At 40.1% G+C, this 141,189-nt stretch overlaps 12 protein-coding genes across 13 annotated transcripts; 5 read left to right on the top strand and 7 right to left on the bottom strand.

Annotated features, from left to right (window-relative positions):
* The first annotated feature begins 6,212 nt into the window (after nt 1-6,212).
* Nucleotides 6,213-9,843, top strand: LOC146701036 (B-cell receptor CD22-like). The gene is made up of 7 exons (XM_085467376.1): nt 6,213-6,325; nt 6,446-6,521; nt 6,746-7,129; nt 7,434-7,739; nt 7,821-8,081; nt 8,916-9,006; nt 9,162-9,843. The coding sequence occupies exons 2-7, from the start codon at nt 6,449-6,451 to the stop codon at nt 9,229-9,231; spliced, it is 1,185 nt and encodes a 394-aa protein (XP_085323502.1). The 5' UTR covers nt 6,213-6,325; nt 6,446-6,448; the 3' UTR covers nt 9,232-9,843.
* A 4,421-nt stretch (nt 9,844-14,264) lies between these two features.
* LOC146701037 (uncharacterized) lies at nt 14,265-15,374 on the top strand. Its single transcript, XM_085469276.1, has one exon. The coding sequence runs from the start codon at nt 14,280-14,282 to the stop codon at nt 15,372-15,374; it is 1,095 nt and encodes a 364-aa protein (XP_085325402.1). The 5' UTR covers nt 14,265-14,279.
* A 6,535-nt stretch (nt 15,375-21,909) lies between these two features.
* Nucleotides 21,910-27,474, top strand: LOC146701038 (B-cell receptor CD22-like). Its single transcript, XM_085467382.1, has 7 exons — nt 21,910-21,976; nt 22,206-22,589; nt 24,292-24,597; nt 24,667-24,927; nt 25,085-25,172; nt 25,333-25,372; nt 26,280-27,474. Exons 1-7 carry the CDS (start codon nt 21,937-21,939, stop codon nt 26,532-26,534), a joined length of 1,374 nt encoding a protein of 457 aa, XP_085323508.1. The 5' UTR covers nt 21,910-21,936; the 3' UTR covers nt 26,535-27,474.
* Nucleotides 27,475-28,309: 835 nt separating this feature from the next.
* LOC146701039 (cell adhesion molecule 3-like) lies at nt 28,310-32,789 on the bottom strand. The gene is made up of 7 exons (XM_085469165.1): nt 32,666-32,789; nt 32,428-32,503; nt 31,887-32,270; nt 30,784-31,089; nt 30,442-30,702; nt 30,249-30,353; nt 28,310-28,730 (listed from the first exon to the last, which is right to left on the bottom strand). The coding sequence occupies exons 2-6, from the start codon at nt 32,498-32,500 to the stop codon at nt 30,277-30,279; spliced, it is 1,101 nt and encodes a 366-aa protein (XP_085325291.1). The 5' UTR covers nt 32,501-32,503; nt 32,666-32,789; the 3' UTR covers nt 28,310-28,730; nt 30,249-30,276.
* A 10,939-nt stretch (nt 32,790-43,728) lies between these two features.
* LOC146701040 (myelin-associated glycoprotein-like) lies at nt 43,729-47,642 on the bottom strand. Of its 2 annotated transcripts, XM_085467375.1 has the most exons (8): nt 47,534-47,642; nt 46,715-47,098; nt 46,074-46,379; nt 45,703-45,963; nt 45,515-45,602; nt 45,323-45,362; nt 44,937-45,164; nt 43,729-44,313 (listed from the first exon to the last, which is right to left on the bottom strand). In XM_085467375.1, exons 1-8 carry the CDS (start codon nt 47,613-47,615, stop codon nt 44,260-44,262), a joined length of 1,443 nt encoding a protein of 480 aa, XP_085323501.1. In that variant the 5' UTR covers nt 47,616-47,642; the 3' UTR covers nt 43,729-44,259. The 2 variants fall into 2 exon arrangements, with proteins under 2 accessions (XP_085323501.1, XP_085323500.1); XM_085467374.1 differs by lacking the exon at nt 43,729-44,313 and having other exon boundaries at nt 44,404-45,164.
* A 551-nt stretch (nt 47,643-48,193) lies between these two features.
* Nucleotides 48,194-53,657, top strand: LOC146701041 (vascular cell adhesion protein 1-like). The gene is made up of 6 exons (XM_085469277.1): nt 48,194-48,203; nt 49,905-50,210; nt 50,287-50,547; nt 51,699-51,971; nt 52,332-52,413; nt 52,510-53,657. Exons 1-6 carry the CDS (start codon nt 48,194-48,196, stop codon nt 52,544-52,546), a joined length of 969 nt encoding a protein of 322 aa, XP_085325403.1. The 3' UTR covers nt 52,547-53,657.
* A 7,675-nt stretch (nt 53,658-61,332) lies between these two features.
* On the bottom strand, nt 61,333-67,987 carry LOC146701042 (myelin-associated glycoprotein-like). Its single transcript, XM_085467379.1, has 8 exons — nt 67,912-67,987; nt 67,399-67,782; nt 65,869-66,174; nt 65,528-65,782; nt 64,557-64,638; nt 63,938-63,977; nt 63,665-63,777; nt 61,333-61,763 (listed from the first exon to the last, which is right to left on the bottom strand). The coding sequence occupies exons 1-7, from the start codon at nt 67,952-67,954 to the stop codon at nt 63,703-63,705; spliced, it is 1,185 nt and encodes a 394-aa protein (XP_085323505.1). The 5' UTR covers nt 67,955-67,987; the 3' UTR covers nt 61,333-61,763; nt 63,665-63,702.
* Nucleotides 67,988-70,643: 2,656 nt separating this feature from the next.
* On the bottom strand, nt 70,644-74,757 carry LOC146701043 (B-cell receptor CD22-like). Its single transcript, XM_085467380.1, has 4 exons — nt 74,709-74,757; nt 74,156-74,485; nt 73,576-73,626; nt 70,644-71,934 (listed from the first exon to the last, which is right to left on the bottom strand). The coding sequence occupies exons 1-4, from the start codon at nt 74,749-74,751 to the stop codon at nt 71,636-71,638; spliced, it is 723 nt and encodes a 240-aa protein (XP_085323506.1). The 5' UTR covers nt 74,752-74,757; the 3' UTR covers nt 70,644-71,635.
* Nucleotides 74,758-80,121: 5,364 nt separating this feature from the next.
* On the bottom strand, nt 80,122-85,339 carry LOC146701044 (B-cell receptor CD22-like). Its single transcript, XM_085467373.1, has 8 exons — nt 85,269-85,339; nt 84,915-84,974; nt 84,018-84,401; nt 83,402-83,707; nt 83,022-83,282; nt 82,711-82,786; nt 82,524-82,566; nt 80,122-81,696 (listed from the first exon to the last, which is right to left on the bottom strand). The coding sequence occupies exons 1-8, from the start codon at nt 85,327-85,329 to the stop codon at nt 81,463-81,465; spliced, it is 1,425 nt and encodes a 474-aa protein (XP_085323499.1). The 5' UTR covers nt 85,330-85,339; the 3' UTR covers nt 80,122-81,462.
* Nucleotides 85,340-89,662: 4,323 nt separating this feature from the next.
* Nucleotides 89,663-94,347, bottom strand: LOC146701045 (myelin-associated glycoprotein-like). Its single transcript, XM_085467377.1, has 7 exons — nt 94,274-94,347; nt 94,049-94,124; nt 93,557-93,940; nt 91,057-91,362; nt 90,703-90,963; nt 90,551-90,632; nt 89,663-90,440 (listed from the first exon to the last, which is right to left on the bottom strand). Exons 2-7 carry the CDS (start codon nt 94,122-94,124, stop codon nt 90,395-90,397), a joined length of 1,155 nt encoding a protein of 384 aa, XP_085323503.1. The 5' UTR covers nt 94,274-94,347; the 3' UTR covers nt 89,663-90,394.
* Nucleotides 94,348-103,042: 8,695 nt separating this feature from the next.
* fen1 (flap structure-specific endonuclease 1) lies at nt 103,043-110,504 on the bottom strand. Its single transcript, XM_085467385.1, has 12 exons — nt 110,429-110,504; nt 109,907-110,001; nt 109,652-109,754; nt 109,397-109,499; nt 107,567-107,630; nt 107,111-107,220; nt 106,638-106,774; nt 106,317-106,383; nt 105,935-106,066; nt 105,688-105,839; nt 103,570-103,684; nt 103,043-103,335 (listed from the first exon to the last, which is right to left on the bottom strand). The coding sequence occupies exons 2-12, from the start codon at nt 109,986-109,988 to the stop codon at nt 103,258-103,260; spliced, it is 1,143 nt and encodes a 380-aa protein (XP_085323511.1). The 5' UTR covers nt 109,989-110,001; nt 110,429-110,504; the 3' UTR covers nt 103,043-103,257.
* Nucleotides 110,505-111,110: 606 nt separating this feature from the next.
* tm9sf1 (transmembrane 9 superfamily member 1) lies at nt 111,111-118,912 on the top strand. The gene is made up of 9 exons (XM_085467383.1): nt 111,111-111,167; nt 112,289-112,497; nt 113,155-113,286; nt 114,388-114,510; nt 114,616-114,974; nt 115,852-116,006; nt 116,227-116,412; nt 117,112-117,385; nt 117,857-118,912. The coding sequence occupies exons 2-9, from the start codon at nt 112,294-112,296 to the stop codon at nt 118,248-118,250; spliced, it is 1,827 nt and encodes a 608-aa protein (XP_085323509.1). The 5' UTR covers nt 111,111-111,167; nt 112,289-112,293; the 3' UTR covers nt 118,251-118,912.
* Nucleotides 118,913-141,189: the final 22,277 nt, after the last annotated feature.

A 141,189-nucleotide genomic window follows, 5' to 3' on the forward strand; every position in this document is an offset into this window, starting at 1 on the left:
TCCACTGTATAGGAAATTGTGACAGAAACTTTTTCCTGCACTTCTGTGAACTGTTATACACAAATTTTTAGGTTTTTAGTTTTATTTATGATGTAAATGTCTTCATTAATATAAAGCATCACACACCATTTAATAGTTTAACATCTACTGTGATATAATACAGTGGAGCCCTCTGGCATTTTATATTGCCTCCACATATTTTCAGTTGTCTCTCTATGGGTGTGATCCTTTCTCTAAAGAAAAACAAACCCTGCTCCTGCTGCAGGTAGAGCTGGGCGATATAAGATTTTTTCATATCACGATATGTTTTTTTCATTTCAGGCGATAACGATATCTATCACTGTTACGACTGTGACCGTAATTATGTGTGGATTTGAGTGTCTAGGTGCTCCTCCGGGGTATGTTACGATTTGGCGTTGGTACTGTATTGTTTTTGCGTGACTGTTATGTGTTTCCTACTTTATTTTGAAGGTCTGTTGTTATTTTAGTGTGTTCAGTTTACGTTTCCCTGTCTCGTCAGTTCTGATTTGCCCCAGCTGTGTTTCCCTCCTGTTGTCCATTCCCTGATTGCTCCCTCCATGTATTTAAGCCCTGTGTTTCTGTATGTCATGGTCGCGATCTTCTTCCCCCCCGTTGTAAATAGTTTGGCGCCTTGTGTTGAGATATAAATAAATATCATATTTTGCTTTAAAGATATAGTGGTCGATACTTTCGTTTTGGGATGATTTTGTGGAAACCCGTATTAGTTTTTTTTTTCGTGTGTTTTTACCTTATTTTTATTTTCCTTATCTTTGTTTTTCTACGTTGCACCCCGGTTGCCTAGGCCGGGGTGTAACATATGGGGGCTCGTCCAGTCACTGTGGGGTCCGAGGGCCGCTTCAGCCGTTTGCCGTTGCTGGAGGGTCCGAGGGAGGGACCGCTTCAGCCTCCGTCTGTCTTCGCTGGAGGGCCCGGGGACCGCTCCAGCCTTCATCCGCCTTCGCTGGAGGGTCCGTGGGACCACTCCAGCCTTCGTCGTCTGCTGGAGGGTCAGGGGGACCGCTCCAGCCTCCATCAGTTTCATCTGCCTCTGCTGGAGGGTCCGTGGGACCGCTTCAGTCTTCATTTGCCTTCGCTGGGGGGTCCGAGGGACCGCCTCAGCCTTCGTCGTCTGCTGGAGGGTCAGGGGGACCGCTCCAGCCTCCATCAGTTTCATCTGCCTCCGCTGGAGGGTCCGAGGGACCGCCTCAGCCTTCGTCGTCTGCTGGAGGGTCCGTGGGACCGCTCCAGCCTTCATCCGCCTTCGCTGGAGGATCCGAGGGACCGCCCCAGCCTTCGTCGTCTGCTGGAGGGTCCGTGGGACCGCTCCAGCCTTCATCCGTCTTCGCTGGAGTGTCCGAGGGACCGCTCCAGCCTTCATCAGCTTCGTTTGTTTTCCGTTTCCACTGGAGGACCCGTCCAGTCATCAGCGTCGCCTGCGGGACGGTGGCCGGTGCCGTATGGGCTGGACATGGAACAAATATTTTTTTCGTTGGGGTTGTATGTTTTAAGTGTTTGTTTTTTTGGGTGGGGGGTATGTTAGGTCTATGCTGGGTCAAGTGTGCTGCCTGTGCAGGTGTTTACCGATCACAACCTACTGATGTTCCTTTCCCAAATGTGCAACTCCAATCAAAGACTTATGCGCTGGTCCTTGTTGTTGCAAGATTTTAACTTGGAGATCAGTTACAAGAAAGGGAAGGGTAACGTATTGGCTGACACCCTGTCTAGAGCACTGTCTCCTTGAATTAAACATTTTGGGGTTAATGTTAATTCTTGGGTAAGGGGGTGTTACGACTGTGACCGTAATTATGTGTGGATTTGAGTGTCTAGGTGCTCCTCCGGGGTATGTTACGATTTGGCGTTGGTACTGTATTGTTTTTGCGTGACTGTTATGTGTTATTTTCCTTATCTTTGTTTTTCTACGTTGCACCCCGGTTGCCTAGGCCGGGGTGTAACAATCACGATATAAGCCAAATAACTATATTTGTAAGATTTAAATGTGCCGTTGCTCACAAGTAAAATGCGAAATAATCAGCAGCTTGTTTTTATTTAAATATTTATTTCCCATAATAACTGACTAACTTTTGTCAATATCAAATAAACTGAGAACTAAAAGGAAATTCTCAATCTCTCCTTGTTGTATAGCTTAGCTTTTCAAACAGTTTTAACAGTTACTTTAGTCTGACAAAAGCCGAATGACGAATTAGCGCTTCCAGTCAGAGACTGAGGCTACGTCCACACGTACACGGGTATTTTTGAAAACGGAGATTTTCCGTTTCTACACTGCAGAGAGTAGAATTAACAGTAACAGTATTGTAGAAATTCATTTCACCGAAACAATAACGTGGCGCACAGTGTGACGCATGTACCAGTTTATTGTATTTCCAGACTTGCTTTCGGCACAATTTACAGTGCACGCTACTCTGTTTTTTGTCAGACTTGAAATAGCCGAAATACCTTAACACTACGGAACTTCTATGGCTCTTCCGTCACGCTCGGTTGATTTTTCTAGTTGGCACACTCATTTCCTCCATTACGCGCTGGCTCCATTACCCGCTGGCTGCTTCCCAAACAAACACACGTGCGGCTTGGCACTTGTGCTGTACGTAACAAGTCACGCGACGTGACGCTGCAGCTGTGATTGGTTCGGCTCTGCGCTACTTAATTTGGATTGGCTGACCTTTTTTTTTTAAGAGGACAAGAGCGGCGAGGTCTATCGCGATAGTTTAATTTCTCTATCGAGTAAAAGTTATATCGCGATACATATCGTTATCGTTCTATCGCCCAGCTCTAGCTTCAGGTATTACCATGTTAATGTTAGTTAGAAAAACTGCTTTAAATCCTGTTTGGACATTAGACTTTAATGTTGCTTAGACTTTAATAAAGATGTAACTGGTTAATATATGATGTATTTGATGACTGATATGGTATGAAATTTACACTTCAGTAGTTTTCTTCTCTTCAGAGAGCTCTGAGTTTGATTCGTGTGTTCATATATGTGCATAAAAGGCTGACTAAATCACTAGAGATCATATTTAGATGACATCATGTGTGGAAGAAAGGAAATTGCAAAGGTTTGTCACAGAAATTTGTGTGCCTGTACTCACACAGGTGGCAGAAACTTTGACTGATAACAAACTTCCCCAATGTGTTTATATGTTTCTGCTTTTATTTAATCAGTCATTTATTGGTTGATAAATAGATTTACATGTCAGCCAAAAGCTGCCATATAAATGGGTTTCTCTGCTGTGTCTGGAGTGGTTCTTTCAGTGCCAACAATAAATCATATATTGTGAGAAGCTTCACCACAATAACGACAGTTTGTTGTGCAGTGACATCAGGTGAGCTTAATAGTTTCAATTGATTATTTTACATCTGCTGTCAGGAGATGTTAAAACACATCACAGATTTGCATGTTCATGTGTTAGTAAACTGAAGTATGATGCATGCGTCCACATCTATATTTGTATCCCGGAGGTGGAAATCAGAGGGGTGATCATGCTACAACTGGACAAAAACTGAACACAAAAGCTAACAAACAAAAAAAAAAAAAACCTGGGGCACTATGACCCTGTCACAGTTCGCTTGAGGACTCACACGCAGGACTCAGAAGCTTAGAGGCACAATGTAGAGATTTATTACAGTTCCACCAGTAGTCCAGGGGTGGTGCTATATACAAAGTGGTGACAGGGGAAAAGGCTCCGGGGGAATCCAGGTAGGGAAAAAGACACTTGCTCCTCTTCAGGCAATCTCCACTCGCAATCAGTCTCTCTCCAAACACTCGCAAAAACAGGAATCCAATCAGGGAACACAAGGTCGATCCAGGGGATCTATGTACAGAACAAACACACGTTAGAAGGATTGCGCAGAGAAACGAAAGTGAACTTGCTCTGAGCTAGGCTGCACTGATGCGAGTCACACGCAACGATCCAGCGAAGAGTAGAAGCCACTCCCTGGCTTAAATTCTGCCTGCACTGATGAGGCCCAGGTGTTTCCTCTTCAGAGGGGCGTGGGCCGAGGGCGTGAACCCGCAGTGAGTTCTGCCCTGGCAAGAAAGAGATAGAGAAGGAGAGAGGGAGAGAGAGAGAGAGAGAGACAAAACCACTAATCAGATCCTCCAGGCCGTGACAGACCGAGGAGGAGAGCAAGACATGTAAAGACGAGTGAAGGCTACAAAGAACTCTGAGGTGAAGAAACTGAGGTGAAGAAAATACGAGAACTGTAGTGAAGTAGCATTACATTAATAAGCATTACATTTTACAGTTTAGTGAAATTACACAAACAACATCCTGCCACTTTTTAAGTTCAGTTTTTGTCTTAACTTCACCTGTAATAACTGTTTTCAGGTGATTTCTTGTGGTTATATCAAGAAGCAGAAGTTGAAGGAGGAACTCCTTTTCCACAAAAACAGAAATAGTTCTGCAAAATGTAATCTCCACATACTTCAGCTTTTTAAATGTGAGTCTTTATGTTCCTGCCAACATGTTTTGTATCTTCTTATGGGATTTGTTATTCATATGGGAGCTCGAAATCTTGAAATAAATGTGTGACATGTTGTTAAAAGTGATCAGAGTGTTCAGTAAGACAAGAAAAGCACTGTGTAAATCCAGCCAGCAAACTGAGAAGAAACATATAAAAAAGGGGGTTTGGGGGCTCAAATGATTAAATTTGAACCTGAGCTATTATTTCAGTGAGTGTGGGAAACACACATGAAAAATTTCCCAACACTGCTTTGAATACACAGACAACAGAAGTTTGAAATAAGCAGTGCTAGTCTTGGGTAATACAAGTCGTGATACTGTGTGATAACACGTTTGTCTTCAAAAACAGTTGTTAAAAAAATACATTTATGTTACAGAATGATTGTGAGCCAACAGCATGTCTCAGGAGTAGGGATGGGTACCGGTGTTCGATGCCATGACATAAACGGTAGTAACCAGACCGAAAAGCAGCGCACATTTCGGTGCTTTATTTCGGTGCTTTTTTTTCCTGAGCTGTGATACACTTCTAGCCAATCATTTTACGTTTCCGAGGATAGTAGGCGGGCCCAGGTACGTACGTTCTTTTAGAGCAGAGCTACAGATTAAAAATGCCCAAGGCGAAGCGGTCAAAAGTCTGGCTGTACTTCACAGCAAAATATGCAAACTCAGCAGCCTGCAACAAGTGCTTTAAGCTGATACTGTGATACTGTCAAAGGAGGTAACACCTCAAATCCGATGAAACACCCGGCGACGCATAGCATTTTTTTTTAAAGCCCAGAAATGCGCCGTATTTGATAGCTTGCTGCGAGACCTCACACCAAGCACCTCTACTGCGGGTGGGTTGCCTGTTATGCAACATCCCCCAAAAACACAAAGAGGAGAGTCCTGGCCCCTAGCCCTGCCAGTGTAGCAGAAATGATGATGGATGATGATGGCAGCAGCAGCCGTTCTTCTCTGCGTGAGTAGCTTCATGTTGTTCGAGTGTAATTTACGCTGAGTAGGCTAACCACGTTATTACATTAATGCATGTAAGGTGAACTAGCAAACATCATCATAGCTACATGCGGCTGTCCTCTTGTTTGATGGCAGATACTCCCTTCACCCTGGCCAAAAAGTCTAAAATGACCAAAGAAAAAGTGGGAAACAGTTAAACATGAGAGGTTTTGGACAAAGTTTGTGTTTTTTCCATTGTTTAAGCACTGCTTCCAGCCAAGAGTGATACCATATATGCCCCATAGCTGCAGAAAAGGCTAACATTGTTATCTTTTTACAAAAAACAGCTGAACATGAGAGGTTTTTGGACCAATTTTGTGTTCTCCATTCTTTAAGCACTGGTTTGAGCACCGGCACCGTTTCAAAAGTACCGATTTGGCACCGGTATCGGATAAAACCTAAATGATACCCATCCCTACTCAGGAGTGAGATGTAAGATTTTAAAAGTCTTTATTTAAGGGAAAAATGCAAGGTCAAAAAGTCAAAGCAGCCAATAGTCACAAATAATGAAGATCAGGAATAAAGTGATAGGAAAAAGTCAGTTAAGAAGACAACTGATGGAAATGAGGAACAGGTTATCGTGTGAGGGAAGAGTCAGCACAGGTGAATGTAGAAGCAGGCAGGTAGGAGTGGCAGTTACTGAAGTGACAGGAGTGTGCATGATGGGAACATAAAAAGACTGACTGAATAAAGAAAGACAGAATACTAAAAGCATCACAGGCCTGTTTGCTTTGACATGACAACATCTAAACAGAGAAGTGTTTCACTCGCTGTGTTTCTGCTGAAACCACTTTTACTTTGTCGTCTCTCGTCTGTAGCAGTCTGATCATTTGGTAAGACATTCGTTTTTAAATTTTACTAACTGTGTTTATTACAAAAAACCCAAACACCTTATGAAAGATAATTTCTAGTTTGATATTTTATTTGTGTAATTATGTATTTTATTTATACAGGTGATGAGTTTTGTGACAGTCCAGTCTGTGAACATCATGACAGGCATCATGTTACTGAGTCTCCTCTTTATTCCAAGTGAGCTGTCTCATTACAGTCATTTACAGTCTGACAGATCAGTGCAGATAGAGAAACTTTACAAAGTCACACATTTTATATTTGTAAGTTAAGCATTTTGTACCGAAGGTGTAGAAAGAACAGGAGAAAAAAGCAAACCCACGACACTTAAAGTCAGTTTTGTAAATATGAATTTTCTCTTCATTTAGATTTGCACATTTTAATTTTGCTCTCTGGATTCCCAGACTCTTTGGCTGCTTGTCCTGATTCTACAAACCTGTTCATCACTGCACCAACAGAGATGGAAGCTCTGAGTGGATCTTGTTTACAAATCCCATGTAACTTTAGTGATGCTGGACCAGTAAAGTTTGACAGCACAAGACCTGTGTTTGGAGTGTGGATTAAAAATAATTATGATATTTTTGCACATCCAGAAAATGTGATTTTCAACAACAGTGGGACAGTTAACATCTATCCAATGAATATTACAGGAAACCTGAAGGAGAAAAGCTGCACCACTCTGTTTTCCAATTTAATCACAAATTATACAAACACATACTACTTCAGAATTATGAACTGGCCGTTCCAAGCAACAGCTTCTTGTGAACCTGTTCAAATAACAATTAAAGGTGAGAGACTTTTGATATTAGTATTAACCAATGAAAAGTCTAATTGTATTATTAACAGGTCAGATGTCACATAAATATACCTATTCAAATATTTTCTCTCTCTATTTTCTATTGTTAAACACTACCATTATGTTAATGTTTGGAGAAACAGTTTTGTTCTTCTTTGGCTCTTTGAGAGTTAAAAAAGTATATGCTGAGTCCTTTCAGTTTCATGATTTTTGAATGGAAAATTATTATTATTATTATTTTATTCTGTCTTTCCTGTATTATCAGTGTACAAACTATGTTTCATGTTAAACCACAGATTCTCCTTGGAGGCCCGATATTGCAATCCCAGGTGATCTGAAGGAGAAGGAGTCTGTCACTATAACCTGCTCAGCTCTCACTCCCTGTCCACACTCCCCTCCTCAACTCACCTGGAATCTCCAACAAGACTCTCCTAACGAAATAGAGGAAAACACAGATGGAAGCTTTACAACTAAAATCCAGCAAACAATCACTCTGTCAGACACATATGATGGAAAGAAGATCAGCTGCTCTGCCAGATATCCTGTGAACCAAGGAAAAGACACCAAGACAGCAGAGACAGAAGAGACTCTCAGTGTTTCATGTAAGACAATCAAAGGTTTTTTTTTAAAATCCTGCCAACTAATCATAATTTATGAGATATAATTTTCTTTCTTTTTCTCAGATGCTCCTAAAAACACCTCCGCATCCATCAGTCCATCAGGTTTGGTGTCAGCAGGCAGCTGGGTGAACCTGACCTGCTCCAGCAGAGCCAAACCTCCAGTCAGCAGCTTCACCTGGTTCAAGAAGAGCAGAGATGGAGCTGTGAAAGTATCTGAAGGAGAGATTTACAGCTTCAATGTAACAGATGGAGGAGTTTATTACTGTGTGGCCACTAATGATCTGGGTAATCAGACATCATCAGAGATTCGTGTGTCTGTTACAGGTAAAGGCCGAAGCTACTGATGTGTTGTATTCACATATTTTCCTTTTTCTTGTCCACGAAAACAAACATTAATGGTAAATGGCCTGTATTTGTATGGCGCTTTACTAGTCCCTAAGGACCCCAAAGCGCTTTACACATCCAGTCATCCACCCATTCAAACACTGGTGATGGCAAGCTACATTGCAGCCACAGCCACCCTGGGGCGCACTGACAGAGGCGAGGCTGCCGAACACTGGCGCCACCAGGCCCTCTGACCACCACCATATATAACTTCAAGTGGTAATCAAATGCATTTTGCATCAATATTTCAACGTTAAACTGTAAATTGATGTCAGAAAGTAATTGTCTTACATAAAGTGCTAAAAAAAGAGACAAGAAAAATACAGACATTTTCTAAACATATTTTAATTTTTTTATTATTTATTATATTTATTATATTACATTTATATTCATAAGGATGGTAAAACGCCTATAAAAAAACATTAACTTTATCCTAAATTAGCTGAAAAAACACAGCACAGCCACTTTCATCATGAAAAGAAGAAATGCACAAATAAAAAAAAATGGTCACAAAATAACAGAAGGTGATAATATTAAGTTTTCTAGTAACACTACTCTACAATAAGCTGAAGAATTAAGACTCAAGACTAATATGTCTCAAACTGACGACTGGGGTTAGCTCCAAGTTAGATTTATCTGAGTGAAAAGAAAACAGGACAAAGCCACATAGAAAGCATCATAGTCGCGTCCCCTCAGGGGGCTGTGTTTAATGTGAAATGTTCAATTTTCTTTTATTTCATCTTTTTGTTGCTCTAAAATCTCGTTGCCTTGCAGATGAACAGTCAGGAAAACTGTTCGGTGTCTGCATTGTAGTGAAGACTGTGGGAATCATACTGCTTGTGAGCACACTGGTCTTATTTGAGTGGTGAGCCAGCTGCTTCTATGATAGTCATTTATAACTATTTACAGGCTACAGGGTTAATTTTACTTCTATTTAAGTCGATTAAGTCGATTTTTATTATTCATAATTACAGAAATGAACCAAAAACTAGTTTCATTTCAATTTGTTTTTTTCTTCAGCTGGTTTAGATCAAGACAGTTCAACAAACCAGAGACAGAAACCATCTACATGAATCAAGCTGCATCATAGTCCAAACTAGTGCAACAGGAGGACAAAAATCTTGGACATCAGTCATGTGAACATCTGCATGCTGACTGAAACATCTGTATAGGATTCAAAGTAATGTTAATATTTGTGAAACCTACTGTTTAAGTTAACTAACATCATAGCGTGGTGTTGCTGCACAACAACGACACTGTACTTATTGTGGTGTTACTGTGTATATGATATGATATCATGAATGATAAAGTGTCTGTTTGTGGCTGATTTACTTCACTGGTGAAGAACTGATAAAACAAACAAAGTTTCTATCAGCTTTTACAACAACATTTCTTAATCATGTGGTCAGTGATTCTGTGTACTGATTTTATGTGTGCGTTCATTTTTTAAGATATTATTTGTTCCATGAATACATGAATGTGCCCATTCAGTGGTTTGTTGTGTCACATTGGTGGTTCTAGATAAATGTACGTTATAACTGATACAGTTTCTGTTGAATCAACTGTCATAAATGATTGTGTTCCTATAGAATATAAAAACTTTATTTACACAAATGAGGAACAGGTTAAATCTTTTGATTGATTTAAGTGATGAGCTTTGTGACAGACAATCTGCGAACTTCCTAATAAATATATTACTCATTCTCCTCTTTATTCCAAGTTGGCATTTCAGTCATTTACAGTATGAAAGTTCAGTGCAGATAGAGATTCTTTAGAAAGACACATCCTGGGGAGGGTTTGCACCCAGTCTCTCCAATGAACACATGCAATCTGCTCCTGTATCCGTGAGTGAGCAGGATACGGGCTCATCTTTCCAGCACTCCAGCTACAGGAATGTGGGAGGATGCACACTGTAAACTACTGTCAGTCTCTGGATGCAATGTCAGTATTAGCAGACAATGACTCCATCGCCTTGGGGATTGGGTTAAGATGCAGGAGGGGGAACAATTAATATATCTATTGGGAGAAATGCAAAAGGGGGTGTTTTTTTTTTCTCTTTGGCAATCAACTCCCATGTTACTCACCTTCCTTATGAGCCTCTAGGAAGCATTAAGGTAAGAAAGAGTGTTATTATTCAGAAAAGAGCTACTGTTCTCCTGAGCCTGTCTGCTTTAGGTGGTACAAATTTAGGGCCACACACAGCTGTTACTTATTTAAAGGAATGAAGAAAAAGAAGCTGACAATCTTTTTTTGTGTGTGTTTTACAGTGAAGCCACTGGAAAACAAATATTTTCTACAAGCCAAGCAGGATACTAACTATACAGTATGTTTCCAGCAAAGCTGAGTTTATTCTATGCAATTTTACAAAATTGTAGTTACGTAATATCCAAGCGCTATGTGAATCATGGCTCGTTTTATAAAATCATAGTGTGGTCCTACATCTTCTTTTGCCGCGTTTCTATTTCTCTCTCTATCCCCCTCAGTTGGCTACTGGGACAATAGCGGGCCTGTGATTTGATGCAGTTGTGTTCTGCAGACTGCAGTACTGGCTTTCAGGCTTCTTCTGTGCTGCTGGTAACTGCTCTAAGCTGGCTGAGGGGCTGAGTCTAATGCAGTGAGGCATGCAGCACTGCAATCACCACAGCGGATAAACCCCAAACTCACTTTCCTGTCCCAATGACGGGCTGTGCATGATCAGCAAGAAAAGTTATTTTCTAAATGTAGAGACACATTGCAGCAAAAACGTAATATAACTTAAGCATGTGAAAAGAGCAAAGCTGTTATAACCCCTGTTGAAACAGATTTATTGAAACATTCATCGCAGATTCTCTTAATGTAAATTTAATATAAATTTGAACAATGCGAAATACAGGGCTACTAAACACTTTTTTGTAATTTAAAGCTATTGCTTATTATTTTCACATGGGTCGTTGGGGGTGGGGGGGGGGGGGGGGGGGCATTTTTGCGTGCTTTAGAGACAGAAAAATTTACATCACAGGTCTCCAAAAACCCAGTTTCAAAACTGTTTTACATATCAATGCTAAGTAGCCACTCTTATATTGAGGCCAGAACTCTGACCAATAAAATAAAAAAGACATTTTGTCAAGTTATTTGTGTTGGATGCTAGCTACCTGCTAAGTTTAGATAATGTATTTGTTATGACCTGGGTGGCCGGTGTGTTTGAGGAGCGGACCCAAAAGCAGAAAAGAAGACGGAGAGTAATGAAGTTTAATAAAAAGCGAGCCTTTTATTCTGGCTGTTTAAAAAATGTAGAAACAAAAAGGCAATGGCGACAAATAAACTATAACCTGAACTAGTGAAGCTGAAGCTAGACATGGCATGTGTAGCCACAAAAGCTGGTAGGTCTAAATTTCCCACCAGAAAGTTCTTTCGTATGCAAGGAGGAGGGGAGCAAGTGAATAAGAGCGCAGGGCACAGAGACTAAACAGGTCTTAAACAGGCCATTTATTCCAGAGAAGGAAGAAAAAATGGACTTAACAAACACAATTTTAAAAGATGTATATACAATAAAAACGTTCTCTGCATGCTAAAACGCCTGCCGACAGCAATAAATACGCACTATTCAAGAAATAATACAATACAATGTTTCACATAAACTAACAATCCCCCCCAACCCCCTGATACCACTGTCCAGCCACGCTCGGGTGAATGTTCCTTTTATTTAAAACCAGGGAAGGAATTCCTCTTCTTAAATAGAGACCACGCAAGCCAGAAATCCACGGAGGAACCTCGTATCTCGGCCCTGTCTCTGCCTGAAGGGCGCGTTGCAGCCCAGCCCAGCTGCACTCCACAATTTGAGCTTGATTACTGTAAATGGAGCCTCCCTCGTAGTACCGCCTTGAAACAGACAGACATTGGCCAGCTACGTAGTCGGCATGGCCGCTGCGACCCTCCCCTGACAAAGCTGCACTGGGTGCACAAAAGTGGGGAAAGCGATTCTCACATACCTATGCAAGCATAGGTGCACCTCTGCCCTGCTGTCGATTACACGCGTCATCTCCCACTGTCACCCCTCTTGCAGGAATGGACTGGGTTGCTGTGTTACGGTGGCCGGTCCATCTGCAAATGACCCGTCGCACCCCAAGATCAGGCAACAGGTCCGCCCACAGTTCAACAGGCGCCTGCTATTGTCCGCCCAGTCCACAGTGGATTAACATCACTGAAACACTGAAACATGGAATATAAATATCAGGGTAAAACCATGCAAACAAAATCAGTACTGTACGCACCAATACACACTAAGATCAAAACAATACAAACCATAAAACAAACATAAATTTCCACTGTGAGACACCTGAACCTGAGAAAAACCGAGACTTGAGACAACATGAATTCCAGGAATATGAGGCAAGACAGGCAGACGATATTCTAAAAGCCTTGAAATAAATATGGTCTAGTACACCCCATGCCCCCCTTTAGATTCACCCTGCCTGCTCCAGGTATGACTGTGATTTGGGACGGATGCTGTCAGCCGTCAGCAAGCTACCAATTTAAACATTGTAGCATTGTAGAGGGGGGGTACTGTCACGGACCCGGTTCCGGGGACTCGGGGTTCGTGAACAGTGTGGACCTTTATTGTTATTAGTGTATTGGATGTATGTTTGCTGCACTGTGCTCTTGTGTTCCATGCTGGTGTGTGTGTGTGTGTGTGTGTGAGGCTGGAGGATGAAGGACAGCCACCTGCAGGCCTGATGGGTGTGGCCCTGCCAGCTGCTGGTCACGCCTAGCTTACCACACACCTGCTTCTGATCAGGATCGTCGGGGGAGCTACTTAACAGAGCGATGGAGCTTCCTCCGGCGCAGGATCGTTGAGTTAGACTCCATGTCAGTGTTTGTAGTGCTGGTCAGTGTATGCCTGCTGGAGTTGGTGCCATAACGGCTGTGTCTGTGATTTTTCCTCAGGAGAGTGGAACACAGGACTGCAAGACACACGGGGTGTGTGAAGGCACAGGGGCAGAGAGCACAGGATACCAGCACTTGGGAGAAGACACGTCACGGGAGTCGAGGGAGCACTTTTGGAGATTCAATGTGTGGTGTACATTTACCTCACTGTAAATAAACCCACTGTTCATTTCATTAAGTCCAGCGTTTGGGTCCTTTCTCCAACATCCCCCACGGTCTGCCCCCCAGACCGTGACAGAACGATCCTGCCATTATGGGCCCAGCGGACTCAAGGACCGTCTCACAGGAGGAATTGCTCGCCCAGTTCTGGAAATACTGTCGGAGCATTATCCAGGCGGCAGATCCACATCAGAGACACTTACAGGTCGTATTTTTTGATTCCTTCTTATCATCAATCACCTCATCTGTGAGCTTTTTGGACATTAAGAGACTAATTTCGATTATAACCACGCTGAGGGAAAGTTCCTGTTTTGAGCTGTTTGGTTTGGGCTGTCCGGGCGAGGAGGATATGGCAACCTCCCTGGGAGCCCTTGCTGCCTATTTCTTTTTTCATAGGCTGATAGCCTCCCCGCCGTCGCTTGCAGCTCGCTTGTTGGACCCTCCATTGCGGGGGAAACGTTTCACACGCCCTCTGCACCTCACCACATCTCCACTCACCTCTGCGGCACCTGCTGAGTCAGCAGACCAAGGACCGGCAGCTCAAAATCACACAGCTGCTCTCCTGTCCGGCCGGCTGGTGGAACCTCAGCCTGATACGCTGGCCCCGGCATCGTTACAGAAGCGACGCTTGCGCCGCCGGCGTGCCTCACCGCAGTCAGACTCTAAAACTTTCCAACAGCCGGCTGTGGTGAGTCATATGGACAATTCTTCGTCACTCACCTCTACCGTTTACTCTGGGGCTATGTTTATACGGCCAGCTGCCCAGCCGGTAGCCAAAGCGCAGCCAGCGGCCCAGCTGGTCGCCGTACCACAGCCAATCGCCCAGCTAGTAATTCGGCCGTCACCTGCTGAATCATTCCCCGCGACATCTACCTCACCGCCTACCGTTTCATCCCGTTCACCATCTACACCACCCGCTGCTTCACCATCTGCAGCTGTAACACCGTCGTCATCTCATCCGCATGCAGTCACCCCTCAGCCATCTTCTCCACCAGCGGCAGCCTCCATTCCACTACCCACTCCAGCAGCCCTGACCTCACACGCGTCCAACGCCTGATGGACTGGGTAACTCACACCACCAACGCAAGGGCAAGAGTGGTGGGGTTAAATGCCATCGAGGCAATCCTGGAGGGAAGTCCCTACCTCGGCCAGCTTAAGGAAGTTTCCGCCTTCCTTCGCACCCTGCATGAAGCCCGGGGGGTAGTGCAAGCTCGGGAAACCCCAGACTTTGTCCAGCGGCAGCGGCTTGGCGAGCGGGAGCTCAGCATGCCCGAGCAGGAGCTCAGCGAGCGGGAGGAGCCTGCGTCGCCAGCTGTGGAACTCAGCGAGCCGGAGCAGCTCAGCGAGCCGGAGGAGCTCAGCGTGCCAGAGGAGCACTGTGAGCCGGAGGTGCTCAGCGAGCTAATGCTGGAGGAGCTCAGCGAGCTAATGCTGGAGGAGCTCAGCGAGCTATTGCCGGAGGAGCTCGGCGAGCCGGAGGAGCACTGTGAGCCGGAGGAGCTCAGCGGGCTAATGCTGGAGGAGCTCAGCGAGCTATTGCCGGAGGAGCTCGGCGAGCCGGAGGAGCACTGTGAGCCGGAGCAGCCCAGCGAGCCACCCACTGAGAAGCCCGCACCGCTGCTGGCGGACCTCAACGAGCCGGAGGGACCGGCGTTGCCAGCAGAGGAGCTCAGCGAGCTTGGTGAGCCCGCGCTGCCACCGGAGGAGCTCGGAGGTCCGGAGGGATCCGCTGAGCCAGAGCTGGAGGTCTGCGTGCCGGAGGGGCCGCCACGTCCTGCAGCCCGGCCGGTACATCGGGAATCGTGGGTGGTGCTGAGGCGGGAGCTGCAACCCCGCCGCCACCGGACCCGTGGCCGCCCGCTGGAGCAGCAACGCCGCCGCCACCGGACCCGTGGCCGCCCGCCGGAGCAGCAACGCCGCCGCCACCGGACCCGTGGCCGTCCGCCGGAGCAGTCACACTGCCGCCACCGGACCCGTGGCCGCCCGCCGGAGCTGCAACGCCGTTGCCACCGGATCCGTGGCAGGCCGCCTGAAGCATTCTGCTTCTATCACGGGGTTAGAGGTAGGCCACCTGAACTTTTTTGCCGCCACTGCCTAACCCGCAGCGGGTCCCGCTTGTTTTACCGTCCTGCAGATCGGCCGCCAACCTAACCCTAAATGATATGATACGACCCTGACCTCCGGCACCAGCTAAGCAGCTCCCTTGCGCCCCCCGACCTCTCCTGCTTGGCTGCTTTCCTCCAGGGAGCAGGAACGGGTGCAGGCACCTGCTGAGCACCAGTCGCTCCCACCTGCAAGGTGGGTACTGGTGCAGAGGTAGACTTTTCCCTGGCTGGCCTCACACACTGGACCGGCACAGGTGCGGATCTAGAGAGCTGGCATGGTGAAATGATCTCTTGCCACTCCTAGTGCCACTCTAGTTTTGCATTTGAAAGTGTTGTTTATTAAGATAAGATAGCATTAACACTTTGAAAGCGGAATGAAGGTGAGTGTTATTAACACTCTGTGTGCCGCGTCTCCAAATCACATGACCGACATGCAATTAAGCTGACGTAGCAACAAGCTGCAACCACGCTGAGTCTCTATTTCAGCTTGTGTTGAAAGTTCAGACTTCAAAGTAAACTACAGTTAATAATAAGATTAACAGTTCATCTTCATATTTTAATGTAACATCTGTAGCTTTACTGCAGAGTTTTCAGTTTGAAGAGCTCTGGATGGAGCAGCTACGAAGTTTGCTTTTCTTCACATTTGTTGATCAAATGGTTTGATGAAGGACTCTCGCTAGCTTTGTCCAAGTAAAAGGTTTAACAGTACTTTCATAAACAGCGCTGTGTTTTCTTTCGTACACTTAAAAAATGTTTTCTTTCAATTAACACGAGCTCGCTGTGTTGGCCGACAGACTTCAGGTCCACATTAAATGATTACAACATCATCACTGCTGCTGTTTTGTTATCAGTCCTTTTGTTTAAAAAGTGGGGTCTGCATGAGCTTAATATTGCCATACTTTTAATTGACACGTGTGCTTCTTGAAACGTTTCTGTTGCAGGTCTGTGCCAGTGAAACTTTACATTTACTTGGTGACAACTGAGCTACAGAGCTACAGATTAAACAGGCCAGGCAACAGTAACCTGACTTCCATTACGTATCGGGAAGAATTCCGTGGACTCATTGTCAGACTCTACACTGGTGCAGCGGGTCATCGGTTTCTCCTGGTGCACGAGAATGCCATGTGGCAAAGATATGTAGGCAATTACTTGCCCCCACGCTCACCTGATCTAAATCCAAGGGAAGACCTCTGCAACATTATGTATCAGTCCATCTGACATAACCAGACTATGTAGGAGCTCAGTAATGACCTGGTCCAGATCTGGGATCCAGGACACCATCCACTGTCTCATTAAGACCATACCCCAAATTGCCAGGCATGAGAACAAGCATACGGATGATATACAAACTACTGAGTACCATTTTGAGTGGCTGCAATGAAGTTTGAGCAAAAATATCCTGCTGCATCATTTTTTCTATTTTGATTTGTGGGGGTTCTTTGAATTAATCCCTGTGTAGGCTGGAAATGTTAACTTCCATCAAACAATGTGGCTTCCTTTGTCTCTAACACAGTACTTGCCCGATATTAGAGGTGAGTGGATCGATCCAAATATCAATATTATCGATACCAACACTAGTATTGGTATTGGATTGATACTAGCACCACTGGATCGATACTTTGCTTCTATCCTTCAAGTCAGTATGTAGCCTGCTGAACTGTGTTAATTATTTCTTTGCAAAAAATAAACCTCAAGCATGCACTATGAAAAATGCGGAACCTTTTTGTGTGCTATAGAGACAGAAAAAAAACCAGTTTCAAAACACATTAAAACCTGAAAGGTGTGTTTTGTTGTGTTAGCTAATTATTGTAGAAAATAACAATTGTGATATAGTGGTGATTAAACTGTGTTCAGAATTTGCAAATTGAGAATTCATCTCCTAAGCAATGGCACACTACTCTCCCTCAATTAGTTGCCTAAATACTGGCCCTGTATTTACTTGGTATTGGATCAAAATTTACCAAAATTTGGAGTGTGGCACAGCACTGCTGTGAATGAGGGAAAGTGTGAATATTGATTTTTTTTTTAAATGTCCAGGCAAGTATATACATTTTAAATAACAAGATATAATGATACCAATTAACAGAAAGCTTCAGGTTCTTTATATCTATATTATAATTCTTCATAATTAAACAATAAGAACAAGTAGTCTGATGTCCTCTAATAATTATGGAGCTATAATTTAAAATACAGTAATAACACATTAAATGTATGTACAAAATATCAGAATCAGATCACTATCGTTGATACCACCTTGAATTTTGCTTTGTATTGCACATAACTAACCCATATCAGTTTGATATTTCCTCCCATTAACCTCTGATATGTTTTCAATCTTCCTTTAATGTTTTTGAGCGGTGTATAAAACGCTGTGAAAAAGTGTTTCCCTCCTTCCTCATATCCAATTTTTTGTATGTTTGTCGCACTTAAATGTTTCAGATCACTAAACAAATGTAAATATTAGACAGAGATAACACAAGTAAACACAAAATGCAGTTTCTAAATGAAGGTTTTTATTATTAAGGGGAAAAAAGAATTTCAAACCTACACAGCAAATTCAAAAGTGTAAAATTTTTTGGTGTTAATAGTCTCCTTGCAAAAGTAGAGTTAATTTTACTCTAAGCAGAGTCACATTCTTTTAATGTAACTCTGAGGTGTAAAATGATAGTAGTTAAAATCGAGTGTTAAAAATGAGTGTTTCTCTGTCAAATCTGGAGGTGTTAAAATGGAAACATTAACTCTTGACCTCTTAACTCTGAACTCCTAGAGGGGCTATGACACCAACAGAGTAAATTCACAGACTCCGCCCTCAGCACGGCTCCAATCGAAGCTGAAGTGAAGCCGTTTCAGAACATTTTGCTCTACATATTTGAGTTGTTTGCCATGCTTAGTAAGTCATTTTTTCAAAGATTGTTTCAATTATTATTATGAGCTTTTACTTCTGTGGCTCTTTGGAGTTGAGACAAAGCTGTGTGAAAGGCATTAGCCATGTTGCTCGCTGATAGCATAACATTCTGTTTTAGCTAGCTGAAAGGTATTGTTTGCGGGCAAATACCACAGCCTTGAAAAAAAGCTTGCATGTGAATTTTCAGTCAAACTTTTGGTCAAATACACCTAAAACAATGTCTAGAATGTGAAATGTTGGTATAATGGTGCTACTTGAAGCCTGAAAACGATCGCCCATAAAAAAAAAACAAAAAACGAGCAAACAGCAGTAGCAGACGTCCTGACTGGGTTCTACGGTAGCATTTAGATCCCTCCAGAGTTTTGTGCACACGGTTTAGGTAAAAATTTAAAAGGTTGAGGTTTTACATTTAGTTCAGTATTACCTGTTGCCTGTGTCCTTGTCTTTTGGGAAAATACTTTACACAAGTAATGGCTCAAAGAGGATTCCTTTTTTTTTTTTTTACTGTGCTGCAATTGTTTACTGGATTATTTGTGCCATTAATTAGTGTCAACTAATTTTTATTCGATCTCCGCACAGGATATGCTTGTGAAGATGGAATATGGGGGAGAGCAGAAGTGCGTTGAAGTTCCACAAAGGGATGAATGAAGGACATGCATATTGTATTGAAGAAATAAGTGATGAGAATGCTGTTATTTGCATTTACCATGTCAGACCTTTTGATAAACAAAATTCTAATGAAAGTGAGAACATGTATACTGTTACATCTTTCAGAAAATGTTTTGAAATTGTGGTGCACAGTTCAGAATAAATGTTTTTCAAAAACCATTGCATCTTTTTAGTAAATGTTTATTTCCAAAAGAAATTTCTAGAAGTTCAGAACAGTAAAATTCCCGCTTTTTCGAATGAATTAGAAGATAACTCTTACGTAGTTAAACTAAAATACTCTTTGAGAGTTAATATATAGACTCTTAACACCAAGTGTTAAATTATCAACTCCAGACAGATTTGGTGTTTAACACTAAATCAGAGTTAACGTACCAACTCTCCAAAAAGAGTTAAATTAACACTCTCTGGTGTGGACCCATATAGACACTTTAATAGTGTTGAAATCAAATCCGACAGTGTTAATTTGGACATGCTGGATTTGCTGTGTACCTGTGTGAAAATCTTCCTAAATATATTAGCTGGTTGGGCCACCCTTAGCAGCGACAACTGCAATCAAGCATTTGTGCTAACTAGCAATGTCTTTTTAGCAGTTGTCTTTTATGAAGCTTTGGAGGAATTTTTGCCCACTCATCTTTGCAGAATTGTTCCAATTCAGTCACATTGGAGGGTTTTTGAGCATGAACTGTCTGTTTAAGGTCATGCCACACCATCTCAGCGTCATTGAGTTTAGTCTTAGACAAGGCCTTAAAAAGCTCTTTATTTCGTTTCTTTTAAGACATTCAGAGGCAGACTTGATGGTTTATTTTTGATAATTGCCCTGCTGCAAAACCTGTGTGCTTCAGCTTGAGGTCATGAACAGATGACCAGACTTTGTACTACAGAAGAGCAGAGATGGAGCTGTGAATCTGAAGTATCTGAAGATTTAACAGGGGTCTAACCCTATATAGGAAATTGTGAGAGAAACTTTTTCCTGCACTTCTGTAATTTTTAGGTTTTTAGTTTTATTTATGAAGTAAATGTCTTTATTAATACAAAGCATCACACACCCCTGGCATTTTATATTGCCTCCACATATTTCCAGTTGTCTCTATTTGGGAGTGATCCTTTCTCTAAAGAAAACAAACCCTGCTCCTGCTGCAGGTATTACTATGTTAATGTTAGTTAGAAAAACTGCTTTAAACCCTGTTTGGACATTAGACTTTAAGGTTGTTTAGACTTTAATAAAGACGTAACTGGTTAGTATATGATGTATCTGATGACTGATATGGTATGAAATTTACACTTCAGTGGTTTTCTTCTCGTCAGAGAGCTCTGAGTTTGATTCGTGTGTTCATATATGGGCATAAAAGGCTGACTAAATCACTAGAGATCATATTTAGATGACATCATGTGTGGAAGAAAGGAAATTGCAAAGGTTTGTCACAGAAATTTGTGTGCCTGTACTCACACAGGTGGCAGAAACTTTGACTGATAACAAACTTCCCCAATGTGTTTAAATGTTTCTGCTTTTATTTAATCAGTCATTTATTGGTTGATAAATAGATTTACATGTCAGCCAAAAGCTGCCATATAAATGGGTTTCTCCATTAATCTGGAGTGGTTTTTTCTATGACCCAAGAGGAGAGAAGGATATGTAAACACGAGTGAAGGCTACGAAGAACTCTACACTGAGGTGAAGAAAATACGAGAACTGTAGTGAAGTAGCATAACATTAACAAGAAATATGAAACCTATAAATGTGTCTCTTTTACAGTTTAGTGAAATTACACAAACAACATCCTGCCACTTTTTAAGTTCAGTTTTTGTCTTAACTTCACCTGTAATAACTGTTTTCAGGTGATTTCTTGTGGTTATATCAAGAAGCAGAAGTTGAAGGAGGAACTCCTTTTCCACAAAAACAGAAATAGTTCTGCAAAATGTAATCTCCACATACTTCAGCTTTTTAAATTTGAGTCTTTATGTTCCTGCCAACATGTTTTGTATCTTCTTATGGGATTTGTTATTCATATGGGAGCTTGAAATCTTGAAATAAATGTCCAGCTACCATTGGGTGAAACTCTGTAGGCTATGGATGTATACAAAAAGTGTGACATGTTGTTAAAAGTGATCAGAATGTTCAGTAAGACAAGAAAAGCACTGTGTAAATCCAGCCAGCAAACTGAGAAGAAACATATCAAAAAGGGGGTTTGGGGGCTCAAATGATTAAATTGGAACCTGAGCTATTATTTCAATGAGTGTTGGAAACACACATGAAAAATTTCCCACCACTGCTTTGAATGTGCAGACTATAGTAGTTTGAAATAAGCAGTGCTTGTCTGGGGTAACACAGGCCGTGATACTGTGTGATAACACGTTTGGCTCCAAAAACAATTATTATAAAAATAAATTTATGTTACAGAATGATTGTGAGCCAACAGCATGTCTCAGGAGTGAGATATAATATTTTAAAAGTCTTTATTTAAGGGAAAAATGCAAGGTCAAAAAGTCAAAGCAGCCAATAGTCACAAATAATGAAGATCAGATTGTAGGACAGAAAAAAGTGATCGGATAAAACAAAGTAAGAAGACAACTGAAATGAGCGACTCTGAGTACAAGGGACATAATGAAGGAATGAGGAACAGGTTAGTGTGTGAGTGAAGGGTCAGCACAGGTGAATGTGGAGGCAGGCAGGTGGGAGTGGCAGTGTCTGAAGTGTCAGCAGAGTGCATGATGGGAACATAAAAAGCAGATTGACTGAATAAAGAAAAACAGAAAACTAACAGTTTGCTTTGACATTACAACATCTAAACAGAGAAGTGTTTCACTCGCTCTGTTTCTGCTGAAATGACACATTGACTTTTACTTTGTCGTCTCTCGTCTGTAGCAGTCTGATCATTAGGTAAGACATTTGTTTTAAAATTTGAGCAATTGTGCATGTTACAAAAAACCCAAACACCTTATGAAAGATAATTTCTAGTTTGATATTTTATTTGTGTAATTATGTATTTTCTTTATACAGGTGATTTGTTTTGTGACAGTCCAGTCTGTGAACATCATGACAGGCATCATGTTACTGAGTCTCCTCTTTATTCCAAGTGAGCTGTCTCATTACAGTCATTTACAGTCTGACAGATCAGTGCAGATAGAGAAACTTTACAAAGTCACACACTTTATATTTGTAAGTTAAGTGAAACATTTTGTACCGAAGGTGTAGAAAGAACAGGAGAAAAAAGCAAACCCACGACACTTAAAGTCAGTTTTGTAAATATGAATTTTCTCTTCATTTAGATTTGCACATTTTAATTTTGCTCTCTGGATTCCCAGACTCTTTGGCTGCTTGTCCTGATTCTACAAACCTGTTCATCACTGCACCAACAGAGATGGAAGCTCTGAGTGGATCTTGTTTACAAATCCCATGTAACTTTAGTGATGCTGGACCAGTAAAGTTTGACAGCACAAGACCTGTGTTTGGAGTGTGGATTAAAAATAATTCTGATATTTTTGCACATCCAGAAAATGTGATTTTCAACAACAGTGGGACAGTTAACATCTATCCAATGAATATTACAGGAAACCTGAAGGAGAAAAGCTGCACCACTCTGTTTTCCAATTTAATCACAAATTATACAAACACATACTACTTCAGAATTATGAACTGGCCGTTCCAAGCAACAGCTTCTTGTGATCCTCTTAAAATAACAATTAAAGGTAAGAGAGTTTCATTTCATTCTTATTAAGGATATAAAGTCCAATCATTAGCAGTTTAAACATCAAAAAGCATTATGGTCAAATAAAGAGGCTGATATCACTCTGTTTATTTGCCCACAACTGTAAAGTGAACTGGAATGCAGAATATTATAATAATATTATAATAATATTATATTTTGTATTCTTTATTGTGAACAGTAAAATTGGGATTCATTCAAAAATACCTTTAAAAAGTATTTAACAGTGCTCTGCAGTAAATATAGGTTTTAAAAATCTGTACTGCACACTGTCAACAGATATATTTACCACATATTACTCAAACCTCCTTGAGGTCAATACCAGTTGTTCAGAAGACCTTAATCAGCTTGTGCAAAGCCCTTAAAAATGAACACAACTTCAGCAAAACTGCAAGAAAACTGAAAATTAAAAATCAAAGAGAAGAAATCATTCAAATGAATAAGTAGTGAGTTCTTCACAAGCTACTGCTGCATCAACACAAACTAACTTCCTGACACAAATCTATCTTTACATCTCTTTCCCAACATTCCCTGCACTTAGAGGGGACGCAAAAGGAGAAATCCTTTCTGTTAGTGATTAAAAACTTAAACAGTTTTTGCATATTTGTCACTTCTGCATGTTTGAAATGAAATAAAGTTCACGATTAAACAAATATAACCTAAGTAAATTCAAACATTCACTTTTTAATGGTCATTTTATGTATTTGGGGACATCCAGGGTTTAGGCAGACCTATCTGACCCTGTATGAAAAATGGCACTTTCTTTAAAAACACATCACAACCACATTTTCCAAAATTTTCCAAGCAAGACCAAAGCATTACATTTTTAGGGGGATGTAAGCCTGAGTTTGTTTGTTCTTTTTTTTTTCTTGCTGGTGCGTTGTGGACCTTTGTCCTGCTGCATAACCCAAGTGAGCTTCAGGGCACAAACAATTGGCTGGAGATTTTTCTTCAGAATTTTCTGGTAGAGATCAGAGTTCATGGTTCCATCAATTAGGGAAAATCATCCTGAAGCAGCCTCAGACTGTCACACAACCACCACAATGTTTGATTGTTGGTATAATGTTCTCTTGATGAAATGCTTTGTTAGTTTTATGCCCATTGTAACAGGAAATTTCAAGTTTCATCTTGTTACTCGAAAGAGTATTTTTGGCAGATGTAAGTTGTGCCTTTGTGTTCTGTTAGCTCTATTTATTTTCTCCTTAAACTTTCCCATGGAGACCATTTATTGCCCAGTTGCGTATTCTTATTTTTGAATCATGAACTCTGACCCTAACTGAGAAAAGGGAGGCCTGCAGTTCTTTGGATGATGTTCTGGGGTCTTTTGTGAACTCCTGGATGAATCATAAATACACTCTTGAGTAATTTTGGAAGGTTGGCAAGAAACTTCACCACTGTTCCAGATTTTCTCCATTTTGTGGATAATGGTTCTCACTGTGGTTCATGCGGCATCACAAAGCCTTAGAAATGCTTTTGTGATCCTTTCAGCCTATAATATGTCAATGACTTTGTTTCTCAGCTGGGTCTTTAAATCATGGAATAATGTGCTGCTGTTTGAGGAGTAGTCTGGGAGTAGTCAGTAATTGTCACATCTTGTATTGTTTTTATTCAATGTTGTCACGTTTTTCTATCCTTTTCTTGACTGTATTATCAGTGTACAAACTGTGTTTAATGTGAAACCACAGATTCTCCTTGGAGGCCCAATATTACAATCCCAGGTGATCTGAAGGAGAAAGAGTCTGTCACTATAACCTGCTCAGCTCTTACTCCCTGTCCACACTCCCCTCCTCAACTCACCTGGAATCTCCAACAAGACTCTCACAACGAAATAGAGGAAAATACAGATGGAAGCTTTACAACTAAAATCCAGCAGACCATCACTCTGTCAGACACATATGATGGAAAGAAGATCAGCTGCTCTGCCAGATATCCTGTGAACCAAGGAAACGACACCAAGACAGCAGAGACAGAAGAGACTCTCAGTGTTTCATGTAAGACAATCAGAGTTTGTTGTTGAACTGAATCCCATCGGACAACATGATTTATGTTTTTCTCTCCAGATGCTCCTAAAAACACCTCAGCATCCATCAGTCCATCAGCTTTGGTGTCAGCAGGCAGCTGGGTGAAGCTGACCTGCTCCAGCAGAGCCAAACCTCCAGTCAGCAACTTCACCTGGTTCAAGAAGAGCAGAGATGGAGCTGTGAAAGTATCTGAAGGAGAGATTTACAGCTTCAATGTAACAGATGGAGGAGTTTATTACTGTGTGGCCACTAATGATCTGGGTAATCAGACATCAGCAGAGATTCATGTGACTGTTGGAGGTAAAGGCTAAAGTCATAAATGTGTTAGATATTCTCCAAAATTTTCCTTTTTTTCTTTTTCTTTCATCTAACTTCAGGTTGTGAACAAGAACAGCCTGGATCAATGAGTCAACATTAAATCATGCTTTATTTGTTTTTTACTTGCTGTTTTCTGTAGGTCATGTTTCATCCCAGTGTCCACGTATAGGAGGAATCATTGGAATCATTGTACTCTTAATCTTACTCTGTTTGATTGTCTTTGCTTGGTAAGTATCGTCTATCTAAGCAAAACACATGAGTCAGTTAGTTAATTTTATTTTTACCTTATAATAAAGACTGTTTTTTCCATCACACTTGACTTTGCTCAAATATATATTTAAATTAAAACAGAATATAGTTAATACAACTGTCTCTGACGTCTTCCAGGTGGTTGAAGTCAAAGCATCAAACTCAACAACAGACTCAGGTAAGAAAACTGAAATACAACACTACCTGTAGTGTTACCTGACTCTTCAGATAAGTATTTATTGTAATACTTCTATCAGAGCAGTCTAACTATTTAACACTTTTGTTGTCTTCACATTCTATACATAGCGATTGCTCTCAGGGTCAGAATTGTCCCATCATCACCAAAGATCTAAAATAAAGCCATTTAATTTTAAATGCCAACACCATTTTGCATGGAAAAAACCTGTATGTGAATACCAGAGTTTTCCTTTTTCACAGTGCAGAATGACTGCATTCATCCAGTTGCAACCACTCATTATTATCTTAAGAAAGCTGCCACATTATGTGTTTCTCTACAGCAACACATAACAAACATTTATGTCTGAATGGAACCAGCTGCCTGTTGGGTGTTACTTCAGTGCTAGGGTTGTAGAGTTATGGCAGCCACTTCACTCAGTTGTCCCAGACCTCGCTTACGGCGGGGCATTAGTATATCTGGAATGTGTTTACAATGCTTCACTTCTCACACGCCTTATTCCTAAATGGACTGATCCATATCTGCCATCTCCAGAATGGCATGTTGTTTTCTGATAGCTAGTGAGATTACCAGATGAAATGTTTGGACAATTTACTCAAAGGGGAAACTGCATATATTTTGGGTCGTAGAGTCATCTCTGTGACATTTAGTGGTGCCATGCTCCCCTAGTTGTCATATGATGGTGTGGATTATGTTATCTTGCCATTTTTTGTTATACCCTTTGAATTTGAAAAACCAACATCTAAGGGGTTTTCTGTTGTTAAACACATTTTAATGCCGTTTTTGAAACAAGGAAAAAAGGAAGGTTAATGTAAAATGTCTAAAAACATGAATAAGAATAGACCCAACTCACAGAATCATAGAACCTTCTGTTGTTTTATTTCAACAGATTCAAATAACTGAACATCGGGTTGATGAAGAGCCAGCAAGTAAAACAGAAGGAGAGGAAGAAAACATCCATTATGGAGAGATCAATTTCTCTACGCTGGGATACGAAGTGCCCTCTGACTCAGTGCGGGACAGAGGTGAGCAGCAGGATACGGTGTACGCACAGGTCAACAAGCCAGAAAACAGCTCAACACAGAGTGCTCATGGCCAAGAGGAACTTTTTCCTGAAGAAAAATTGAGAACTGTAGTGGAATAACAAGAAGAAACTCGTCCAAATGACTGCAAGGAAACTCTGTTACTCTGATTTCTGGGTAACATCCATCCCTACTTTACCTTCCACCATTTAATCCTCCCCTCCACCTTCCATCTTCTTGAGTTCCAAAGTCCTCCTACAGACTACCCAATGATGCTGCCTACCTACATTCTCCCCCAACACCACCTCACTGTCTCCTGTTTCTTTTCAGTTTGCAACTTCTGTCCACCTGTGTACAACTTCCTCCACTTTTATTCATCATCTTATGTTCCTCCTCCTTCCTGAAGTAGATGTCAACCACAGCTATTTCAGTCCTGTTCATAAAATCCACTATTTGTCCTTCTCTTCTTAAGACCATACCTACCCCAAATCTCTTCATAGCCCTTTTTAACTTCACCTAATAAGTCATGGGAATTTCTTTTTCTACTGACATCCAACCTGTGGGGAATACACACTGACAACAGCAAGACATCACACCTTCGATTTCCATCTTCAAACTCATGATTCTGACATTTTCTTTGTTTTTACAACAGTATTCCAGCACTCTTCCTTCAGCATTACCCCCAGTCTGTTTCACTTATCTACATCATGGTAGAACAGCTTGAATCCACCTCCAGTGCTCTTGACCTTGCTTTCACCTGGTGTCCTGCAAACACAGTATATCTGCCTTCATCATATAAGCCAACTCTCTCCCTTTACCAGTCATCGTCCCTACATTTAGTCTCCACAGTCCTGCTCTAAATAGCCTTAAACAAACTTTGAACAATGAATACAGCTAATCTGCCTTCACAGAGTGTATGTGAATCTACCTTCTTTACACAAGTCAGAAACTTCATGACAATTAGATTCAATAGCAGCAGTGTGATTTTTCTCATGGTTCAGCTGTGGGATTAACACGCTGTTGTCGAAAATATAATGGAAAAGTACTTAACACGTACATGATCTGCACCACTTTGTGAGTTTTGCTTTCATAAAAGGCTGGATGAATTACCATGAATTCCAGGATTAAATGATTCTAATCCCTTTTCTTCAGCATTTTAAAAAAGTCAGCATGCTGCATTGATAAAATAAATACTGCAGATTCACACCACCAGGTGGTGATGACCTGACATCTCTGCTACACTTTTTATCCAAGTGTTTGGATAAAACACATTTGCAGTTTTTTGATACTTTTCCTTAATCCTTCGATGTCAAATGCATCTCACTGTGTTGAATGAGTGTTTAGGATAATTATTTTGTATGTCTTGCTTTGTGGTACGTAAGAATGAATGAGATTTGAAAAATAAAATGTAATATTGTAACACCTTGTTAGTCCATATGTGTCTTACTTTAATAAGTAAAACTGCCTACCATTTATAATCTGGAACAAAATAAATAAATAAAATAACCCCAAACCCACTGCAGAATCATTGGTCGCTGTTTTATTTTGTATTCTGACTGAAAGACCCCGATGATATGTGGAATTACTGGAATTCTTTGTATTTGTAGGACAGCTTGACTCTGAGGAAGTTCTTTCACAGAGTTTATTCACAGAGTGTATATAAGTTCAGTGAAGAAGATGTTGATGAATGTCAGACTTTGCAGTTAAACACTTATAAATTTAACACGTGTGTCTTAGGCATTTTTTAGTCAGCAAAGCTTTCCACAACATGAAGCAAATAAAATCCAAGAATTTGAATAAAAGATTTAATAATTACATTAATTCCAGTTGTTGTAATGTATTGCCACTTCACATTTGCAAATGTAAAGAACACAAAATACAACTTATTAACTGCTTAATTTCATAATTGCATTGTACATATACAATTAAAATAAAGGGTTATTCTATTCTATTCTATTTGATAAGGCAGAGTTCTTAATTTAATATTTTTAATAAAACATGCTTTAATGGCAACCCTTTATTTTTCACTAACATTTTGGCAAAATCCCACTTTGTCAAAAATTGTACTTAGTTTATTATTGTGTGATGAATCAGAGCACCTGTATAAAAAAGCCCAAAGCCGACTGTACTTCCTCAGGAGGCTGAGGTCTTTTAACATCTGCAGGAAGCTCCTGAGGATGTTTTACCAGTCGGTGGTTGCTGGAGTACTTTTCTATGCTGTGGTGTGCTGGGGGAGCAGCACAGCAAAGAAGGACTCATCCAGGCTGGAGAAACTGATCAGGAGGGCTAGCTCTGTGGTCGGCATGAAGCTGGACACTCTGGTGACAGTGGCAGAGAAAAGGACATTAAAGAAACTGATGGACATTATGGACAATGCCAGACATCCTCTGCACACGGCCATAAACAACCAGAAGAGTCTGTTCAGTGACAAGTTGCTTCTCCCAAAGACAAGAACTAACAGACTTAAAAACTCCTTTGTCCCACACGCCATCAAACTGTTTAACTCCTCTCTGGAGGGGAGAGGGAGGGGAAACAGGAGGACAAAGGAGGGGGGAACAACTAAGCTGTAGTGCCTCTTCACCTCACTGTGCAATACCTTTTGTGCAATACTTTTGTAAATAGTCAACGGTGCAATAGACTCAATACTTGAAATGTGCAATTCACTTGTATTTTTATTTTTATTCCTATTTATTCTATTTATCCCCTTCGTATATTTTATTTATATTGTCTCTGTATTTATATATATATATATGTGTGTGTGTGTGTGTGTGTGTGTGTGTATTATATATTGTTAAGGTTCAAAATATTGGGGATGGAGACAAGAGAAAAAACCACAATAACAACACTGGTCCGGCCGGGTTGAGTCAAACGATGATTTTAATGAACACACGCGTGGGAGATGGACACTGATGCAGACAGCGACTGATCTCAAAATGGTGGAGCATTGCTCAAACTCTTATAGCCTCTGGTGCCTCCACCTTATCATACAAAGCCTAAACATTCACATGCTTTCTCTCACACAGCGCCTAAGCTACGACCTTGGCTCCCTGTTTATCTGCTCCTGCTGAAATGGGGCAGAAAACTCCAGCACACTCTGTTCTCTTCTACTCAGACAAATTAGATTTCTTATAACTCAGCAGTATAATGCATCATAAAACAATATCATTCATTCACAACAAGTCAGCAGTTTAATGTAATGCAAATCAGTTTAACTAATGCAATAGTTATCAGCTTCTTCTAATTCAGGAGAATAATGCAAACTAAAACTACATAATAATTCACAATCTTTAATTAGGGGTATAACATGGCATAAAATAATATTATAATCTAACAATATATATATATATAATATTCTGTAACTCTGTAACTTCTGTCGGTGCTGTGCTTTTTTGGAAATCGAATTTCCCAGAGGAACCCACCCGAGGGATTAATAAAGTTCTATCTAATCTAATCTAATCTAAGTATCACAGTATCGCATTTAATCTTTACAGAATTGCTTTCAGGATGGTTTTGTTGCATTTGGACATCATTTGAACAACATTTTTGTTAACTCTGATACATTTATACCAAGATATCTAACATACAAATAAATCACAGGAGAGCACACACAGCATCTGAGCATGGAAAAACTGTATAAACATGATCATAAACAAAGGAGCTATATTTAATCACCAGGAAGAAATAAACAGCAGTTAAATTGAGTATAGTATGGATTGTGTTTAATTTAGATTTGAGAAAAATGAAATGTGATTTGAAACAAATATTTTTAATGTGCAGGTAACATATTTGTGTCAGCAACTTTTTTTCTGTTTTCTGCTTTGAAGTGTGGTACTTACCAAACAAAAACCATTAAGCAGAATAACATTACAGAAGTAAGAGGTCAACAATCCAAATGATTCCACCAATAAGTGGCCACAGTGTGACTCCAGATGAAATGAGACCTAAAGAAAAGATCAAGTAACAACAATTAATTTTGCATGGACACAAAGAAAAACTCATTTGAGAACAGATCTTGGCTACAGCTGTTACCTGCAACAGTCACACGAATCACTGCTGATGTCTGATTACCCAGATCATTAGTGGCCACACAGTAATAAACTCCTCCATCTGTTACATTGAAGCTGTAAATCTCTCCTTCAGATACTTTCACAGCTCCATCTCTGCTCTTCTTGAACCAGGTGAAGTTGCTGACTAGAGGTTTGGCTCTGCTGGAGCAGGTCAGGTTCACCCAGCTGCCTGCTGACACCAAAGCTGATGGACTGATGGATGCTGAGGTGTTTTTAGGAGCATCTGGAGAAAAAAAATGAAAACCTTTAAACATTTTTTTAATGACAGGATAAAAAAATAACAACCAAACAACGAGTGTCTTACATGAAACACTGAGAGTCTCTTCTGTCTCTGCTGTCTTGGTGTCTTTTCCTTGGTTCACAGGATATCTGGCAAAGCAGCTGATCTTCTTTCCATCATGTGTGTCTGACAGAGTGATGTTCTGCTGGATTTTAGTTGTAAAGCTTCCATCTGTGTTTTGCTCTATTTTGTTGGGAGAGTCTTGTTGGAGATTCCAGGTGAGTTGAGGAGGGGAGTGTGGACAGGGAGTGAGAGCTGAGCAGGTTATAGTGACAGACTCCTTCTCCTTCAGATCACCTGGGATTGTAATATTGGGCCTCCAAGGAGAATCTGTGGTTTCACATGAAACATTTCTTTACACCAATAACACAGGAAATAGAGTCAAGAAAAAAATGTGATACCATTGGATAATAAAAAATATACACCCTATGTAGTGGACAAAAAGTATTTGCATACATTTTTAACATGTTTTTAATTTTTCGTGGTTCTCTAAATATGTTTGAAGAACTAAAAAAATGTGTGTAAAAAAGTAAATAAGATATTGTACAACATACCATTGCAAACTATGTTATAATTTTCAATCGCTGTCAGAGAACAATGCTCTTTTTGTATCTCATTGTAAGCACAGGCAATAGTGGAGAACAGAGAGAATCGCAGTAGGATTCTAGTTTGTGATGACCATTTGTTATTTTCCTTCACCTACCACCTACTGGTGATGGCCAGAGGGGAATTATAAAGTGGAATTGTAAAGCACTATATGAATGCAATCAATTATTATTTAAACCAACTGTTAACTGTATATTTCTGTACATTTCAGTATTATTATTCATATTGCCACATTCATTGACCTTGTTTATAGGTAATTTCCCAGCTGTCGGAATGTTACTTTTTTTAGGATTTTTTTTTTTTTTTACGGTGTAGAGCACTGTTGAACACATTATGAATTGGGGTTTTTTTTTCATCCCCCATGTCTTTGTTTCTCATGAAATGAAGTTACAATTTTCCATTACAAATCAATTAAACAGGTTGATTTGCACATTTGACCACAACTGCTTTGTGTTGTTTACACAAAAGTTGTAGCTGTTTAGGATTTATGTTCTTAATAAATTGAAAGAAAACTTTCTCACCTTTAATTGTTATTTTAAGAGGATCACAAACAGCTGTTGCTCTGTAGGGCCAGTTCATAATTCTGAAGTAGTATGTGTTTGTATAATTTGTGGTTAAATTGGAAAACAGAGTGGTGCAGTGTTTCTCCTTCAGGTTTCCTGTAATGTTCATTGGATAGATGTTAACTGTCCCACTGCTGTTGAAGATCTCATTGTTTGGATGTGCAGAAATATCAGAATGATTTTTAATCCACACTCCAAACACAGATCTTGTGCTGTCAACCTTTTCTGTTCCAATTTCACTAAAGTTACATGGGATTTGTAAACAAGATCCACTCAGAGCTTCCATCTCTGTTGGTGCAGTGATGAACAGGTGTGAATCTTGAGGACAAGCAGCCAAAGTGCCTGGAAAAGGTAAGAGCTAAATTAAAAGGTGCAAATCTGAATGAAGATAAAATTTATAATGACAAAATCAACTCCAAGAGCCATGGATTTACTTCGTAAAGTATATCTATCTTCACTGATCTTTCAGACTATAAATGACTGTAATGAGACGGCTCACTTGGAATAAGGAGGAGACTCAGTAACATGATGTCTGTCATGATGTTCACAGACTGGACTGTCACAAAACTCATCACCTGGAAAAAAAATATAAAAAGCCATAATTAGACAAACAAAAGATTAAAACAGAAAATCATGTCACAAATTTCTAAACCTAAGGAGTAAATTAAGGCAGTTACTTTTTAGAGTATTATACAATTTTATATAATTACTATATGTAAAAAAAAATTAAGTCTTACCAAATGATCAGGCTGCTACAGAGGAGAGACGACAACGTAAAAGTCAATGTGTGATTTTAGCAGAAACACAGTGAGTGAAACACTTCTCAGTTTAGATGTTGTAATGTCAAAGCAAACAGGCCTGTGATGCTTTGGGCTTTCTGTCGTTCTTTATTCAGTCAGTCTTTTTATGTTCCCATCATGCACTCTGCTGACACTTCAGATGCTGCCACTCCCACCTGTCACCTGTCCTGACCCTCCTCTCACATTTTAACGTGTTCCTCATTCCCTCAAAATGTCCCTCATACATAAAGCTGCTCATTTCCATCAGTTGTCTTTTTACTTGTCTTTGTCTGAGCTTTCCAAAGATGTCCAAAGATTTCCAATTTTTTTGTTTCCTGCCAATTCTGAGTTTCATTTTCTGTGACCACTGGCTACTTTGACCTTTGCATACTTGTTTAATAACGTAAATTTAGACTTTTCATTTTATATCCCACTCCTGAGTTGTACTCTTAGTCCATAGATCTGATGACTTAAGACAATAAAATAAAAGTCTCACTTTTCTGTGAATAATAAAGTGCGAACTCAAGTTCATTACAGTATGTGTATGTGAGTACATCCTGCAAAGGCTGCCAGTCTATCTCATGGCAGTTAACCATTCAGGCTCACATTCACAGCTATCTAAATCACCAGTTAATCTACTGGTCTACACTATCTGCATGTCTTTGTATTGTGTAATGAAGCTGGAGTACCCAGAAAGAACTCACAGACAGGCCCTGGCTGGATGGTGGATTCATACTCACGGCCTTCTCGTTGTGAGGCAGTGGTTAGTGTCTGTGTAACTGTTTTATCATACTGGAGCGGATGATGCCGTCATTCACCTCCTACATCGTTCCCTCGCTCACCTGGAGACCGCTGGAAGCACTGTGAGAATCATGTTCTTTGATTTCTCCAGTGATCCTGTTGCTTCTACTCATACTATCCTATTCTGTTATCTTGTAATATTGTACATACGTCAAAGGTTTAACTGACTGATGAAATACACATTGCTACACATATTATGCACATTATCAGACACATTATTAACTTTCTAAGCTTATTGAATACAAAGTATTCAGCAGCAGTCATGATAAGAAAGCGGCTTGATTTAACAAAGGAAAACTTTCTTCTTGCTCCATGATCAACCTCCAACTGTTAAATGTTTACTCAATATTACTGCAATGTAACAACAAAGTCAGTTTTTTCTAAACCCAAAACATCCCTTTCACATTCCCATAGACTGGGGTTGTCACCGAATTAGCTTCTGTGAGAAAAAAAAGGCTTTAGGTACTGACTTGCTTTTAGAACCAGCCTTAAGTGGCCTTTAGAGACACTACAGTTTTTACTGTAGTGTAAAAACTGTAGGAATTCCTCCTCTCTATACGTACACTCAATGAGCTCCTCCCTAACAAATGCCAAGTTATTTTCTCCATACTGTTTATATGTGCGTGTAATTTCATCGCAAAAATCCAACATCGGTGTACTCAAGTGCATAAGATGGAAGACAATTAATTCTGAAAAAATACAAACCAAGAGTTGTTTGTTGACAGTATAGTATTTTTTTTAACCTCTTACCACCCACTGGGTCCCTGGTGACAGGCTAGCCATGTCAGATGCCGGTCATTTAAGCGACCAATAATTTTTTGGAATTTAAATTGTGCTGACTCACTTTGTTCAGCACAACCCAGAGTAAAATGAAACATAAAACATAGTAGAACTTATTTTGTTAGACACAAGAACAATTCGAGCATCTTTTTTGGGAGCCGGACTAAGGGTTACAAGTTTTGCCGTACCCCTGGGACCAGCGCAAAGTTGTGTGGCAGGTCCTGGCATGGAAGCTGAGGGTCCAGCCAGCCGGAGAAAAGACCGGTTGATGCCTGGATGTGCATTGGAGCCGCACTACCCCCACAGCGCAGACTTTGCTACCTGCACAGAGCGTTTCAGGTGTTGCTTATGCAAAAGAGAATTGCAACAATACAGCGTGTTTCTCTACTTCAAGACGCCTGCAACCTTTCACACGGTAAGCATGTCTGTTATAGCCTGCGCTTCATAAATGTCTGTTTGATTATTCAAACCTGGTTTAAAACGTGACTCATTTGTTGTCCAAAAACCTTTCCTCTTGATATGGAAAGTTACTGATTTAAAAATATATGTATATTTTCAAGTTTTTAGCTGGATGTGAAACATATGATAAACTCTTGAGCATATTTATATTGCAAACTCCATAATGGTTATGGCAAAATCTTTACCATAGATCATTTATAGGGAACAAAAAAAAAAAGAGGAAAGGAGGATAAAGTGTCACTTCAGCAAAGCTGCTGGGAGACAGAAGTGTTCACACGTTTTTAACAAAAGGCTTAAAACACAAAACTCTAATATCAGTTACAACTGGTAAGATGATGAGTTTTACTTCTCACTGTTCACATTATGGTATGCTACTTTTGCTCTGTGGGACTGCAAAAATGTCTTTGTATTGATGGTATAAACCAGACTTTGTACTTTTTACTGTTTTTTCTTCTTTTGTTCACTCCTAGGCTGATAAAAAATCCAAAGACATTCGCTAACCACAAACACAGAACCCACTAACTAAATAACTATTAGCCTTACCTTCTGCTTGGATTTGAGATGTATTCCTCATGTTTACAGTCAGTCTACTATATAGGACTTGCTGCTTACACCCTGAGTTACACAATGAGTCTTTCAGATGTCCACAATGGAATAACCAGCTGCACACGTAGTTACACTGGACACCGCATGGTCTTATTTTTATTAGCCCTCGACTCAGTGGCAAAATGCTTACAATTAGTTACGGGGTCAGTTTCCTTTTCATCAGAATTATTTGCCTTCATCCAGACATAAGTTGAGCAATGGTTTTTACCAATTTCTCATTAAATCATAAAGGGAAGCTGGATTTAAAAAGAACATGGGATGTAAGTTAAGGAAATACAAATATAAGTGTGACTATGGAGCACATCTCCTTCAGCGTTCATGATGACCCAAGTGGATGACATCAGGTGTTTCTCTCAGTCAGCTGACCAACTGTCTAGGGAAAAAAATCAGCTAATAGTTATTTAGCTAGTGGGTTCTGTGTTTGTGGTTAGTGGATGTCTTTGAATTTTTTATCAGCCTAGGAGTGAACAAAAGAAGAAAAAACAGTAAAGATGTAGACTGTGAAAGTCTGGTTTATACCATCAATACAAAGACATTTTTGCAGTCCCACAGAGCAAAAGTAGCATACCATAATGTGAACAGTGAGAAGTAAAACTCATCATCTTACCAGTTGTAACTGATATTAGAGTTTTGTGTTTTAAGCCTTTTGTTAAAAACGTGTGAACACTTCTGTCTCCCAGCAGCTTTGCTGAAGTGACACTTTATCCTCCTTTCCTCTTTTTTTTGTTCCCTATTAATGATCTATGGTAATTAATAAAGATTTGTCATATTGTCCCTATAAAACACCATGTTTTTATAGAAATTATTATGATACAGAGATTTAGATTCTTGTTGCACGTTGTGCATGAAGTAAAAAAGTAATTTTATTAAGAGTGAATGTACTTTTATGTTTACCAACAGCTCGCGAAGTCCTCGGTCCAAACTGACTTTATAGTTTATAAATGTCAACTCAGAAAGCTCCTGTCGTGACCTCTCATCTGCAAGCATGCACAAACACACACACACACACACACACACACACACACACACACACACACACACACACACACACACACACACACACACACACACACACACACACACACAGATTTGTTTCTCTTTTCATGTATATCCTACTACTAAGATGAGTGATTGAAAAAGAAAAACAGCTGTTTCTATAAAGCAAAAAGGAGAAAAAAAAGATTTCTAAAAAGGGAAATTTATTTTATTTATTTTTATTTTATTTTAATTTTCCTCAAACGTGTCAAATATATATTTTTATGTATATTTAAATGTCCACTGAGCTGTGAGCCATGGGGCGGTAATGCACTTTAACATTGGTTGCCAACCAAGAAGAAGAAGAAGCTATGAGCCAGGAGGGAGGGGGTGAGTGAGAGAGGGATTCGTTTATGCTACGATTCAGCACAGCAAGGGAGGGGGTGAGTAACTCAAATATGCTGTTAGCATGTTAGCTGAGCGATGCTACTGTGAACCGAGGAGCTATTATCTTGATGTGAGTTTCTACTCAGGGTTTTTTTCTTCCAATTCAGAGCAGAAATGTTTTTCTTAAGAAACTGGCTGTTGTTTATTTTCCCCACAATTTTAATTTAAAGCTAGATATATTTCTACTGATGAAAATAGTTTGCTAACAGCAACAGGGATGAGTCAGTGAGTCAGTTGGGCTTGTGAATCATGATTCACGAGTCAGTAAAGTGATTCTCGAGTATTGAACAATTCGTTCACAATTCACACTTCACTATAAAGAAGAACTCAGTAAGTACAAACAACCATAGTTTAAGGACATTTTCTAAAATAAAAAGGATTCATCATCTGCAGTTTGTGGGGGAAAAAAAGGTGTCACATTAACCCTTTAAGACCTACCATAGAACCAAATCCGCCACAGCTTATATTATATTTTTACATGCTGTGGAGCCATTTTTGGGAGCATTTCAAGTTGCTATACATCAATACAACCATTATAGCCCAAATTTTAATGATATGTATGCATTAAGTGCATAGTAATTACATAAATTGCAAAAAAGTGCAATAAACTACAAAGAAATTTAAAATCGTTTTTGTTTTTTTAACATATATTTCTAGTTAAAGAAATTTAAGAGGCTTATCCCTCAAAATTCTAAATACAAAAAAGTTGCACAAAATAGTTTCCTACCACAGGAAATTTACTTTAAGTGTCTTCATAGTTTTATTTTTGAAATACACCAATTTTTATATACTGCAGGAAAAATGAAAATAATTAAATAATAAATAAATAATAAATAATAATAATAAAGAAACGACACAGAAAGTCATAGAGTCAAACATAACTTTTAAAAACACCAGTATAAGCTCATAAGGTCCTGATGGTAAAAAACTACATTTCCACAAAATGACGTCACTTCCGGTTTCGGGCAGGTCATGGCGGACATGCGATAGTTCACGCTGATGGATGTAGGAAGTGTTACAAACAGCTGATCGGATCGGCAAAGCGTGTTTCTGGAACATTATGTTTTTGTTGCTGCAAGTGCTTTTTATGCAGTTTTTGCAAAGCTTTATGTGGAATATGTCTGTGAAGGTTCTCAGTCATCCAGGTCATCGTAGTCAAAGGAGCTTGCAAAGAAAAGTGTCTGGACTTCTTTAAGTTGCTTGAAGACGTTTCACCTCTCATCCGAGAAGCTTCTTCAGTTCTAAGGTCAAATGGTGGAGAGTCCCAGATATAAACCTAGTGGGAGTAACAGAGGGACAAAAGGACCTCCTGATGATCCTCTAATCGCCTGAGCCAAGGTGTGAAACTGGGCGTGGGTCCCAATCAGCCAGAGTTTCGGGTGTGTTCATTGTGAAACCTGGCCCCACCTTATCATGCGAATTCCTGAGGTCAGATGGCCCAGGATGTGAGTGGGCATTAAGGCGTCTGGGAAGGGATCTCAAAACTGGATTATAGATGGCAGAGAGTTGGTGTCGTAAACCCCCGCCTCTGTTCAAAGATGGTCGCTCACAGTGGACATAGATGGCTTCTTTCACTCCTCTTTCAAACCATCTGTCCTCTCTGTCCAAAATGTGAACATATATGTGGAACTATATGTGGAAGGAAACTGTGACCGAGGACAAGCTGATGGCATAAGATGTAAGTACAACTCCTCCGGTTTCATATGAAAAAAAAATTATTGCGCTAGCTTACGTGGTTGCAGTGCTACCGGGATTTAAAAATAGTTACGCAAAACAGAGCGTGCCCGCTCCGACCGGCTCTAAAGGGTTAAAAACAAATCAGTAGATTCACAAATTATGGATACAGACTCTTTTCAGCTATAGAGGTAGAGGTACACTTCATGTACTGATTAACATACAGTTCAAAGACTTGCATTAGTGTGCGCACTTGGGCACCTTTTATTTAGCGTGGTTATAACATTATGGATTTTGCTATATAAATATGCTCAAGAGTCTATCTATCTGTTTGACATACAGCTAAAAACTTGAAAATATACATGTATTTTTAAACCAGTAACTTTCCTTATCAAGAGGAAAGGTTTTTGGACAACAAATGAGTCACGTTTTAAACCAGGTTTGAATAATCAAACAGACATTTATGAAGCGCAGGCTATAACAGACATGCTTACCGTGTGAAAGGACCTTTATGCTGTGCACTGTGACTCACAGCAATGGTCCCGGGTCAGCCCTGACTTTGTGTTAAACTAATCCTAAAGTAATAATGTTATTTCTAATCACTGATATACCACAACTTTATCCTTTCAATAGCTAATGAAAGTTAGGGGACCTAGCTTCTATCGGATATTTATATAGAGATCCTCCAGCTTCAAACTGTATCACCCTTCAAGGACCTGAAGCTCCATAAAGCGCCCCTCCGACAGCCAAACCCATCTGTTCTCCGATTGAATAGTTAATTTTGTGATTGACATGACATTGACCAATCAGATGAAAGGAAAAAAATAGGCTCAAAATTTGTAGTTGAGTGCAGAGTTTCACATGTATTTTTTGGCTAAGTCCACATACAACCTTTTTTACACATACAAATCCTGATTTAAAAGTACAAAAACTGATTTACAAGTACAAAATATTTATGACCACAATTTGAGCCCATAGTCTTTTCTCCGGCTGGCTGGACCCTCAGCTTCCATGCCAGAATCTGCCACACAACTTCGCGCTGGTCCCTGGGGTACGGCAAAACTTGTAACCCTTAGTCCGGCTCCCAAAAAAGATGCTCGAATTGTTCTTGTGTCTAAAAAAAAAAAGTTCTACTATGTTTTATGTTTCATTTTACTCTGGGCTGTGCTGAACAAAGTGAGTCAGCACAATTTAAATTCCAAAAAATTATTGGTTGTTTAAATGACCGGCATCGGACATGGCTAGCCTGTCACCAGGGACCCGGTGGGTGGTAAGAGGTAAAAAAAATACTATACTGTCAACAAACAACTCTTGGTTTGTATTTTTTCAGAATTAATTGTGTTCCATCTTATGCACTTGAGTACACCGATGTTGGATTTTTGCAATGAAATTACACGCACATATAAACAACGGACTCGTTCCCGGTGGGTGATGGGCTCTGCCAGGGCTGCCCTTTGTCACCGGTTCTGTTCATAATTTTTATGGACAGGATTTCTAGGCGCAGCCAAGTGGCGGAGGGCTTTCACTTTGGTGGCCTCAGAATCTCATCTCTGCTTTTTACGGATGATGTGGTTCTGTTGGCTTCATCGGGTGAGGGCCTCCAGCTCGCACTGGAGCGGTTCGCAGCCGAGTGTGAAGCAGCGGGAATGAGGATCAGCACCTCCAAATCTGAGGCCATGGTTCTCAGCCGGAAAAGGGTGGAGTGCCCACTCCGGGTTGGGGATGAGTTCCTGCCCCAAGTGGAGGAGGTCAAGTATCTCTGGGTCTTGTTCGCGAGTTATGGGAGAAGGGAGCCGGAGACCGACAGACGGATTGGGGCTGCGGCTGCAGTAATGCAGACGCTGCACCGGTCCGTCGTGGTGAAGAGGGAGCTGAGTGTAAAAGCGAAGCTCTCAATTTACCGGTCGATCTACGTCCCTACCCTCACCTATGGCCACGAGCTGTGGGTAGTGACCGAAAGAACGAGATCGCGGATACAAGCGGCAGAAATGAGCTTCCTCCGAAGGGTGGCTGGCCTCTCCCTTAGAGATAGGGTGAGAAGTTCGGCCATCCAGGAGGGGCTCAGAGTAGAGCAGCTGCTGCTCCACATCGAAAGGAGCCGGCTGAGGTGGTTCGGGCATCTGACAAGGATGCCCCCTGGGCGCCTCCTGGGTGAGGTGTTCCAGGCATGTCCCACCGGGAGGAGGCCCCGGGGCAGACCCAGGAGACGCTGGAGAGATTATATCTCTCGGCTGGCCTGGGAACGCCTTGGTGTTCCCCCGGATAAGCTGGAGGAGGTGGCTGGGGGTGGTCTGGGCCTCTCTGCTTAGGCTGCTGCCCCCGCAACCTGGCCTAGGATAAAGCGGATGAAGATGGATGGATATAAACAGTATGGAGAAGATAACTTGGCATTCGTTAGGGAGGAGCTCATTGAGTGTAAGTATAGAGAGGAGGAATTCCGACCGTGATTTCTCATTCATGTACTCTGCATTGTGCATCGTATTGAGACTGTATATATATGTCCTTGTACCATGATTATTTCTTTTCAGAATAAAGGGCTAAGAAAGAAAATATTTAAGTTGAGTTAAGTGGTAAAAAAAAATTCTTCATAGACACTGGAGTTTTTGGAAAACTTTGGAACGTTGGGATGTTCTTTTTTTTGTTAGATGTTCAGTATAGTAAGCCATGTAAATAATAAATCTTTGATATAATATATATTTTGTCACTACTTATTTTTTTTAAATGAATTGAAAAAATCAATGTGAAGCGTTGTTTGGGAAGCTAAAGAGTGAGCTCTTTTCAGTGGGCTGAGCCATAAGAGAGCTTGAATTATCATCATTACTGCTTCGGTTCACACCAGAGAACTCTGAGTTTATTTAAAAAGAATAATATGATAAGTTAACATACATGTCTGTGTTTTCATATATGAGATAACATTTCCTGGGGTGCCAATTTTTTTTTTTCGGGTTTTTTGTCCAGCTCTAGTGAAGTTCACCTCGATGATTACTACTTAAGAATTAAAACATAGATGTGCAACATGTCAAGACTGATTCTTTCTAAGCCCTAGTTTGGCTCGCAAAGGAGTACATTTACACCAAGTGTCAGATTTTGGCTGACATTTAAATGGATTTATGATAAGGGACTCATTAAATAAAAGCGGAAACATTTAAACACATTGAGGAAGCTCGTCAACAGGAAGCTTCTCAGACAAACAAATTCCTGTAATAAAATTACCCAGTCATGTGGTCTGCCATTCTGTGTATTATCACCTCTTGCAATAGCTGCAGCAGTCACATTTGTGGTTGTGTTTATTTGGTTTAAATGACTGATTAACTGATTAACTTGCATTAATGCAGTTATAGCGTTAACATCAATTTAACGAGATTAACGCTGACAGCACTACTTAAAAATAATCAATTTGCACCCTGATGAGACTGAGCTAAAACTTTTCAACGTTTCAGTGTTCTCATAGCGGGTTTGTGATAGGAGAGCACGACTCAGGAGAGGGATAAAAAAAGCAAAGAGTTTTTAATTAGGGAAAATATAACAAAACAAAAATTTGATACAGACAAACAAAGAAGAAGTTCATGAGCATGGCAACATTAACTCATAAAGCAAAATACTGGAAAGCTGAGGCACAACAATAATGCAGAAGACAGGAAATGATGACATAAGCTGCTTAAAATACTATATACCTAATGAGAGAATGAGGAAAGTGGAAAAAAATCAATTTTATTTATAAAGTGAAAAATAACAACTATGGTCACCTCAAGGCACCTTACATTGTAAGGTAGACCCTACAATAATAAACAGGTTACTATGTAAGTGGAGGGACAGGTGAGGTGAATCTAGAGAAAGGTAGGTGGGAGTGGCAGCAACTAAAATGACAGCAGAGTGCATGATGGGAATATAAAAAGCAGACTGACTGAATAAAGAAAGACAGAAAACCAAAAGCATCACAGGTCTGTTTGCTTTAACATTAAAAGATCTAAACAGAGAAAAGTCTCATTGTTTCATCAACGACAGCAGTATTATTGTAATTCTTTCTTTTAATACTTTAAGTACATTTTCCTAATTTTAACAATTTCATTCTTCTAAAATTTTTCCTGTTTCCTATTTTATTTTCACTACAGGAGTAGTGTGCCTTCTCCATAAACATTACTTCTGTATCATTAACTGTAAAATTAAAATGAACACAAATACAAATCAGCTTGATGCGTCACACAAAGAGGTGCAGAAACGTCCCACACAACCACAACTACATCATTGCGCACACATACAAAGAGAGGGATGGATGAAATGCAGTACTTAACTCGATAAATCCAATAACAATATTTAAGGAGCTAACCTGAATGCTACAGCTCAAATTAAGTTATCTTATTTTTGAAAGGAGGATAGCATAGAATAGCATAGAGAATCATTCACTTTGGCAAACATGCCACACAGGTCAGTCATGTGGAGCAGCATAACATGTGATGGAAAAGTCCTGTTCGCTCTCATCGCTCTTCAACTGCTGTACAAGTATTTTTGCAACATCTACCACACAGAAAAGCACACTGCTCCATCTGCTGGCTGTTTAATGACTTTTCACCAAAACCCTTCAGGCAGGGAACAACTCTCATGAAACCATCCTGCCTAAAGAAGTGAAGAAAAAAAGAAAGTAATGCTCATTTTTTATATGAGCATTTTTTGGGGGGTCCCATTTAAGCCATACTATGATCTCTGAGTGATTTAGTCAGCCTTTCATAAACATACATGAACGCTCTAATCAAATTCAGAGCACTCAAATTCAGTCGCACTGCATTACATCACAGTATTTGTTGAAATGTCATGCCATGTAAATTACATTATATTTATGTTATAGTAACAAAGACAACACTGGACCATATGATAAAATATGTTAAATACTTAAATAAGATGAATTCACCAACAATTGAACATAATGGATAGTCATTTTTTATTGATTAAACCAAAACATTGCAATATGCAAAAACCCCCAAACAAAACCCTTTTTGGAATGGATGAATGGACCGGTGGCGAACAGATAAAAATAGTCTAACCTCTATTTTTCACATAGATTCACATTGAATTTTTCTGTTTCTGGTTTCCTATTTTCTCGACAGTTCAGAAGCCCAGACTCTGTAAGTTCTTAGTTTTCCAAAAATAAACTGTTAAATTGTTTCTGGTGTCTGAGTCATGCATTTGGGTTCATATTTACTGGGATTATGACAGAGTGATCTGCCCAAACATTAGCTGTACACACAGCTGTTACACATCAGTGTTGTGAAGTACTAGCAGAGTCACAGGTTGTTAGTTGAGCACTGATGTCCAGACCAGCTGAACAGTGCTACACAAAGACAGAAATGCACTTCTGCACTGAAACTGACCCAAGCATTGCCTGAGCACAAATCCAATGATTACCAAAACCAGTTCATTGTAGAGTTTAAAAAGGTTTTTGATTTTGCTCTCTAAGAGGGTGAGGCTGCTAAATGCCTCTTTAATTCACAGCAGCTTAGTGGAATTTTAATTTGAATGCCATGTTCAGGTAGTGGGGAACAAAAGGTTTTGCACTGAACATTTTTGCATTATGCTGTAACTACCCTGGCAGTGAAAACTGATAACTATACATGGAAAGGCCAGAGAAAGACACTCCTATTGCGTGCATTTCCATTTCCTCTTTGCCTTTCCAACTCTCCAGGAGAACATTTAGATTACCCGATGCAGATCGGCAGTGTTAAACTTACCCTGGAGAAGCCAAAAGAAAATGCCCACCAGCATGAATGGGAATACTGGTTTGTGGTTCCAGTGCTGCATTTTAGACATCTGGGAACTCAGATGTTGGAACTTGGACTGATGTGTATCTGGAGTGATGCAGCATAACACTTCTAAAAAACACGTTAACGGATAGAGCCTGATCAATGCTCTGCGTATGGCTTATTTAGTGAGACAAAATACAGAACAATAGTAGTTCAGATTCAAAGTTTACAGTTTTAATTCTGTTTAGATTCAGTGCTGCCATCTTGACCTGTTAGTTCAGGGGGCGTGCCACAAAAACAATTTGGAAGCAGAACTTCAGAAATGCAACTGACAAAATCAAACAACAGCTCACACAGCGTAGCAGCATGCAAATACTTTAGGAACATAATAACTTAAAATATACTTTTAAAAAAAGCGACAGTATGTTGAGGTTTTAAGTTTTAGTTTTGCAGAACAGCATCTGTTGTTGTGTAAAACTAGTTCTTTTTTTGGAGTGCTGCAATTTCTCACTTACTCATTTAGTCACTCATTTAGTCACATGAACCATGAAGCCATGAACACAGTTAATCATCTGAAAACAGCCGTGTAAAGTTAGCATGGAAAATAGGACATAAAAAAGCCATGGAATGGGATTTTAGTTGTTTTACTTCACTGAACTGTAGGCAGTGAAAATGACACATTTACAGGCACCATGTGTGTATTTATATGTTAATGTAAAATTATTTCACAACAGTTCTCATTTTTTCTTCACCTCAGCGTAGAGTTCCTCTTGGCCATGAGCCCTTTGTTTTAAGCTTTTTTCTCGCTTTTTGATCTGTGCGTACACCGTATGCTGCTGCTGTCCACTGTCCCGCACTGAGTTAGACGATGCTTCATATGCCAGTGTGGAGAAGCTGATCTCTCCATAATGGATGTTTTCTTCCTCTTCTTCCTTTTTACTTGCTGGTTCATCAACCTTCTGCTCTTCATTTATTTGAATCTATAGAGTTAAAAAACAGAAAGCTCGGTGAATTAGGTTCATTCTTATTGATGTTTTATTAAATAAATAGACTGCTCTGATGAAGTTACTGCTGTAATCGCCAAAACATTCAAGTAACCCTGCAGCTAGAATTTTTTTTTTCTTTGTAATTTCCTTACCAGAATCTGTTGTTGAGTTTGTTGCTTTGACTTTAACGACCTGGAAGACACAAGAGGCAGTAAAAAATTATCTCTGTGTATGTTAAATATATGTGAACAAAGTTAAGCTTGAAACAGAAATTTTTAATGTGTAGCTAAAATATCTGTGAGAGTAGCTAATTGTGTTTTTCTGCTTTGATGTGTGATACTTACCAAACAAAGATGATCAAGCAGAGGAGAATTATAAGTACGAGAACAATGATCCCAATGATTACTCCAGGAAGTAGCCACAGTGTGTCTCCTAAAGAAAAACAAAGGTTACTACCTGAAGTTATTTTTAAAGTTTGGAGTTTGAATGGATAAAAAGAAACAGGAGCATGTAACACATGAGTGGCTTTTACCTCCAACAGTCACGTTAATCTCTGCTGATGTCTGATTACCCAGATCATTAGTGGCCACACAGTAATAAACTCCTCCATCTGTTACATTGAAGCTGTAAATCTCTCCTTCAGATACTTTCACAGCTCCATCTCTGCTCTTCTTGAACCAGGTGAAGTTGCTGACTGGAGGTTTGGCTCTGCTGGAGCAGGTCAGGTTCACCCAGCTGCCTGCTGACACCAAACCTGATGGACTGATGGATGCTGAGGTGTCTTTAGGAGCATCTGGAGAAAAAGATTGACAGAAATCACCATTATTCATTCTAAACAGTGGACCTCCCAATGAATCAAATGCTATGTTGACAGGATCCAACTACAAATTCTGATTTTCTTACATGAAACACTGAGAGTCTCTTCTGTCTCTGCTGTCTTGGTGTCGTTTCCTTGGTTCACAGGATATCTGGCAGAGCAGCTGATCTTCTTTCCATCATGTGTGTCTGACAGAGTGATGGTCTGCTGGATTTTAGTTGTAAAGCTTCCATCTGTGTTTTCCTCTGTTTTGTTGTGAGAGTCTTGTTGGAGATTCCAGGTGAGTTGAGGAGGGGAGTGTGGACAGGGAGTGAGAGCTGAGCAGGTTATAGTGACAGACTCCTTCTCCTTCAGATCACCTGGGATTGTAATATTGGGCCTCCAAGGAGAATCTGTGGTTTCACATCACAGACATATTAACACTACAGAGCACACTGCAGTTTATACCAGTGTTTAAAATCTCTAAACCACTCATCTTATCTTAAATTTACATATAACTTTATTAATTTCATAAAGTCATGATTTATTGAGTATTTATTTATTAAAGTATTTTTTTTTAGCTTAATAATAAAACATTCGACCAATATTAAACTGTATTCTGGGACAATCATTATGACTGAAATGTAATATTTCTTCAACAAATGCTGATGAAACTTAACTGAAGGCAAGTCAAATAAACCCAATAAAGTAAAAATATAATTCTAATAAAAAACTCAAAATCACTCACCTCTGACTGTTATTTGAAGAGGATCACAAGAAGCTGTTGCTTTGAATGGTTCACTCTCTACTCTGAAGAAGTATGTGTCTGTGTATGTGGTGATTAAATTACAAAACAGAGTGGTGCAGTCTCTCTGACTCAGGTTCCCAGTAATACTCATTGGATAGATGTTAACTGCTCCACTACTGTTGAAGATCACATTGTTTGGATATTTGCGAAATTGGGATTGATTTTTAATCCACACTCCAATAATTTTTCTTGTGCTGATAAATTTCTGTTCTTCTTTGGGTCTGAAGCTACATGGGATTTGCAAACAAGATCCACTCAGTGCTTCCAGCTTCTTTGATGCATTTATGAAGACTGCTGCTTCATCAGGACATTTAGCCAAAGCACCTGTAAACACAGTGTCACAACTAACCTATTAATTAATTAATTTTATTACAAACATTAACTTGTCTTATTTTAATTTGTCCTCCATAGGACTTAAGATGTAAACTTTAATCAAAGTACTCCTAAAATTAAATAATTGTTTATGTAAAATTAAATTTATAATAGATCATCCAGAAGTGACAGTCACATTTTCACCATTTGCCCTTTTTGATTAATGATGCTAAATTACATAGTTGTTGCTTGAAATATAATCTATTGTAACATGAACAACATGTCTTTGATTCTGTTGGTAACAAAAAGTATTTCAATTACCTGTCAGACTATGAACAGTATGAAAAAACAAAGCTTTATCTCCATCAGCCTTTTAATTTTGTTCCTTAAAGCTGATAATGATTTAAATGAATCCAATAATGCCTTTATAGTGAACAAACACCTCACCTGAAACAAAGAGGACCATCAGTAACATGCCGACTATCACCATGTTCACACACAGCTCAGGAGAGGTTTTTACAGTGAACATAATTTCTTAACCAGAATTACAGGGGAACACATCGCCTAACTGTTGTTAGAATAAGGAAGCACAGAAGAGGACATACTGTTTAAGAAAGTGCAATGTCAGTTTGCTTGATCGTATTTACTATAGGTGTTGAGAAATATTCTGCGGAAGTACAATCAGTTTGCTAATATCCTGTGATAGAGGAAGTCAGGCGATAGATTTTTAAAGTTTAAAATTACCTGTCAAAATAACCCACACACGCAAATACTTTTCACTACAGTTTTTTTTAATTGGTTTGGTACTATTTTCATAACTAAAGTGTGCATTTTCAAATCTCTCAGTACAAAACTCACATTTGATCACATTTGTAACACCACTAGTCATTCTTTCAAATCTGATGTCATGAGTTCATTGTATTTGCACATATTTTCATTCCACTTAATCATTGTTGCAGAACATATGATCATTGTGATATATTCTGAGAACATTTGCTTTAATCACCCAAACAAAACAGTGAGATCTTTTTTCAACTTAGTACTTATACCAATCATTTCAGTCAGGAGCAAATAATACAAGGCAAGCGTTTCAAATTGTCCTTGGTGATGAATGAGTGTAACTGAACTGTAAAACTTTACAAAGCAAATATTACACTTATGTTCAGGCATAAGTGTTATATATATATATATATATATATATAAACACCCAGCACGCCCCTGCGGGCGGTTTATCCTTCAAGCTCGGGTCCTCTACCAGAGGCCTGGGAGCTTGAGGGTCCTGCGCAGTATCTTAGCTGTTCCCAGGACTGCGCTCTTCTGGACAGAGATCTCCGATGTTATTCCCGGGATCTGCTGGAGCCACTCGCCTAGCTTGGGAGTCACCGCACCTAGTGCTCCGATTACCACGGGGACCACTGTTACCTTCACCCTCCACATCCTCTCGAGCTCTTCTCTGAGCCCTTGGTATTTCTCCAGCTTCTCGTGTTCCTTCTTCCTGATATTGCTGTCATTCGGAACCGCTACATCGATCACTACGGCCGTCTTCTTCTGTTTGTCTACCACCACTATGTCCGGTTGGTTAGCCACCACCATTTTGTCCGTCTGTATCTGGAAGTCCCACAGGATCTTAGCTCAGTCATTCTCCACCACCCTTGGGGGCATCTCCCATTTTTACCTCGGGACTTCCAGGTTATACTCGGCACAGATGTTCCTGTACACTAAGCCGGCCACTTGGTTATGGCGTTCCATGTATGCCTTGCCTGCTAGCATCTTGCACCCTGCTGTTATGTGCTGGATAGTCTCTGGGGCATCTTTACACAGCCTGCACCTGGGGTCTTGCCTGGTGTGATAGACCCCAGCCTCTATGGATCTTGTACTCAGAGCTTGTTCTTGTGCTGCCATGATTAGTGCCTCTGTGCTGTCTTTCAGTCCAGCTTTGTCCAGCCACTGGTAGGATTTCTGGATATCAGCCACCTCCTCTATCTGCCGGTGGTACATACCGTGCAGGGGCCTGTCCTTCCATGATGGTTCCTCGTCTCCCTCCTCTTTCTTGGGTTTCTGCTGCCTGAGGTATTCACTGAGCACTCGGTCAGTTGGGGCCATCTTCCCAATGTATTCTTGGATGTTCGTTGTCTCATCCTGGACTGTGGTGCTGACACTCACCCGGCCCCCTTCCTTCCGCTTAGTGTACAGCCTCAGGGTGCTGGACTTGGGGTGAAACCCTCCATGCATGGTAAGGAGCTTTCTTGTCTTTATGTCAGTGGCTTCTATCTCCTCCTTTGGCCAGCCTATTACCCCAGCAGGGTACCTGATCACGGGCAGGGCGTACGTGTTGATGGCCCGGATCTTGTTCTTACCGTTCAGCTGACTCCTCAGGACTTGCCTGACCCTCTGCAGGTACTTGGTGGTTGCAGCCTTTCTAGCGGCCTCTTCATGGTTCCCATTTGCCTGCGGGATCCCCAGGTACTTGTAACTGTCCTCTATGTCTGCAATGTTGCCTTCTGGTAGTTCAATCCCCTCAGTTCTGACTACCTTCCCTCTCTTTGTTAGCATTCGACTACACTTCTCCAGTCCGAATGACATTCCAGTGTCATTGCTGTATAGCCTGGTAGTGTGGATCAGTGAATCGATGTCTCGTTCACTCTTGGCATACAGCTTGATGTCATCCATGTACAGGAGGTGGCTGACAACTGCTCCGTTCCGCAGTCGGTATCTGTAGCCAGTCTTGTTAATAGTAAAATTTCACAGGACAAGTTTTAAAGATTTTAAAAGCTGATGTGTGCTCTGTAGTATTGATGTTTGTGTTGTGAAACCACAGATTCTCCTTGGAGGCCCAATATTACAATCTCAGGTGATCTGAAGGAGAAGGAGTCTGTCACTATAACCTGCTCAGCTCTCACTCCCTGTCCACACTCCCGTCCTCAACTCACCTGGAATCTCCAACAAGACTCTCACAACAAAATAGAGGAAAACACAGATGGAAGCTTTACAACTAAAATCCAGCAGAACATCACTCTGTCAGACACACATGATGGAAAGAAGATCAGCTGCTCTGCCAGATATCCTGTGAACCAAGGAAAAGACACCAAGACAGCAGAGACAGAAGAGACTCTCAGTGTTTCATGTAAGACAATCAGAGTTTGTTGTTGGATCCTGTCAACATATCATGATTCGTGGGACTTCATTTTTTTTTTCTCCAGATGCTCCTAAAGACACCTCAGCATCCATCAGTCCATCAGGTTTGATGTCAGCAGGCAGCTGGGTGAACCTGACCTGCTCCAGCAGAGCCAAACCTCCAGTCAGCAGCTTCACCTGGTTCAAGAAGAGCAGAGATGGAGCTGTGAAAGTATCTGAAGGAGAGATTTACAGCTTCAGTGTAACAGATGGAGGAGTTTATTACTGTGTGGCCACTAATGATCTGGGTAATCAGACATCAGCAGAGATTCATATGACTGTTGCAGGTAAAGTTACTCACCAGTTATTCTAAAAAAAAATGCATTTTCATTTTTTCAAGTTTTCTTTGTGATATACTTCACAATTGATAAGAGAGTGAATTTCACTTTATAAAAATCAGCTTCATCCATCACTGTGTGGTTGTTCAGCCTTTAAACATTAAAAACAATTTGAGTTGCCTGCCCTTTTTGTATTATTATGTTCCATTTTGTATAATTTACAATTTAGTTTCAGTTTCAGTTTCCCTGTTTCCTCCCATGTCAGTGTCTCTCCCACTATGTTGGTTAGTATCATTTCTTCAGTGTGCAAGTTTGTCATGTCCCCCGTGTTTAAGTCCCTTTTGTCCTTTATGTGTCTCAGTGATGTCCTTGTTTTCCTTCGTGTCCCCGTCTCTTCCTCTCTCTCTTCCCTCTGTTTACATGTTTCCCCTTGTGTTCATTTCCATCTGTCATGTGTTCTCCCTAGCCATCAAGTCCTGTTTGTTGCTTAGTTATGTCCATGTCTCATCTCCAGTTTCCATTTCCCTACGTCTGGGTTTATAGTATACGTTTTCCTCGTTGGTTCGTCATGTTAAGCCTGTTTGTCTTAGTCTGCGTGTTTCCTGTTTTACTTTGACGGGCTTACATCCCATGTTCTGTGTGTTCAGTTTACTTCCTCCTGTCTTGTCGTTATGTTCATTCATCCCAGCTGTGTTCCCTATGTGTTCTCTTTTCCATCATGACCCTTGTGTGTATTCATGTGGTCTGCTGTCATTCATTCCTTGTCCCCGGTCATCTGTTATGTTGTTGTCATGTTTCTAGTTATTAATGTATCCATGCCAAGTTTTCACGTTTAAGATATTTAATGTTTTCTTTCTAGTCTTCCCAGTTTAGGTTTTTGTTTATCATTGAATTGGCTTTGCCTTTGGTTTTTGGTTCTTTAATCAGCCAATCACGTTTTCATTTTGCGTGTCTCTCCACACAGTCAGCAGACAATTTACTGTTAAACATTTATTCTGTCATTTCATGCAGATTTCTTTTCTCTGAAATCTTCTTGCATTACAGAACTGGTTGGTGTCTACACTGTAGTGAAGACTGTGGGAATCACAATTCTTGTGAGCACACTGATCATCTTTGTGTGTCAGTCAGAGTTTGATCTATGGATATTTCTTTTTCTCCAGATGCTTCCAAAAACACCTCAGCATCCATCAGTCCATCAGGTTTGGTGTCAGCAGGCAGCTGGGTGAAGCTGACCTGCTCCAGCAGAGCCAAACCTCCAGTCAGCAACTTCACCTGGTTCAAGAAGAGCAGAGATGGAGCTGTGAAAGTATCTGAAGGAGAGATTTACAGCTTCAATGTAACAGATGGAGGAGTTTATTACTGTGTGGCTACTAATGATCTGGGTAATCAGACATCAGCAGACATTGCTCTCTCAACTCTTACTTACTGTGAAGGTAAAGTCAGTCACAGATTTTTATTTTATTTTTCTTTAATGAATCCAATTTCAAAGTGTTAATATAATTTCTTTTCCTTCTTTCAAACTTTTTTGTGTTATACCTATACAAGAGACAAAAAGAAGTGTGCCTTATGTGAGCGTCGGTATGGTTTTTTGTTTATAGATTGTGCTTCATCTTTCAACATGTTGTTTTTCAGCTGTGAAATTTTAAAAACAAAACAATGCTTCTTCAGCAGTTGTTTGCACTGTTTGTTTCATAAATTAAAGTTTTCTTGACTTTGATTCACTTTAACAGACCTCAGTTACTCTTTAACATTTATTCTGCCGCTATTTTTCATCACTCTTTTTTTCATTACAGCTGGAAACCTGGTTGGTGTCTACACTATAACGAAGACTGTGGGAATCATAATGCTTTTGACCACACTGAGCATCTTTGAGTGGTGAGACAAATGTTTCTATGACAAACTCATTTGAAACGACTCGTCTCTAATAAAACAAAAAGGATTAATTGTTTCTCATTTGTTTTTATCCTTCAGCTGGTTCAAATCAAGATGCTCCAACAAACAGACATAGAGCTGTCAGATGAGCAGAGTAACATCACAACACATCAACTAAAGTGACTGCAGGATGATAAATGCTACCTGCTAAACCATTAAAATGTAACATATTTGTTTATAGTTTGATGTTCAACAGCTGTGTATGACCATTTTACTTTGACTATAGGGATGTTATTACAGAATTATCTCTCCTCAAACCACTGCTGCCTTCCCTAAGGATGGGAATTGATTCATTTGTTGTGATCAGTGTTGGGATCAATACTCAAAAAAGTAGAAAAGTTATTACACATTACACAGAACTTTTCTTAAAGGTAATGCAGTATATTGCTTAAGTACACCCAGGTTCAAATGTTCAAAAAGTGGGTAGCTTCACTGAAAAGGACGTCCCCCACCCCACGCCCCACCCCCCTTTATCACGGTGCTGGGCAAGGTTCAGCATTTACTCAGCTTTAACATGACTCTGGATTCTTGGCTAACTTCGTGTTAGCATACTGTCTGTGCAGGTACTTGCAAAGAGCCGAAGTTGTGTTACCGGTATAATACTGTAGTTTCTGCATTATATCTGACCAAAATATTGTGTGGGCGCGATCTCCAAATGGTGCCGATAGGATAGGTGTGGTTAGTTTCACAAGCACCGTCAATTCATTTCAATATGAAATGTCCAGTTTGCCAAGAGCCACGTAACTTAGCGCAAGTTTAAATATTAACTGGGGATTTTTGCTTCAGTGGGAAATTTACAGCATAGCTATGTCGTAACAATTAGCAGGAAATTGTAAACCATAAAAATGTTTGAATCGTTTGTGTACTTGATTTAAATATTCTCCTTCCTATGTTATGCACCTTGAGAAAAGAACTCCCTGATATAAATATGCAAGAGAGTCTATGTTCATCATTTCTCCATAAGATGTATTATAAGATTCTTCTGCTTGTGTGTCAAGCTGACTTTACTGAATGAAAGGCTTCATATTGTCTCTTTCTGTCATCATGTAATCTTTGGCAGGTAGATACTTTGATTCTGTATATATTCTAGTATTACTGTAGCTCTTTGTAAAAACATAAAGTGCCGTCATGTTCTCTGTACTGTCATTTGACTTCTTTGCAAAGGCAAATAAAACTCATAAAGACAACCTTGTTGAATGAAGCATCCGACTCAAAAACACAGAGTGCCAACACTTTAATGATCACATGCAATGTTTATATAAAATCATAAAAACAGCTTTATTTGATCGTTTTAGTCCTAACAAAAGTTTATTTAAAATGGACTGAGGAAAAGTGGAAGTCAGAAAAATTATTTTGGAAAACACAGATGCTGCATCTGGCTTGTTTTCATTATTTAGTCCAAAGCCCTGCATATTTGGAAACGTTTGAGACTTCAAATCTTTGGATTCTGTTTTTACCCCTGAGCCATAAAAGGCTGACAGGATTTCAAATTCGTACCATAGGTGCATCTGCTAAAAATCTCAGATGAGCACGAATCCTGGTGACCAAGGTAAAGTAAAGAGATGTCACGTTTTCTAAAAATCTTGTGAGTGTAATAAATCGAGAATAAGGTAATGTGGGGTTTTTGAAAATGATACCCTATGTGTATTTATTATGAGAATGAAGTGAAGCACTGGCGGCCGTCAGTATTTTTAATTTCAATTTCACACAGTGTCAACTTTTTCTGAACTGGGTTTGTAGAAAGTTGCTACATTTTACAAGCAGAACAGCATCTTAACGTCAGCACAGTAGCTGGGACAGAAGTCAATAACATACTAACAAGTCCTAGCACACTGTAGTTCATATTGTTATGTATGTTCTGTAAGGTTGAGCTTTTGAGGCTTTTGATTGAGTCAAGTTAGAACATTGAGGGTGGCAAATAATTTTAAACAGTAATGACTGACTTCCTCTTTTGCAGGATAAAAGGAGAAAGAACAAAACTGACTGCATTATGCAGTGTGATAGTCAGTGCATGTCTATATGTTCTTTCTGACAAGATAAAAACTAGTTTGCATGATTTATCTTAGCTGTTCAAAAGCTGGTTTCATTTCACTCAAACTTTTATTTAATTGTTTTTCTTTTACTTCACTGACATGTGGGGATCTTATTTCCTGATCTTAAGATTTTGATTTTTACAGTTTTAGTTTTACTCACAAATACTTATAGTTATTATACTTTTTATTTTTCAACTGTTTTGAACTCACAGATGTTAATAATCATAAATATAACTGTGGCTTTTTTTCAGGTGAGCTCTCTGGGTAGTTATTCCAAGACATGGGATCATCTTACAATCATCTTACATCTTACAACTTCTTTTAGAAATAAATCTAAAGGATTTGAGGTCAGAGTCAAGTTTTCATTTCCTGTTTCTAAATTGAAATGCTTAAGAAATGGAGGACTACAACAGCAGTTTGTTAATCATGATTCTATATTAGGAAGTAGATGAATGGGTCCAGTCAAAGTCCTGAGAGGGGAGACAACAACATAGTGATTACCATCCAAGTAGCCTACACCACCTAGTGGCGACAGTTGTGCTAGCCACTGAAAATGACTAATGCTGGAGGTTGCGTCGTGGTGCATGTGGGGTTTTGTTTTTTGGCACCACTTTGTTTTCCAATTTGTTTCCTTTTGCCAAATGGTGCACATTGGAGGACTATATCTTATGCAGAAGGTGCAATCTAAAAAAGATAGGAGACTGCAAGTTGGTGGCCACTGGTCTCCGACTTACTCCCTTCCTGCCCATCTTCCAGTGTGATCCTGATGCCTCTGTCGCATCTTGTACCCTGCTGTTATGTGCTGGATTGTGTCAGGGGCATCTCTGCACACTCCGATTCCATTATCAATATCACATCCACAGAGAGTTCTGTGTTAGGACCAATTCTGTTTACATTATACATGCTTCCTTTAGGCAGTATCATCAGAAGGCATAGTGGGAACATTTTGGACCATGTTTGACCTTCGGCAAATCAGATCACTCCTCGGTTCTGCTGCAAGCTGAAAAGTGATCAGCCATGTCGCGTTCGGTTCAATACTGGACCGACCAATCAGACAGCGCCCCACGTCACTGCTTCAGCATCACAGACTGGGAAGTCTTCCGGACTGCCGCTGACAACAACATCAACAATTATGCTGAGTATGTAACAGACTTTATTTACAAATGAAAATGCATCAATGACGTCATACCACAGGCAAATGTACGAACTTACCCCAACCAGAAGCCGTGGGTTAAAGGAGAGGTCCGTGCAGCACTCAGAGCGTGAACTACCGCCTTTAAACCCAGAGACCCAGGTGAATACAAAACATCCCAGTATGCACTCAGGAAAGCAATGCAGGGGACAGGTGAAAAGAAAGAAAACAAAGAAAGAAAACAAAGAAAAGATGGAATTCTGCTACAGCCCTGATACCATGGTGCTGCGACAACAAAACCAAGGAGCGCATCGAGGATTACAGGAGACTTCAGAGAGGAGGTCACACCTCCATCCACATCGAAAGAGCAGAGGTGGAGAGAGTCAGCTGCTTTAGATTCCTAGGTATCAACAACAGCGAGAATCTGAGTTGGTCACACCATGTTGGTGTTATCACAAAAGCAGCAAGACAGCAGTTCTTCTTCCTGCGGCGCCTGAGAAGATTCGGCATGAACTCCAGAATACTTAAAAACTTCTACTGATGCACCATTGAAAGTATTCTGACTGGCTGCATCACCACCAGGTGTGCAGCTGTAACGCTCCGCACTGCAAAGCTCTGCAAAGAGTGGGGAGATCAGCACAGCGCATCACCAGGTCTGAATTGCCAGCGATGCAGGATCAGCAGACAGACAGCGCTGCATGAGGAAGATGTAGCCGATCCGGATTTTTTTCTATAACTGCACACTTCTATATGTTCACGTAAAGCTGAGGAGCACGAACCAAAGAATTTCATTACGGGTAAATGTGGCTACACTGTTTATTTGTATATGACAATAAAACTTGAAACTTGATACATTTTAACTGGTATCCAGATGACATCACATTTTATTTGTCCTTCAGCTTTCAGCCCCCTCTTTTGTGGAACCAGCTCCCAGTTTGGATTCAGGAGACAGACATTATCTCTACTTTTAATATTAGGCTTAAAACTTCTCTTTGTGCTAAAGCATATAGTTAGGGCTGGATCAGGTGACCCTGAATCCTCCTCTAACTTTGATACAATAGGTGTAGGCTGCTGTGGCATTCCCATGATGCATTGAGTATTTCTACTTCAGTGATCTTTCTCTTTCACTTTCTGTCTATACACCTCACTGCATTAATATTATTATTAATATGTGGCCTTCTTCATCCTCTACCAGAGGGTGGTGCTGTCCTTGGTTGGAATAGGAAGAAGCCTTCTATACAGTTGGATTCTTGATCCATTCTATGTGCTACAGATGAGGGGCTGGTGTTGCTGTTGCTGTAAGGACAAAGGCTTGCTGTCGTCATCTTCAAAATGTTTTTCTAATGCGGTCTCTTTTTGCTGCTTTGTGGGTGGTGTCTGGAATTATATAAACATGCTGAAGTTTAAAATGGGAGACAAAAAATACAACTTTAGAGTAAAAAAGAGATTAACTATGAATGAGATCTATATATGTAAATATGAATACTTGGAAAGGCAGGTGCCTTTCATGATGGTTCCTCTTCCTGCACCATTTCTTTCTCAGGTTTCTGCTGCCTGAGGTATTCACTAAGTAGGTCAGCTGTGGCCATCTTCCTGATGTATTCATGGATGTTTGTATTTTCATCCTGGATGGTGGTTCTGACACTCACCAGTCCTCAGACCCCTTCCTTCCACTTAGTGTACAGTCTCAGGGTGCTGGACTTGGTGAAACCCTGCATGCATTATAAGGAGCTTTCTTGTCTTGATACCAGTGGCTTATGTCTCCTCGTTTGGCCACCTGGTTTTTGATGAGTGGTAGGTTATAGGTATCGATCGCCTGGATTCATTTGTGTGCAATTTTTCCTTCTAGTAGTGCAATCCCCTCAGTTCTGACTACTTTCTCTTTGTTATCATCCAACTACACTTCTCTAGCACAAATCACATTTTGGTGTGATTGCTTGGGGTTCAAGCCGTGGTTGCATATTGCCTTTGATTTCGTCACTGCCTTACCTGTCTCCTCTGGTAAATCTGTGATCCTTTCTGTCATTGTCAAATGAAAACCAACCAAAAGACAATTCACTTACCTAACCTTCTAAACAAAAAATCCTAACTGAGCTCCTAGAAGAACTCCTGTCTTGTCTGGTCTTCTCCAGACAAGACAGTAAAACTGTTTTATCTACAGTTTTACTTTGTAATATTGTTCATACTTGTGCCCACGTAGCCTGTCTGGAGTGATCCTTTGCCCGTGGATTGCGCTGGTTGTGTGTGTGTGTGTGTGTGTCTGTTTGTGTGCGTGCGTTTAAGTGGTTTCTTTTTTTAATTAAATTTTGAAATATACATAGTCCTTTGTCAGTGTGTGCAATGCTGGTGTTCGGTGTACTTTAAGGTTTTTGTGACCTTTAATGAGTTTTGTTTTTGTTTTTATTGCAGTGAACTGAGGACATACCAGTAGCTGTGGGACCTCCGGTGGTGAATCGTTTTCCACACTTCCGTTGTTGTACAGCACCTGGGGTGTAGACTTGATTTTACATGTGAGTTTCGTTTGGTCCTCAGCTCCTGGTAAGTCCAGTTCAATATATAGTTTTATTTAATTTAGCAAACTATCACAGAATGGGCTGTACCACAGTCAACTTTTGTTGTTTTATTCCTTGTTTTTATTTTTACAAATATAATTGAAGATATATTAATAATAGAGCCAGTCTGCCTCTGTTGTGCATCTTTGAACGTGTGTAATCGTTTTCTGGTTTTAAAAACACTGTATTTCATGGGGGTGAAATTCCCCGAGGTTGCGTTGTCATGTTTTACTTTTTCAAATAACCTCATTGACCACTTTGTCACACTGGCAACCTGGCCCTGATATCTCCCCTGGGTAGAGTATGCTCACATGTCAGGGAGTTTTTATTGTTTTATTTGCTTATGCTTCAAAAGTTATGTTATACATATTTCACCAGACACAGTTTTCTGAGCCTGTGACACTGACAAGAGACCAGCACAGAAATACATATCCGCAGAAGTTGACTTGCATTATATTATTCTTAGAAATTGACCTGCAACACACATACTCTGTGACACACACACACACACACAGCTTGCATGCAGACAGACATCAGGACCTGCGTGACAGGAAATGTGATTATATTTGCATATTGACGATGTAACCTATAAAAATAAACGAATACTGCAGTTCGGTGTGATTTGCTCTGAGCTTTTCACCCGTGCAGCACGTTAACCTACACAAGTGTCTCATTGTTGTTTATTCACCTGACTGTTTGTTAACTGTAAATCTCTGACATCACAGTTCACTCAAATCAAATCAAATCAAATCACTTTTATTGTCACATCACATGTGCAGGTACATTGGTACAGCACATGTGAGTGAAATTCTTGTGTCACCTCATCCTCCATTGGTCTCTCTCCTTTTGAATGACTTGGGAGGCACTGCCAAAAGCAGTTGACCATTAGTGTTTTTATGCACACTGATTACATACATTAGCTCCCAGGCACACTGCAGGACAACATGAATGGCTATCTGGCAAGGACATTCCCCTAAAATCTCTCTTCCACAGGCTATCCTCACGCTACATTGGTCCCTATGAACTTGGGGCCGTAATAAGCAGTCAGATTAAAGTTCCCTATGTCCATGTGAATTCATCCTACATGTATCTCAGGTCAAGCCAGTGCTCCCCAGTCTATTGTAGGAGGGAGATGTAGGATGAGCACATACACACACCATTATTCAACATCACAGTAAAAAGTGTCAACATTTGCATGCTTGAATGGTAAACGCTCCTCCTCGTGGACGAATATAAAAATTAAGAGCAAGTATACCAAAATAAAATTTTAATATAAAGGAATATATTAGATGAGATTAAGATAAATGTGTGATCAAAAATGGCATTTTCAGTGATTTTCAACGGGATATTTTTTGTCATTAAGAGTAAATGTGTCAGTTTGTGTGAGTTGAAACAGCTTCACATATAACTTCACATATAACTCAGTTTACGATCATCAATTCTCAACTGACTGAATGACCACACATGCGCCATGATGTATTTATGCAGGCAAATTTGGTATATCAGTGTAACAGGCAAAAGAAGAAGTTTTTCCTAACAATCACTTCAACAATCCAAATAATATAGTTACTTTCCACTGTTAATGATAAACTATAAATTTACCCCCAAATCCTAAAATATTGAAGATTCTATTAAATCAAACAGACCAAATTTAAAGTATAATGAAGATTTGGAGGAAGACCTTTATCCACTTCATTATGATACTATAAAAATAACATGCTTTTACTGAAGACTAACCAAAACTTTAATGCTTTGCCACAATTTGTGTTTCTTAACTCACTTTCCAGAACTAATCAGTTAAATCAACATTCCACTGACCAATCACATTATAATGCAGGGACAAAACCAACATAAGGATATCAGGTATACAAAAAAACTGCATGAAGAGCTGGCTCTGTCCTCGGGTTTTTGGTTTTCTTTCTAAATTAAGTTAAGATTCTATCTTTGTAGAACTGAACATACAGCAAAGCTAAGAAATAAAATATTTCTTAATATTACCTAACCAGCTGTGTGCTGCCAGAGATTAAAACTCACCAGCAGGTGGTGCTATTGTATTTTTCGGGTCATAGTTGCAGTAACCAATCAGGACTTGGCAGAGCCAGGATCAGAAAGTAATTCTCACATGTGCCGTCTTGATTGAACAGTCTCTTTGAACCCAACTCTATCCTTATGTGTTATTTCATGGCTGTAAGTATGTTATGTTTTGTTTTGTTTTTTTTACTTTATGTACATTTGTGAATTGTGTGAATGGATTCAGGCACAGACTCGAGCTCTTTGGAGAAAGAGTTCACAAGTTTATTTACAAAACTAATGTCCAGAATGTCTGTGAAGGTTCTCAGTCATCCAGGTCATCGTAGTCAAAGGAGCTTGCAAAGAAAGAGGCGGTGGTTTATGACACCAACTGTCTGCCATCTATAATCCAGTTTTGAGTTCCCTCCCCAGACGCCTTAACGACCACTCACAACCTGGGCCATCTGACCTCAGAAATTCGCATTTTGTTCTTTCTGTTTATATCCTGTAAAAGAGGAAGTCAGTCAATACTGTTTCTTGAAAGTCTAAAATGACTCCGTCACTCTGAGAATAAGTTTTCTAACTTCCCTCATTCAAAACCTAAGGTTACAGAATATAATTACTAACTTCAAGTATGAATGTCACATTGTATCATCAGTTAATATTTACAAGCTACACCACCACAAGATGCAGGGAGAATACATAGTACAGGTGCTTTAGGTCAATTAGTTTTAGTTGCAAAGCTGCTATAGACATGAAATTATGGGCTAATTATAAAAAAATGCAAGAATAATACTGTCCTGTGATAGATGAAGTCAGAAAGGTCTTAAGTCTGCAATTACTCAAGCCCAAGCACTTTTTTATTAACGTTGGTTATTCGAAATGTGCATAACATTTTACAGAATACACATCACTCAGTACGAGTATCACATTGTATCTGTAAGCTTTGGATGCACAAGTATTGTGAAGTTGTCACTACTGTTGCCTCTCAGCCCAACACACAACATTTTAGGTCAATAAATGCAAAAAGAGAATTTTATGTTTCAATTACGTGCAAAGCTTGTTATTAAAAATAACAAGTGTGCTTCATCTTCATTTTAGCAGAATTTAAAATATGTAATATGTTCCATAACAAAAATACACACAGATAGGAAGCACACAACAAAAATATTTCACAGGAAGTAAACTGCTAGTGTGACATCACTTTAATGCCTCATTTAAAAGAGGGTTTTTTTGTTTTGTTTTTTTAGTTCACTGCCATTATCTAACTATATATGGATCGGACACAAACATCCTGATTCTTATCAGGTTACCTGAGATGAACTACAAAACAACATTTCTCTGTACAACATCTGTGCAATACATGTCCACACTCATTTCTTCTGCACTGGCTTTTTTTAGCCTTGCACATTTTGAACTGTTAAAACATCACATCCTGCTGCTGCGTGCTGTCCTGCACTCAGTCTAAACAAGGTCCAGGTTTCTGCTTCAAAAACTCAGTTTCATCATAATGAGCATCTTCATTTTCTGCTGTTTAGGCTGCTTCCTGAAGAGACAGACTCACACCTATCGTGAAATGAAAAAAAAAAACTGGAGGAAAAGGCTCATTCACTTGATTTTGATAATATTAGAACAAACAGTTCTTACTGAAGACAGTCACAGAAATCCTCAATGCTTTGCCAATAGAGTAAAATTGAAAAACAGGAAGTTTAATTGCATTTTATGTTTCTTAAGTAATTTACCAGATTTAGCTCAGTCAACTAAAACGCCTGAACTCTGTGCAACATTATTCTTTTTTGAACTTACACTATTTAAATTTTGCCTTCACCTGATTTCTTTTCTTCATGTAAAAGTCATCCTACAGACTACTGATGCTGCCTAGCTGCATTCTCACCTGCCACCAACTTGCAGTCTCCTGTCTTTTTCAGATTGTCCTTCTGCATAGTTCATCAGAGTGCACCTTCTGCCACTCGTATATTTAACTCTACATTACATAAGTTGTTATATGTTACATGTCAGTCTATGTTCCATTTTTTTTCTTTTATACGGTAAGTGTTTTTCATGTAAATCATGTTTTCATATAAAAGTGAGCATTTCAGTTCCTAAAACTACCTTTGCTTCAGCTACAGTTTGCTAGGATTTGTCAGTGTCTTATTGACAACATCTACAGATATGCAATAATAAATAAAAGTAAACTATAACAAATATGGTACTGAAGTCAGGATCTTTTTGAAACAATATATAATAATCTAAATTCATGGGTGCAATTTATACAATGTAGCAATTTTCTACAAACCCAGTTCAAAAAAAAAACTCTGGGGATGCTGTAAGATGTAAATTGAAAACAGAATTAAATGATTTGCAAATCTGTTACGGCCCTGGCCATAATGTGTCTTGGTAGCCGTTTCTTGTTCTGTCTGTGTCTTTAAGTCTCTGCAGGTCCCTGATTGGATAAGCTGACGGCTGCCGATTGGTCCCCTGATCATGTGGTTGCTTTCAAAATCCCTCACTAGCAGTTGGGGCAGCCACTGACAGCAGCAGCAGACCTGACCCTGGCCTCCAAACGCTGTAATATTTGTGATTCCCGTGACTTACAGAGCTTTGAATATAGTGTGTAAATTAGCCTTCACTTGTAAATAGCACTTGTAAATAGTCACTGAAGCCGAAGTGGTGAGCTGCCTTGTTGTTTTCTGTATTATTTCCTTCTGTTTATTCAGTTAGGGAGTTAGGCGTAGCATTTGTGTTTTGTTTGTTCTTTTCATCATGTAGGGTTCAGGTAGCACCTTCTTGACTGATTAAGCTGGTTTTGTTTGTTATTTTGCCCTTTGTTCACCCCAGAAGTCACGCTTCAGTTTAGGCACAATAAACCACTGTTCACTAAGAAATTGTTTTTTCTCTGTGTGGCTTTGGGGCCCAGGGCGGGGTCACTTCTTTTTTTTAACTCTTATGTTACGTTCCTGTACCCCTAGACTGGGGCGTAACAAAATCTCATAAGTTTATATTTTATTCACAGCAGAACATAGAACACATATCAAATGGTTAAAGAGAGGAAATATACTATTTTCAGAGACAGAAAAAGGTCATACTGAGTTTGATTGTTCCCCCCAAAAAACAGACACATTCAGCATTTCCTGTTCTTTTAACAGCAGTCAGTAAAACTCGGGGAACAGAGGAGAGCATTTGTGAAACTTTTTGGAAAAGATTGTTGTCCCTTTCTTGTGTCATAGGGTTCAACAGTGTTCAGTTTGTCATATTTTTGGTTCCAAAATGTGCCAAATGTTTCCAGGTGGTTAAAGGCCTGGACTGCAGGCAGACCAGTGCATCGCCCAGATTCTTCTACTATGAGTTCAAGCAGGTGTAATAGATACATTATGTGATTCATCTTGCTGTAATATGCATCAGCAGTGATGGTGCCTTTCCAGATGTGCAGCCTGCTAATTACATAGGTACTGAAGCACCCCGATTACCTGTCTGTGTTACACTGTTGCCTACTTGCTGTCTACATTCAGTCTAAAGAAGGTCTCTGGTTGGAGAAGAAAATCTCTTCATAATGGCTGTCCTCATTTTCTTGACACAAACTCTGTGAAATAAAACGCACCAAACTTGAAATGCTATGAAGAGCTTGAGGATACAATAAGGTGATACTAACATCTAAAATCTGTTTTTGAGCACAGTCACGCTAAGCCTTCATTTTATGAGTGCACATGTAAAAACTACAATCATCAGAGTCAGTTTCCTACCTGTGCCTGATGTGAAGCTTGACGTGTTGATTTTAGTCGCCTAGAAGTTACAGAGATGTAATCATCAGAAATAATAATAATAATAATAATAATAATAATAATAATAATGATATCTTGAGCAATCTACCTGAAACATTTCCTACCAGCTTAATTGAACAGGTCAGTCCAGAATCCATCACAGCAACACATTCATTGCAAAATAAATGGTTACGTGTTTACACTCTTCAAAATATGTTTATAAATCTTGTGCAATTAATTAATTACATAACTTAGAAACTCACAAAGGGAACTTCAGACACACAGGAACGATAAAATGCATCCTATCATCATTTGCATGAAAAAATATTTCTATTTTGTGGAATATTTCAGCATCTTATGATACAATCTGAAGAAACTTCACATCTGTAGCTTTGTTTTCCCAGTGATACAAAAACTGAAATACTGAAGCTATAAACTTAAAGATATACCTCAACACTTCCACTGGTTTTAGTTAAAAGTTCAGTCAAAATGAAACCATTGACAGTTTCAAGCAATATCACAAGATAAAGAAAAGTGAGACAAAATTCGATATTCCACGGATGGAATAAATCTGGACTGGATGTTGATCTTAGAGTCTTACCAAAACACAAAAAACATACAGATGAGTACGATGATCCCAGTGATCCCTCCTACAGCAGACCATGATAAAGGCTGATGTGTTCCTGCAGATATAAAAAGGTTAGTGACAAATGCACTTTGATAAATATCATGTTTGTCACTGAGTGTTCAGGCTTATCTGAAGGTAACTTAAATGTTCAAGTTGCTGTGAATGGTTTAATCTATTTACATTCAATCAAATGTTAAGAGAGTGAAAGCTTTCCTATTAACTTAATGATCTCAATCAATAATTTCATGTCTTATTTAAAACAGCATCATATTCAATGTTGGGGCGACAAACTTTGTGGTGATAAGGTTGTGTCTGCATGGTGTTGTATGTCTATTCCAGGGATTTGGGTTCATGTGGGAGGTTTTAATGAATGATAGATTTAATAGACTGTATTTCTTTTGCTGACTGTGTTCGTTTGTGCATGTCAAATGCCTTGCCTTCTTTAGATTGCCCTCAAGTAGCTTGCATGTGCTTGCGCTTGACTGCAAGGTGGATGGATGACTGAAATATGGAATAAATGCTCAATGGAAAATGAATGGAAGCTGGATTGTTTGCTGGTCTATTTAAGAATGAGTCAGCAAAGCAGTTCTCCCTACTTCATCCTCTGCGTGGCCTAATTGATATCAAGTCACTTCATTCAGTTCAATAGACAATAAAGCATTCTGTGCATTAGGGCAATGAATCTGACCAGAAGAAGACAAGCAAGCAGTTGATACTAATGTATTATGGGCGCTTCTGTTTCTTCTATTTGGGCTTGAATTTTCTGAGGATGACTTAAAGCTCTTGGATCCTGTTGACAGTGCTTTCATTTCTGTAAATATGGATGTGTTCCCATTATTCTCACCAAACTTTCTTCAATAAATTCAAACCTGTTAATCACAATTCTGCATACAGTTTATTAATATTAATAAATGATTGATTCTTGTGCTGCTGTCTGCATTTACCTGTTGGATGAAGCTCTGCTGATGTCTGATTACCCAGATCATTAGTGGCCACACAGTAATAAACTCCTCCATCTGTTACATTGAAGCTGTAAATCTCTCCTTCAGATACTTTCACAGCTCCATCTCTGCTCTTCTTGAACCAGGTGAAGTTGCTGACTGGAGGTTTGGCTCTGCTGGAGCAGGTCAGGTTCACCCAGCTGCCTGCTGACATCAAACCTGATGGACTGATGGATGCTGAGGTGTCTTTAGGAGCATCTGGAGAAACAAACAAACAAAGACATATCACACAAATCATGTTGTCCTATAGGATCCAGTTCAACAATAAACTCTGATTGTCTTACATGAAACACTGAGAGTCTCTTCTGTCTCTGCTGTCTTGGTGTCTTTTCCTTGGTTCACAGGATATCTGGCAGAGCAGCTGATCTTCTTTCCATCATGTGTGTCTGACAGAGTGATGTTCTGCTGGATTTTAGTTGTAAAGCTTCCATCTGTGTTTTCCTCTATTTTGTTGTGAGAGTCTTGTTGGAGATTCCAGGTGAGTTGAGGAGGGGAGTGTGGACAGGGAGTGAGAGCTGAGCAGGTTATAGTGACAGACTCCTTCTCCTTCAGATCACCTGGGATTGTAATATTGGGCCTCCAAGGAGAATCTGTGGTTTCAAATATGTTGCAAATACATACAAATAAATACAGTATATAATACACTATATCTTTCTAATGTAGAATCATTTGTTCTGTTATCAATTTATTTAAACTCTACACTTAACACACTCTAATCCAGTGTACTGCATTGCACTGCACACTACACTTTACACGGTGATTATGAACCACTCCACTGTCACATGTTTGCTGGTGCATTGTTTTTGTTTTGATTTTCAAATATTTTTATGATGTGTATTATCATTTCTATTTTACTTTATTCAATTTATTTTGATTTCAGATTACTTTTTATCTCATTAAGATATTTGTTTTGTCATCTTTTCATATCTTACAAATAATTGTTATTATTAACCCTGTAAGACCCAACCCATCAAAAAATAGCCAGAAAATTCAGATTTTTTTAGAAATGAGATGTTTATAAACCCTTATAACAAAATCCACATTTTGTTTGCTATATCATGATATATTTTTTATTAAATATTTATTATATTTTTTTGTATTGCATAAGATACGTGGCAACTGTTTGTTAAAAACAATGTTCATTTTTAAAAAAAAACAGTTTTGTCCATAACATTTTGAAATTATGGCAAATATTGATCATGTTGATGAGATAGAGGTTATGATACAAAGGGCATTATAGGGTTAACATGCATGGACATAAAAGGAGTGAAGCCCGTCAGTAGTAAATATGTTAAGGGAATAGACAGTTTAAACCAAATTGGCAGAAGTTGTAAAAATCCCAAAATCATTACTGAATGACTGTGATCTTCATGGCCTCAAGTCAAACTGCACTGAACACACACAGTTCTGTCAAAAGAATCAGTGCGTGAGCTCAGGAACACTTCTGAAAGCCATCAGTAGAGCTGGATGCAGAAATGGAAGTTAAAAGTCCATTCTTGCTTCGTCTAGTTGGAATTATTTTACATGAAGTGAGACGGAGATTAGAACTGGCTTTAAACGATACTGTGTTCTGTACAGACCTGTCACACTCTGAAACTGTTTTCAAAATGTTATGACACAATAAAAACAGTATATTGACTGCTTCAGAAAGAATCCTGTACAGTTAAGAAATAAAATGTAAATCAGGAAAATCACTGTGACTGTATTGAAACTTTTAGGCTGAAAAAATTATATTTTAGAATACAGAAATCTATTTGAATGTGTTTTATTGTCATTTTGTTATTAAACATTCATTTATTTTAAAAATAACTCACCTCTGACAGTTATTTGAAGAGGATCACACTGAGCTGTTGCCTTGAATGGTTCACGCTCTACTCTGAAGAAGTATGTGTCTGTGTATGTGGTGGTTAAATTAGAAAACAGAGTGGTGCAGTCTCTCTGACTCAGGTTCCCAGTAATACTCATTGGATAGGTGCTAACTGCTCCACTACTGCTGAAGATCACATTGTTTTTGATTTTGGTAATATAAGAATTGTTTTTAATCCACACTCCAAAAGTTTCACTTGTGCTGATAAATTTTGGTTCGTCTTTGGGTCTGAAGCTACATGGGATTTGCAAACAAGATCCACTCAGTGCTTCCAGCTTCTTTGGTGCAGTTATGAAGAGTGCTGGTTGATCAGCACAATCAGCCAAAACACCTGTAAATACAGTGTCATGATTAATAAATTGTTGACTCTATCTTCACTGGCCTTTCAGATTTTGTTTGTCAATAAAGTTCAGATTGTAAAATGACTCCATGTCTGTGAATGACTGAACTAACAGTTCACCTGGAACAAAGAGGACAATCAGCAACATGCTGACTGTCACCATGTTCACACACAGGAACTTGTTGATGCTGTTGTTGAAACCCTGAATTAAAAACACAAATCAGACATTTAATCACTTGAATTATGGATTTTGAAGAGATTATTCATATTTCTTTAAAACAAATTCTTAATCCAAACTTCCTCTGTGCAATACGAGCTGTCATCATAAGGAACCATTGTTAACAACATCTGACATATGAAATGAGTGAAACTAAATCACCAGGAAAGAAAATGACATAAATGTGTCTGTCAGTGCACTAAAAGAACAATCACAAAATAAAAACTTCAGTTTCGTTAAATAAAAGCATAAAATGTTTCCTTACCAAACAAGTCCCCGTTTAGTCTCACAGTTTTAGAGTGAAATGAAGCAAAATTACAATAAACCCTGTAAACTAGTGGTCATCATTTGAGAAAGAAGCAAGCACTAACATACCCACTGACTAAACCACACGATACAATCAACTGTGTCCTTCCTGCTTAAAAGCTGAAACAGGGGATATGACATGTCAATCTATTTTTAACGTCCACTCTGAACTCACATTCACAACCTAAAAGATTTTTTTAACGTCAATCCTTCAGAGCCTGCAAACTTAACCTTAGTTAAAATATTTTTTTAAAAATCCCAATATGAACGTCACTTATCATCAGGAGCAGTAGCGGTTTTTGATACGGGCGACACGGGCAGTTGCCTGGGGCGGCATCGTGGTGGGGGCGGCATCAGGGGCATCGGCAAAAAATAAATAAAAAATTGCTCGTACTCATGCTGCCCCGACATCAGCCAGCGCATATTGGGAATGGCATCGGTTTTCTATCGCCCATTTGCTGGGAGTAAGGGCGCCCTCTGTTTGCGAGGTGCGCCTGCTGCTTGCGGCTCAGGGAGGAGAGGGCGGGGCGGCGGGGGATTCTCTGGCTGGCTGGAGCAGCATCTAATAACCAACTCGCAAAATAAAACAAAATAAAAACAAACCAACAAACACGAAAACACCAGACATCATGATACAGACTTATAATTTGCACCGATGTTTTTTTCGAAATTCTGTATGCGAAAAGTGCGCCTGCTTGCTGCTGTGCTGAAGTCAAAGTAAACTTCATTGTCATCTCCGCTATACAGTCCAGTATGTAGAGAGACGAGACGACGAGGCTCCAGTTACAGCAGTGCAAGTAAACGAACAACAAATATAAGAAGAGTAAGAAAATAAACATACACTTTAGGACTAGGAGTGAAGGGATCAATAACAATTTAAAATTTATAATTTACAGTTTGATGATTTAAAGTCACACACAACCTGTCGACAGTGGAGGAGAGACCTGCTGCTTGCAAATAGAGCAAATTTCATTCATAATGTTGTAAATCCAAGCCCATTATGTATTCTTGATTTGAAATCCCAGAAATAAACCTTAGACAAAGCAAATCTGTGAACTAAGGTGTAGGTCTATTAGGTTATGTTGTGGTGATCCCTGAGTTGGGGGATGGGTGTTCATACTGGAGTGCAAAATGAAAACCAATGGAAGATGAACAAGAAAAGTTCAAAGCCATCAGGTCCTCAGTTTAGAAAAAAGAGAAAAGAAGAGCAAGAGAAACGAGCAAAAGATGCAGGTAAGCAGATGTGTCATTGGATAATGGCAGGTCATCCTGAAACAATCAGACTCATATTCAGAATACTTCATTAATCCCTAAGAAAATTATGTGGGCTACAGTTGCTCCAAGAAGAAATGGTAAAAATAGTAACAGTAACGGACTAAACTCCAAACAATACATTATGTTACAGATTTTACACATTTAAGAAATAGCACTAATACACACAGACCACTAAATTATAAATATCAATGATAAACAGAGGGGATTATAAATAAATATCAAGAAAGTTGACAAGAATATTCCAGAGTAGAGAAGAGCGTGTGTAAAATGGCTGTAACTATAGCAGTGTTTACAGTGTGTTAGATGGAGGAGGTGTGCAGGGAGATGGTCACGAGCAGGAATGATTTCCTGTGTCGGCCAGTGGTGCTTTTCGGTAATCTCAGTCTCTCACTGAACGTGTTCCTGTGACTAGCCAGCATGTCATGGAGTGGGTGGGAGGTGTTATCCAACATTGTCTTTATCTTGGACAACATCTGCCTCTCAGACACCACCCTAACGGAGTCCAGCTCCATCCCCACAACATTACTGGCCTTGTGGATCAGTTTAGTCTGTTGTCATCTGTGACCCTCAACCTGCTGCCCCAGCATAGAGGATTGCACTGACCACAACAGAGATAATAACATCATCTAGTAGGGATAGTGAAGTGTCACTTGGCTATGATAGTAAACAGTAGACACTGATGTCGCTTACTGAATCTTTTGGACTGTGTTCAGCACAATATTAATTAGTCATTATCAATTGATGATCTGTCCTGTTCTCATTGTATGACAAATTATGATGGCTGTTTAGTAGCTGTTTGCATACTCTCTCTCTCTCTCTCTCCATATGTGTGTGTGTGTGTGTTTCTCTGGTGAAATTCAGTATGGTTCCGACAACAGTTTTATATTAATGTACAATCCTTAATATATTTTATGTGTGTCCAGGGCACCAAACAGGCTAGGACCACCACTGTTCAGGAGTTATTACAAGCTGTTAGGGTCATCGTAAAAATTAATATTCAAGTACTAATTAATACTAAAAAAAAAACTGATTAGTAATCAACTCTGAAACTCTTTACCAGTTTATTTACCTTTGCAAAGAAAACAACAGTACAGACAGCATGACCACAGTCTGCATGCCCTCTGACACAGAGGGATTGTAAGTCTAGAATATTTACAGAGAGAAGGCATCTACCTGCCATGATCACAGAGTACATTTATACAACAGAAAACTCGGCAACAATTGCTTTAAAGATTACATGGAGACACAATAAGATAATTTAGAGAATTTCATTCTGTAAAGTCAGCTTGAGACAGAGAAGAATCCTACAAATTTCATTACTCATCTATATTAAAACTTAATATAGATGATTAACATAGACTATTAGACCCATGAAGTGAATCACTGACATCTGAAAAATGGTGTTGATACAGCTCTTGAATTCTCCTTAAAGATACAAGACTGAACAGTTTGTTCCTGGGAACAACAGTAAGTGAAAAACTTTGTCAAAAAAATACAGATGTGTGGCCAGTAGATCAGACATATGTCATGATTCGGCTGTGTGCAGACAGGATGAGGACCCAAAATGCAGAAATCTCAACACATGGGAATAACTCAAAATGCAGCTTTATTGCTGACACACGGAAATCATACAGGACCAAAGTAAACTGGAGAATAAAACCTAAACTTCACCAAGAGGCACACAAGGAAACACACAGCATGAGGCAGAAAAAACACAGGGCTTGACATGACGAGACCAAAGGGAAGCAAAACTCAATACATTCACCAAGGACACAGACTTTCAAAGTAAAGCAGGAAACGTAACACTGAGACGCGGACTTGACTAAGGGATACACATGACAGGGGAAACAGAGCAACTAAGACACACAGAGACCAAACATAAGGGAGGCACAGACAACAATAAACACTGGGTCAATGGCCCAGGACCGTGACAACATATGCAGGGAGGTTGTAGATAAGATGGGAGTAAAAACATGATCCAGGGGTGCTCGCTTTTATGTGTGGGACCATTACCATGCTGCACTATCATCAGTGTTTAAATCAAAATTACTGACCAAAGGGAATTGGTGAGATTTGGCAATATATGATTTGGTTCACAGGATATCTGGCAGAGCAGCTGATCTTCTTTCCATCATGTGTGTCTGACAGAGTGATGTTCTGCTGGATTTTAGTTGTAAAGCTTCCATCTGTGTTTTCCTCTATTTTGTTGTGAGAGTCTTGTTGGAGATTCCAGGTGAGTTGAGCAGGGGAGTGTGGACAGGGAGTGAGAGCTGAGCAGGTTATAGTGACAGACTCCTCCTCCTTCAGATCACCTGGGATTGTAATATTGGGCCTCCAAGGAGAATCTGTGGTTTCGAAGATGTTGCAAATACATACAAATAAATACAGTATATAATGCACTATATCTGTCAAATGTAGAATCATTTAGTCTTTTATTTAAACTCTGCACTTAACACACACTAATCCAGTATACGGCAATGTACTGCACACTACACTTGTTATTACGAACCACTCTGTTGTCACATGTTTGCTGTTGCAGCGCTTCGGTATTAATTTTGAAATAATTTATATAATCATTTGTAATTTACTTGGAATGAATTTCATTAAGATTTTTTTTTTTTTTTTTTACTTTATTTTGATTTCAGATTACCTCATTAAGATATTTGTCTAACAATCACACAGTAGACTCGTCCACATGTTTATGCTTTTTAGCATTTACTTTATTTGCACACACGGGTGCTGTACACAGTTGGCTGCAGCTCTACAGCTGCCAGCCACACACATCACCAAAAACCACTCTCAGGACCCAACCGCCACAATTTGTTTTGTTATCTTTTCATATATAACAAATAACAAGTTTAATAATAAATATTTATGGACCTAAAAAGAGTGAGGCCTGTCAACAGTAAACGTGTGAATGGAATGGAGAAGGGAATGGGAGAAGTTGGGGAATATCTAAGCACACTTTAAAAAAAATCTGTAAAATGATCTTCATGCCTTCAGGTCAAACTGCAGTGAACATAGACAGTTCTATCAAACCTCAGTAGAGCTGGAAACAGAAAAGCCCATTTCTGCGAACTTATTTAACATGAAGTGAGACAGAGATTAAAACAGACTTTAACTGACCAAACCTGTTTTTGAAAATAGTGAAAACTGCATCCATTCATTTACTTACTGTCACGGCGAGTGAGAGGAGCCGTGTGGAGGAAATGAAGGAGGATCCAAACGCAGGCAGTAGTGGAGAAGTGAAGGTGGTTTATTGAACACGAAATAAATATGGACAAACAGCAAATGGAGCACGAACTAAACTAGACTGGAAACAACTAAACTACAGAGCACAAACCTGGACAAGAATGAGAACAAGCAGAGGCGCTGGACAGCAGGGAGAACACACGGGTGAGACATGTTGATACACAGACAGACCAGCAACTACAATGACGGAGGACACGACTTAAATACACACAGAGAAACACGGGAATTACACACAGGTGGTGGACACAGCTGGGAACAATCAGTAAGATGAGACAGAGGTAAAACTGAACACACTCACATGAGACGCAGACCTTCACAATAAAACATCACACACAGGCTCGACATCGAGAGACAGACAGGAAATGACATATGAAACTAAACCCACATCTTAAACCCAGATAAACAGAAACATGGAACTCTAATAATAGACATCATAATCATCACCATAACACGACAAGAGAACAAGAACACAATCCCTGATGCAAACTTAAATCAAAACACAATAAACTCAAAATAGTGGGTCCAATGGACCCAGAACCGTGACACTTACATTTTACAGCCTGACTTTTTTGGAAAGACTTTTATGTAGCACATGAATAATCTGTAAGGACAATCACTGATCCTACATTGCTATTTTTAGCTCTAAGAGATATTGTATGCAAAGAACAGAGAGCAACTATTTGAATGTGGGTTATTGTCATTTTGTTATTAAACATTAAAACTTAATCATTCACCTCTGACTGTTATTTGAAGAGGATCACATTCTGCTGTTGCCTTGAATGGTTCTATGCTGTCCTCGCCCTGAGTCTCTTAGTTTCACCAGCTAGACAGCGAGATAACGATGCTCCAATAACCAGACTTATTTTCCTTTTTGCGCTGATTTATTGAAGAATGGCCTCTGACCATTGCCTTCTCTTTGACCATCGTAAAACTGAAAGTACAAAATACTGTATTAGCTAACTAACATGTAAACTAGCTTGTTACACTCTTACTGCAAGCTAACAAGATAAAACTTTCAAATGTACAAATTATTGTGCCATTTTTACACAAAACAAAAGATAATAGTTATTTTATCGACATTCATACTTACAGACATATCTTGTCCAAGGCAACAACATTTTAAGGTCCGTATCAGCTTAGAACGATAACATTACGGTATCACTTTCCGCCATCTTTTATTTCTTCTTCACGTTCTCATTTTTTCCTTTCCCAAAGTAACCGAACCCATATTACAAAGCAGCCACTAGAGGGAGTTCTAGGGCAGCTTACAACTATAATATCCGATTTAAGTTATAAAAGGCAGAACAGGTTCACTCTCTACTCTGAAGAAGTATGTGTCTGTGTATGTGGTGGTTAAATTAGAAAACAGAGCGGTGCAGTCTCTCTGACTCAGGTTCCCAGTAATACTCATTGGATAGATGCTAACTGCTCCACTACTGTTGAAGATCACATTGTTTGGATATTTGCCAAATTGGGATTTATTTTTAATCCACACTCCAAAGGTTTTTCTTGTGCTGATAAATTTCTGTCCTTCTTTGCGTCTGAAGCTACATGGGATTTGCAAACAAGATCCACTCAGTGCTTCCAGAGTCTTTGGTGCAGTTATGGAGAGTGTTGCTTTAACAGTACAACCAGCCAACGCACCTGTAAATACAACATAATGATTAATCCAATCACACAACTGCACATTTTTAAACAAATCGTGCAGTTATGGAGAGTGATGCTTCTTTTAGTCTACCAAAGCAGCTTAAATACAGTGTCATTATTAGCTGTTGATTCTATCTTCACTGACCTTTAAGATTTTCTTTGTTAAAGTTCAGAACACAAAATGACTCCATGTCTGTGAATGACTGAACAAACAGCTCACCTGGAACACAGGGGACAATCAGCAACATGTCGACTGTCACCATTTTCACACACAGGAACTTGTTGAAACCCTGATTTACAAACACACATCACATATTTAATCATTTGTATTATGGATTTTGAAGAGATTTTTCATTATTCTTTAAAACATATTCATAATCCAGACTCTGTGCAGTAGAAGCTGTCGTTTTTTCATAAGGAACCATTGTTAACAGCATTTTCCGCATGAAATATAAAAACAGTAATAATACAACAGGGTCACTGTCAGTGCACTAAAATAAGAATCACAAAATAAAAGCTTTAGTTTCATTAAATAAAAGTGTAACCCTGGTAAGATTTACAGCAATCAGAAGTACAGGGTTCTTTGAATGCATCGTAGTTCTTGGCTGATAGCTTAATTTCCGGGCTTGCCCTGAAGGCATCATCTGCAGCTCGGTGCGCGTGAAGGTGTGGTGTAGGACAGTGGTTCCCGAACTTTTTTCGCTGGGCCCCCCTTTGTTTTACAGAAAAATCCCCCCCCCCCCGCGCGCGCACACACACACGCACGCACTAACACATCCTCCAACCACACACACTCATATTTTGCTCAATTGTGGTTTATTTCACACCTCAAACATTTAGTAAACAATTAAGCAAATACAAGTAATCTGCAGGTAGTAATAAAATAAACTACTAACTCTTTTACGCTACTTCCGCGCAGCTACACCGGTATGTTTGAAAACGCAGCTGTTTCGTCCACACGTAAACGGTGTTTCGAATCACCGAAAACTGAGATTTTTTAAAACGTTGCGTCTACGTGTGGACGAGGAATACAGAGTTCGTCATGCAAAGTTAAAGGTATGTGCCTTTTTTCACGTCAGCTGGGCGCCACGTTATTGCTTACATGAGAGGAATTGCAGAATGGCAGAGAGTCAGATTAACAGTATTTTGTCTCTATCTTCAGGTTTTACAAGCTTACATGCACACGCAGTTACTGTCCCTCTATTTAGAAAGGCAGAGGCGTCAAGGTGTAATTATTTTACGTTCAGTTGTTTTTTTCCTGTGCAATAATATTCAACATTGCTGTCAATACATTTTTCAAAAAATGTCTCTCTGTGGAAAATGGGTTTAAAAACATAAACAGCTGTGGGATAATGTTTGTCTGTGATTTGAACCGGGGAACAAATCGTGGCAGGATCAGCCTGATGTTATTTGTATCCCGCTGTAACTTTACTGTGGACAAAGTTGAACACTGTTGCTGCTGGGGAGGCCTTCTGTGTGTCAGGACGCTGACACGTTGATGCCTGCCGTACCAGGAGGGCGGTAGGGAAAAAACAAAAGGAAGCCCACCTGAGAGATACCTTATCATTTTCTTTTGCTACTTTTTCCCCGCCTGAGATTCAGGTCCTTTTCAGTTCTCAACCCAAGACAGTGGGTAACTGAATAAACTGACACCATAAGGAACTGGACACTCACATGTTATTTTCTTTTCTTTTTCCTTTTCTTTGGGGTGTTGAAATATTGTGTGTTCTTTCTTGTCTTACATCTATTTTGATTGTTTCAATTATTTTTGTGATGCATTTGAGATCGTTACTGCATTTGAAGGTATCCCTACATTGAGGATGAGCAAAGGGAACTGATTCAAAGAAAATATATATAAAGCAAACTTTGTTTCACAAACCTGTGGTTGTGCGTGTTATGTGGGTTGGAAGTCTTATTGCTCTTACAAAGTTGCTACTGCCAATCACCTTCCCAAACCTAGATTCGGATATTGTAGACATTGCACTTGGGCGAGCAGTATAGATCATCTCTTTATAGATAGAGGGACACACGTCCAGGTTACAAAAGCATCAAATGTTTGTTTTTTTTACCAAACAAGTCCCAGTTTAGTCTCACAGTTTTAGAGTGAAATGAAGCAGAATTACAATAAACCCTGTAAACTAGTGATCATCATATCAGAAAGAAGCAAGCACTGAGAAACTCACTGACTAAAACACGAGATGCACTATGTTTGGCCTTCCTGCTTACAACCCGCTGAAAGAGGAAGTGAGATATTGCTGGCTGTAATGCCAAGTGTCATATTTGGCTTTGTAAGTTCTGATACTTCTTCATCATCAGTGCGACTTTTTTCCTCTAAAAAACCTCAGATACTGATCAATACTGAATCATCAATACTAAATTGGTGATTACTCATTTGCAACAATATCAAAACCAAATCTTTTCCTCTTGCAGATGACACACAGCTTTATACAGGCAGAAAACCAGTTGTTCACCCTAACAGCAGCTGAACACATGGACAGAGACCACATTTAACACCACTGGGGCCTCAAGCCACTGGGACATACACATAAGGGGTCTCTTTTCAACTCCTTCATTTCTTGAGCCATACTGCTCAATCATCACCTGATTTTTTTAAGTAAATAATTAGCAGTAATCTGTAGTAATTAGGGTAAGAAATTAGGGTAATTAGGGTAACCAGTAAGAAATGTTCAATCGCCACATTTAATAAAAATGTTTGTTATGTGCATCAGTCTGCACAGTTTGAAATCCACTCATATTTCAAATCTCATGTCTCCACATGCTGTGGTTATTCTGTGTTCTCTGTGCTTTCTCTCCCCCTTGTCGCTCTGCCCGGGCGGGGCTCACTGCAGGCTCCTGCCTTTGGCCCACGCACCTGGCTCTAATTCCTCAGTTGATTACTCCATGGCTATTTATGGCTGGGGCTCGGATCTTCTCATCGCTGGATGATTGTTTGAGACGCGTTAGTGTTAGTTTCTGTATTTCATGAGTGAGTTTGCCTTTTGAGATTCATCTCTCTTTGTGAATAGTAGTGATGTGACGTTCTGTATCGAGGCTTCAAAGCTTGTGTCGAGTAATTGAGGGGGCGTGTTATATTGCTTATAATGTTTGCACTCCGTGCTTACTGTCCCTTGTGGTCCACCGTAGTGGCAACGGGGAGTGTTTGTTTTCACGACAGTGGGGGTGTTTTATGTGGAACTGGACGAGCGGCAATAAAGATAATGGTGGCTCACGAAGCAGATTACGAACACGTTATTCATAAGTTTGAGACAGAACATTACAGGGCGTTTCCGCGATGCGCGTATCGAGGCTTGCTTCATTTATGGGAGGAGCTGAAAATGATGATGTCCGAAGCCTCGCTGCCCGGCTGTACCACGTGACTGGTTCATGAAGTGGTTCGAACTTTGCTGCGAGCTATGACAGCGATATAAACCCCTCAGACAAAATGTAGGTGTTTGATGGAGAGTTGCGGTTAGTGAGAGTTTGGAGAGAGTTTGGAGGTTGAGTAGAGTGAGAAGAGAATGGAGCCAGCTAAGAAGAGGAGGATGTCCTCCCCTGTGTGGGAACATTTTGATCTTATATCTCTCAACAAGGTATGTAAATTTCTACAGAAGATGTATTTTCATGATACTGATGGTGCAATACAATTTATGTTAAGCTGTCTTTACTTTTGTACAAGGTGAAGTGTTTGCTATGTGCCAGGGAGCTGGGATATAACAACAACACCTCATCCATGCTTAGGCACTACAGAGCTTTGCATGAGAATAAGAGGAACACCGACTGTGGAGCAAGACCAGGTGAGCCATCAAATGCAATGATAATATAGCATGCAGTAATGTTACTAAATGATATAACAATATTATACAACTGTAATAAGTTACGTGATATTTATATTTGTGCTTTGTTTTTGTTGTCTTTCCTCAGGAGAACAATCTCAAATAGATGAAGACCTGGTTAGCATGGTGATTGAGGACTCACAGCCATTTAGCATTGTGGAGGACAAAGGATTTAAAAGATTTGTTAAATCATTAAATCCTAGCTATGTTCTCCCCACTAAAAAGCTCATAAAAGCAGTGAAAATTTAGTTTTTACAGAATAAAATGTGGGCAGGACTGAGGCTCAAAGCCTCAGTGTGTAGCTGTCCATACCTCAACGTTACAAAAGCACAACCACTGTCCACACCCCAACCACACCTCACCTCACAGTAAATGATCACTTCCATTTTAAGCATTTCCAAATGATCATTTTCCATACTGCCACTATAAATATACACAGTATACTGCCATCACTACAATATACATGTTTTACACACTCCTTTTGTTGTTGACATTTACAGGCTGTGTGCAAAAGGCCACACTCTTCAAATTCATGCAAACTAATATTTTTACGTCCAGTAGATGTCCTACTAGAGCAAATGAAGCTTCAAGACGCTTTGTGCTGGGGTGAACCAATTGGATGAAAAGCTTCAGTGCTTCATGAAGCTTCATCTGCCCATCACTAGTGAATAGTCTCCCAGAACCTGCTGCCCACTTTCCTGCTTTGGATTGTTGGTGTGTGGATTTATGTGGTGGAGCACAAGTATGTGAGATGACCTTTCCCTTCCCTCCCTGGACCCCTGGATCTTTCCCCCCACATGTATATATTGTGCGCTTGGTGTTGTGTAAATTAACTGTCGTATTGAACTTTGAATTCCAGTCTGTGCCTGAGTACTCTCCCTACCGGTGACAGACAGGTGACTTACATTATGAACTTTTCCAAACAAAAGTTATCTTGACTTTATTGAACCTTCTCATAAGTAATAATCCTCTTTCTGTAAAACATCAGAAAACATTGAAAATATCAATATTAGTATTGTGTAATTTATACAGTTCATAATTTCATGAAGGAATTGTCATTTATCTGCGTCATTTGACCCAGTGTTTTGAGTTTTGTGTGTTTTGGTGTCATTTTTGTATTATGGTTTATGTCTTAGGCTCATTAGTAGTCTTTAGTTTTGTCTGTTTTGAGGTTCTTCTGTTCTCTGTTTGGTTCCTTGTCCATTAGGTTCCCCTTGTGTCTCTGTCCTCTGTGTCCCCCTCTGTGCGTTTGTTTTACTTTGATAGTCTCCTGTCTGGTGTGTGTCATGTTCAGTTTACTGGTTTAGTTTCTTGTATTTGACGGTCCAGAAAATATAATATAGTCACTCTACGTCTGACCAGGTATCAGTTATTCAACTTAAACTAAATTTCAGTACTGGCAGGCAAAGTGTTTCCAAGGCAACAAGGTAAAGGAATAATATGATGTAGTCACACCACGTGACAGATAGCGGCACTGTGATTCACAAAGTCTCTTAAACATTTATGCAGGACAGCAGTCTTCTACTACTTTATACTTAAACACTTGCACCTTTAAGGATATATGTGCCTTGCTGCTCTTGTTGTCGTCATCTAACACATTTCTAACAGTCTGTCCTCTCATCATCTTTCACTTTTTCTCATTTCCTCTCTTCACTTTTATCATTATCTGTCACATCTTCTTGATTACTATGTGACAAATCGTCTACAAGCACACAGACCTGTTAACCTGCTTACCAACTGTTTTCCGCCTGTGTGGTGTTAAGGCACACCAGAGGTCAAAGCAGAGTATAAAAGACCAGGTCAATAGAGAAAGGCACAAAACGCACCTCTGTTTATGAAACTGTAACATTACAATTACAGTACCTTAGTTGAGTATGCCTAATGGCAGCATGTTAGCATCCAGTACCTGAAATTAGATTTAGGGTATGGATGTCAAATACAGAAATATCATGATATTGCAGGTGTACTGGCTAGTTAAGCCATACATCAAAACATTTGCATCGGCTCACTGACCGTGTTTCATTTTCACTAACAAACAAACCCATGTATTGCCGTTTACATTCACTCGTTAACATAAATATCTAATCATCCAGTTGTGTAGCAGCATTCATGCATGTAGACATCAGAAATAGATAGAAAGGTGATTTAAGTGACTTTGAATGTCTGCTCCAAGTATTTCAAAACTTCTGATCTACTGGGATTTCCCCACACAGCCATCTGTAAGGTTCTCACTGGAAAACATCCAGTGAGTGATGGGGGAAAAAAAACATGTTGACGATGCCAGACATTAGCGGAGAATTGGTCAAGCTACTTCAAGCTTACAGAAAGCTGAAAGTTATGCAAATAACCACTCACAGAAGAGCATCTCTGATAGCACGACATGAAGATCATGGAAGAATGGAGTGATCCTTGCTAATAACAGGCCAGGTTGTTGGTGGTGTAATGGATATTCAGCAGACTAAGCCACCATGTCACAATATTCAGATTATATCAGATTGTGTTTTTTTAATAATAGAATGAGTTTTACTCAAATGCCTTCCACAGCAGCTGTGATACAAAATGTTGCAAAATTAAGAAAAATGTTTCCAACACCGTGTTAAATCTCTGCCACAAAGAATTAAGACTGGCAAAAGGGAGGCCAACCCAATACTAGCAATGTGTACCTAATAAAGTAAACATTGCACATCCCCATTTTTTAAATAAACAGTGTATTAGGAATTGTGAGGGTGTTAGTGTGATATTTACTGTGGGTTATAAGTAAAACTTCAGAGTAAAACATGATAAATTAATTTGGGAAGGTTAATAAATGTAAGAAGCTAATTTCATGCAACATTTTGCAGTTTTGCTTCTCCTCCAAGAACACAATATTTTGGCTCAATAAATACAAAAGTATATATTTCACTTGAATGCCAAGCCATTAAAGAGAAAATTTGATAACTGTGCATCATCTTCATTTTAGGAACATTAAAAATAAAATATATATGATAAACTTATGATAAATACACAAAAATACACGAAATGATAAAAAATAATAATAAATATTTTACTGGAGATAAACAGCTAATCAAACTTCACTTCAAAGTACCTTTTTAAAAGAAATATTGTATGGAAGTGCTTTTTCACCAACAGACACTTCCACACTCATTTCTTCTGCACTTGAGCGTAGATACACTCTGGGCCATCAGCTGTCTGTGATGGCCTGTCTCTGCTTTGAGTCTTGCACACTTTGACCTGTGAATACACCAAATCCTGCTGCTGTGTGCTCTCCTGCAATCGGTCTAAAGAAGGTCCGGGTCTCTGCTTGGAGAAGTCAATCTGTCCATAATGGATGTCTTCATTTTCTGCTGTTCTGGCTGCTTCTTGGAGAGACAGACTCTGAAATCAAACACACCAAACTTGAGATGTAATGAAGAACTGGGAGAAAACTCTGTTTGACTCAATCAGTGATATAATTTGATACCTTCAGAGTAGCAACTTGATGCTTTGAAAGCAAGTAAAACACAAAAAACAGGACGTTTAATCGCATTTCATGTGAGTGAGGAATCTGCTCCATCTCACCCCATTAGAGCACTTTGTCCTCAGACTGCTGGTTTACTTACTGGGAGGCAGAGTATTCAGCTTTCAGGCCACTCTTCTGTGGAACCAGCTTCCAGTTTGGATGCAGGAGACACACACCCTCTCTACTTTTCTAAGATTTTTAAGATAAGATTTTCTTTTTAATAAAGCCTATAGTTAGGACTGGATCAGTGACCCTGAATCCTCCCTTATTACACTGCAGTTGGTATAGTCTGCTGGATGATTCCCATTATGTTGCTTTTTCACTCACTGTGCGTTTATATGCCACTCTCCATTTAATTATGTTTAATCTCTGTCTCTCTTCCACAGGGTGTCTTTGTCGTGTCTTCCTCCCCTCAACCCAACCAGGTGCAGCAGATGGTGGCCCCTCCCTGAGCCTGGTTCTGCTGGAAGTTTCTTCTGGTTTAAAGGGAGTTTTTCCTTCCTGCTGTCACCAAGTGCTTGCTCATAGGGCCTCATATGATTGTTGGGGTTTTTTGTCTGTTATTGTAGGGTCTTTACCTTACACTATAAAGCTCTTCATGAAGCTGGCTTGGCGTTGTATAAAAAAATTAAACTGAATTGAAAAGACTGCAGTCACTATTGTGCAGTCATGTTAAAACCACAATAAAGTTCAGTTTTCCCACCTGTGTCTGATCGGAAGCTCCATGTTTGACTGACTTCAGCCGCCTAAAAGGAACAAGACAACTTTTAGCTTAACTGTAGAAGTAAAAGGGAAAAAAGAAATAATTATATATATATAAACAAAGTGATGAACAAGCTACTCACAATGCTAAAAAAATTATTAAAATAGGTTAAGAAACAGACACTTACCAAATGATGAAAACCAAACAAATAAGTGTGATGATCCCAAGGATCCCTCCAACAGCAGCCCACCACGTATCAGTTCCTAAAGAAACACATGTTGAGTCTTTCTGCTCGGTATACTCAGTGTTCATTCATATATGTCCAGCCTCCTTATTTTACTTTCCCCTGCTATTTGCACTTGTACTTTGTGAAGATGTTCAACCGTGATGAACAGCTGACTACCTACATTTTTCTGAAAAGATTTATCCCATTCCTGATTATTTTGATCAATCTGTTATGACTAAAGTTAAACACAATGATTAGAATTGAGCCTTTACCTGAAATATTAAGATGAGTCTCTGCTGATGTCTGATTACCCAGATCATTAGTGGCCACACAGTAATAAACTCCTCCATCTGTTACATTGAAGCTGTAAATCTCTCCTTCAGATACTTTCACAGCTCCATCTCTGCTCTTCTTGAACCAGGTGAAGTTGCTGACTGGAGGTTTGGCTCTGCTGGAGCAGGTCAGGTTCACCCAGCTGCCTGCTGACACCAAACCTGATGGACTGATGGATGCTAAGGTGTCTTTAGGAGCATCTGGAGAAAAAGATTAACACATATCCCCATTATTCATTATAAACAGAATAATAAATAATGGGGATCCCATCAATCATGATATGTTGACAGGATCCAACAATAAACTCTGATTTTCTTACATGAAACATTGAGAGTCTCTTCTGTCTCTGCTGTCTTGGTGTCTTTTCCTTGGTTCACAGGATATCTGGCAGAGCAGCTGATCTTCGTTCCATCATGTGTGTCTGACAGAGTGATGTTCTGCTGGATTTTAGTTGTAAAGCTTCCATCTGTGTTTTGCTCTATTTTGCTGTGAGAGTCTTGTTGGAGATTCCAGGTGAGTTGAGGAGGGGAGTGTGGACAGGGAGTGAGAGCTGAGCAGGTTATAGTGACAGACTCCTTCTCCTTCAGATCACCTGGGATTGTAATATTGGGCCTCCAAGGAGAGTCTGTGGTTTCACATCACAAACATATTAGAAATGAAGAGCACACTACACTTTATACATGTTTAAATCTTCAAACTTCATCCTGTGATCTCGTTATCCAAAATTCATAGATAATTTTAGAAATCAGATCCTGAGCAGAGCAAACATTATAAATAAGGAAATATAAACACCATTCAGGCTATTAAGACAATAATTGTGACTGTAACATAGTATATCCTCAACAGACATAGACAGAGAAAAAAAATCTAACAATCAAGAACAAAACTACAAAATTATTGTTTGCTTTAACTATGAAAAAGCAAGAATTCGTTACCTCTGACAGTTATTTGAAGAGGATCACAAGAAGCTGTTGCCTTGAATGGTTCACTCTCTACTCTGAAGAAGTATGTGTCTGTGTATGTGGTGGTTAAATTAGAAAACAGAGTGGTGCAGTCTCTCTGACTCAGGTTCCCAGTAATACTCATTGGATAGATGCTAACTGCTCCATTACTGTTGAAGATCACATTGTTTGGATTTTCGCCAAATCTAGAATCATTTTTAATCCACACTCCAAAGATTTTTCTTGTGCTGATAAATGTCTGTTCGTCTTTGGGTCTGAAGTTACATGGGATTTGCAAACAAGATCCGCTCAGTGCTTCCAGCTTCTTTGGTGCAGTTATGGAGAGTGCTGGTTGTTTTGTACAGTCTGCCAAAGCACCTGTAAATACATTTTATGGATTAAGTTATTCACACATTAATACTGTACTGTAGTCCCACCAAGATTTAAAACATAATCTTTGATTAAATGATTCAATTACATTGATTTTTGTATCTGTGTGTTTATTACACAATCACAGGTTTTAACAGAGCTCATCTAGAGCTGAATTAGACATAAAGGGTTACTGATTATTTCTTTTTCTTTTGTCATGATTCAGTTTTTAAATTAGACATTAAAAGTGTAGTTGATTTAATATACTTTCTTTATTTTTTCTTAAGCTGTAGGTGTTACAAGCTGTAGCTTCAGCCAACACCCTTTCAGTCATTTGACTTCTTCTTCTGTTATCATTTAAATTCTTGTTTTGTAAACAAACCAAAGAGAAATTACCAATTAAAGAATTTCAATTTCAAGTTAGGACAATAACAGTTGGAAAAAGTAGCTGTAGGGTCACTTTTTCTTCCAAATAAAATTCACATTTTAAATGATTTCAATATAAGTGAACAAACGGCTCACCTGAAACAAAGAGGAGAACCGATAACATGCCGACTGTCACCATGTTCACAAACTCCTTCCCTGCATTTTAACAGACAAACACAAAGACATCTGTTTATCTAATCATTCCACACATGAAGTTTTAAAACAGCCCCGACAAAGTTGTTTCACAGAGAACTTCCCCTATTTAACGACATTTTTTTTTCTTAGCAGTGATCTCTCTGAATCTATAATCACACAGTTCATTTAAAACAACAACACAACTAAGTAAAATTTAATACATATTACATTTAAAATTACTTAATGCGTCTTTCATTTAAGTAAAAGAATAAATAATTATTAGTTTTAGAGAGTAACAGTGAAATGTTTCCTTACCAAGTGAACGAGTGATTTCACAACGAAATGAGGGGGTTTTAGCACAGTTACAGTGAACCATGTAGCCTGACTGCTGTTAAAAAGAAGGAAGTTCAGAAGGAGAACATGCTCTTTAAGAAAGTGTCCTAAGGCCAGCCTGCTTGGTTTCAAAGCTGCTACAGGCATGGCATCACATGATGCTCTGACCGAAGCAGAAAAATAGTCACTTATCTGTCCTTCCTGTTAATATCCTCTGATAAAGAAAGTCAAAGATTACAACATCGTTAACGTCTCAAAGTACTTACAAACCATCAAAGAGCTTCTTTACTAACTTGAGTTATTCTAAGGTTTTGTGCTTTTATATTATATATTTAATAACATGAATGAAATTATATCTGTCATGTTTCACTTAGAGTGGATTCAAAGGGGCAAACCAACTCAGTCGTACAAACACGTGAAAAAGTTGATTTATGGTGAATTAAAGAAGAAAAATGGAAACACTTGGTGAGCAAGTGGAACGGGAAGGACCTGAGGAGAAAGGAAGAGGACAAAGACCGGTGATAAGCGCACACACAGTAACGTTAGATTAATGGGAGCAGGCAGCTGGACGTTTGGGAAAGGTGCAGGAAGGTGATGAGGAGAAATCCAGGTAAGCAGGTGAAGCACCAGCGTGAAGGTCCGAAGTGAGGAATCCGTGCCTAACGCTGTTCTCCAGGGGGCGAACGGAGTAAACAGACGAGCGATCTTAGTAGGAGTAGCTGCAGAGGGATGACGAGAAGATGAAGATTACAGCTGGAGATTCCCGGAATGAGCCCATTACCACAGAGCTGAAGCACAGCTGGCACACCGCTGTTCATCACCAGCTTGACGATGCCAAACACCACAAGCTGAACACCCCGAGAACTGCGGCCACACCCACTCACCCACCTAAAGAAAACAGGAAAAGCAAACCCCACCCATCTCGGATCCTTGCAATATCAACAGTAATTATACACACAAGTATTCTGAAGATGTCTGGGCACAAATGATTAAAACTGGTTATAACTGAAAGCTTTAATCTCAACCTCCAGTTTAGGGATGGGTACCGGTATCCGGTGCCATTATGGCACCAGTTCTGACATAAACGGTAGTAACCAGACAGTAACCAGACAGTAACCAGACCGAAAAGCAGCGCACATTTCGGTACTTTATTTTTTTTCCTGAGCATAAGAGTTATAAGTTATAAGATACAATCCAAGTCATAACATTGCTGTAGGGAGCTGCAGATTTGGTTGCAGGTTAACATAGCTGGACTGGCCATCAGGCATACCGGTAGTGATGTGCGGATCGATACTGAAATATCGACTCCTCCGATACCAGTTATTTATGTTCTAGAATCGATTCTCACATTAAAATATCGACATTTGAGTAATTTAGGGTAAATTTGTAGTTTATCATTAACAGGAACACAGTGGAAAGAAACTATATCATTCGGATTGTCTACATTGGAAGGAACTACTTCCTCTTCCGCCTTCCATAGTCATGTGCAAAATACAGCTGTATAAATGTGTCGCAGCACTATGGCGTGCGCACTCACAACAATGGCTGAGCGTAAATGGAGTCATGTGCGGAAGTATTTTACCTCCACAAACAGCCGAGATGTGGTTTGCAATACATGTGGCAAAAAGTGAGGTGTTGTGGCAACAACACTAACCTCGTCAAACACTTCAGAGTAAATCATATCACAGAATATAACGAGCGTATGTTAAGGGGGAACTGAAGAGGAGGAGTGGACAGGGAGAGGTGCTGCTAGGGGGAGATAGACGTCTCTCATGGAGTCCTTTAGTAATCTCATGTCTTGTAATCATGATGAAGTTACAATAAAAGATACAATAAATAAAATACGTTATTGTACAAAGTATCGGTATCGGATCAATATCGTCGATACCACCCTGAATTTAACTTGGTATCAGATCGGAAAGGAAATCAGTGGTATCGCACATCACTACATCCCAAGCATTTGCCCAGTGGGCTGATGACTTTTTTTTTTTTTTTTTTTGTAACGGCATGAACAATGAGAGGTGGTGCATTGGCCAGATGCTGGCAGATGTGTAAAAATAACTCAGTTGTTTGGTGGTGACTATGGCGGAGCTTCCACAAAGGCCAGCAGGTGGATGAGTGAAAGGGGAGGCAGGAGGAGGAGAGACCCGAGGCGGCCGCCGGTCCGAGTGTCAGGTGAACTGAACTACAGGTAAGAAGTTATGACCTGCAGTCTATCTGGGTCAGATATAAACCAAGTTTAGGTGGAGTTTATTTTCGTTGTGCTGACTTTTTACTGTCAGTTACAATAACACGTACTGTGTACTAGCTAGCATGACGGAGTTTATTTATAGCTGGGTGGGTGCTATGATGTTACTGATAGTGAACTTTATTTTATTCATAAGGTTAGTTAGTAGAGTTGCCAACGGCTCCTTAAAAAATTTAATGGTCCCTCATTCAGAGAAAATATTATGTGTTTCGTGTTGAGCTAAGAAGGGACGCAGTTTGTCCCGAACTTTAGCTACAATGGAAAAAGACACAAAGCTGGTTTTACTCTGTCGTTACGCTGCACAGCTGCCTCTTCTTCTCTCATCCTCTCCCCCTCCCTCTCCTGATCGGCTTTTCTCTCTTGTTTGTTTATCGCCTACTTTGCGCCAGAAAGAGGAAACCAGCGGATGTCACGCTAAACAACAGCAGCACGTTTAAGCTTGATCAGCTGTTTTTAGAATTTATTTAATATTAATTTCTAGTATCATCTGATGTTTGCTGGAGCCACAGCTGTAAAACTGCTGGTCATGATGTCGGTTTGTATATCTGGTGAGAGGGAAACATGAAGATGAAACCAGGAGATGTCCTTACTGAATCATCAGAGCTGAACAGGTGATGGAGAAACAGGTTTACCTTTTAGGTGACATGAATGAGTTGAAGGGAAGTTATGAGCTGTTTCTGAGAGACAAATAACACCAGGATCCTTTTTTAATGTAACTGACTGCTGATAACTGTGCAGGGGCGGGTCTAGCAAAGTTTTGCCAGGGGGCCAGGTAGGGCATTAACAGGGAGAGGGGGGCACAAAGAAATACTTTCTTATTCTCATTTAAAATGTCTCGCTTTTATTAAATAATTATCTGAATCTTGCGAACAAAGTTTTTATCTGATTTAAAATGCATAGAAATCATACATATACCAACAAGACAGTGTACATCACTGTCACAACAGCGTTTGTTTTCATTCAAAGGCTTTATGGCTTTAATACCTGGTGGGCCGGTCTCTAGTCAAAATGCCCGATTTTCTGTCCCAGTCCAGCCCTGCAGGTTAATACTGGCAGTGTTACCATGCCAGCTGACTGTATGTCATCATCAGCGAGTGTTGTTCTTTATACATCATTATTACCAAAGTTTATCATAAGGCAGCATAGAAAGTATTTACTTGCTTTCAGGTTTCATTCAAATGTTAGTCTTTTCATTTGTTTCCCCACTTTCTTCCTGTTTCAAAATCAAACACCAGTTTGTGAGAAGATTATCTTCTTTTTTTAATAGGCAGATAAAGTTTTGCATTGGCATTGGCTAATTTGCCAATTGTATGTTAGAAATGTTCGTATTTTAATATTCAAAAATGTTTTTGCCCAAAACATATGTGCACTACATGTCAGTAAAAATACTAACAGTTGGTAGAATTTTATTTAAACATCATCTGCCAATTATATCTGCCACCCTTTTCCAAATCTGTGCCCCTACCTGGCCCCCCCAACAAAGATTTTCTAGACACGCCACTGCGCAAACCGAGTGCTGGTGGGTTGCCTGTTATCTGGCCCGGAGCAACATCCCCCAAAAACCCGAAGAGTAGAGTCCTGGCCCCTAGCCCTGCCAGTGTAGCAGAAATGATGACGGATGATGATGCAGCAGCAGCCGTTCTTCTCTGAGTGAGTGGCTTAATGTTGTTCGTGCGTAATTTACGTTGAGTAGGCTAACCACGTTATTACATTAATACACGTAAGATGAACTAGCAACTAGCAACTAGGTTTTTGGACAAAGTTTGTGGGTTTTTTTTCCATTGATTAAGCACTGCTTCCAGCCAAGAGTGATACCATATATGCCCCATAGCTGCAGAAAAGGCTAACATTGTTATCTTTTTACAAAAAAAACAGCTAAACATGAGAGGTTTTAGGACAAAGTTTGTGTTTTCTATTCTTTAAGCACCAGTTTGAGCACCGTTTAAGCACCTGCACCGTTTCAAAAGTACCGGTTTGGCACCGGTATCCGATAAAACCTAAACGATACCCATCCCTACTCCAGTTTCCTCTCTTTAAAACTACATGTTGTGAAACACATGCATCCAGTTCACTCACAAAGTGGACCTTTAAAGAGGAAAAAAAGGTTTCAGCAATCAGTCGAAAATCATGAAATCAATAAAGATTGTTTTTATTTTTGAAAGATGACATGGACAAACACAAAGCAGAATAAACACACGACAACCAAAATCATCCAGGTCACAGTCTTTATCCATAAGTTTGCTAATGTCTGGAATTTACTTAATTCGTCATTGGTACTATGAAGGTGATAATGTTTCTATGTTGCTATTGTTAAAGCTATAGTAATGAATCTTTTTCTAAATATATATAATTGGCTAGATCAGTTGTTTTCATCAGTGCTTTTGTTTATTATATGAATTTGTCTTTAAGAGTTTCAAGTGTTACATGAAACTCTTAAAGTGTATTCTGTGGTTTTGTGGATGAATCAAACTGATCATAATGGTAGAAAATACAAGTGCATTTACACATCAGTGATATGCTTTTTTTGGGAATTAGGATTCTGCCACCCAGTATTGGGTAATATATATTTCTTTAGCTTTTAAATGCTGCACTGTGGCACTTTTCAAAACCAGCAACAACTGCCTTTCTATCATGTGGCTGCTCGGTATGCTGTGTGCTCTACATTTGGTGAGGACACTAGTATTTACACCTTTCTTCTGTACTACCATTAAAACAACAGAGAATTTTAGAAACTTGTACAAGCTTTCGTTTCTTGCTAACCGTGGCAGTAAATGCAGGGATGTTTTAAGTTTTTACTTCCTTAGGTTATACTTCCTCATGAGACTTGCAGACACTTTAGTTGTTAGACTATAAGCTCTGCTTATCTTTCTGCCTCTGGTTTGTTGGGACGTCTCGATCTAAACCAGCTGAAAGAAAAAGGTGGAAACAAGTTAGAAAGGAGGAAAGCTTCTCATTTGATTTTGGTTACATTATAATTAATGCTGTAACTCATGTAAATACATTTGAAATGCCTCACCACTCAAAGATGACCAGTGTGCTGACAAGTATTATGATTCCCACAGTCTTCATTACAGTCATTTTCCCCCAGTGTTCATCACCTGCAATGCGACAGCACAGTCAACTCCTTGATGGAAAATGACTCCTCACAAATGCAATTCCTGTGTTTACCTTCAAACAGCAGCTGACTGCCTGCTGATATCTGGATGTCCAGATGATTCCCGCAGCTGCAGTAAAACAATTTGTCTCGATCGAATTTGGTCACCTCAAAGCTGTAAACCTTTGTGTCAGCTTTGATCATCTCCAGTTTATCACCACTGGTCATGAACCAGACATAGCTGTCAACAGGAGGGTTTGCCTGGCAGGAACAGGTTAGAGTCACCATGCTGCCCACTGATACAGGACCAGTGGGACTGATCAGCCTGGGAGGATCTGGAAGAGATTTTGGAGTGAATAAAGGTGCACAAAGAGAGAAGAGGCTCTTTATTAAGGTTTTCTCTAAAAGATAAGGCCTTCAAGTCCTACATGAAACATTGAGAGTTTCTTCTGTCTCTGCTGTCTTGGTGTCTTTTCCTTGGTTCACAGGATATCTGGCAGAGCAGCTGATCTTCTTTCCATCATGTGTGTCTGACAGAGTGATGTTCTGCTGGATTTTAGTTGTAAAGCTTCCATCTGTGTTTTGCTCTATTTTGTTGGGAGAGTCTTGTTGGAGATTCCAGGTGAGTTGAGGAGGGGAGTGTGGACAGGGAGTGAGAGCTGAGCAGGTTATAGTGACAGACTCCTTCTCCTTCAGATCACCTGAGATTGTAATATTGGGCCTCCAAGGAGAATCTGTGGTTTCACAACAGACACATCAAATTAATACAGGTATTATTTGGATTTTAGTACACAAGGCTGATAACCATTCAAATACAGTTGTGTACTTACAAGTGTGTAGTTTTTAAGCTTTGCGCTTTGAGGACTCATTGGCATAGAGGTGTAATCTCATTACATTATTTAATAATAATACATACTTGGGAACAATAATGTCTCAAAAAATAGCATTGTGCTCAGTGGAAAAATAAACCAATTCTGATAAAATTTGAGGAAAAATACTATAAAGCTACTCAGTGATGGTGGTTCAGTTCACGCCACTCTTTCAACTCACCCTGTAAATCTTTGTGATTGGATCTTCAGCAGTGATGATGTTATTGTGCTGACAAAAACTACGTTTTACTCAAGTACTCAAACCACCTTCATTTTCCTGTGGATTTTTTGAAAATACAAACCTATCAATGAGGATCGCCATCTGCATTGATACATCTTATACGCCTAGAATTGAAGCAAATATGTACTTGTGCTCATTCCCTGTGAAAACAATTTAGGCACACTAAAGTAAACCGATTGGTCCCAGATGACAAAGTTTTGCATTTCATATTAAATCTACTCTTAAATATATAATCGAGCTCTCTGGGGACATCTCAGGCCCTCCAAGGTTTGGAGGCTTATCTCCCCCTACCACCACTTCCCCTGCCAGTGGCGGACTCCCTCAGGCATCGGTGCGTTGGTGGTTCTTTGTGTCCGGGGATGGGCGTCCAGGTGCACACCGGCTCACTCCTTGGCGGCCGCTTATCGGGGCCTGGAGCCTGGGGCTCGCTTGGGCCTCTCGGCCTGGGGCTCGGTCACTCAGGCACGGCTGGCTGCCGGCGGAGCTCACGGGCGCGTCACTGCAACTCTCCCTGGCTTCTGCTCCGCGGCTGCTGAGTGAGCCCTCATCTGGGACTCTCCTCAGCTCTTTCTGGGACAGTGGCGCGGCTGCCCCTCTGTTGGTCTTTCTTGGTCTCTTGTGTTCTGGGGGCCTCTGGATGTCTGGAGTTTTGATCTCCTCCATACCTGCTTCATGCCCTGGAGGACGGGGCTGTGGCCCCCCCACACCCTTTAGCAGATCATTACATGAAGGAACCTTTTAAAAAAAAAAAAAAAACAAGCGCGTCCATGCTCACAGGTGTACACACGGGTGATCACACCCACAAACTACACCCTTTTTGGCTCCTACCTCAAAGCACACTGTGTTCTGTTGATCTTATGTGCTGCACAATAATGTTTAATATTTAGTATTTACTGTCATATTCCCATATATCATTGTGATGTTGTTTATTCTATTACTCTTGTTCTCTTCTGCTTGCTTTCTTTTTTCTTTCTCAGCAGGTGATCCAGGTGATTGATATATGCATTTTTTTTCTCTGCCCGTTCTGTTGGTTTTTGTTTTTTGCCCTTCTCCCCCGTCCCTCTTCTCAGCTGTTTCTCCTTCCCTCTTTCTTTCTCCCCTTCTTTCCCCCAGTCAAGTCTGTCCCGTATTCAGCAAGTGAAAATAAAATAAACAATAAAAGGTGAATCAAATGGACCATTACGGCAAGGCTGGGATGGTCAGTTTGGTAAAGTAAATCCGTTGGGCATCTTTCTTTGCCTTTAGACAACAATTCTGATGGCAAAAGAGCCAAACGGGACAGGCAAAAGAAAAAAAAAAAAAAAAAAAAATATATATATATATATATATATATATATATATATATAATCGAGCTTCATTATTGCACCTCACATGCTCTGGAGAAAGTTCTGTGCTGAAACACATGAGTACATTTCTGCTGTCAGTTGTTGACGCTGGAATACAGTCACACCACCACAGTTGTTACTTTTAAACTGCAACCTCTTTTCTACAACTGAGATTTGATGATTATAACATTTCTGGGCTCATTTTAGGGCTGTAAAATGTGGATCATATTTCTTTCCAGCCAATCACGCACATTGGGACAGGGTACAACAAACACAAACACTCTTTGTGAAGTCGAGGTGGTGTCATCTAAATAAATAGACATATGTTCTGGATTTCCACATTTATACCTAGTTCTTTTCTTGGTTATGACTCCAGCACAGGATTTTCCCTCTCTCTACTCTAACTTTCAGCCCTGTGATTTATGATGATGATTTAAAGTTTTCTATAACAATATAAATAATATAATTTGTTATTTATTATAAACTCTCTTACCTCTAACTGTAATTTGAAGATGATCACAGTAAGCTGTCGCCTTGAATGGTTCACTCTCTACTCTGAAGAAGTATGTGTCTGTGTACTTGGTGGATAAATCAGAAAACAGAGTGGTGCAGTCTCTCTGACTCAGGTTCCCAGTAATTCTCATTGGATAGATGCTAACTGCTCCACTACTGTTGTAGATCACATTGTTTGGATCTATTAAAAGTCTACTGTCACTTTTAATCCACACTCCAGCAACTGCTCTTCTCCCATTAAAAGCCTTTTCTGGTTTAGCTCTAAAGTTACATGGGATTTGGAGACAAGATCCACTCAGTGCTTCCATCTGCTCTGGTGTAGTGACGAGTAAAGCTGAATCCTCAGGACAAGCAGCCAGAGCGCCTGTGAATTTAGGAATTTAGTGTCTAGATTAAAATAATGTGGAAAATATTAGCATGCATGCAGATGTTCAAATGTTGGAGTAATGTCTCTGAAATAAAAACAACTCACTTGAAAGAATGAAGATACTCAGTAACATGTTGGCTCTCAACATGTTCACACACAGTGCTGCCATGACACTCATCATCTGACGTTGCAAACACAACTCAGTCAACAGGTCGACAAATTCCTAGCTTTACATATTTTATACATAGTGATATATTCAGGCATTTATATTTATCCACAGGATGAATACCATTGTCACATATAATATGATAATGTGTAAAATCTACTTACCCTGAAAGTCAAACCAACAAGGATCTCTTTTTTGGCTTAAAATGATAAGAAGTAAAAGTATCATACACGCACTTATACACACTCCACCTATCAAAAAGAGAAACAATAAGGTCTTGTAATATTTCTGCAAATGTGTAGCAACTTTGGGATTTCAGCTGCCAAAGGGAAATAATGAAAGAACGAATTTCCCTTTGTAAAATAAAAACCCATTTTGGGACTCAGTATGATGACCTGAAAGAATGTAATTCTGCATTAAAGCAATCAAAAAATCACAAAGCAGTCTTATAAGCTGTGCCTTCTTTATGTAGGGCACAATACATACATTTAAAAAAACAACAACTTTGTTTAAGCTGCACACCAACATAAGCAACACTGCATTATTAGCTAACCAGACAATTTCATCTTCCTGTCCTCGTGGTTTTCATTGTTTGTCATACAGTCACTGTGTCACCACAGTCAGTTTCTGCGTTGTTCTGATAAGAGCACAGCTACAAGTGCTAGAAATATCTTGCAATATGTCAACTCGTGTTTTTAGTCATTTATTTATGTTTCTTCTTTAAAATCAGTTCCAAAGATGCACAGTTTTTGCAGCTACATGTTAGCCTGATTGGTCAGTCTACATCACGCATGCCCTGAGATGAAGATCCATTTCATCTCATTAAAGAATGTTTTTTAGTGTCTCATTATGAAAGTCTGTGTAAAAATAAATGGTGAGGCCTTGTTTGGAGCAACAACACCAAATTATTTTTTAAAACTGTAGGAATCTAGGATACTAATACACACATGCCCTTTCTCTGTGGGCTGGAGAATAAAGGTGGATTTCTGTGCCTAGACTTCAAAATCAACTTGCAGCTGATCCCACAAATGTGGAGCAGTGACTGCATAAGCTCTGATATCTTTTAGTTTGAGGCGTGACCCCAGGACATGTAAAGAATGCAAATGAATGAGACTGGTGCTATGCAGATGGGTCCTGACCATCAAGAGCCTTAGAAACACTAAATACAATCTTAAACTGACTTCTAAAATGGAGAGCAGTGAGGCCAGGGCTGGAATGGTATTTATATTTTTTTGGAGTCAATTGACAGTGTTGCTGCTGAATTTCAAACTATCTCCAACGATGTCAAAAGAGATTGGAGGAGACTTGGGAGTTACAGTTATCCAGATGCAATAAAGTTTTGGACTTTTCCCTATCTTTAGCTATCTTCAACAACAGAACAGATTTGTCTGTCAAAGGAAAGTTTAGAGTCAAGAATAACACATGTGTGTCTTGAACAGCAGCTGTGGGTGCAAATTGTGTTGTTGCTGTAGTTATGCTGCTCAGGCAGTGTGCAGGCTGCAGCCTTGGACTTAACTTTGAGTTCACAATCAGTTCCTGTGTAAGACGGTAGTTATAAATTTAAGGAAGCTGATGTCAAAGACTGTTGGGAACTTGTGCAACACTTATTACTGCTAAGGAAATGAGAGCTTCTGACATCATGGGTACACTTTTCTTCACAGCATTGCAGCTTTTTATAGATTTATTGAATAAATGTTTTTGAAATCATATTTTCTTTTAAGCATTTTTCTATGTGTACCACCTTATTAATTAGTATTGTTTTGAAGATGATCAAATGTTTACTTGTCTGTGTGTCAAAAAAGTCAGTCGTGTTTGCAGAGTTTTCTTTTTTCATCGCAATAGCAAGCCATGAAATTTTGTCCATAATATTTAAGATGATAAAACTTCATTAACTGTAAAATTGAATCTGCTGCATGAAACGACATATTGGCAGTGTAGTATACAAGCTTCATCTCACTGTGGCTCAGATGGCCACAAAATGAAATCTCACTTTTTCATATCTGCAATTTCATCAAGCTCAAACAAACCATTAAACCCTGCAGGGTTAAGCACAAAGGAAGTGGTACTGTTTGACACACATTTTAGTTGTCATGCCATGACTGTGGGATTCTCAGGACGAACTTGCAGCACACGCATTGTGTGTTTCTTGCTGTAATGTTGTTCTCCTTTTAACATTCTGTTTGTTTTATGTGAATTTACGCATTCTTTAACCTAATATATAAATATATAAGATTTCCTGTCAACACATGTGTGTGCAAGTGCAATCAACCCTTTTCTATTTAGAGCAGGAACCCAAATGCCCTGCAGAGAAATTGCACTCAGCATGGTGTGGATGCCCTGATATATAGTTTTTACACATGATAAGTATTTCAGCTGTAGGCATGAAGCAAGGCTTTATGCATATATGCATAGAAATAGAGTATATAAGGCAAAAACAGACTTTGTACAATTCTAAGGAGCTTGAAAGTCAATATTTGTTATGATCACTGTTAATCCTGAACTTAGGACTGTGTAATACTGCAAATTTCAATATTGATCTGATACCAAGCAGAGGTCCAGTATTGCCAATACCATTACTTTTAACTTATAAAGACATCTTATGTGTGTCATGATTTCTGAAATAAATCGTCATCAATTTTCAAAATTCTGGACACATTTTAATCACCACTAAATCACTGAGAACTCCATAATATTTCACAATAAAACTAACCTTTCTTGCTTTTTTAAGAGTCCTGGAATGTAAATATGCACTTTGGGCCAGCTGCAGTGGTTTTAAAGTGTTATATAACATAAATTGACCAGATTACAGATAAGGAACTAGATACAGTTATTGCCGAACAAAAAACAAATAAAGCCCCAGGAAGCGATGGCTTTCAGGCTGAATTTTACAAAGTTTTCAAAGAAGAACTCAAGCCACTTCTTCTATCTTGCTTCAACTGGACTCTGAATCAGGGAATAGCTCCACCATCATGGGGAGAAGCTATTATAACAATCTTACCCAAAGAAGGAAAAAACAAAGAATACTGCAAGAATTATAGACCCATTTCCCTCCTAAATAACGACTATAAATTGTACGCTTCGATCATTAGCAAAAGACTCCAAAAATTTGTACCAGATCTGATAGAAGTGGATCAAACTGGATTCATCAAGGGACGTCAGGCACAGGACAATATAAGGAGAGTCCTTCACATTATTGACAATGCAGAAAAAACGAATATCAGTACTGTGTTAATTAGCTTAGATCAAGAAAAGGCATTTGATAGCGTAAGCTGGCTCTTCCTATTTGGAGTATTGGAAAAATTCGGGTTTAAGGACAGCTCAATACAATGTATAAGGACAATCTATAATCAACCTACAGCTAGAATCAAGGTGAATGGTAGTCTGACAGATAGAATTCGGCTATATAGAGGTACAAAACAGGGCTGTGTCTTGTCACCAATTCTTTTTGCTTTATATGTTGAGCCACTAGCACAAGCAGTGCGACAACATTCAAAGTTGGAGGGGGTATCCCTTGCTGGACAAAAACACCTTATTGGATTGTTTGCTGATGACGTTATTATTTTTCTACGAAACCCTGACAAGTGCTTCCCAATTTTGATGCAACTATTCCATACCTTTGAATACTTATCAGGCTATAAAATTAATGTATCCAAAACACAAATTCTATCATTCAATTATATACCCTCCCAAAAGATCAGAGACGAATACAAATTAAATTGGCACTCGAACAACATGAAATATTTGGGCGTAACCTTGACAAAATCATTATCAGATATGGCGGACATAAACTATAATCAGGTGGAGGGCAACATTAGAAAAGATCTAGAATGGTGGTCGGCAACACCTACAAACTTCTACTCAAGAATCCAAATAATAAAGATGAATGTTCTCCCAAGACTGTTATACATGTTTCAGTCACTCCCACTTCCTATATCTCAAAAAAAATTCAAAATATGGGACAAGATGATATCAAGGTTTATTTGGGGTGGGAAGAAGCCCAGAATAAGACTAACAACACTGCAACTCCCGAAGCGCAAGGGAGGGATGGCCTTGCCGAACCTAAGGGAATACTTCTATGCAGCCCAACTCAGACCACTTGCTGGTTGGTGTAGACCAGAATATGAGGCAAGATGGAAGGAAATTGAGAAAGAAATCGAGGGAAACAACATTCAGATTTTTATCTCTGACAAACATTTAATGACAAAGAATAAAAGTGGAATGAATCAAATTGTGAAATTTACATTAGACATATGGCACACAGTAATAGAAAAATGTCAGTTAAAAGAACAATTATTTATACTCAGATGGTTTAGACATGATAAAAATTTCAAGGCAGGACAACTGGACCAAACATTCAAACAGTGGGAACTAAAAGGGATTACAGCAGTTTGTACCCTTATGAAAAACGGAGGACTAATGAGTTTCCAACAACTAAAAAACAAATACAAATTGGAAAATAGAGATTTCTTTAGATATTTGCAAGTTAGGGACTACTACGCAAAACAAATAAAATCTGACTGGCTTGGGAAACCACTGGGGGTTGTCGGAAAAGTAAAAGATTGCTATGAACATAAACAATTTAAAACTATTTCCACCTTCTATAGGTCATTAGAAGAAAATAGACAAGATTCAACACTCTATATTAAAAAGAAATGGGAAGTTGAACTGACCATAAAAATAACAGAGAAAGAATGGCTCAATATGTGTGAATTGCAACACAGTACAACTAATTCGCCGTTGTGGAGGGAATTTTGTTGGAAAAATTTGACACGTTTTTTCATTACACCCAAAATAAAAAGCAAACTGACCTCAAGTTTACAAAATTGTTGGAGATTGTGTGGAGAAATGGAAGCGGATCATTCTCATGTATTCTGGAAATGCATTAAAATTAAAAAGTATTGGGAAGACTTAAAAATGAATATGGATAATATTTTGAGTTATACATTCCCAAATACTTGCCAAGTGATGTATCTAGGAAACATAAAAGAATACATACAAAAAGAGGACGTGTATTTAGTCAAAATAATTCTGGCCGCAACAAAAAAAGCAATTACAAAGAAGTGGTTACATCCAGATCCTCCCACCCAGCGGGATTGGATCAGTATTGTAGAGGATATCTCAGAGATGGAAAAAATAACACTCAACATTAGACTGATGGGAGGTAAATACGACAGACTATGGAGGAAGTGGAAAACATTCAGAAGTGACACAAATGAAATAACATAATAGGTTTTCTTTTTTTTTTTTTCTGCAATGTGATAAATGGAGAAAGATATGTAAACTCCAGACTCTGTTTGTTTATATGTATGTCTGTTTGTTATTTTCTTTACTGTATGTCCACAATGTCAAAATAACCTAATAAAAATCAAAGTAAAAAAAAAAAAAAAAAGAGATTGGAGGAGACTTGGGAGTTACAGTTATCCAGATGCAATAAAGTTTTGGACTTTTCCCTATCTTTAGCTATCTTCAACAACAGAACAGATTTGTCTGTCAAAGGAAAGTTTAGAGTCAAGAATAACACATGTGTGTCTTGAACAGCAGCTGTGGGTGCAAATTGTGTTGTTGCTGTAGTTATGCTGCTCAGGCAGTGTGCAGGCTGCAGCCTTGGACTTAACTTTGAGTTCACAATCAGTTCCTGTGTAAGACGGTAGTTATAAATTTAAGGAAGCTGATGTCAAAGACTGTTGGGAACTTGTGCAACACTTATTACTGCTAAGGAAATGAGAGCTTCTGACATCATGGGTACACTTTTCTTCACAGCATTGCAGCTTTTTATAGATTTATTGAATAAATGTTTTTGAAATCATATTTTCTTTTAAGCATTTTTCTATGTGTACCACCTTATTAATTAGTATTGTTTTGAAGATGATCAAATGTTTACTTGTCTGTGTGTCAAAAAAGTCAGTCGTGTTTGCAGAGTTTTCTTTTTTCATCGCAATAGCAAGCCATGAAATTTTGTCCATAATATTTAAGATGATAAAACTTCATTAACTGTAAAATTGAATCTGCTGCATGAAACGACATATTGGCAGTGTAGTATACAAGCTTCATCTCACTGTGGCTCAGATGGCCACAAAATGAAATCTCACTTTTTCATATCTGCAATTTCATCAAGCTCAAACAAACCATTAAACCCTGCAGGGTTAAGCACAAAGGAAGTGGTACTGTTTGACACACATTTTAGTTGTCATGCCATGACTGTGGGATTCTCAGGACGAACTTGCAGCACACGCATTGTGTGTTTCTTGCTGTAATGTTGTTCTCCTTTTAACATTCTGTTTGTTTTATGTGAATTTACGCATTCTTTAACCTAATATATAAATATATAAGATTTCCTGTCAACACATGTGTGTGCAAGTGCAATCAACCCTTTTCTATTTAGAGCAGGAACCCAAATGCCCTGCAGAGAAATTGCACTCAGCATGGTGTGGATGCCCTGATATATAGTTTTTACACATGATAAGTATTTCAGCTGTAGGCATGAAGCAAGGCTTTATGCATATATGCATAGAAATAGAGTATATAAGGCAAAAACAGACTTTGTACAATTCTAAGGAGCTTGAAAGTCAATATTTGTTATGATCACTGTTAATCCTGAACTTAGGACTGTGTAATACTGCAAATTTCAATATTGATCTGATACCAAGCAGAGGTCCAGTATTGCCAATACCATTACTTTTAACTTATAAAGACATCTTATGTGTGTCATGATTTCTGAAATAAATCGTCATCAATTTTCAAAATTCTGGACACATTTTAATCACCACTAAATCACTGAGAACTCCATAATATTTCACAATAAAACTAACCTTTCTTGCTTTTTTAAGAGTCCTGGAATGTAAATATGCACTTTGGGCCAGCTGCAGTGGTTTTAAAGTGTTATATAACATAAATTGACCAGCCAAGCAAGGTCGGGGATTAGAAGCCACTGAACGGCTACCCTTGTTAGGGTGTCTGGGCCGTTGACCCAGTGTTTTGTCTTTTATTGGTTTTTTGATTTTGTTCATTTCATTATTCTAGCTTTGCCTTATGGGTTATAGGTTTAATCTTAGTTTAGGTTTTGTTAGTGTTCTGGTGTTCTGTTCTGTTCTATAGTCGCTGTATCCCTGTGTCAAGTCTGCGCCTCTGTGTTGTGTTTCCTGTTTTACTTTGAAGGTCCATGTTAATGTATCTGGTTTTGCTGATTTGCCCCAGCTGTGTTTCCCTCCTGTTACCCATTCCCTGATTGCTCCCTCTGTGTATTTAAGCCCTGTGTTTCTCTGTGTCTGTGCTGTGTGTTCTGTCTGTCTGCCTGAGTTTATTTTTGGATTCTCAGTTTTGTAACTTTTAGTTTAGCATTAAAGCTGTTTCGAGTTCACGTTTTGCCTCCGAGTGTCTGCACTTTGGGTCCACCATTCCTGCCTGCACACAGCCCTCACATGACAACCCTGAGCAAGGTACCGTCCCTACACATTGCTCCCTGGTGCGCCTGCTTAGTGGCTGCCCACTGCTTCACTGAGTGAATGGGTCAAATGCAGAGGACTAATGTCCCCATGGGGATCAGTATTATTATTAAGAAGTTCAGAAATTGTTCATGTTTGAGGAATGTTTTTTCATTTCCAATAAAACAAAGCTTTACAGCTCTTCTCAGTGCCTCCGAGTCACATAACTGCAGCACAACTAAACATAGCAGTGCAATATTGATATTTGGATCAATCGGCCCATCAGTACAGCAGCTTTCCTGACATTTCTTTAAGTAGTCTTTAGGAATAGTTCTCCAGGCTTCTTCAAGCACATTTGAAGCTCTTCTTTGGATGTTGGCTGCCTTTTGATTTTGTTCTCTGTCCAATTGATCCCACAGTTATGTTGAACTTCAGAGAGGCCAATTGAAGCAATTTGAGTTAAAAAAAGAAATCATGGAATATATTTCTCCATGACAACAACATCTTCCACTCCACGCAGGAGACTCTGAAGGCACTGAGCAGCTCCTTCAGGGGCAGGCTGCAGCACCCACGATGTGGGACAGAGCGATGCCACAGGACTTTCCTTCTAACTGCTGTCAGACTCCACAACAAAGACTTTGCAGATGACCACACACACACGGACAAACACAATTCCAATACACTATGCCTTTGCTTAGTCTCTCTTATGTGCAATATTACTGAGTGCAATTTTTCTGATGCCATGCAATTTTTGGGTGAAGCTATTACTGCTTGGTCAGAATGTGCAAGTGTGTGTGTGTGTGTGTCTACAATGTTCTCGTTTTATTTACACATCCACTCTGTGTATATATACACACACAAACGCTCGCTGTGTACATGTATACAACTTGGCCAAGTCTACATTTAGTCTTACTTTAAGTTTCCATACATACATTTATATTCTTAAAATACAGATGTCCATATTTATATTCCATTTTACATGGTACATTCTTTAGACTGTACATTTGAACATTTTATTTTCCACTGCCTGTGACAAAGTTTTTTTTTTTTTTTAAATTTCATTTAAATTGATTTGATTTTTTGTTTTTTTTCTTAATTTTTGCTGCTCTTAACTTTATACTGTCCACTTTCTGCCATGACCAAGTAAATTTCCTACTTTTGGAACTAATAAAGGTTTATCTTATGTTATCTATAAACCAAAATGTATTCTAAATATTAGACTCATCAAAGTAGATTTTCACCTAATAGCTTTTTGTATCATGGCCATAGAATAACAGTTTTTTGAAAATCACCTTGTTGAAAAGTTTGAAATTAGTTGTTTGTCATGTTGCCTGATGGTTGGATGCAAGTAGACTGAACGTGAGAGGACAAAAAAAAAAAAAAAACAAAAAAAAAAACTTTGCAAGACATTAGGGAACTCTGGAGAACTATTGGCTAGCTCATTGGTAGCAAAATATAAAGATAAGAGGGGAAGTTTCAGACTTTTGCACAGTACTGTTAAAGGGCAACAAATGAGGATCTTTACAAAAAAAAACTTTTATTTATTTTTTTTATTTCCAACACTTGAAATAAAAATGTCCAACACTCATTAAAATACAGCTAGCTCAGGTTTCGTTAGGTGATCCAACAGAAAGTTACAAAAAAGTAACAGTAGCAGTTTCCTTTTGTCTTAACTCCAAACATCACTCATCACAATAACATCTCATTAATTTATGGATACATTCAGTCTATTTGGCTTTCTTAAATTTGCCTGGTGTGGCTCCAGTTTTCTGCTTTTTCTTTGCTGATCCTTTAATCTCAGGTTCCTGACAAAGAAAAAGAAAGCAGTATAGAAAGTGTCAGGACTAAGAAAAGAAATGAGTCTACACCAGCAGTTTCCTGTTTTTATAACGAGATCTAAATTAAATATGTCAGTCAAACACTTCTGCCTGCTTTTTATAGTTACAAGAGGAATAGAAAGAATTTTAAACACAGAAAAACAAGCAAACAAAACATAAAAAAGGAACACACACTCAGTACCATAGTTTTCTGACATGTACCTTTCGCTTGGACGACAGAGACCCAGTGACAGTGAAGAAAGAGTCCAAACGTCCCTGCGTGCTGCCCTGTCTGCTCTTCACAATCTTCTTACAGCCGTTACGGATCCTGTCCTCACTGCACACACATACACAAAATAAATAAAAGCTACTTATCCTATGAGCATGTTCGTTCACATATTTAACAGGCAAAAAAAAAAAAAAAAAAAAAGTATAAACCTGCAAGATGAACACACTGTACATCAAATATCTTTTTCTAAAGAAGTGGAGGCGTCAGGCAGGAGGAAAAGAGAAGCACAGAGGAGGTTCATAGATGTACAAACCGGATTCCAAAAAGGTTGGGACACTAAACAAATTGTGAATAAGAACTGAATGCAATGATGTGGAGACGGCAAATGTCAATATTTTATTCAGAATAGGACATAAATAGGACATAAAGAACAAAAGTTTAAACTGAGAAAATTTATCATTTTAAAGGAAAAAAATGTTGATTCAAAATTCCACGGTGTCAACAAATCCCAAAAAAAGTTGGGACAAGTAGCAATAAGAGGCTGGAAAAAGTAAATTTGAGCATAATGAAGAGCTGGAAGACCAATTAACACTAATTAGGTTAATTGGCAACATGATTGGTTATAAAAAGAGCTTCTCAGAGTGGCAGTGTCTCTCAGAAGCCAAGATGGGTAGAGGATCACCAATTCGCACAATGCTGCGCTGAAAGATAGTGGAGCAATATCAGAAAGGTGTTACCCAGCGAAAAATTGCAAAGACTTTGCAGTTATCGTCATCAACTGCATAACATCATCCGAAGATTCAGAGAATCTAGAACAATCTCTGTGCGTAAGGGTCAAGGGCGTAAACCCATACTGGATGCCCGTGATCTCCGGGCCCTTAAACGACACTGCACCACAAACAGCAATGCTACTGTAAAGGAAATCACAGAATGGGCTCAGGAATAGTTCCAGAAACCATTGTCAATGAACACAATCCACCGTGCCATCTGCCGTTGCCAGCTGAAACTCTACAGTGCAAAGAAGAAGCCATTTCTAAGCAAGATCTACAAGCTCAGGCGTTTTCACTGGGCCAGGGATCATTTAAAATGGAGTGTGGCAAAATGGAAGACTGTTCTGTGGTCAGACGAGTCACAATTTGAAGTTCTTTTTGGAAATGTGGGACGCCATGTCATCCGGACCAAAGAGGACAAGGACAACCCAAGTTGTTATCAACGCTCAGTTCAGAAGCCTGCATCTCTGATGGTATGAGGTTGCATGGGTGCGTGTGGCATGGGCAGCTTGCATGTCTGGAAAGGCACCATCAATGCAGAAAAATATATTCCAGGGAAGACCCTGCATTTTTCAACAAGATAATGAGAGGCCACATTCTGCATCAGTCACAACATCATGGCTGCGTAGGAGAAGGATCCGGGTACTGAAATGGCCAGTCTGCAGTCCAGATCTTTCACCTATAGAGAACATTTGGCGCATCATAAAGAGGAAGGTGCGACAAAGAAGGCCCAAGACGATTGAACAGTTAGAGGCCTGTATTAGACAAGAATGGGAGAGCATTCCTATTTCTAAACTTGAGAAACTGGTGTCCTCGGTCCCCAGACGTCTGTTGAGTGTTGTAAGAAGAAGGGGAGATGCCACACAGTGGTGAGAATGGCCTTGTCCCAACTTTTTTGGGATTTGTTGACACCCTGACATTTTGAATCAGCATATTTTTCCCTTAAAATGATAAATTTTCTCAGTTTAAACTTTTGTTCCGTGGTTTATGTTCTATTCTGAATAAAATATTGACAGTTGCCATCTCCACATCATTGCATTCAGTTTTTATTCACAATTTGTTTGGTGTCCCAACTTTTTTGGAATCCGGTTTGTAGTAAAGGAGGACATGCAGAAGGTTTGTGTGACAGGAGGACGATAGGATTGGATGGAGGCAGATGATCAACCATTGAACGCAAAAGATGCCAGAAACACTTCATGTACAGAGACAACAGTGCCACCTAGTGGTCAAACATTAAACAAAAAGTGTGTGTAGTCAAAGTCACAGCAACAACAGATCATCTCAGTCAAACTAAGTAAATAGGTAAAGCAGAAGATAAGAATGAGTCAATATTTAGTTCACCTGAACTGTTTCTCTTCGCACATGAATTGGATCAGTCCTTCTTCATCCGGCTCGTTCCACTTCAGCTCCACTGTAGAACAATCCACCACTTCTGGCTTCAAAAACAAACCCCTGGCTTCTTTGTACAGCCAGTCTTCTGGAGCAGGGTGCTTCTGCATAAAGACAAGCATTGCGCACAAACACAGAATCAGAACCAGCACCTCGCTCAGCTGACCCGCACTACAGACTACAGCAACCTTTAACTTACATTGGAATCAATGTTCTCTAGAATCTCTTCGATGCTGCCGTGCTGTTTGATGAGGTCGATTGCTCTCTTTGGGCCGATCCCCTTGATAGTTCCGCAGTAGTCACAGCCCAACAGAATACACAGGTCAATGAACTGGGATGGAGCACGGAAAGGAGGAAATGTCAAGAAAGACTGAGATTAATGTTGTGTTTAAAGCTCCACAGCACAAACATCTGATAGCCAGGAGAGTACCACCACATATCTTTGAACAAACAGCACAGGATGCTGACACGCACCAGGTGATAGTTGTGTCATCATGAGAGAAGCACGGGAAGTGCTTCAGATTTAAAGAGAAACTTATTTATATAAACCTTTGTAAAAGTCAGGAAAAAAAAAAATGTACCTGTTCATTGGTCAGGCCGATGTCCTGCAGGATGCGATTGAAGTGGAACTCTTGAATAGGAAGTTTCCTGAAACAATAATGAACAGCTTATAGTTAATGACTACTATTTATGCTGCTATAGTGGGTATCAAACTACCAAATCCTAAAACCTCGAAACTTGGTTCAAATTTATGAATTTTAAGCGTGAACTTATTCATTTAAACCATCTCATATACACATATATTCATATGGTAAACATAAATCTGATGTAGAATTAAGGCAACAGCTTTAAGTCATTTCCACTCTGCTAATATCTCTGTCAAAGGCGATGCCGGTTCATACTTTGCTTCGCTGGCTGTGAGATGTCTGAGAAGGATGTTTGTCCCAAAGGTCAGCCCGTCCATATCCTCTGTTGCCGTGGCAAACACCTTCCCTCCTTTAACCAGAGCAGCACAGCTGGCCTCAGCTTCACATGGAGCCTTTAAGGAAATGAAAAATAAATAAATAAAATTACATCTAACAGAATGATACACACAATCTGTCTTAATGCAACTACCTCAAACTGCACTGCAGAATCCCAATTCATGTATATTTTTAAGCTTTAGGCATAATTTCATTACATTTCTGTCTTTCTCTGTGATTGACCCCAGCTGGACTGTGTAACTGTAACTTAGTATGGGTAAGAGGATAAGAAGCCTATTATATTGTAAAAACACTAAAACACAAATCATTCATGGGAGTGATGTCTCCAAACTGTGTAAGAAGTGTGGAAATATTCTCGATGCCACAAAAATGTGAAGAAATAGAAATCTCACCTCAATGTAAGGCACTCCCATCAGGGTCAGGAGCTTCTTACACTCATCATTATGCTGCTTGGTGACTTTAACCAGACGCTTAGTGAACTTGTCAATGTTCTCTTGCTCCCCTGGTTTGAGAGAGAATAAAATCCAATTACCGTATTTTCCGGACTACAAAGCGCACCTGAATATTAGCCGCACGAGCTAAAATCGGGGGAAAATCCTGTTTTGTACATACATTAGTAGCACCTGACTAAAAGCTGCAGGGTTCAAAGCTTGTGCAAAAAGTAGCGGCTTATAGTCCGACAATTACGGTAGACTTTCATGCCTAAAGGAAAACATGTTCACAGACTTTCCCACAATACTTGTGATATAGTCTGAGTTCAAGTTTGGTTTAAAAACTAGCAACTTCCAACAAACCATGCTGACTTTAAACTCTTTGACCAACAACCGCCCCCCCCCAAAAGTCTTTACCAATTTCTTGGGCCTGGGCAAGCATCTTCTCAGCTTCGGCTCTCCTCTCCCCTCTTTTCTCAAGCTAGAAGATGAAGACACGATCAGAATGAGAGAGAGCTGTCAGTATGAAACAGAGCATGTAAGGAGTTGCTGACATACAGTGGGGCAAAAAAGTATTTAGTCAGCCACCGATTGTGCAAGTTCCCCCACCTAAAATGATGACAGAGGTCAGTAATTTGCACCAGAGGTACACTTCAACTGTGAGAGACAGAATGTGAAAAAAAAAATCCATGAATTCACATGGTAGGATTTGTAAAGAATTTATTCGTAAATCAGGGTGGAAAATAAGTATTTGGTCACCTCAAACAAGGAAAATCTCTGGCTCTCACAGACCTGTAACGTCTTTTGTAAGAAGCTTTTCTGTCCCCCACTCGTTACCTGTATGAATGGCACCTGTTTGAACTCATCATCTGTATAAAAGACACCTGTCCACAGCCTCAAACAGTCAGACTCCAAACTCCGCCACGGCCAAGACCAAAGAGCTTTCGAAGGACACCAGGAAAAGTATTGTAGACCTGCACCAGACTGGGAAGAGTGAATCTACAATAGGCAAGCAGCTTGGTGTGAAAAAATCAACTGTGGGAGCAATCATCAGAAAATGGAAGACATACAAGACCACTGATAATCTCCCTCGATCTGGGGCTCCACACAAGATCTCATCCCGTGGGGTCAAAATGATCATGAGAACGGTGAGCAAAGATCCCAGAACCACACGGGGGGACCTGGTGAATGACCTGCAGAGAGCTGGGACCAAAGTAACAAAGGTCACCATCAGTAACACACTACAACGGCAGGGAATCAAATCCCGCAGTGCCAGACGTGTTCCGCTGCTGAAGCCAGTGCATGTCCAGGCCCGTCTGAAGTTTGCCAGAGAGCACATGGATGATACAGCAGAGGATTGGGAGAATGTCATGTGGTCAGATGAAACCAAAGTAGAACTTTTTGGTATAAACTCAACTCGTCGTGTTTGGAGGAAGAAGAATACTGAGTTGCATCCCAAGAACACCATACCTACTGTGAAGCATGGGGGTGGAAACATCATGCTATGGGGCTGTTTTTCTGCCAAGGGGACAGGACGACTGATCCGTGTTAAGGACAGAATGAATGGGGCCATGTATCATGAGATTTTGAGCCAAAACCTCCTTCCATCAGTGAGAACTTTGAAGATGAAACGAGGCTGGGTCTTCCAATATGACAATGATCCAAAACACACCGCCCGGGCAACAAAGGAGTGGCTCCGTAAGAAGCATTTGAAAGTCCTGGAGTGGCCTAGCCAGTCTCCAGACCTCAACCCCATAGAAAATCTGTGGCGGGAGTTGAAAGTCCGTGTTGCTCGGCGACAGCCCCAAAACATCACTGCTCTCGAGAAGATCTGCATGGAGGAATGGGCCAAAATACCAGCTACTGTGTGTGCAAACCTGGTAAAGACCTATAGTAAACGTTTGACCTCTGTTATTGCCAACAAAGGTTATGTTACAAAGTATTGAGTTGTATTTTTGTTATTGACCAAATACTTATTTTCCACCCTGATTTACGAATAAATTCTTTACAAATCCTACCATGTGGATTCATGGTTTTTTTTTCCCCATTCTGTCTCTCACAGTTGAAGTGTACCTCTGGTGCAAATTACTGACCTCTGTCATCATTTTAAGTGGGGGAACTTGCACAATCGGTGGCTGACTAAATACTTTTTTTGCCCCACTGTAAATGAGTGACAGAAATCCACTGCACTGAAAACAAATGTTTCCATTTGCAGATGGGTGAGGACCAGAGGAAATCCTTACTCACCTCTGCTGACTTGAGCTGTGGGGGCTTGCCGTCAAACACATACACAGGTTTGATTCCATGTTCCAACATGCGGATGGTGCGGTAGAACATCCCCATTAGGTGGCTTGAAGAAAGGAGTAAAGGCAAAAATCATTCTTGTGTACTCAGACCTGAGCTACAAATCACTAAGTTTCAACAGAGGAACTACTGCATCTGCAAATGATCTACAATTAGGTCTTCTTATTCAATTTTAAATGTTTATTGTTGCAGCAGTACCTTGTTGTCTCTCCATCTTCATTCTGTAGAACGTTACCATCCTGTCGCACAGCAATCAGAAACTGGTAGATGCACATCGAGGCATCAATAGCAATTTTCCTGCCTACAGAAGGTGAAAAGAGGTGCTTGTTCAACAATGACATAAAGAGTTAGCATTCCATCATGCATCATACAGACTGTATGTTGCAACAAACTGAGGGTAGACCGACACTCATGCATCACTTATGTATAAGGAGTGTATTCTGGAACAGTTACCAAAGAAGTTCTTTATGTCTTGCTCTTTAATGGCACCAGGGGCCTGGTCAGCAATTAGCTTGGCAAGTCCGTGTATTCCCATTGTGTCAGAATATCTGAGAACAAGAGAGAGAGTGAAGCTCTTGGATTAACATGCTGTGTCATTTCAATCCCAACTGCATTTCACAAAGGCCCCATCACTGGTGCAGGTCTGCAGAAGCTTGAGAAAACAATGAGGTCACAGTACAAGTTATTTACAAATACGAACCTTTTTTTTTTTTTTAAACGGAGGCTTCGTATCAATTAAAAGACGAGCTCCACGTCATTTGTTATCTCTCAGCAATGTGTGTGCCAGGTTTGTGAATTTACAATGATCTTTAAATCGACGGGTTCATGTAAGCAAACTGGAGAGCAGAAATGTGTCCTGGCTTTGATCTACTAGTGTGTACCAGCTGACCTCAATGAAAATGCCACAGGATGTAGCCATCTATTATCAAAGCTAGCTTTCAGGTTATATAATGTTAACATTTACAACGGACTCACCAATTTAGTAAAACGCCTCAGCTCGTGCAGCTACTCCACGTCCTAGAGCGCGAGGAATTGTGACTGTTTCGCGGGAAATCAAATAGCAGGCATTTTCTATCGATCTATCGAGCGCCGCACTTCCAGGTACTCCTAAAACCCGTGCATCGATAGTGCAGGGTTTATTAATCAGGCCTGAGTTCCGACACGGAAGACCCGCGAAGGCACTGATTGGTTATTTACCGTTGAAGGAAATCCGGTTTATTGGAAAAAGGGGGAAAATAACACCGTCGAAAGCTGCGAACTCCTACCTTTTAGTTCATAATTTCCCGAGGCGTTAAAGACCGTAAATACTCCACGTTTATTTTACATTGCTTGTGAGTGAAATTTGTCACCGGCTGGGATTAACCGGTAACATTTCAGGTGTATTCTTGTTTCCCCGCCCAATCCGGAAAACTCAGCCGAGTCGTCGTTATTTTTATTTTGTAAGGTGACGTGGAGTCGGAGCTCTTCTTCTTCTTCCACACTGGCCCATGTGCGAATAAAAGTACTCAGTGTACCCGGATATGAAGGTAGTGATATTACGTTTACACAAAGTATCAAGAATTTCCAAGATGCTCGGCTGTAAGGCTGAATCTTCACACTGAGCTCCAGTGTAGCGGAGAAGAGAGCAGCCTACTGGGGCCTGAAGTCCAAGGAAGCCGGCGGACAGACAGATTTTGTTGGATCTGGAGCATCGGGACTGACGACGCAGAGAACGGTAGATCGACTGTGTTGATTTCGTTGTTGTAGTCTTTTTTTAGCGAGCATGTGCTTATTTGGAGTAAAACAGTGTTGATGTGGATGAATCGCTTGCTTTACTTAATTTAAGGAGGCCCCCTTTGATTATAAGCATACTGCTGTCCACAGAAACAGGACAGAGCTTGTAGTGTTGCGACCTTGCTCTTACTGCTTATTACAGTTCTTGTATATACTATTACTTATCTCGCTGTGTGAGGCATTTCTGCCTGTTTCTGCCTGTTTACTGCTATTATTCATTCAACTGATTTAACTCTTTTGGCTTGAGTCTTTCTAAATACTTTATGGGCTTCTTATGTAGTCCTGTAATTAGTAAAAAGTTCAGATGTGCATAGAGCTGTGACGCTACTCTTTAGTTCGTCACAGGGGACGATCAAAGTTGCAATGCCTTATGTCAAAGGCATTGCAACTTTACCACTCAGACCAAATTTGCATTGCTGTGAAATTCAACACTAATGCCACATCAGCAATAACTTTAGGTCGCCCTTCTGAAGTTCTCCTTCTATCATTTGCAAAAAAAATGTGAGGATTGTGGTTTTTCAGGAAATGTGGTTGATAGGGAACACATTTGTGTGCTTTGTAGAGTATGCAAATGAAAGGGGAGGTGTGGCATTGTATATAATGCGTCACCATTCCAACACAAACTTAATACATGTTCATATGAAAGTTAAGCATAACATGAACACTAATGTTTGTCTAATATACTTTGAAATTGAAAGCAACTCTGAAACTCTGCACCTGGATGAAAACTTAAGCTCTGAGCAATGTTACTTATTTTTTGCTCTTGTAAACTCCAACATACAGAAATTGACGGTGCTTATTTGATTCCAAACCCTCTTTTGGGCTGATGAAACTGATGAAATGCATTGCAATTCACTGTGGTTACACAGCATCTGTATTTGAGCCAGTTTCATCATTTTCTGCTGTGTTTGTTGAAGCATCGCAGGAATGACGTTGCATAAAATTGTGCAGTTCTACCTCTCTGCGTTAAGATAATTACGTGCCACATTTGAAGTGCACAAAAGTGAGAGACAGGCTAGCTTAAAATGAACCTGAACTGATAAGCTGTCGTGTTTTCAACAGGGGCCATGTGTCGTGGAACAGGACGCACGTCAGGTGGCTGTCAGAGGATGATGCTGCACTCTGTCTTGATCCTGTTCTTGTTCTTAGGCTGGGCCCTTGGTTACAAGATTGGAGACAATGTGACTCTTTATGTCAACAAAGTGGGCCCTTATCATAACCCCCAGGAGACATATCACTATTACACATTGCCTGTTTGCAGGCCGGAGAAGGTCAGTGTTAGTTCTGTGTCACTGCGTGGTGTTGGTCTGTTGTAACAAAACAGAGGAACTGGAGACATGTCGATGAGTAATGATAATATCTAAATCTCAGGGCTTACATCTCCAGTTCCTGTGAACATATTTTTATCTCAGAGTCCAAAGAAAAGACTTTACTATGTTATATTTTATCCCTTATCTGTTTGTTTCTACGTCAGGATGTGATATTGAGGTGAAGTGTTACTCCCAACCAAAAAATCTGAAAACACGTATTAATTCATGTTGAGTAAAGAAGTGTCTTTTTATAGAAAGATCATGGCATTTTCTTGTAAAAATGTGATAAAAAATGACATCTTGAAACATAAGAGTAATAATAATAATAATTTTGTGTAACTGATTTGCTGTTAGGAATTCACACATTCCACCAAAACACAAGCTTTTCCTTTAAGTTGATAGTTTATTTAATGGCTCACAGGTTTAAGGGAAAAGTCATTATTGGAAGTTTGATTGTGTTGGTAGCAGTTTAGCCTGCATTTTCAAAGGCCGGAGTAACATTGTATTGATTTTTATTTAGCTGGCAGTTTTAAAATAACTGCTCTCAGAATTATGATCAACTAATCTGGCACTTTTTTAAACATTCTGTATATTAAATGCTAATACTTCTTTCATCAGGTACATCATAAATCTCTGAGCCTGGGAGAAGTGCTGGATGGTGACAGAATGGCTGAGTCTTTATATAACATCCGCTTCAAAAAGAATGTGGAGAAAACAATTCTCTGCCAGCTCACTCTTTCAGAAAAACAGGTATTTACACGAGTAAATTTGTAATAGTTAACATGCTTAACATCAGAAAACTGGTTGGTTATAAACTGCAAACACTGAAAGCTTTGACCAGCACCGCTTACAAATGAAACAAAAATGCTATTCTACTCCTCAACTCGAGTTTCCCATACAGAAAACTGAAAAAGGTGACCTCTAGCGGCAACATGGGGTATTAACCCAAAAATGGCTCCTACAACCAAGGTATGCAAAAGAGCATCTCTGGACATATAAAATGACAGTAGAGTGGATGGGCTACAGCACCTGTCAGGACAGCAGAGGCTACAGTTCACACAGGCTCACCAAAGACTGGAGAAATGTTTCCTGGTCTGATGAGTCAGAACTGGCTGACCACCTCCGTATACCATCTTCTGCTTCAAGGAGGTTAACAAACCATGTCACAAAGCTTAAATAAACATCGCATTGACTGTGCTCAAAATCTCTGAGGAATGTTTCCTGGACCTTGTTTAATGGAAATCAAGGCCATTCTCAAAGTGGCCAGAAATTATGTGCAAACGGATTTCCTTTTTAGATCTGCTGTTCTGTAGCAGTTATTTTTTCTTTTCCTGGATAAGATAATAAAACTAAAACTTTTGGGGTTTTTTGCATTTTATGGAAGTCTTTCATCCTGTGTTACCTTGGATACATGTATCCGTATCAGGATCGAATCCCTCTTGATATTTGCTGTTACACCTGTACTTTGTTGTATGCTGAACCTTGGAGTCTGTAAAATAGCAGTTTCACATAATAAACATCTGTACAACTTTAGCACAGCTGTTTCATTATGTGAGGCCACAACCTTGTTCTAATAAAAAAAAAAAAGAGGGACAATACATATTAATGAATATTTTAACAAATGTAAATGTGCCAGATTATAGCCCTTGGCTAATTTTCATCTGTAGACTCTCTGCCAGGTTGATGTTACATACAAGTTAATAGCAACATACAGAGACACTATTTCTAGACCATGTATATCGACAAGGACAAAAAACAGTGATCCCATCATATTAGAACAAATAATGACAACAACTACTGCTTAAAATATGTCATCTGTTAACTGTTGGTGCTTGTTTTTTTCCTTGGTAGGTGGACGAGCTTCGTGAGGCCATTGAGGAGCTGTACTACTTTGAATTTGTCCTGGACGATATTCCAATTTGGGGTTTTGTAGGATACATAGAGGAGAGTGGTTTCCTGCCTCACAGCCACAAGGTAGAAACTATAGAAATGTTTTATTGAAATGCTAAGCTTTTGGTAAACCAAACTAAGCTTCATTCCTCTTACTTCTAAACTCCTGCCTCTTTTCTGTTCTATTAGGTGGGTTTGTGGACTCACCTGGATTTCAACATTGAGTACAACGGCGACTATGTGATCTTTGCCAATGTCTCAGTAAAAGACGTTAAGCCTGTTCCATTAGAGGAGGGGGCAGGTGCAGCAGTGGGGGGTGTCGGAGTAGGAGGAGGCAGCCTGACGGTGACCCATACCTACAGCGTGCACTGGTTTGAATCATCTCTGCCCTATTCCCGGAGAGCCGAGCGTCTCAGAGACTACTCGTTCTTTCCCAAAACACTGGAGATCCACTGGCTGTCCATCATTAACTCACTGGTGCTGGTGGTGCTGCTTCTTGGCTTCGTCATCATCATTCTCATGAGAGTCCTTAAGAATGACTTTGCTAGGTGAGTAAGTGACGCAAAGACAGTGAATAATGCATTGCTTGAATATAAAAGACAAAACAAAATGTCAGGTCTCTTTGTGCCTTTAATGTGGTTTAATAATGGGTTGGCTGAGCACAGAAGGTTGGAGGTGCAATTCCCAGCTGCTTCAGTCTGCCTGCCAAAGAACCCTTGGGCACAATACTGTAGGAGGCCAAAGTGGACCAAGAAAGTCTCTCCCACAGCATCACACCACCACTACCAGCCTGATTTGTTGATATAAGGCATGCTTTCACGTTGTTAACACCAAAATCAAAAGGCCAGACAGTTTTTCTAGTCTTCTCATATCTGACTTTGGTAAGCTGATTGAGATTGTAGCCCCAGTTTCCTGTTCTTGGCTGACAGGAGTAGCACAAGTGAGTTCTGCTGCTTTACGCCCATCTGCTTCAAGGTTGGACATGTTTTTTTATTCAGATGCTCTTCTACGTTGGTTGTGACGAGTGGTTATTTGAGATACTGTTGCCTTCCTGCCAGCTCAAAGCAAAGCAATGAGCAGCTTACTGGATATTCTCTTTTTCAGACCATTTTCTGTAAAACCAGGAGATGTGTGTGCAGGAAAATCTGAGATTTTCCTTTCCTTTATTTTATATCCTTTTATCTGTTGAACACTTTAAGGGCTTTTGTTGTTTTTTCTGTCTCCAAGCTCTCATTTTACTATGTTTAAATAAAAGCTTTAATTTGAAGTTTAGTCCTTAATGTAGTTTCTTTTTGGCCTAAATGTGCAAAATTGTATGCAATTCCTGGACCTGTATTACCTGCAAGACCTGTAAATATAGCAGAGACTTTTCTTGCTCTCATTTTGGTTCTCCCAGTCATAAAAATACTTTGCTTTCACCTTCAGGTACAATGTGGAAGAGGAGGGTGGCTGCGATGATCTGGACCAAGGAGACAATGGTTGGAAAATCATCCATACTGATGTATTTAGGTTTCCTCCTTTCAAAAGCTTGCTGTGTGCTGTGCTGGGAGTTGGGGCTCAGTTCCTTACCCTTGCCACAGGTGAGTATTGACTCTCAAATTCACAAACACAATGAAACACTGGCCTGTTAAATCCCAGTGAGGTGTCTTGTTTTTTTATTCCCTTTGAAATGGAGCATTCTGGTTTTCTGAGCACCTCTATCCCATAACAACAGTCTTTGTCCCAAGCATTAGAGTAAAAGGGAAAACCTGAAAGTTGTATATACATAAAGGGCCTAAATATGTCCTTTGTTTGCTTTAGCGATAATCCTCATGGCATTGCTGGGAATGTTCAATGTGCACCGCCATGGCGCCATCAATTCAGCATCCATCGTCCTGTATGCTCTGACCAGCTGTGTGTCAGGCTACGTCTCGTGCAGTTTCTACACACAGATCAACGGCCAGCGCTGGGTGTGGAACATCATCCTCACATCATCTCTCTTCTCCGGTAAGTGAAAATGGAAGCGACCCGGCATTTAAAAGCACATGTTCACGTGTCAGTTTCTCATCAAAGGCTGTGCGGTTGGTGTGCGTGTTTTTCGGCCTCCTAGCAACACTTTTGAAATGCGAAACAGTTATCTGCCGCACTCAAACCTCGTGTTGACCATTTACAAAGGAGCTGGCAGGTTAAAGATTAAAGACTTAATGTCTGATTTAGTTAGATAATGAGATATTTCCATTCTCATATCTGCACTTGGATGTGGTCAGTTTTCATGTGCTTTTTTTTTAAACTTTTTCAAAATTGTTTTGAACAATCAATATAATTGATTTTGATAGTATTTTGCGGGATGACTTGATGGTGAAGGTATACACCATGTGGGCACAGATGGTCTCTCCAGCTGATCTCTGGTTTGTTTCCCAGTTGGGCTTTGTGCTGAATGCCATTAACCTACTCTTTGTCACAGTTTTTCATAACTATGTTATTAAATATAAGCTTAAAAACCCTCAAAGTAAATGAAAGGAACTTAGTTGTAATATTTGAATGTACAATCCACCTAGTAAATTATTTACTCATGAATCTGTGTTCACTTTGCAGTATTTTGTTCACGTTCCTTATGACATAATGCTATCTAGCAACCCTCAAAGGAAACATTACATGGATTATTAGATGCTTCTCTTTTATTAACTTGATTATTCATCCCTCCAGCTCCACTGTTCTTCACGTGGAGTGTAGTGAACTCTGTCCACTGGTGGAGCGGCTCTACTCAGGCTCTGCCGGCCACCACCGTGCTCCTGCTGCTGGGCGCTTGGTTGCTGGTGGGCTTCCCGCTAACAATCATTGGTGGCATTGTGGGAAAGAACCGAGCTGGCAGCTTCCAGGCACCGTGCCGCACCCGTAATATCCCCAGACAGATCCCGACTCAGCCCTGGTACAAACATACGATTGTGCACATGGCCATCGGTGGCTTCCTTCCCTTCAGGTGAGCTGACCTCAGGTGTTTAGTCAAGGGGAGATTTGTAGAAGTGTACTCATAGATCAGAGATTAGAAAAGGTGACAATAAAACACTTTATGGTTTTAATCACAAGTAATTAACATTAGACTTGTGAACTATTAAAGGGAAACCCATCATCCAGAGCCCTAGGAAGATAATAGGCAGTTATTGCAAAAGTGAATTTTTTTTTTTTTTTTGTCATCTCATTTGCATTCACATGTTTTATAGATCACTGCTCACTATTCACTAATGTTTCCTGTAATTAAAACTAAACAGGAAAATATCCAGGAACTGCTGCACTTCATTCCTTTTTCTTTCTTTTTTTTTAATGCACCATTTACATAAGTATACATCGAAGCTGAATTTAGATTGATTGACTTCCGTAAAATAAACTATTAGAATTACTCCCTCTCATTTTTGGATTTTTAACTCTGTTTTCCATCCAATCTTTCCCTAAGTGCCATCTCAGTGGAGCTGTACTACATCTTTGCCACTGTTTGGGGAAGAGAGCACTACACGCTGTACGGTATCCTGCTGTGTGTCTTCGCCATTCTCCTGTCTGTGGGCGCCTGCATCTCTGTGGCACTGACCTACTTCCTGCTGTCTGGCGAAGACTACCAATGGTGGTGGAGGAGTGTGCTGAGCACGGGATCCACCGGCATCTTCATCTTTGTCTACTCTGTTTTCTACTATAGGAACCGGTCCTCTATGAGCGGCCTGGTGCAAAGCACTGAGTTCTTTGGGTACTCCCTGCTCACAGCGATGGTCTTCTCCCTGATGCTGGGCAGCGTGTCCTTCTGGTCCTCATTGGCATTTATTCGCTACATCTATCGTAGCCTCAAGATGGACTAGAAATTCAATTTGAAACACGCAACTTAAAACAGACATTTCCACTTAGCACACAAAGACAATCTTCATTCTCCTCTTTTGCTTTTTCACTCATACACACCTGTTGCATTAAAGTGAGGAGAAACAGGGGCCTTTTCCTTGATTTAAAAGGGGTTAATAGTTAAACTTGGACAGCGTGCTGGATTGGTGAAAGCTCAGATGAGTATGGGGCTGGAATCGCATAGATTTATGATAAAAGGGGATATTTCAACACAAAGGGATGATTGCTTCCCATCAGGGATAAATGGGTAAATTGTTGGATTTGCTACGTGAGTGAATGGATTTTTTCAGACTGTGCAGCATCTGATTCCCGCTTCATGGTCCATCACAGTTATGCTGGAGCTATATGTCCTAAATTTCCCACAATATACTTTACCTACTGAGACCAGCAGAATGGTACTGTAGTTTTGGCTTATTGTGCAAGAGCTATTAATAAACGCATTGTTTTGCACTGGCCTGTTTGAGCTCCACATGGCCTTGCAGCGGATAAAAAGAATGATGCCTTTTAGATTGAAGTTGGTGGGGAATGGGGCAATATTGTAACTGTATTCTGTGGTCTCCATTGACTGTGATTTTGGTTCTGATGTAAATATAGTCTTTACAGTAAAACTCTTTTTAATACAATACTGCCAGTGTTCTGGATTTTTCCCTCTTCAGTCTTGTTTTGTCACAACTGTTGAGTAGAACTTTCTTCATACTCACACCAGATCCTAAAGAAATGCTATATAACCTCAAAATCTATAGTGCTATGCAAAAGTCTCATGCAATCTAATTTCTTTTTAGAAAAATGTGAAATGGTTGCAGCAATGTTTTGAAAAGTGCAAACGTACATGGAACTGAGCCGTCTTCTAATTTCTTTAAGAAGTCTTCAGGAATAGTTCTCCAGGCTTCTCGAACGACATTCAAAGCTCTTTCTTGGATTTTGGTTGCCTTGTGTTCAGTTTTCTGTCAAGATGATGCTACACTCCTTCATGTTGGGGTCTGTACTCTGGAGAGGCCAATCCATAACTCATAATTCCATTTTATCACAACTGTTTCCTCAAGACTTTTTGTACTGTAAGAGGCCTACATTAAAAGAGAAAAACCCAAATAATCAGACAAGCACCTATGAGCAAGTATTTGGTGACTGCGGGAAGAGCAAAACTATTCTTTAAGAGGTCGAAATGTTTGGCAGAACTAGATTCAGAGAGGGGTAACCATCTGCCGTAAGTGGTTTAGCTTAGAGGAGGATGACGGGACAGAAGACACATGGTGAGTGAAGAAGAAACACTCATCACAAGAAGCTAGGTTAATTGCAGGATCAATCCTACCTTAGGATTGAGGCCTGATTATCATTATCACCTGATTTAGCCCTAACTATATGCTTTATCAAAAAGGAACATGTTTAGCCCCATATTAAGAGTGGAGAGAGTGTCTGTCTCTCAAACACAACTGGGAGCTGGTTACAGAGAAGAGGGGTATGCAAGCTGAAGACTGCCTCCCATTCTACTTTTAAATTTCCTAGTAAGTACACAAGTAAGCCAGGAGTCTGAGAGCGAAGTACTCTAATAGGGTGAGATGGTACTAGTTTAAGATAAGACGGCCTGAATAATCAAGGTTTCTGTTTCTAAGCTTTCTAGGGCCAAGTACAAAAACCTAAGATTTATCTGAATTTAGAAGCAGGAAATTACAGGTAATCCAGGTCTTTAAGACTCAAAGGTTAACTAAGGGGAGTGTATCAGCTAGCTTTTTGCTTTGTCTAACTCAAAGCAAAAAGCTAGCTGAAAATAACACTGAAAATAAAGCATTTCTCTGCAGATGATAGCCGTTATACAACCGGGGCGGCTTTACTGTGACTGTGTCGTTTACTAAAATAAGCTAGCATTAATTATAGCCTTACTACAGTTAATGTATTTATATATAAGTTTTAAAACTGAATATATTGCATACTCTTTACCCGCCAAAGACAAACACACAGAACATTGAAACCTCTTTTTTATAGAGTTAGAAGTATATTTTAATGGAGAACATTTGTACTTTTAGTTCAGTAAACATTTATTTTTACAGAAAGTACACACACTGTAGTGTTAATTCTTTTAAGATTAATTTTTTATTCATTGTCAGCACAAAGCAAAAACAAACAGAATGACAAACATTTAAAAATAATTACACACATTTGCAATCACAGATATGGGAAGGACAGAGAGAGAAAAAAGACAAATATTTACCATCTATTAAACCACAGATTTAAAAAAGAAGAGACAGAAGTGAACTCATTTGTGCTCAGGCATCATAAAGACAACCGGCCCCTCTCAGTTGGGACAAATCATCTGGCAAATAAATAAGCAAGGGAGATCAAACATTGAGGAACAAATTCTCATTTCCTGCTAAGATAGCAGCAACTCTGTCATGAGGAATAACTAAACAATTCACTGTACCACAAAGTAACAGTAGGTGGTTTATCCTTAACAGAGTTAATAAGAATACATTTACAGCAACAATAGTTTATCACATAGTTTACGTTGTGGATAAGTTGATGTTGTTTCTTTTGAGGCTAAACCAAAAAGAAAATATCCAGGGTCCCATTGGATCTGATTCTTAAAAATATTGCTCAATTCTTGAGATATGGAACTCCAAAACCTTTTAATTAGTTTACATTCCCAGAAGTAATGAAAAAAGATAACATTTTCTTTTTGACATTTGATACATAAAGGGGAAACAAGAGGTGCAATCTTATGCAAAACATTAGGAGCTTTATATAGGCGGTGCAAAAGTTTGTATTGGGTTTCTCGCAAGCGGTAGAAGTAGACCTAACTATGCTAATGGCTCCTTTCCAATCATCCTTGATGTATTGATTATTAAGATCTCCCTCCTATTTTTGAATCGGATACAAATTAAAACAAGAACCCTGGGATAAGTACCTGCTAAAACGCCTTAAAACCCAAGCAGGATGGTGCAATGAATCCCAAGCCCGACTTATAGCACAAGTCTATATGATCCGCCTGGGTCAGCATGGTCACTAATATGTGTTTGCATGAGAGATTTTAGAACAGAAAATTAAACCAAAAATAGTAGCCTGACAAGCCTTAAACAGAACAGTTTCCTGCTCCTACAAACTGTTTGCATTTTAGGTTGACTGCATTCTTAATATTTGCTACCAGATGTCACCACCTTAAAATTGAATTTTACCAAAGTGGCAGGATATCTGGACCACCTTTTAAAACCCAAAGGAACCTGAAGTGGAGAGAGAAAATAACAGCTAACATCATGGCCTTACAACACAGGACTTTCGAGTTGTCTTAGAGGTTAGCTAACTCTATTAATATTAGCTCATAAGCAACAATGCAAGTACATACTTAGAGTGATTTGCATCCCCAAGCTCCCATCTTTGAAATCAGTTTCTCTGCTGAAACAGCTTAAAACAAAGCAGGATGGTGCTATATGTCCTAAGACTGACCTAGAGCAATGCTCCCAAGTGGGTTTTTTAAGGCAGGAATGTGGAGGGCTAAGCTTCTTTTGCGACCCAATTCATAAAGCAGTCAGCCTCTTCCATAATTTGGCATTATTATTATGTGTGTTTCAGTTAAATTTAACAAGCTTCCCAAATATTTAAGAAATTACAGGATTTGAGCAACAAAAAAAAAAAAAAAAAAAAAAAAAAACATGCATCAGCATTTGCAGTGCTTTTTTCAGGAAATGCATTCCATAGTTTTTTTTTTTTGTTTTTTTTTATCCAAACAGTTTTGATACTGGGTCACAAATCTGTCCAGACAGAAAATATACGAGGTGGGTTTGGAGTGTGGTGTATTAGTAGACTAGACTAGAGTGCAATCAAATACACCTGCCTTCAATGAACCCAGCCCAATCACAGCAACTGGCTCACAGCAGTTGTGAAACAAACCCACTCACACATAAGTGGCCATTTCCCACAGTAAATGTGGAGGTGAGTTAATATGCAGGTGATACTAGTCTATTATCTTACACAGCTGATTACAAATCTTGCAGCCAACATTTTGATATCACTGGTATAAAGAAACAGAAAATTATGACCCCAAATACTACAAACTGGTCATTATCTGTGAGATTACACTTCTGTCCTTGCTGTCCTTTCTTGACATAGAAATTCTACACATCCAGAGATTAACATCCAGAAAAGTTTAAGATGGAAAGATTTAATAAAGTCCATTTACATGTCTACTTTCTAAGTTCATTTTCTGGGTTGTTTTTTGTTGGAGGGGGGTTCCCATCAAACCTGAAAAAAAATCTGCTTGATTGAAATGAAGAATGAGGGACCAATTAGAAAACGATGTCTTTCCCCACGCCCTCTGAACGCCTCAAAAGCTACTCCTTAAGTCCAATTTAGCAGACAGAGCTTCCTGCAGCTTGATCACAAGCAGATAAATTGAAGCCAGTTTTCATACACGGCTGCAAAGCTGGTGAACTGGAAGACGCTGATGATGTTCAGCTTTTCCTTTTATCCTGCTTAATGCTACCTGCATCACATCTTTCCAGAGGAGAACCACGTGAGCTCAGGAGACAGGAACCCAAGTACTACAATGCTGCTGCTACTGCCAGAACCAAGGAAGAGCTCCCATCTCACAGCTCTGAGCAGCAAACCATGGACGGCCAGTTTCACTACCAGGACTCAGCCAGTGTATACAAAGGAAAGCCAGGCCAAGCTGTCTGCCAGTGGCTCATCATAGTATGTATGCATGTTCACTTTTTATTTATACAGCGCCAAATCACAATAACAGTCACTTCACGGTGCTTTATATTATAAGGAAGACTTTTTTTTTTTCTTTGGTAATATGAACTAATATTAGCAGAGTTAGCTAACCTATGACCTGCTACAAAAATACCCTCTGTGTTGTAAGGCCATGTTTCAGTAGTTCTCCCAGAAGTACTTTCCAGACTAGAAACGGGGGTCTATCCCTGTTTCCAATTATACCACCACTGTTTTGGTTTTGTTTTGTTTTTTTTCCCCCAAATGGCGACACTTGGTGGCAAAGTTTTAAAGCGTGCCACCAGAATAAAACCTTAAAGCTCTGAGGTTTACTTTTGTATTTTCTGATCTAAAATCACTCATGCCAACACACATCAGTAACCATGCTGACCCATGTGGACCATATAGACTTGTGCTTACTTGGCCTGTGTCTTCCTATCCTCACAGACTTGTGGAGTTCTGGCAGCAGCCTTGAAGGTAGTCTCCCCCTGGCATACCTCACTATGTGGGCTGAGAGAGCTCTTGATTAGGAGATGAGGAACAACATCTTTGAGACTGCTGAAGTGTTTCCAGCTCTGTGCGAAGGAAGGAGGACCACAGCAAAAATGCCACTTTGCATGGTGTACAGAGGACTAGCGCTATGGAAAGCCATTGCAAAGGTTTTCCAGTTACAAAGGCACACAGACTCTGTACTGACAAGCCAGAGGTGTGGTAAATTAATATAAAATGCATTAAATTACCTGAGAATATCGAAATGTTAACCCTGCGACAGACTGGCGACCTGTCCAGGGTGTACCCCGCCTCTCGCCCTATGACAGCTGGGATAGGCTACATCACACATGGCACTAATGATCACAGATGGTATCGAAACTTGACTGTGCGCTGAGGTGGCAACCCCTAACCCTACGCAAGTAAATTAAAGTAAATCTATTTGGAAAAATGTACTTCTAAAAGTCGTTTTAATGCACCGTGTTCATTTACTCATGAGCTGCTGTAACATGAATCAAACCTTAGTCAGATAATTTCAAATTCAAAGGTTGTGCGTTTGCTGATGTCTGAGCTGACAATGCTTTTGTGTCGTTTGTCACACAGTGTGTTGCACGCGGAGGTCCAGCTGTTATGTTACAGATTTAAAGGTAGATTTGAAGTGCTCAGTGACGCTTGATAAACTGCAAATTTAAAGCTTAAATATGATGTCAGTTTTAATCACATATTGGGTCTACGTTCAGGAGTTGCACTTCAGTTCCATCCTTTTTTTTTTTTTTTTTTTTTTTTTTTTTTTAATAAATAGGACAGGGGGAATGAATGAGAGAGAGAGGGGGAGAGAAAGAAAGAAAACCCAAGGGGAGAAGAGACGGTGAGAAGGGGGGGGAAGAGAGACAAAAAAAAAACAAAAAACTCCTGGGTCACCTGTATGGAGAAAAAACAAACAAACAAACAAACAAACAAACAGAGGAGACAGCAAACAACAAAGAGCAACATAATAATAGAGAAAGCAAAGCACCATCACAATAAACTAGCTAGTCATAGATATCAGTATTTACTAAGTAATAAACGATATTGTGCAGCACGCAAGATAGACAGCGCACAGTGTGCTTTGAGGCAGCAGCCAAGAAAGCTTTAGTCCGCGTCTGTGAATACCCATGTGTGCATACCTGTGTGGATCAGCATGCTTGCATTCCAAAGGTTTCTCCATGTAATGATCTGCTAGGGAGTGTGGGGGGGCCACAGCCCCGTCCTCCAGGGTGTGAAGCGGGTATGGAGGAGATCAAAACTCCAGACATCCAGAGGCCCCCAGAACACAAGAGACCATGGAAGACCAACAGAGGGGCAGCCGCGCCACTGTCCCAGTAAGAGCTGAGGAGAGTCCCAGATGAGGGCTCACTCAGCAGCCGCGGAGCAGAAGCCAGGGGGGGGTTGCAGTGACGCGCCCGTGAGCTCCGCCGGCCCCCAGCTGCGCCTGAGTGACCGAGCCCTAGGCCGAGAGGCCGGGGGCACCCCACCTCCAAAGGGGGCCGAGCGAGCCCCAGGCCCCAGGCCCCGACAAGCGGCCGCCAAGGAGTGAGCCGGTGTGTACCCGGACGCCCACCCCCAGACACAAAGAACCACCAACACACCGACACCTGAGGGAGTCCGCCACCGGCAGGGGAAGTGGTGGTGGGTGGAGATAGGCCTCCAAACCTTGGAGGGCCTGAGGTGTCCCCAGAGAGGTGGCGTCTGATACCCAACCTGACATATAGACACAGACATACAGGCACACACAGACACAAACATCCATTCCCACCCTCATGCTCTCATATGCACTCACTCCACACTCAACCAACGTGGAGACAGACATAAAGAGACGCTGTACACACAATCACACTCCCCAAGCGTACTCTACAAACCGGGTCTAGGTACCCTTGCCCCTGGAGGGGGGAATTGCACCCAGACCCAGGTGGTGTTACCCTTTTCCCTGCGGTGGGGAGAGGCAGACCACCCCGACTCCGCAGCAGCAGGGAGGCCCCACACCCCAGACCGCAGTCGGACGGCCAACTCCTCCTACTAGCCCCCCCGCTCCAGCAGGCCGCAGAGAATGGGGGTGGGAGAAGACTCCAAACCTCCCTCCACCCGCTCATTGTAGTGTTGATGCATATGTGTTCTAAGGTGCAATTAAAACCCAGGAGGGCATGGAGCTACCTGCCAAGGAGCAGCAGGTAAGCGCATGGTCCCTCCTGCTAGCCCTCAATGACTAAGTGTATTTAAAATTGAGAGGTGGGCAACGACGTCAGGGGTGAGGTATACACCCTGATGGTGATTTGGACTCCGTGATTGTGCCCACCCCCAAGATCCTATATGTATGTGTAATGAGAGTGTGAATAATGTGAATGTCTAAGTTGTGGGATAAAATTGAGGCAGAGGCAGCCAGAAGGGGACGGGGGGGGGGGTAGCCTCCTCCGCACCCTGGTGACATACCCCCACTCCAAGGCCCTGCATGTGTGGGTGGTTGTGGAGGAGCGGGAAGAGGGAGGCAGCTGGAGATGGGGAGGGAAGGAAGGGAGGGGCAGGTAACCCCTCCCTGGGGCCAGCTCCCCCGCTGACCCCAGTAGGCACTCCCACCCTCCGCGACCCGCCAGGGAAGGGGGGCCCAGGCCCATCAGACCGGGGCCCAGTGCAGTAGCGCCCCCCGGCTCCACAGAGCCCTGGACAGTCCACCCAACCCCACCACAGAGAAAACTGCACCCACCCCACCAACCACACATCTTCCAGACTACATAAGACGGTAAACGCCCAGGCTGAGATCTTCCTCCACCTCTCCTGTATCTCCCCCTCCTGCAGAGAGTTCCTGAGAGAAGAAAGCTCCTGCCAGATGTGACCATCCCCCCCACCAGTTGAAGAGCCCCCCAGGCGGCTCGATGCACCGGCGGCACCCTGCTCCAGGGCCGGGCCCCCATGCACCCACCCGCCCACAACCCCGGCAACACACCAACCAGGACCCGAGCCCCCGAGGCCCGGCCCGGGCCCCCGCCCAGAGACGGAGCACCCCCAGAACCTCACGCCCATCCCGGACCCACCCAGGGGCAGCCAGGTTGCCAGGTCAGTAACCCACGTCCGTCAGCACAGACCCTCCCCTAGCCCCGCTGCACGCAGCCGCGAGGAAACAGTCACCTGAGAGCCAACAGAGCCCTCAACCGGACGTGACCGCTACCCCGGGTTGAGCCCCCCAAGGAAGATGCCTCCGGGGAACCCCCCGACGCCCTAAGCCTGTCCCTACCCCCTCACCAATCACAACAGTGAAGGCGGGACCAAACTATGACCCCCCACCCCCACTAGGTGATGGAGCTGATAAAAGGGGCCCAGAGCAATTGATCTGATGTGGTGGCAGAGGCTGTGTCAAGACTAATGTAATCTAATAGATAATTTCTATATTGGTTAGAATTAAGATTATTTTTATTTTTCCAGTTCATGAGGACTGTTTTCTTGGCTATGCATAGGGCAGTGAAGATCATATGGGCTATATTCTTTTCTGAAGTGACATTATCTAAGCTGCCCAACAAACACACTAAGGGGGAGGTTGGAATGTTACATTTCAGACATTTTGATAAGTCTTCACATATCTCGCGCCAAAACTTTTGCACTGGTGGACAGAACCAAAGAGCGTGGATGTAATTGTCTGGTGTATTGCCTTGACAGTGTGAGCAGTTGTTGGAAGATGTAAAGCCCATCTTAAACATCCGATGACCTGTATAGTGCACTCTATGAAGTATTTTGTATTGTATTAATTGCAGACTGGGATTTTTAATTAATTTAAAAGTTTTTAAGCAAATCTGAGACCAGAAGTTTTGGTCTAGGTTGACTGATAGATCTGCTTCCCACTTTGCAGTAGGAAGGGATATTGATTCATCTAATTTAGAAAGTGTTCTGTATATTTTAGATAATAATTTGGGGGATTTAAGAGTAAGGAAATGTGCCGCACTTGGTGGTGTTTGTAATTCAACTTGACTGAGGTTAAATTTCTTTTTTACTATGGATTTAATTTGTTGATATTCTAAAAACCTTGTCTTGTTGATCCCATATTGTTCAACTAGTCTGTCAAATGGAATAAATTCTGTTCCCTCTAATATATGTTCTAAGTATTTAATTCCTTTACAACTCCATTCTGGGAAATTAATCATATTATTGTTTTGTAATATGTCAGGGTTATTCCAGATAGGTGTACGTTTGCATGGGATTAATGAAGACTCCGTTATTTTTAGAAACTCCCACCATGCTGTTAGAGAAAAGCTGATGTTGATACTTTTAAAGCATTCATGTCTTTTGATGTTTGAGCTAATAAATGGTAGGTCTGAAATCTCTAGATCCTTGCATAGTGCCTGTTCAACATCTAGCCAGGGCTCAACTAAGAAGGTATGTTTTAACCATTCTGAGATGAACTGAAGCCTGTTGGCTAAGAAGTATTGGTGAAAATTAGGCAGATCTAATCCTCCTCTATCCTTGGTTCTTTGTAGCGTTTTTAAGCTGATACGCGGGGGTTTATCTTTCCAAAGGAATTTGGAAATATATGAATCCAGAGATCTGAACCAATCTTGTGATGGTTTGTTAGGGATCATCAAAAATAAGTAATTTATTTTTGGCAAGATCATCATTTTTATAGTGGCGACCCTTCCCATGAGTGATATGGGTAAAGATTTCCATCTAGTCAGATCGCCTTCTACTTTCTTTAGAAGTGGGATGTGGTTTAGTTTAGTTAAGTCTGAAAGCTTAGGAGAGATATTAATACCTAAATATTTAATATTTCCGGATTGCAGTGGGGCAGAGGAAGAATTATGGAAGGAGCAGTTAATGGGGAGAACTGTAGATTTTGGCCAGTTAATTGAATAATCTGAAACTCTTGAAAACCAGTTTATTAAAGTAATTACCTCAGAGAGGTTGGTTTGTGTGTTTTGCAGAAAAAGCAACACATCATCCGCATAGAGACTGATTTTATGTTCTATGTTCTTACATTTTATGCCCTTAATTGTTGTAGCCTGTCTAAATGCTGCTGCTAGAGGTTCGATAAAAATTGCAAAAAGTGAGGGGGAGAGTGGGCATCCCTGTCTGGTGCCCCTCAGGAGACAGAAGCTGGAGGATGTCTGGTCATTTGTTCTGATACGAGCTGTTGGGGAATTGTATAATATTCTTATCCAGTTTATGAAAGAGTTTCCAAAACCAAATTTGTGTAAAGTTGCGAATAAAAATTTCCAATTAACTCTGTCAAATGCTTTTTCTGCATCTAGAGATAATATTATGGCTTCGATGTTTTTATCGTATGAGTAGTCTATTAAATTAAGTAATCTACGAGTGTTTGTTGAGGAGTGCCGACCTTTTATGAAACCAGTTTGGTCAGGATGAATTAGGAGGGGGGTCATTTTCTCTAATCTCTTTGAGAGAGCTTTGCAGATTATTTTAAGGTCTACATTTAAAAGAGAAATTGGACGATAGCTTGAGGGAAATAAAGGGTCTTTGCCTGGTTTTAGCAGGAGACTAATGTTGGCAGAATTCATATTTGGTGGTAGTCTGCCCTTTTCCTCGATTTCCTGCAACATGCTGTGGAATACTGGTGCCAAAATTGTCCAGAATTCTTTGTAGAATTCTGCAGGGAAGCCGTCTGGACCTGGAGCCTTATTATTGGGCATACTTATCAGGGCTTCCTGGAGGTCACTTGGCGTCAGTGGCGAATCCAATTCCATTGCTTGACTGTCTAGTAATTTTGGAAGAGTTACGTTGTCAAGAAACAGATCAATTTCATTTTTAGATGGGTTTATTTGTGGTGAGTATAAAGTTTCATAGAAATCCCTAAAAATGTTGTTTATTCTTCCAGGATCATATATTGTGTTCCCCGATAAATCTTTAGCAGCACATATAGTTGTTTTTTCTTTATTTATTTTTAGCTGGTTAGCTAGAAATCGACCTGATTTGTTACTGTGTTCAAAATTCTGCAAGCGAAGTCTTTGTATAAGGAATTGTGTTTTTTTATTAATAATTTCATTTAATTCTAGTTTTGTTTTGCATATTTTGTTCAATGTTTCCTGATCTTGGTCGCACGCGTAGGCTTCTTCTAGTGATTTGATGTTTTTTTCTAATTCCTGAATATTTTTGTTTTCTTCTTTCTTTTTGTGTGATGAGAAAGAAATTATTTTACCTCTCATCACAGCTTTCCCTGCTTCCCATAGAACAGAAGCAGATATTCCGGGAGTGTCATTAAAGTCTAAATATGAAGTCCATTCCTTTTTAAAGTATTTAATAAAGTCTTCATCTTTAAGTAGTGATATATTAAATCTCCAGTTTTTACTTGGCGTAGTATTATTCTTGTGCATTAGTGTTAAAGATACAGGAGCATGATCGCTGACAGCTATAGGATGAATCTCAGTGTCTGAAATATCACTCAGCAGTGAGCTGCTGACCAAAAAATAATCCAGACGAGAGTAAGAGTGATGAACATGCGAGAAAAAAGTATATTCCTTACTGGTGGGGTGAAGAGAGCGCCATGCATCGCAAAGACCAAAGTCGTTCATATACTGTTTGATTATATTTGTGGACTGCCAATTACGCTGAGTTCCTGTTGTGTTGAGCCTATCCATTTCTTCATTTAGTCCAAGGTTGAGGTCACCGCCAAGAATGAGTGTGCAATCAAGGTGTTCAGAGAGTGCACTAAAAAAACCGTGGAAGAATGAGGGTTCATCAACATTTGGACCATATATACTAACAATACATAGTTTTTTGTTCAATATTGATAGTTTAATAATTAGAAATCTACCCTCTGGATCTATAACTGTATCGAGTATTGTAAAATTAACATTTTTATGTATTAAAATTGCTACTCCCCGTTGTCTAGAATTATAACAGGCTGCAAACACGTTAGGAGACTCAGGTGTTTTAAGTTCATTTAAACCTGTGACAGGTTTGTGAGTTTCTTGTAATAAAACAACATCTGCCTGTAGTTTTTTAAGCTGGTTAAATATTTTTAACCTCTTTCCTCTGGTGCCAGCTCCATTTACATTCCATGTGACAAACCTCAGCATGCCCTTAATTATGCGTGTATGTTTAATGATGTATGCTGGGTGTTTCGTTTAGACAGGTGGAGAGAATATGGAAACATCCCTTGTTTGTAAATAGAAAGAGAAAAAGAAGTGTGGTGAGAGACTCCATAAGTCTGACTATGTGTGTGAATATTCACTAATATGAACAAGAGTGGCTTGCTTATGTGTCCTGCAAGTCTGTGCGTGCTGTGAGGCTGTTGTGAATGTGCTGCCGTTGAGCTGATGTGTTTGCGTGATCGTGTTGTGAAAATATGGAGAAATAGAGGGTGTTGTTTGTAGGTGAGTGGGGAAGTAGGTGACCACAGCAGTGAAAGACAAGAGAAAGAAAGAAACCACATGAACTGTGAGCGACAACAAAAAAAAGGAAACGAAACGGAAACATTCCAATTAAAGCAATGACGGAGGGTGACGGTGTTATATCTGCTATGACATCCTACTGATATTACTAGGTTAAACACATTTTAAAGGAGAAAGTGTGAATGAATAAGAAAAGAGTGTAGCGGGTTCTTATCTGGAGTGCAGTCAGTATAACCACGGTGTGGTGCCGGGGTCGCGGTACAGCTGTCCGTCCACGTAGAGCCGGTCCACAGCGATGACAGCACGGGAGCCTTTCTGGATAAAGCTACGTCGAACTGGGAACAGGACCTTGCGTCGTTCCAGGATCTCTTTGGGGAACTGGTCGTTCACGCTGAAGTCCGTTCCTTTCAGCTCTCTGCCGCGACTCTTCACCTGTTCCTTTTGTTTGAATTGGCTGAATTTGGCCACAATAGGCCGTGGTCTCCCGGTCCGCGACCGCGCGCCCCCCAAGCGATGTACTCTATCGAAGTTGATGTTCTTTACGGTGTCCTCCGGCAGCTTCAGGTGGATTTTAATGAAGCTTTTCACCGTTGCCTCTGCGTCCTCTCCGGCAGTTTCTGGAATACCAGAAAACACAAGATTATCTCTCATGCTACGGGCTTGTAAATCGATAACGGACTCTTTTATTTTTTTATTTTCAATGTTTAGCTGGGTCACGTTATCGGTGAGAGATTTAACCGACTCCCGTAGCGTGGCATTTTCAGCGGCAAGCGTTTCCACCTGCCGCTGGCTGAATTCCAGGGATTCTCTCAGAGATTTAAATTCCCGGTGTAAGATCTCCACCAGGGACAGCCTCGCATCGAAACTGGACAATCGCTTGTCGATGGACTCCAGGATTTCTGCGATGTCTTTGCCGGCAGGCGATGTTGTACCGGGGGAGTCTGCCTGGCGACTTCTCTTCGATGACGGCGTCTCGATTTTGGCCGGGGAGGATGCACTCTGGGCCTTATGCATTACTAAATCTTGAAAACAGCGGTCGATGTAATCTTGGAGAGCGTCTAAACTCTCCCCGTTGTCCTCCAGGGTGTTAGAGATGATAAAACAGATGTTGTTAGTTATATGACAATTGATTAGTATATTTGGAAAATATTTGGAAATACTGAAGCTTGGAAAACCTTTGTTAAACTCTATGCTACCATTTGCTTTTTCTCCGCCAAAATCTCCGGCGTCTGACGTCACCTACAACATCACTTCCGTCACTTACCTCTCCCCACTTCAGTTCCATCCTGCAGTACATCGGCCTTCACTTGCTGGAGCTGAAGTGAAGGCCGATGGGATGACGCCCTGATCCAGTTCGTGTGTGATGAGAAACAGCTCAAGTGAACTAAGTGAAGCATTGACTTTTTTTCCTGTTCTTTTCCTCATTTTATCTGCCCACTGAGTTTTCATGCCATGAGGACGAAGATGATCTGTTGTTGCTGCGACTTCAACTACACACACTTCTTGTTTAATGTTTGACCACTAGGCTGGACTGTTGAGTATGTACATGAAGTGTTTCTGGAACCTTTTGAATTCAATGGTTAATCATCTGTCACACAAAACCTCAGCATGTCCTCCTTCACTACATCAATGAACCTCCTCTCTGGTTTTCATTCTTTCTGTCCTGGCTGGCAGTCCCACTCTTTTAAAAAACATAAAATTTGTATAAACCTGCAAGAAGAACACACTGTACATCAAATATTTTTTTATTTTATTTTGCTTGTTAAATGTGAGAATGAGGATGCTAATTGTTCAAGTGTAGCTTTGATTTTGTGTGTGTGTATGTGTGTGTGTGCAGTGAGGACATTGCTGCAACTTTGACCACACACACTTGTTATATAATGTTGGACCAGTAGGTGTCACTGTTGTCCATGTACATGGAGTGTTTCTGGCGTCTGGAGAAAATCAGAAAGATTAATGAACTTTTTAACACTTTATTAAAAAATATTGATTTTCACATAGACACATGAAGCAGTATTTCATTCTACCAAAGTCCTCATTTTTTTAGAAGAAAAATCATTGGTGATTCATGCATGTCTGACTTCAAAACAGGTGTGCATGTGTAATTGTGTCATCTGGGGCAGGGATAGCTCAGTAGGTAAAGTGGTTGCCCCATAATTCACTTGGTGAGTAATTGGCCTACGGGGATCAATAAAGTATACATTATTGTTATTACTACACAATGCCTCTAATTAGTCCACCCTTTTTCCTCAAGTTTGCCTCTATCATGCGCTGGTTGTAGAATTTCTTCGAGTGGGGGCTGGCTCTCACTTGTATTCTAGAAACATAAAAATAAAAACACTGTTTGGATAGTACTGCCATCTTTACCACCTCTTTCATTTTCGATGGGTCATGGTAAATCACCTTATCAAGAGCATTCTCAGCCCATGTAGTAAGGTCTACCAGGGGACAACTCCCTTTAAGGCTGCTGCCAGAATTCTAAGACTAAAAGGCAAAACTGGTTTAAGTATTTCTGCTGGAGCAGGTAGTTTGTTGCAGAGGCTGCACAGATTCTGTTTAAACTATAATGTTTTGCAACATAACCAACCATGCTGATGTCAGCTCAGTGTGAGTGGAAGACATAGGCATGATAATCAGTGATGTATTCATAAACTGCAAAAGGATGTACCTGTTCCAATTCACTTCCTTGTAAACCTCCCTGTTACAGCCCTAGCTGGGCCTCCTGAAACTGCCCTTGTGTGGGCGTGGTGTTTTTCTCCACCTCCTCCTCTCTTGCCACTCCTACCCCCTCTGTTTCTCTCACTCTCCTGTCTCCCCAGGACACAGCTGCTCTTGGTTAGCCTTGTTTGCCACCTGAATCCAGTCAGCAATCACCTCTGAGGCTATTTAAGCTGGGGATGAGCTCTGAGCAAGGGAGTTTTCTCTGGTGTCTCCGCTTTGTGTGCTAGTTGTGTGAAGGTCCTGCCTATAGTGTGTAAGCAGTATGCCTGCTTTACGTGAGTAGTGTGGGCTTGTGGGCCTTGGTGGCAGTAAAGCTAGCTGCTGCTAGTGACAGGGTGAGCTTGTGGGCCCCTGGAAGTGCCTCCTCGTGGTGTGGAGTTTTTGTTTGGTTGTTGTGTTCTGTGTTGTTGCAACCTTTTTCCCTTTTTCCAAGTGTTATTGGTAAAAAGGCCTTGCCGGCTCTTTATGTTAAGATTATCTATAATGACTATTTTATTTACTAAAAACACCTGTCTGTTTTCCTTTCATTCTGTTCTGGACTCATTTGTTACTGGTCCCCTCACTCGTATGCCTAGACCCCTTCGGGGGGGACGTAACAATGTGGGGGCTCGTCCGGAATATGAATGGAAGGAACAGCAATTGAGTATTAGTGAGTTGTTTGCTGGTGGCCTGTTTAGTTGTATGGTATCTGCTACGCTCTCTCTCCAGTTAGCAAAGGGGAGTGTCTAGCTGAGCGTAAGCTCCTCCTTCAGGCACTCATTTTTTATTTTGCCTTTTTTATTTTCGGAGTAATCCCGGGTGGGGATTAGTTCCCTGTCGGGGGCAGGCTTGTCGGTGCTTTGTGCACTTGATGCTTAGCCTTTAAAGTTGCCTCGAGCCTGGTACACTCCAGAAGCTAACTAGGCTAAGATTTTAGTAGGTAGGTCTGGGGAGAGGGTCGGTGGTATTTTTATTTATTGGTTAAACTGTGGCCAAACATTTCCCACCTGTTTTTCATTTGTGTATTGGAGGTGGTGCTTCTTTGTTGTTACTGTTAGCCTCAGGTAGTTTTAGTTTCAGTTTTAATGGCTACCTTTGAAATTGCCGTGTTTAAGGAAAACCCTTCGCTTGTCCAGCTGGACGCCTGTAGGAAGATGGATTTGCATGAGGTCGCATCATTTTATGGCATTTCTGTCTCCACGGCTCTACGTAAGGCTGAGCTGAAAGCTGCTCTTGTGTCTGGCTTGGTGGAGAAAGGGATAGTGGCCCTGCCAGTGTCTGCCAGTCCACTTGAGCATGGTGTAGCGTCTCAGCCTGTTCCGCAGGTGCCAGCTCAAGCTGTAGCTCCATCAGTGTCTACACCTGTTGCTCAGTGGCTGCCTCAGGACAAGCCAATGACACTGCCTCACTTTGAACCACTCTCCATAGAGTCATCCGTAGGTTCAAAGCACGATGCTATGCTACATGTCCGCCTGGCTCGTCTTCAGTTGGAAAAGGAGGATCATGAGAGGCAGTTCCAGCTAAAGGAGTTGGAGCTTAAGCGTTTAGACGCAGAGCTTGCCAGAGCCAAGGAGGTTGAATTGAAAAAGGTGGACACAGCTGTTAAGTTGCAACAGTTGGAACTCCAGCAGGCTTCCCTTCCTCCGACTGCCTCCATTCGGCAGGCAGACACACCATTTGATGTGGGGGAAAAACATTTGTCTGGTTCCAGTGTTTCACGACATCGAGGTTGACAGTTATTTTGAGTCCTTTGAGCATATAGCTGCAGCCTTGCACTGGCCACGGGATTCTTGGGCTATTTTGCTACGATGTAAGCTGGTAGGTAAGGCTCAGGAAGTTTGTTCCTCATTGTCAGCTCAGGACAGTCTGAATTATGACAAGCTGAAAAGTGCCATCCTGCTATCTTATGAGCTAGTCTCAGAAGCTTATAGCCAGCGTTTCCGGGGATTAAAAAGGGGACAGGATCAATCCTACCGAGATTTAGCAAGGAAGAAAAGTGTGCTTTTTGATCGGTGATGTGTGTCCAGCAAAGCTACTGACCTGGCGTTGATGCGTGAATTAATGTTGGTGGAGGAATTTAAGAACCGTATCTCTAAGCAGATTGCAGTATACCTCAGTGAACAGGTTTCCTCATTACAGCAGGCTGCAACACTGGCTGATGACTTTGCCCTCACCCATAAAACTAGTGTTATTGAGCACGACCGACGATCAGGATATCAAAATCTTGTTTCTGCTCTGAGACTGAGATGGAAACAGCCTCAGAGGTATCAGTAGTTTTGTTGGTCATCTCCATTTGTAGAGCACTCTCTGCCCATATAGCGAGTTCTTCCAAGGGAAGACTCCCTTCAACCCCGCTGTCATAACTCCACGAGTCTGTGAGGGTAAAGACACAAGAGAAGTAATCACAAGTCTATATGGTCCACATGGGTCAGTTGCTGATATGTTTTGGCACAACTGACTTTGTAACAGAAAAATTAACAAAGGTTATATAGATGAGTCTTAAACACAACAGTTTGACACAACCTTGGGGGGAAAAAAAGTGGTCGGATATTTGTAGATTCTTTAAAACCAAAAAGGATTTAAAGTGGACTCTCTGTTCAACTGTGGAGGTAGAAATGGTTATTTCTGCAATCAGGACTTACAACACAGAGTGAAAGAACATTTTTGCAAGTTGTCTTAGAGGTTAGTCAACTCTGTTCATATTAGCTCACCAGGCAACAATGCTGAGTACATACCTGGAGAAAAGTGCATCCCATAATCTTCCATCTTTGAAATCCCAGTGATTAAAACAGGAAAGCTGGAGAAAGTATCTCTGCTGAAAGAGCTCCAAACCAAGCAGGATAGGAACTTAAGACTGACGGAGTTAAGAGCAATTGTCCTGGGCTTTTAAGGAGGTTTGTGGGTGTGGGCAGGAATGTGGAGGTTTGCGCTTCTTCTTTTGTTGGTCACTTTGCAAGCAGTCAGGCAGTTTCTACCAACTGGCATCATTTACATTTCTTTAAAATGCTGTTTCTCAGGAGTCCGTTCTTCGTACCTCGCTAAGTTAGCTGGATTTGATTGTTGACGATTTCGCGTGATCTTGGATCGTTCGGTTCCCCGAAGCTCATCCGGGACTTGCTGTCATAGCAACAGATCCGTAAGCGTAAACCTGCTCGGGAGCAGGCTTACTTTATGTAAACAGGATTAGATCGCGGCCACTCAGGTATGTCCGCTTCATTTATATGAAAGCAACAGCGATATTTTACCACTGTTTTACCATAAATAAATATTATCAATGTAACTAAAGTTAATGCAGTACTTGATCCTTTTATTGATTTCATACAGATACATACAGGTCATTTCCTAAAAAAAAGGGAAATGTACTATTAATCATTATTTTTCATGTATTTGATTATTTCAGATGTAATTCATATTTTAGAGTAGTAATAGTAAATTACTTCGTGTAATCAAGATGAGAGACCACGGCTATAAAAGCGAAGGTGGATTTGGGAAGTCTGTCGCAGCCATGTCCTGTCCGTATACGCGAGCCACCCATTGCGGAAGGTGCAAGATTGATAAGGAGAGTCCTCAGAATTCAGCGTATATTGCGGGATAGTCAGGATCCTTTAGCTCAGTGCGACAGTGTGCTCATAGAGATATCGATTTTCCCGTGAGGGTATTATTTACTTAACCAACTTGTTGACGAGGGGGTGCAGGACCACCACCTGTCTTTTTTTGCTCTGCCCTTTTCTTGGTTGCTGTTATAAACAGATTGTTTCAGGGTCTCTTTCCAAGAGACTAAAAGCAATATAAGTGATAAATATTATCATTCTGTAGAATATTCTTATATTTCACTTTTACGTGTTCCCATGTTCTAGTGGGTCCTGTCGTGGCTCTAATGTGAAAGAGGATATGATGTAATATACTATACTATAATATAATATACTATAATATAGTGTAATATAATAAATTTACCCTACCGCCTACTGGTGTTGGCCAGAGAGGCCGATGGCGCGATATGGCAGCCTGGCTTCTGTCAGTCTGCCCCAGGGCAGCTGTGGCTACAACCGTAGCTGCCTCCACCAGTGTATGAATGTGAGAGTGACTGAATAGTGGTATTGTAAAGCGCTTTGGGTGCCTTGAAAAGCGCTATATAAATCCAATCCATTATTATTACATTACTTACGAGTTTAATTTGTCAGCAACTTTCTGCCAGCCCTCTCGCCTTGCTTTTGCAGCCTTTGCAGTGTTCCCTTGCGTTTTAATTAAACTCTGAAACTCCTGAAATCCCTCAATCAGGAGTTCTTGCTCTGCTGCCGAAAAATACCGAACTCGCTCCTTCGACATTTTCGCCGACCAATCAAAGGGTTGCCGATCAATGTTTCTACTATCGATGCGTAGCCCCTGTTAAGCCACCCAGTGATCTCACATTACTTCATCCAGCTGTACTAATCGTCAACAACAGGTGTGTTCGGAGAACCGGATTAGCGAGCTCAAAGTTTAGCGCGATGATTTGATCTTGGATGTAGTAAGCGAGGTACGAAGAACGGACCCCAGGTCTGAAAAAAGAAAGTACAGTTAGAAAGCAGCCATACAAATGAGCTTTACCAAATCCTTTCAGCTCACACTTTATAAAATATGAAACACTTAATATACTTAATCCGCTTAAATCAATTAAATAAACACATCTTTACTCATGTGTTTGAAATACATGATGGACTATATGATGTGAAAAATTCTCATTTTGTAAAGAAAGCCCAACCTGTTGAGTTGCTGACTGTGAGCTGCAGCTGGTGTAAATCATGATCTTTATGGATATTTCTCACTGGTGAGTTGAGTAAAGTTTAGCTTGTTCTGCTTTGATGTCAACTAGATCTGTGTTAGATGATTTTGATTTAAATTCCTGCTCTGGTTGTTTCAGACAAGCAGCCAGTTTGATCTTTGCACCGATGATTAATTTACTTTCTATTATCAGAAGATTTGTGCACATAGTTTATAATTTCAAATGTTTCAGAGCAAATACAGCTGCTCTTTAAATATATTTTTGCATATGTTCTGCATTATTTCAGTGAGTATTGAAACCTGATGTTTAAAATTTTTTAAAATGAGCCAAATTATACCAATATTACATACAAATAATGAATTAAACCTCTAATTTAGATATTTTTGATCATGTGGAGGTCATTTGGAGTTTATAAGATAGTAAATGGTAGCTTTCACCTTCTTTGAAAAGCACCTTTACATTGTAAAAGTCTCTGACACTAAAACACCCACATAAGTCAATGTCAACAATACCAAGGCTAACGATCCACATCAACGCTTGTCATAAACCCACAGACACATGCATCTGGCCTCCTCTGGCTCATTCAGAATTAGAGACGCACCCAGTTCAGCCAGTGACCACTAAACATACGCTAATGTGTCGTTTAGAGTTCCTGTATCACACCCTGCTACCTCTGATTAATTATCAAGTCAATGCAGACAGTTGGCACCAGGGCCATGAGAGATAAGTGAGGATAAAGGTGTTTGTGTTGACATGTCTTAATTTGAAGTAACTGCAAAGACACGGAAGTCATATTGTTTGCAGATGATACAAAGTTCTATAATGAACTAACACTGGATACGAGCTAAAACAAAACTCTGCTATTTGGGAGATGTACAAATTCTATCACTGATAAACTGATGATAAATAACAGACTTAGGATCATAAATAAAACCACTTCAACAGAACCACCAAACCCACTTTTTATTAAATACTCTTAAATTTCTTTTTTTTTACTTTAACTGAGATTCACTGAGTCTTGTCAAAACAGCCTATGTTTTATATTTAAATGGCAAGAAAATAAAATCTACAAGAAATAAACCTGTAAAACAGGATAAAACATGTGTGTAGCTTCCATGTTGAAAACTGCAGATGACATGGAAGTCTTTTAAATCTTTGTGAAAACCACCAGCATGTGGTTTGGCAAGACCAAGGTGGAAGAAATCCTCATCTGAAGCTTTGCTGAACATAAAGATTTCTCTCAGGTCGTCATGATTTGGTCTTTATCCTAATCAAGTCCTAAATGTTGTGGGCCAAAGATTTGTTTGTTGCTTTATAAATCATGTGTAGAGTTCTGAGGTCAACCAAGTCTTTAAATTTAAGAGTATTTAATAAAAAGTGGATTTGGTGGTTCTGTTGATGTGGTTTTATCTATGATCCCTATTACACTTTGTGTGTGTTTTACAGGTTATCGATATATTCATAATGACCATGATGGTTTGTGATTTATTATCACCGGAAGAAGTTTGTTCTTTCAGATAATTTATTTTAATTCTATGTTATTTATCATCAGACTCCTGAATAGTATGAGTTTTGTTTGCTCAGATTCAGTGTTAATTGATTATAGAAAAACCAAGTCTTCAATTTCTTAGTTTTTTGGTAGTTCATTTAGAAGTTGTTCCAATTTACTTCCACAATAACTTTGTGTCATCTGCAAACAATATGACTTCTGTGTCTTTGAAATTACTTAGCTGAATGTACAATATCAATCCACATTCACTCAGTTAATGATGCATTCATTAATCTGTATGCCTCTTGTATTTCATGCTCAAATTCAGGACATTGAAAAACACCTGATGTCATAATGCTTTTCAGAAACTCTCAAAGACAACATTACATGGATTATTAGACTCAGTGCTGCTCATTTATTGACTTGATTTTTCATTCCTGCAGCTTCGCTGTTCTGACACCACCGTGCTCCTGCTGCAAGGCGCCTGGTTTCTGGTACGCTTCCCAGTCATGATCATGGTGGCACTGTGAGCACGAACCTGGCAACCTCCAGCCACCATGCCCCATCGTAACATTCCTTGACAGATCCCAACACAGCCCTGGTACAAACATACATGGCCATCAGGAGCATCCTACACTTTAAATGAGCTGACTTCAGGTGGTTCAGTAAGGGGAAGATTTAATAACATTGCACATTTCATTTCAAGACTCTGTAGTCACAGAGCAGAGAGTAGAAAAGGTGACAATAAAATGTTTTTGGAGCTTTACCAAGTAATCAGCATCAGACTTGTTAACAATTAAAATAAAACCCAACATTTAGAGTCTTAGGAAGATAATCACAGAGGCAAAAACTTTCCACTGTATCGTCTCAGGTTTCTTAAAATGAAGTCTGAGGTAGGGTTGTTATTTGAGGTATTCCTGGAAAAATCTTTTTGTCCATTTGAAAGCTCCAGATTCTTTAGATTATCTGTCTCATACTTTGATTGTGAATATAGAGGATTGTAGCTCAAGTTAACATGGAAAGATAGAGGTTTAAAGTCTCTAAAACATTTGGACCCATATGGAAAAGATATATATAAATCTTATAAAGTTTGGATCTGTCTTGTGTGAAACTTGTATGAAAAGCATATAAGAGTGGAAACAGATATAAGATCCCTTGAAAAATTATATAATGAAACTTGTATGTTTTGGATACTTACTAAAACAATATATGAAAGTAATGAGAAAGTGGCCACTTTCATGAGTAAATCACATATAAGTTTTTACTATTTCTTTTCCATATGGGGATGTTCAGTCTCTGACAGAAGGTTTGGAGACATGTAGAAAGTTCAGTTTGAATGGGTGAAACTAATATTTTATTTACAGTTTCTCACACACAAGGAAGAGAATTTTCTT

This window comes from Copadichromis virginalis, linkage group LG9, assembly GCF_057382275.1.
Source record: "Copadichromis virginalis isolate Kocher_CV1m ecotype Utaka linkage group LG9, C_Virginalis_male_GT1.1, whole genome shotgun sequence".
In the NCBI taxonomy this organism is placed as follows: domain Eukaryota; kingdom Metazoa; phylum Chordata; class Actinopteri; order Cichliformes; family Cichlidae; genus Copadichromis; species Copadichromis virginalis.

Excerpts from the sequence above, each read along its gene's own strand:
- LOC146701043 (XM_085467380.1), bottom strand. The coding sequence starts at position 74,751 with ATGGTGACAGTCGACATGTTGCTGATTGTCCCCTGTGTTCCAG. Across the intron at positions 73,627-74,155 it reads ATACTTCTTCAGAGTAGAGA|AACCATTCAAGGCAACAGCA; the intron begins GTGAACCTGTTC and ends AGGACAGCATAG. Across the intron at positions 71,935-73,575 it reads TCTTCAAATAACAGTCAGAG|ATTCTCCTTGGAGGCCCAAT; the intron begins GTGAATGATTAA and ends TCGAAACCACAG.
- LOC146701036 (XM_085467376.1), top strand. The coding sequence starts at position 6,449 with ATGAGTTTTGTGACAGTCCAGTCTGTGAACATCATGACAGGCATCATG. Across the intron at positions 7,740-7,820 it reads AGAGACTCTCAGTGTTTCAT|ATGCTCCTAAAAACACCTCC; the intron begins GTAAGACAATCA and ends TCTTTTTCTCAG. Across the intron at positions 9,007-9,161 it reads ACACTGGTCTTATTTGAGTG|CTGGTTTAGATCAAGACAGT; the intron begins GTGAGCCAGCTG and ends TTTTTTCTTCAG.
- LOC146701040 (XM_085467375.1), bottom strand. The coding sequence starts at position 47,615 with ATGTTCACTGTAAAAACCTCTCCTGAGCTGTGTGTGAACATGGTGATA. Across the intron at positions 45,603-45,702 it reads GATTAACGTGACTGTTGGAG|GAGACACACTGTGGCTACTT; the intron begins GTAAAAGCCACT and ends GTTTTTCTTTAG. Across the intron at positions 45,165-45,322 it reads AAACTCAACAACAGATTCTG|ATTCAAATAAATGAAGAGCA; the intron begins GTAAGGAAATTA and ends TTAACTCTATAG.
- LOC146701037 (XM_085469276.1), top strand. The coding sequence starts at position 14,280 with ATGGACTGGGTAACTCACACCACCAACGCAAGGGCAAGAGTGGTGGGG.
- LOC146701041 (XM_085469277.1), top strand. Across the intron at positions 50,548-51,698 it reads GATTCATATGACTGTTGCAG|ATGCTTCCAAAAACACCTCA; the intron begins GTAAAGTTACTC and ends CTTTTTCTCCAG. Across the intron at positions 52,414-52,509 it reads ACACTGAGCATCTTTGAGTG|CTGGTTCAAATCAAGATGCT; the intron begins GTGAGACAAATG and ends TTTATCCTTCAG.
- LOC146701038 (XM_085467382.1), top strand. The coding sequence starts at position 21,937 with ATGACAGGCATCATGTTACTGAGTCTCCTCTTTATTCCAA. Across the intron at positions 22,590-24,291 it reads TCTTAAAATAACAATTAAAG|ATTCTCCTTGGAGGCCCAAT; the intron begins GTAAGAGAGTTT and ends GTGAAACCACAG. Across the intron at positions 25,373-26,279 it reads AAACTCAACAACAGACTCAG|ATTCAAATAACTGAACATCG; the intron begins GTAAGAAAACTG and ends TTATTTCAACAG.
- LOC146701044 (XM_085467373.1), bottom strand. The coding sequence starts at position 85,329 with ATGGTTCACTGTAACTGTGCTAAAACCCCCTCATTTCGTTGTGAAATC. Across the intron at positions 83,708-84,017 it reads TCTTCAAATAACTGTCAGAG|ACTCTCCTTGGAGGCCCAAT; the intron begins GTAACGAATTCT and ends GTGAAACCACAG. Across the intron at positions 82,787-83,021 it reads GACTCATCTTAATATTTCAG|GAACTGATACGTGGTGGGCT; the intron begins GTAAAGGCTCAA and ends GTGTTTCTTTAG.
- fen1 (XM_085467385.1), bottom strand. The coding sequence starts at position 109,988 with ATGGGAATACACGGACTTGCCAAGCTAATTGCTGACCAGGCCCCTGGT. Across the intron at positions 106,775-107,110 it reads TGGGAGTGCCTTACATTGAG|GCTCCATGTGAAGCTGAGGC; the intron begins GTGAGATTTCTA and ends ATTTCCTTAAAG. Across the intron at positions 103,336-103,569 it reads CTCTGTCGTCCAAGCGAAAG|GAACCTGAGATTAAAGGATC; the intron begins GTACATGTCAGA and ends TTTCTTTGTCAG.
- tm9sf1 (XM_085467383.1), top strand. The coding sequence starts at position 112,294 with ATGTGTCGTGGAACAGGACGCACGTCAGGTGGCTGTCAGAGGATGATG. Across the intron at positions 113,287-114,387 it reads TCACTCTTTCAGAAAAACAG|GTGGACGAGCTTCGTGAGGC; the intron begins GTATTTACACGA and ends TTTCCTTGGTAG. Across the intron at positions 116,413-117,111 it reads CACATCATCTCTCTTCTCCG|CTCCACTGTTCTTCACGTGG; the intron begins GTAAGTGAAAAT and ends TCATCCCTCCAG.
- LOC146701039 (XM_085469165.1), bottom strand. The coding sequence starts at position 32,500 with ATGAGTTTTGTGACAGTCCAGTCTGTGAACATCATGACAGACATCATG. Across the intron at positions 32,271-32,427 it reads GAGTCTCCTCCTTATTCCAA|GCACTTTGGCTGCTTGTCCT; the intron begins GTGAGCCGTCTC and ends TACCTTTTCCAG. Across the intron at positions 31,090-31,886 it reads TCTTAAAATAACAATTAAAG|ATTCTCCTTGGAGGCCCAAT; the intron begins GTGAGAAAGTTT and ends GTGAAACCACAG.
- LOC146701045 (XM_085467377.1), bottom strand. The coding sequence starts at position 94,124 with ATGATGAGTGTCATGGCAGCACTGTGTGTGAACATGTTGAGAGCCAAC. Across the intron at positions 91,363-93,556 it reads TCTTCAAATTACAGTTAGAG|ATTCTCCTTGGAGGCCCAAT; the intron begins GTAAGAGAGTTT and ends GTGAAACCACAG. Across the intron at positions 90,964-91,056 it reads AGAAACTCTCAATGTTTCAT|ATCCTCCCAGGCTGATCAGT; the intron begins GTAGGACTTGAA and ends AATCTCTTCCAG.
- LOC146701042 (XM_085467379.1), bottom strand. The coding sequence starts at position 67,954 with ATGGTGACAGTCAGCATGTTGCTGATTGTCCTCTTTGTTCCAG. Across the intron at positions 67,783-67,911 it reads GATTGTCCTCTTTGTTCCAG|GTGTTTTGGCTGATTGTGCT; the intron begins GTGAACTGTTAG and ends CTGTATTTACAG. Across the intron at positions 63,978-64,556 it reads TGTATGTTTTTTGTGTTTTG|GCGACTAAAATCAACACGTC; the intron begins GTAAGACTCTAA and ends TGTAACTTCTAG.